Source organism: Heptranchias perlo, chromosome 14 (assembly GCF_035084215.1).
Source record: "Heptranchias perlo isolate sHepPer1 chromosome 14, sHepPer1.hap1, whole genome shotgun sequence".
Lineage (NCBI taxonomy): Eukaryota > Metazoa > Chordata > Chondrichthyes > Hexanchiformes > Hexanchidae > Heptranchias > Heptranchias perlo.
Genome location: NC_090338.1, coordinates 32,563,457 through 32,698,188, shown reverse-complemented (window position 1 = coordinate 32,698,188; position 134,732 = coordinate 32,563,457). Strand labels below are relative to the sequence as shown.

Sequence of the window (134,732 nt, the reverse complement as noted above, 5' to 3'; positions counted from 1 at the left end):
TGGCACCCTGAGCAGCAATATGAGCAGCTGGTCTGGCGTTGGGTGCCCCATCTTCATCTTCCTCCTCCTCGTCCTCCTCCACCTCATTGGAATCATGATCAGATGATGAGTAATGAGTGTAAGGAAATCTTTAAAACTTAATTAAATGATTCCTCGCGGTTCAGGCTCCAGTGTATTGTCCAAATGCAAGTTTATCACTCAGACACCAATAGTATAATAACTATTATGGTTATAAAGTAAACTCATACAATCTGGTTTCTTGCAGACACAAGGTGATCCAGCCTGGCTTCTGTAGGTTGGATTTCTAACCATCCTGTCTGCTTAACTCCAAAAAGCCTGCTGCTTGTCCTTATACCTTCCCCTTCCATGTCCAGAACTTTCCCCTTTAATGTGAGTCATCTCACATGATGCCCAGAATGTATATTGAAGTGAGGTTCCTCCAGACCCCGACATAATGGCCATGTTGACAGTTTAATTGCTAATCAGTTTAACCTGATGTCTCCTGCCCAGCAATATAAAGGAACAAGAGATGCCCTGGGCATCCCAGATAGATAATATCATGACTGGCTGGCCTCCATTGTTCCAGCTAACCTCTTTTTTTCGTTCATGGGATGTGGGCGTCGCTGGCGAGGCCAGCATTTATTGCCCATCCCTAATTGCCCTTGAGAAGGTGGTGGTGAGCCACCTTCTTGAACCGCTGCAGTCCGTGTGGTGAAGGTAGGGAATTCCAGGATTTTGAACCAGCGACGATGAAAGAACGGCGATATGTTTCCAAGTCAGAATGGTGTGTGACTTGGAGGGGAATGTGTAGGTGGTGTTGTTCCCATGTGCCTGCTGCCCTTGTCCTTCTAGGTGGTAGAGGTTGTGGGTGAGGGAGGTGTTGATATTAACACATATCCTTATCTGATAATCATATCGGAGATGTGATTAACTTTGATGGGACACAAAGCAAATTCTAACAATGAGCACCTTGTTCCTCCTCGACCTCTAATCCTCGCTGCTGTGCAATGTTGTGCAGAACGCAGCAGTTGACAAATACTCCTGGTTGATCTGGTGGTGTTTGGATTGCCATGTGTGTGCAATCGATGGCACCCTGTACATGTGGGAAGCTAGCCAGAGACGCGGATCCGAGTGCCCGTTCATTCTGGCTATTGTCGCAGGGGAAATTGACATAACTCGGAGGCCTGGCAAACAATCGGTCCCTCACCTATCTTGTGCATTTATGTTCAGTTGACTGGGAGGCCCTCGATAGATCTCCAGAAGTGCCTTGGAAGGAGCCAGAAGCAAAAAAATTGAAGGCAGTGGTGACTTTCACAGCCACTGGTAATGCTGGGAGGTCCTGGTCCACCAGATCCAGGTGGGAGCAGTTCTTCTTCTAGGAGGCTGCAGATGTCTGTGACCACCTGACGTGCCAAACTGAGTCCCTAGCAGCCCTGTTCTTCCGAGAGGTCAAGGCAGCTGAGCCTGTTAGGTGGGTAGTGCCTCTTGCAAACTGGGCCTCTCTTTTTGGTCACCTTTCTGTTGCTCCCCTCTCCATTGCTCCCCTTTCTGTTGCTCCCCCCTCTGTTGATCTCTCTTTTGTCCACCTCTTTGTTGTCCACCTGCAGCTCTCACCACAGCTCAACCTTGCTGCCATGGACGGTCATTGCATTCAGGCAGGAGGAGGCTCTAGAAACATCCCCATCCTCAATGATGGCAGAGTCCAGCATGAGTGCAAAAGACAAGGCTGAAGCGTTTGCAACCATCTTCAGCCAGAAGTGCCGAGTGGATGATCCATCTCGGCCTCCTCCCGATATCCCCACCATCACAGAAGCCAGTCTTCAGCCAATTCGATTCACTTCATGTGATATCAAGAAACGGCTGAGTGCACTGGATACAGCAAAGGCTATGGGCCCCGACAACATCCCGGCTGTAGTGCTGAAGAATTGTGCTCCAGAACTAGCTGTGCCTCTAGCCAAGCTGTTCCAGTACAGCTACAACACTGGCATCTACCCGACAATGTGGAAAATTGCCCAGGTATGTCCTGTCCACAAAAAGCAGGACAAATCCAATCCGGCCAATTACCGCCCCATCAGTCTACTCTCAATCATCAGCAAAATGATGGAAGGTGTCGTCGACAGTGCTATCAAGCGACCCTTACTCACCAATAACCTGCTCACCGATGCTCAGTTTGGGTTCCGCCAGGACCACTCGGCTCCAGACCTCATTACAGCCTTGGTCCAAACATGGACAAAAGAGCTGAATTCCAGAGGTGAGGTGAGAGTAACTGCCCTTGACATCAAGGCAGCATTTGACCGAGTGTGGCACCAAGGAGCCCTAATAAAATTGAAGTCAATGGGAATCAGGGGGAAAACTCTCCAGTGGCTAGAGTCATACCTAGCACAAAGGAAGATGGTAGTGGTTGTTGGAGGCCAATCATCTTCAGCTGCTTCATCAATGACCTTCCCTCCATCATAAGGTCAGAAATGGGGACGTTCGCTGATGATTGCATAGCGTTCAGTTCCATTCGCAACCCCTCAGATAATGAAGCAGTCCGAGCCCGCATGCAGCAAGACCTGGACAACATCCAGTCTTGGGCTCATAAGTGGCAAGTAACATTCGCGCCAGACAAGTGCCAGGCAATGGCCATCTCCAACAAGAGAGAATCTAACCACCTCCCCTTGACATTCAACGGCATTACCATCGCTGAATCCCCCACCATCAACATCCTGGGGCTCACCATTGACCAGAAACTTAACTGGACCAGCCATATAAATACTGTGGCTACAAGAGCAGGTCAGAGGCTGGGTATTCTGTGGCGAGTGACTCACCTCCTGACTCCCCAAAGCCTTTCCACCATCTACAAGGCACAAGTCAGGAGTGTGATGGAATACTCCCAACTTGCCTGGATGAGTGCAGCTCCAACAACACTTAAGAAACTCAACATCATCCAGGACAAAGCAGCCCGCTTGCTTGGCACCCCATCGACCACCCTAAACATTCACTCCCTTCACCACCGGCGCACAGTGGCTGCAGTGTGTACCATCCACCGGATGCACTGCAGCAACTCGTCAAGGCTTCTTCAACAGCACCTCTCAAACCCACGACCGCTACCACCTAGAAGGACAAGAGCAGCAGGTACATGGGAACAACTCCACCTGCACGTTCCCCTCCAAGTCACACACCATCCCGACTTGGAAATATATCGCCGTTCCTTCATCGTCGCTGGGTCAAAATCCTGGAACTCCCTTCCTAACAGCACTGTGGGAGAACCTTCACCACACGGACTGCAGCGGTTCAGGAAGGCGGCTCACCACCACCTTCTGAAGGGCAATTAGGGATGGGCAATAAATGCCGGCCTTGCCAGCGACGCCCACATCCCATGAACGAGTAAAAAAAAATTCCTTGTCCAAGGTCCAATCTAAAACAGCCATGGCACCAACCATCCTGATGTTCTCCAAACTTTATCAATACGTCTGTCACCACAAGAACTATCAACAAACCATTTACTAGAGGGAATTGAGAAAGCAACTGTGAGCACTGGGCCTTTATTCATATCGGGACACCTGACCTTTAACCATCCCATAAAGTGCCGCTCAATCTCACCTTCGTTTTACTGCCGAGTTTCCCAAGTACCGGGAAACCAGGTGTTAATTTCAAATCACTGCCAAAATCTCATGAAAGGATCCTCATTAACATATTATATTGTCAAATCCGCCTCTCCAGAGCAGGCTACTCACCTGCACCCAAATCCACCTTCGGCAAAACCGGAAGTGGGCGCGTTCGCGGCAGGTTGGGGTCGGGTTTCAGATTTGTCAAATTTTAACCTATCCCCCGTCACTAACCCACCCATCGTGGGACGTTAAAACCCCGCCAAAGAAACAGATTTTTAAACTTTTCAATGCCGTATTTTACTAAAACTGTGATCGTGGATTTTCTTCAACTTTCTTAGTGAAAGATGATTTTCTTGCCGTGAATAGAAATATTTTAATTTACAGTTTTCATATTTATTTTACATAATCTTCAGAAGCTCCTGGACTAAAATAATTTTTTGTATAAAACTCCAAATTTTATCCATGTAATATGTAATTCTCAGATCTGTAAGGAAATCATCGACATACCACAAAAAATTGTTGAAAATATGAAAAAAAATGATAAAATCAGTTTTTCTTTCATTTTACCTGTATGATCAGATTTTAACAGTTTCTGTTTTCATAACTTTTTTATTTTTTCATTTCATTGTCCCAACTGGAGCAATAACCTCCCAGCCATAAACCATACTATCATGACATGACCGACTTTACAACTTACCATCGAAAGCCACCCACTAATGTAACATAAAACAGCACACGTTAGGCCAAAAGCATTTTATTATTATCATTTTTTATCATGCCAAAAGCATTCCATTGTTTTTTATACTATATAAAAACTGATTCCAGTATTTCTGAAAGTTGTGAAAGAAAACCACATATTGCAATAAAACTGCTTTTTATTCGAACAAATATTGGCAAACTGGCTTAAGCTAAAAAATTTCACTTGTGTAGTTATAATTGGTCAAATATAATCAATTTTAGGAAAACATACATAACTACTATGTTTGATTTCCATAAATTTTAAGTCTTTATTTTTTTTCTATTCAATAAAATAGCAATAAATGTAATTCAAACAAGTTTTTGTAAGACACACTATCTATTCAACAGATTTGCACTTGGTGATGCCGGGCATCACCATAACTCACTAAGCCAAGCTCACCCAAACTAACCAATCAGGATGTTTGAAACATTAAATAGGGTAGAAGAGCCCCAAAGGTGAAGAAGGGACGGATGGTTTTTGACCTCAGCCCAGGCCATAAAAAAATAATCAAAATAAAGAACTAGTCAAAATGCACAGACTATAATATGAATAAATAATCGTAGAATCATAGAATGATATAGCACAGAAGGAGGCCATTCACCCTATCGTGCCTGTGCTGGCTCTTTGAAAGAGCTATCCAATCTATCCCATTCCCCACTTTCCCCATAGCACTGCAAATTTTTCCCCTCCAAGTATTTATCCAATTCCCTTTTGAAAGTTATTATTGAATCTGTTTCCTCCACCCTTTCAGGCAGTGCATTCCAGATCATAACAAATCGCAGCGTAAAAAAAAATTCTCCTCATCTCACCTCTGGTTCTTATGCCAATTACCTTAAATCTGGGTCCTCTGGTTACCGACCCTTCTGCCACTGGAAAGAGTTTCTCCTTATTTACTCTATCAAAATCCTTCATGATTTTGAATAACTCTATTAAATCTCCCCTTAACCTTTTCAAGGATCCCATATACTTTTTTAACAGCCTTCTCAACTTGTGTCAGATGTGACTCAGTTGGTAGCACTCTTGCCCCTAAGTTAGAAGTTTGTGGGGCTCAAGTCTCACTCCAGAAGATTGAGCACAAAAGCTAGGCTGATACTCCAGTGCAGGGAATGTTGGAGGCGCTGTCTTTTGGAAGGGACATTAAACCGAGGCCCTGTCTGCCCTCTCAGGTGGATGTAAACGATCCCATGGCACTATTTAGAAGAAGAGCAGTGGAGTTAGCCCCGGAGTCCTGGCCAATACTTATCCCTCACCCAACATCACTAAAAACAGGTTATCCGGTCATTATCACATTGCTGTTTGTGGGAACTTGCTGTGCGCAAATTGGCTACTACGTTTCCTACATTACAACAGAGACTACACTGTAAAAATACTTCATTGGTTGTAAAGCGCTTTGGGATGTCCTGAGGTCATGAAAAGCACTATATAAATGAAAGTCTTTCCTTCTTTTTCTTTAAGGAGAACAACCCAGCTTCTCTAGTCTCTCCACGTAACTGAAGTCCCACATCCCTGGTACCATTCTAGTAAATCTCTTCTGCACCCTCTCTAAGGTCTTGACATCCTTCCTAAAGTGTGGTGCTGAAAATTGGACACAATACTTCAGCTGGGTCCTAACCAGTGATTTATAAATGTTTAGTATAATTCCCTTGATTTTGTACTCTATGCCTCTGTTTATAAAGCCAAGGATCCCATATGCTTTTTGAACAGCCTTCTCAACTTGTCCTGCCACCTTCAAAGATTTGTGTGTGTACACCCCCAGGTCTCTTTGTTTCTGCACCCCCTTTAAAATTGTACCATTGAGTTTATCTTCATTCTTCCTACCAAATGGAATCACTTCACACTTCTCTGTTAAATTGCATCTGCCATGTGTCTGCCCATTTCACCAGTCTGTCTATGTCCTCCTGAAGTCTGTTACCATCCTCCACATTGTTTACCACATTTCCGAGTTTTATGTCATCTGCAAACTTTGAAATTATGCCCTGTATACCCAAGGCCAGATCATTAATATATATCAAAAAGAGCAGTGGTTCTAATACCGACCCTGTGAGACACCACTTTATACTTCCCTCCAATCTGAAAAACTACCATTCACCACTACTCTGCTTTCTGTCTCTTAGCCAATTTCGTATCCTTGCTGCCACTGCCCCTTTAATTCCATGGGATTAATCAATTTTGTAAACAAGTCTATGAGGCCTCATTTACAGACCTCATTAGTTGGAGATTTTAGGAGGATTCGGATTTTGGACTCTCCTCAGCTTTGCCTTTAACAAATCCGTGCTTGCTGTCATTTTTTAACCCATATTTCTCTAAGTGACAATTAATTTTGTCTCGGATTATGATCTCCAAAAATTTCTCCACCACAGACATTAGGCTGACTGGTCTGTAGTTGTTGGGTTTATCCCTTTCCCCTTTTTTGAACAGGGGTGTAACATTTGCAATCCTCCAGTCCTCTGGCACCATTCCCACATCTAAGGACGATTAGAAGATTGTGACCAGAGCCTCTGCTATCTCCACGCTTACATCCCTCAGTAACCTAGGATGCATCCCATCCGGACCTGGTGACTTTTCTACTTTGAGCGCTGCCAACCTTTTAAGTATCTCCTTTTAATCTATTTTTATCCTATCCAATTTCTCTACTACCTCCACCTTTACTGTGACATTGGCAGCATCCTCTTCTTTAGTGAATACAGATGCAAAGCACTCATTTAGTACCTCAGACTTGCCCTCTGCCTCCATGCGTAGATCTCCTTTTTGGTCCCTAATCGGCCCCACCCTGCCTTGAGCTACCCTTTTACTATTTATATGTTTATAAAAGCCTTTTGGGTTCCCTTTTATGTTGTCCACTAATCTTTCTTATACACTTTCTTTGCCCCTCTTATTTCCTTTTTCAGTTCTCCTCTGTACTTTCTGTATTCAGCTTCGTTCTTTACTGTATCATGAGCCTGACATTTCTCATAAGCCTCCTTTTTCTGATTCATTTTAAACTCTATGGGCCCGATATTAGGAGGGAGGCAGGTTGGCAGCGGTGGTGGGGGGGGGGTCAACTGGGCGCGTGGGTAACGTTGCCAGTGAAATCGGTGGGTTTGGCACGCGATCATAAGTAAATTGAAGCCACTTAACGTGGATTCCGGGTTTTGTGCTGGAAAGCTGCGCAGCGGGCGGACTGCGCACCCGCATCATAGACTGTCAGTGGAGGAGCCCTATTTAAAGGGGCAGTCCTCCACTGACTGATGGTGCAGAAAATAGGCAAAATTACAGCATGGAGCAACCCAGGGGGAAGACTGCTCCCAGGTTTAATGATGCCCCACTCTAGGTCTTACTGGATGGGGTGAGGAGGAGGAGGAGGAGGAGGAGGGAGATCTTCCACCTGGCGGACGGGAGGAAGCGGCCTGCCTCTGCCACCATGAAGGCCTGGCTCAAGGTGGCAGAGGAGGTCACCAGCACCATCAATATATCACGCACCTGCATATATTGCAGGAGGCGCTTCAATGACCTAACCAGTACACTTACTCATTCCCCTACACTCTGTCTGCCACATCACCGCCCCCACCCCACATCTCCTTCTGCACTGCCAACACTACTCTATCACATCACTCCTCACACCCACTCAAAGCTCATCCTCACCTTACCTGCACTTACTCACCTCACCAATACTCATCCCACCACTACCACTCAACCCAATCCTCATACAACCTCATGGCTCTATCTCATACTCACCCTCTCATGCATCTCTTTCACTGTCAGCCTCACCCCACCTGCCACTACCTGTGCTGCAGCCACAGGGCATGCATCACATATGTGTAGTAGGAAGCGTAAGGCAAATGTGTCGTGAGCACGAAGGGGATGCACAAGGGTGTTTGAGGGTTTGTCATGGTTTTTTACTTATATTTGATTTCTGATCAACTCACATTACATATCATATTGTCACCACTACTGCCATGTCTTGGCCATTCTTGACTGGCTTGTGCAATAATGCCCTTTCATGAGGTTCTCCATGAACACCCTTGATGCCACCCAATGGGTTACCCTACAGTGGGTGTACGTGTAGTTGCACGACTACTTTGTGCTGGTGCCTGTTGCGCAGCACTGTGTTGTGTTGCTCCACCTGGCGGAGGTGGACAGCGTGCCTGGCGAGGCTGGTGATGTTGCTCGTCCACCAATGGAGTGATGAATGCAGCAATGGACCCCCCCCCCCCATCCTGACGGTGTGAGTGTGAGGGGGTCCACAAAGTAGGTAAATGTGTTTGTACAGCAGAGTTTAGGGTATGATTTAATAATTTGGAGTGTGGAGACAACGGTGTGGCAGACAAAACTTTGTCTGAGGTGACAGAGTGCCCTGCTGCAATGAATGAGGTATTCCACCCAACTGTCAAGGAATCCTCTGCATCTCCCAATGGCTGCTGACTGAAACACGTCTGCAACAACAGGGAGCGTTTCCCACAGCGTGGGAAACACGCTGAGGAGAGTCCAAAATCCGAATCCTCCTAAAATCTCCAACTAATGAGGTCTGTAAACGACCTCAAGTACCCAGATAATGATCTTAAGTGGGACCCCGGCGGCTTTGATTGCCGGTGGGAGTCCTACATGCGGGGGCTGCGCACACACCTATTCGTGTCATTGGGGAACCCGGAAGTGGGCGGGTTGGAGCCGGACCTCCGACCCGCTCCGGCAATCCCCAATTTTAGGAGCCCCCTTGCCACGAACGCACCCGCTCGGCCATCTGAAAATTGATCCCTATATCTTTAATCACCCAGGGAGCTCCAGCTTTGGATGCCCTTCCTTTCCCCCTCATGGGAATGTGTCTAGCCTGTACTGAACTATCTCCTCTTTAACGGCTACCCATTACTCATTTACTGCTTTACCTGCCAATCTTTGATTCCAATCCACCTGGGCAAGATCCCCTTTCAACTCATTGAAATTAACCCTCCTCCAGTTGAGTATTTCCAAAATCAGAAACCTTATTGTCCCAATAGATATGTACAGTGAACAGTTCAAGAAATAACCCTGTTTGGATAAGTAAATAATTCGGATAACTGTGTAGTAGTTCCAATGTTATACTTTATCATTACAGACTATTGAAAAACTAAACTGAAATTACAGGGGCTTGTGGGCAACTTGGGATTCTCTCTACCTTCGTGAGTCATTATGCACAAATATTTTGCATTTCATAACTGGATTATCAAACAGTTCTACAGGTTAAGTGGCTCGAGAAGTATGGAACAAGCTAATGGGCCAGAAATCACGCAGAGCGGTGAGGCAACTCTCACTGACATTCCCGTGAATTAAATTAACAAATTGGCTTACTGCAGGCTCTGTGGCATTGAATTACTTGAACTTGAACTTTAAAAAAATGTGCACTATCAACCCAGCCTCTGAGCAGCGTGAGTTGCCGTGTGGCTGGACAAGTCTGTGAGGAGAAGACACGCCCCCAAAATCTGTCAGGAAGAGAAGTCACACCCACAGATTCAGGCTGCATTGCTCAAGCAGGCAAGCAGACGTCATTCATTTAAAGTTAGTATTCTGTATATTATTGTAAATAAATTAAAAAATTATTTAAAAAGCCAAAGAGATAATTGAATTAAATTAAAGAGAAGTGAAAAGTTTTTTAAAAATTTAATTTTTTTTTAATGACCAAGAACTATTAAAATAAGGAGTAATGTGAGACTCCACATTTTTAAAATTTAATTTTTAGTTGTTTGTCAGTCATTAAGACTAATCGCGCTGTTAAAACTTAGTTTAGACCTGGTATTTTCAAGCGTACCTGTTTGGTGGCGTAATTACTTACTTTCCAGCTGGGCAGATAAGCAAGTTGGTGCTTTTTCAATGATTTCTCTGATTGCAGCGTGCGATGGCCCTTTAATTCAAAGTTATCGTATCACCGGCGAACCACTTGGACCAATTTCCGGATTTACCGTCTCACTGTGCATGTGTGAACGCGGGAACTTGCTCCTTCAATTCACCACTAAAAACAGAGAGCGCTGTTGAGCTCCTCCGTTATTTCAGGAGCAATTTCTGGCCCAATAAGTTCATGTTTTACAAAATCACCACAGAAAAATCCCACTCAGCTGCTACCTTAATTTTTGAACAATAGAATCCATCAAAAATAGGGTTATTAATCTTATCTCCCCAAAACTGCAAGAACATGCTGCATATTGTTCCTTTATTCATTGATTTTTTAAAAAAGTTTTGAAAAACACTGTTACAAAATCTATTCAACTGACATATCAACAAATTAAAGGACAAATTCAGTGATCCTGCACTCCTAGTGGGCTGCCATGGGAGTGTGAGTCAGAGACCCAGCACAACAATGTTACAAGCCCTATCTTTGACCCATGTTCCCTTTGAGCGTGGGTCCCTGTTGGAGCGTGGGATTGCTGAATTTTCCCTTAAAACCAGAAAAGAATGCAGTAGTTCATTCTAATAATTTAAATTGAGTGAAGTTGTCAATAAAAATATCCCAGTGCCCAGCTATTGATGCTGATTCTAAGAGAGTTCATCAGATGAAAGCAGTAAGACCTCCCAAGAGAAACCTCCCTTCCTTTGGCCCATCAGCTTGTCTTGCTTCCTGTCCCTCCAATGTACAGTCCCAATCTCCTTTTGCAGCTCTATAATGACTTCCTCAATTCCTTTCAATACATGAAAAGCCTGTGCTTGTTCTGTTGCCAGCTATTTAATTTGCCACATAAGACAATTCATAGCATACTATATAATTCTTTTAAAATATTAATGCTGATTTCTTTTCCACTAAACACTTCCAAACATTTATTTTAAGCAGCCTGCGTTTCTATGCTCAAAATACAATTACAGATTGAGACCACCACTAATTAAAATTGAATCACAGGCAACTAAATGTATTTATGCCTGCAGCTAAAATAGATGAACATTTATGTCCAGAATTAAATTGCTTTTAATGTTATTGCTCATATCGCAGTGGATTATAACCTTATTAGTTCTTAAGTGACAGAATTACTTACAGTTAGATTCACAAATATTGAATTGACAGAATTATACATTAATATGTGGCTCAACAGTTTTCTAATACAAAAATCTACACTTCAGTAGTCTTGGTGGTTGAAAATTTTATTGGCACCGGAGAATGAAGTGATCTAGTAACTGAGACCATTTTACTCAAAATATATTTGATTCCACTCTGTTTCCAATCCAATTAGTACATTGTTAAATGACTAATAATTCATAACTATGTAATAAAAATGCTTTTTGCCTATTTTCTCTTGATATGTTTATCACTGTTGCTGACCTGCAGAGAGCACTGGGAGAAGTGGGACCAGCTGGGTTGAAGGCAAGTGTTGTCATTGTCACTGTATCTGATCTAAGAATGATGCAGTTGCCAACAGTTGGTGGATTGAGGGCATATGAAACTAACCATATTAAAAGCAGATTTCAAATATTTAATGTTCTGGTTAAGGTGCTTGCATTCACGGATAATAATCCACTGGGTGATGTCAGGATCCATAAGCACAATCGAGAGATTTTATGCACCTTATCCTAAAGCTGATTCCCCCTTTACCCCCTTCCTCCCACAAGAAACTACTGAGTGCTCGTTGGGTGTCTGCCTTGAGCTGCAGCGATTTCCCACTAGAGGCTGATTTAGATGATGTGATACTTGGTTGATGAGTGAATCCCTTAACAGCTTTAATTATTTTGTGGGTTGCTGCATTGAAAGGCCTTAAAGATTTCAGCAGCTGGTGCTGGAGGCTGCTCTGTTTGGTTCTGTGGTGTCCTGTTTGGCCTGTTGCTACGCTGTTGCTATGCTTTGTCTCTGTCTATGTGGCTTGAGTTCAGATGTTGCATCTCAATACAGGACAACATGATAGAGGGATGGTAGGAAAATAGTCCCGATGGAGAAATTAATCAAGAGTAATCCATTTGTATTTTCCCCTAAATGATGGAAAATAAATTTTATTTTATCACTTGAGGGAAGGAGAAGAGCTTCATATTTTCTACCATCGTATAAACTTTGTAGCTACTTTTTTTTCTGTTGTATGATCAGTGACATGCAGCTGGAAATGTTTCTAAGAAGGATAGAAGTGTCAGGGATTAGATCTTGTGGTCCCTGGGAGCACAGAAATATAAGTCCGAGATCTCTCATAGCTTCATGCATGTATCAGTTACCGCCCATTTTGTGTCCCAGCAGAGTTGAATTTTACCCCCAATATCCTTTAAAAACACACATTGATAATACTGAAATTGGCAAGAGAAGATCCCTATTTAATCTGGAATGTGTTTGAATGATTACAGTGAATATCCTTGTGAGGTTAGTTCGGAGCTTCCTATCTCATTAAGGAGCTTGGGTGTTTAGGGATCAGTTCTGACAAAGGCAGCCTGGAATCTGGAACTAATGCTATACGCATTCTCGAATCGCTGTAGTCAATGTGGTGAAGGTACTCCCACAATGCTGTTAGGTAGGGTGTTCCAAGATTTTGACCCAGCAACTGGTATTTCTGTTCTTCAGTTGAATTGAGGGATACACTACAGGGCAAATTGGAAGGAAGGGGAGGGAATCCAGCAAGTCAATAGGTACAGTGTCTTTTATACACGTAAAATTATTTGTTGTGCCTTTTTTCTTCCAAGATGATTCAGCCCCCTTTTTTGTTGTTTTTTTAAGTAATTAAAACATCGAAGTAGCTCTTTGCAGTTTGCATTTTCTAATCCTTAAATTTACCTCTCTATCTGCTTTCTGGGATGTTTCTCAGTTCAACCAACTGCCTCTTGAAGGAGTTTTAGTTTTATGCCAGTGTTTCTGTTTCTGTGAAGTCATTCCCTGTGTAGGCCTGTTTCAGATTACTGGCTAAAGGCTCAACCAGTTGTTAACATTCACTGTGGTATTTTAATGAACATTCCTTCTGTTACTGAGATTCTGAAAGGCTCTAGGAAGAAAAAAACTTTATTAACACTTCATGTAATGTAAAAAAAAATACAATTCATACAAATGCCATTTTCCAGACTTTGAAATTGTACTGAAATACAGTACTCCTTTAATCACCATTTATTAAAAAAATATGAAAAATTCAAACTACATATCCAACTACAAATAATATGTTTTCTTCACTGAAATTAAAGACTGCAAGACAGCTGTTATCTTGGTTTGCAATGTTTTTCATTTGGCAGAAGTATTCTCTGTTTTAGTTTCTAAATGACAGCACGGAAGAAAGGCCATTAGGCCCATCGAGTCCATACCGGCTCTCTGCAAGAGCAATCCAGCTAGTCCCACTCCTCCGCCCTATCCCCGTAGCCCTACAAATTTTTTCCCTTCAAATACTTATCCAATTCCCTTTTGAAAGCCACGATTGAATCTGCCTCCACTACCCCCTCAGGCAGTACATTCTAGATCCAAACCACTCGCTGTATAAAAAAGATTTTCCTCATGTCGCCTTTGTTTTTTTTTGCCAATCACCATAACTCTGTGTCCTCTGGTTCTTGACCCCTCTGGGGTGGGGATTAAGCAGACAAACGATTTTAACTCTGCCTGAACATGTTTCCCGTGGACTCTGAAACACACCATGGAAATAGAGGTGAGTTGCAGCCGGCAGCCATTTGGGCATTTAAACCAGTGATTGGCAAATGGGGATAAAAGGTGAGTTTTTGCAGCAGGACAAGCAGTTCTCTCAGACAAACCTTTGTCTGGGAGTTCTTAGTGTTTAGACTCAGATTTCTTTGTTCACACTCAGAATTATTCTGTTCAGACATATTTGCCAGCATTTTGGACCCCCTCAAACCGACACCATCGGGATGGTGTGGGGGGGGGAGCACAATGGATATATTCATAAAAGTGACCAAATGAGTTATTTATAATTAAGTTTTACATTGTAGATATATATGCTAGTTCAGCAAAGCCTGAATTTCTGTATGCCTTATTTATTCCTACTACAGCCTACATACTAATCTTTCATAAGCCTGATGGAATTGTAGTATTTCAAGAACAGTACCCAAATGAAGTACTTTTGAAGTGTAGTCACTGTTGTAATGTAGGAAATGCGGCAGCCAATTTGCACACAGCAAGGTCCCACAAACAGCAATGAAATAAATGACCAGATCATCTGTTTAAGCTGTTGGTTGGGGGACAAGTGTTGGCCAGGACACTGGAAGAGCTCCCCTGCTCTTCTTCGAATCGTGCCACTGGATCATGAGGATGTGACGTCAGATAATTCACAGAGCACGCGGGAGCCACAGGAGTAGGACGTGGGTGACTATGTACCACCTTCCCAGCAGAGGCTGAGGAGAAGGTTGCCTATGACTATAGAGTCTTGGGACCCAGAACATAGAATCATAGAATTATAGAAGGATGTTAGAGGAGCACTGCAGGCTCTGAGGTCAGTCTCTGAGGATGTGTGGCAACTGACAGGTGTGACTCTTAAATCTACAGCTCTCATTTGCTGCAACATCAGGGAAGCTTTGTCTTCACTGCAGACATCAATGGAGTGTGAACCACTTCATTGGAATCTGTAGCACATCCCCATCTAAGAAGCTTCCAGGGACCAGTCGGTGCCTCCACCTCCAAGGAAGCACAAACTACAGCCCTGATGGCAACTAGAAAGAGAATAGATAGCATCCTACATAGCGACTTCCATACCATGGCAGCTGCAATACATGCTGCTGTCCCTCGGGGCTTTCAGGATCTGATAGGTGCTATTAGATGAACCATCCTACTGATCAACAGGGTCACAGATCCAGGGTCCAGTGTACTAGGTATGCCTGGAGTCCACCTGCCTGATACTACTGCCTATTAAGACAGCAGCACATGTTATGTCTCCGGCTTTTACCCTCAAAGCATCATGCCAGCGGAACGTGGGAAGCATCACCAGACTGCACAAGATCATGTTCCAGAGATGCCACCAGAAGAATTCACCAGAATTGAAGTCAATGGAACGTAAAATTGGGCAGGGTGTAAAACGAGAATCTGAGATGAATCCATCCTGAGCAGGTTCGAATAAAACTACCCCCTATAATTCTAGTAATAACTATGGAGATATATCTGAATCAATTTATTTGTTACCCTTTGATATATGCATTTTTGCTAAATCATTATTTCTACCTCAATGAATGGAAGTGTCCCAGTTTTTACTGAGTTAGGAGCTTTTTTCAAAATTTCCAATTTTTGTCATGTTAATTTTAAACAGTGGGCAAGACACTTGAGACTTATTGAGTTATTTCAAAAATGAGTGCTGGCATAAATATTATGCTTTATTATTCATTTATCTTACAGTTGCCCTGTTTCAGAACTGTCTTTAGTGCAAAGAGAGATGGAAATGGTCCAGATTAAATCATTAGCATTCCATTGCGTGAGCATTTTTGTTTAAATATTAACAACCTGGAACTCAGGACTTGCACATTAAGAGTGATTTTAGTTGACTTGTAAAGCAAAATACACCCCACAGTGCAAAGTATGAACCCACTTGAAAGCAAACAATATCATTAATGGGTCAGGAATTGCACAGAGCAGCGAGGCAACGCTCTCCGCAGCTCCTGCAAATTTAATTAATGAAAATACTTACTGCGGGCTCTGTGACATCGAATTGCTTGAATTTAAACTTTAAACAAAATGTGCACTATCAACCCAGCCTCTGAGCAGTTTGAGTTGCTGCGCGGCTGGAAAAGTCTGTGAGAAGAAGATACGCCCACCAAATCTGTCAGGAAAAAACGTCTCGCCCACAGATTCATGCTGCATTGCTCAAGCAGGCAAGCAGGCTTCATTCATTTAAAGTTAGTATTCTGTATGCCATCGTAAATAAAAATGTTATTTTTTTTATAAAAAGCCAAAGAAATAATTGAATTAAATTAAAGAGGTGGAAGGGAAAAGTAAAAAAATATTTAAATTTTTCAATTTGTAAAAATTTGTTTTAAATGACCAAAAAACTATTAAAATAAGGAGTAATGTGAGACTCCACATTTTTAAAAGTTAATTTTTTGTTGTTTGGCAGTCATTAAGACTATCCGTGCTTTTAAAACTTAGTTTAAACCTGGTATTTTTAAGCATGACTATTTGGCGGCGCAATTAGTTGCTTTCCAGCTGTCATATCACTGGCGAACCACTAGGAGCAAGTTCACAATTTCTGCATTTCACTGTGCATGTGCAAATGCAGGAACTTGCTCCTTCAATTCACCACTAAAAACCAAGAGTGCTGTTTAACTCCTCCGTTATTTCGGGGGCGATTTCTGGCCCATTATAGTGAATCAAGCTTTTAAAATGATCTCCAATGATGGGCTATTGAGGAGTGCATGCCTCCATGGATAATGATAAAAAAACAGATCCATGGCTAATTTTCTTTTTCCCAATGCAATGGCACAGTCAGTGCACATAAAAATATTTTTTTGTGCATTGTTTTCATAGCTAGAGTCTAAAGTCCTAGAATCATTATTGGCATTCTTCTGTCTTCAGTTTGACTAATTTCCTCTGAGACTCACCACATGTTCTCTCAAAGCCATCCTGAACCATCTGTGTACCACTTAACTAATTTATCCTTGCTCTAATTCAAACCTTTCCTGTACTTCAGGCATCTCCCACCTTCCCCTCCCTTTCAAAAGAACTGTCATATCCCCTTCTTAAAAAGTCTGCCCTCGACCACAACATCCTTTTTGACCTGTCCATAGCCTTTACATGGTCAACTTTCCATCTTCTCAATGGTGACTCCTCTGTGGTCCACTTTGTGGTACTGCCCTCTCCTGGTTCCATTCCTACCTATCTCAACACTATGACTTCATCTCCTCCAATGGTTTCTCCTCCCATGTCTTCACAGTCACCTCTGATGTGCTTGAAGACTCCATCCTTGACCCCATCCTATTCTTTGTCTGTATGCTATCCCTCAATCACATCATCTGCAAATATAGGGTCAGTTTCCATATAGATATATATATATATATATATATACCAATGATGTCAAGTCTACCTCTCTGCCTGCACGCTTGAATTCATGATCTGTGCAGTGTTGACTGTCTGCCTGACATCAAGTCCTGGATGAGCCAAAACTTACTTCAGCTTAATATCCATGTGACAAAAATGCATTTTTATCTATATTAAAATATGATTTAGATTCTTTATTGGTAGAAACAGCATGTGAAGGGTTAAAAATCTATGGTCACACAGCATTAAGATCAGCCATCACTAGCTGTTTTCAGCAAGATGGAGGGAATTTATATTGCAGTCTGGAAGGCAAAAGGGTCACTTCAGATGTATTGTTCCTAAATAGAACTTCTTGGAACCTTGCTGCTTAAGCGTTATTCTATTCAATTTGCTCAACTTGATATTGCGAGCACAGACAGCCAGACTATGGGATTTCTCCATACTTTACTGGAAGTGACAATTGTTTTGAGCAGTCAACCATTCCAATTGATACCCTGTGAATGGTTGCTGACCTAATATAATTCTGAGAAACACAGTTGTCTATTGCCTTTTGTTTTTATATCTTCACGGGATGTTGAATGATATATCTGGTCTGACATTATGCTAGCGGACAGTCAGTTTCCAGGTGGGTAGTCTGCTGCCCACTGCAGATGGTCTGCTTTTTAAATCAGCTTTTCAGCCAGCAGAAAAGTTCTGTGTTTAAGATTGTACCGCAATAGGTTTCTGGTCACAGAGTTCCAGATGAATGCCAGATTGCACCTTGTTAACTCCATAAGACTGTCTGAACTCACGCTGTCTGCCCATGAGGGAGTAATGCTACACTGGAAGGAGAGGTGTTTAAAGGAAGCCTGCAGCTTCAAGCATTATAATCATGGAATGGATACAGCCACCTGGGTTAAAAGAAGTATGAGTGGCAGTCAGGTTCCTTCAACACTGAGTTCTCTCTTTGCAAAGAAAAAGCTAGTGCATAACCAACACTAAAAAAACTGCAACTGGAGGAGGAACATCATTACTGAAAACTGTGAGTGTGTGCTTTGTGGCTCACAGGCAGACAAACAGGAAAGGCTCTAGGAAATGGGGAAGTAGAAAGCAAGGTGCCAAGATCAAGTTGTTAAAGACAGGGCAAGGGAGAGCAAAGGTTGTTTTAGCTTCATGTGTATTGTCAAAGTGTAGAAGTAGCCATGCTTTCAATTGTTATTTCTTCAAGGAACCACATAAGTGTTTAAACAGCTAAATAAGCTTTTCTTTATTAAAATTATAAAGGATTGACTTGAAGGAAGAGTCCAGCTGCTCAGAGGAACAGCCGAGGTCACATATATCCATGCAGGAGGAAGTAGTTCGTGAGTCAGAAGGGTGAGGTACCGAGCACGGGGACCTGGGAGTAGTAGAGCGAAAGAGTGCCATTTTTCCACAGAAGGTGGAGGAATGACTGCCCCTGACTGAGGAATCTAGGGACCCAGATCCCAGAGACCTAGCCTTCAAAAGAAAAGTTATTTCAGAGCATAGATCTCATGTGCAAGCAATTGAGACTGGAGACATAGGTGGAAAAAAAATTGGATAAGGCCTATTTTTGGGCACGGGTAGCAGGATCTGCTATTAACCCGCGCCCGATGGCCCCTGCGCAAGCAGGATGAGAATTTCGTTGGGCCTGAGGACTTACCTGCAAGCAGCGTTGAAAATCAGCGTTGATGCGAGGATTCAATGCAATTTGCACTTTCCCCCAGCGGGGGAGCCCAATCTCTTAAAGGGAGGATGTCTCTTAAAAATCTCTTAAAGGCAGCCTGCACCTCTTATTTGCAAAATGTAACATACGGGTCCGCACAGAGTCTCAACGGAGATCAGATAGGCACACGTAAAGCACAGATGCATGTCCCGCCCCTATGTTTACAAACTGATGAGTTATGTTAAAACATTGAACAAAGATTGCGCACTACTAAATCCCACATCCTCCAACCTGCATGCCAGATCTCACCAATCTGCAGATCTGAGTTTTTACCAGGCCTGCGAGAGGTGCGTGCATCAAAGTTCTCTGCTGATGCACTAGAGACCTTGGTGCAAGAGGTGGACAGAAGGAGGGGCATCCTATATCTGTTGGGGGGGGGGGGGTGCAGGAGGCCCTCCAGACATATGCCCAAAAGGCAGTGGGAGGCAGCAGGGGACGAAGTCAATGCCAGGCGCACGGCACCAGGAACATGGATGCAGTGCAGGAAGATGTTCAATGCTTTGACACGAGTGGTCAAAGTAAGTAAGGTCAACTGTCAAGTGGCGTCTCCTACCAACTGCATCACTAACCGCATCCACTGCTCCACACACTATACCCCCTATCACCCACATACAAACAAACTCTTTCAATCAGTACTCAACTCTTCCAATCAGATGCTTCCTCTCACCCTCACAAATTACCACTGTTGCAAGCCACAACTCACAGGTCACAGCTATTCAACCATGAAAGGCATATCACCCCAACACAAGTCCCGTTTTCTTGCAGGAGAAGGTGGCCCCGCATATCGGGAGAAAGCAAGTGGCAGTGGCATTTAGCCCCATGAGTCTGTTCCACCATTCAATGAGATCATGGCGTACCTGTGACCTAACTCCATATGCCCGCCATGTCCCTTAATACCCTTGGTTCACAGAAATCTATCAATCTCAGATTTAGAATTCACAATTGAGCTAGCATCAGCTGCCGTATGCAGAAGAGCGTTCCAAACTTCTCCCACCCTTTGCATGTAGCAGCATTTCCTAACTTCACTCCTGCATGTTCTGGCTCTAATTGTTAGGCTATGTCCCCACGTCCTAGTATTCAAGTATAGGAGACCTCCAAAAAAGAGTTACAAATGTATTGGCATCCAAAGCAATAATCCAGCAACTAACCTGTAAATCCTGCATGGTCCCTTTAAATAGCGGTGGTGGGGGTCCTCCAGGCACTCTAAGACATGTTCAGATGATCGTGGATAAGACTGTGTGTTGAGTTGAGCGTTAAGTTCCAAAATGGTGTCTATCACTTTAAATCAGCGTTGTACACTGATTGTATCCATTTTCTCCTTACTTTATATGCAGCCGGCGTTCGGTATTTGCGCATGCACTAATACCTATTCCAAGATGGCTTCCGGTGCACGTCACGTGCCAAAACAGTGGGCGCTACACAACCCAATTTCTCGCCCATTTTGTTGATATGATGGGAACATGGGAGGAGTCCAATACATGCATCTGCAACACATTGCAGGAAGTATCTCATGATATACAGAATACCCTAGACAAAGTTATAATATAGAAAATTTCTGTAGAAACAAGGCATCAAGAGGAGCACCCAAGTACATTGGTGGCTCCTGAATGTAACTACCACTGTTTCAATAAATGCTTTGAGGGTCAGCCTGAACATAACACTTTCATAGGGCTTCTGAGACTTAATTGGGACTATTCATTCTGTAAAGACACTGGCCAGTAACACATTTGAGCCTATGACCTTCACTCACGGGCTGTAAGGACTGGTAACAGATGTTTCTGTCTCTCATAAGAGTGGCAATGCACCTACTTCTTTAAGGCCCTTTCCAATGCCAAAACCTGAGACAGCCTCAGACCTGGGCTTGGCAATGCAAGAGGAATGGCAACTGGAAGTTGATCCCTTGGGCACAACAGCTTCACTGAGACAGAAGACACCTCAATTATCGAAGGATCCAGAGCAATCTTCCCAGCCACCCACCTCTCAACCTTGCATTACTCGGAGAGCACCTCCTAGAAATAGTAGATTAGGACCTGGAGAAGTAAGGTGGTTGGTACAAAGGGTCGACTTGGTGGCAAGAAATAGTTGCAGTTAAAATGTAGGAAATTATTGTGAGCTTTTGTCGTAGAAAGGAAAAATTGTTTGACCACACACACTTCAGACGTCATTTCTGTGGGTGTTAGCAACTTAATGGGCTTTGGCAATGACATGTGAAAGTGTGACTTCTGTACATAGAGACAAGGCACAGAAGCTTTTAGAGACACGCGGCTTTGTGAGGTAGTGGGAGGAGGTACAGGCAGTAGGGGGGATTTTATTTGGTTTCACAACTTATATTTACTGAAAGCACTCAGTCACTTTCAAAAGGCTTTTGATAAAGTACCACATAATAGACATGTTAGCAAAATTAAAGTCCATGGGATTAAAGGGAAAGTGGTGGCGTGGATACAAAATTGGCTAAGAGACAGAAAACAGATAGCAGTGGTGTACAGTTGTTTTTCAGACTGGAGGGAAGTATACTGTGGTTTTCCCCAGGGGTCAGGATTAGGACCACTGCTCTTTTTGATATATATCAATGACCTGGACCTGGGGTTTGGTGGGTATAATTTCAAAGTTTGCTGATGTAGTAAACAATGTGGAGGATAGCTCTCTGGCTTCACCTCCTCTCCAGACCCTCCATCCTTCCTGAGGTGGGATGGAGGGCCTTCTCCATCTTTCATCTTCAGGAAGTACTAATCATTTTTGCATGGCAATATTATGCAGAATACAGTAATGTACAATTCATTCTGGAGATTGTAGTTGTACCATAATGTGAGGCTTCATCAGATTTATCCAGGCACCTAAAACAAGACTTCAAAATGCCTATGCTGTATTAAAATTCTTGTAGCCCTATGGGCCTCATTATATTTGGTTTTCCTCTCTGTCTGCAGATGCCTTATTGGAGTTATAAGCTATGACTGCAGGGGATACCCTGATCATCAGTCAACCATCATGCGTGTTAAAGTGATTGGCACGCACACTAACTGGATGTTTCATTTAATGAATGCAAGCTAACATTGAAGGGGTTGTCGTAGGGGCTTTCAATGTCACATGTGTTCCATCACTTGCTCCTTGCATCTCTGGGAATGTTATCAGTTTTTGAATTGAATTGCTTGCTTTCTTTGTTTTGCAGGTTCCATGGAAAAAGTAATAAGTAGCAAGGTCTTCCTGAATGGAGCAACAGTGACCTTCTTTATACAATGGTGTGCAGCTGCTCGACTGATATGACATAGATCGCCTGAAGTTACCTGGAATGACGCAATGACAAAAAAAATTCAAGGCCATGGTGACTTTGACTAGCACAGGCAGTGCTGTTCTCCTGGTGCAAGTCAGATGCAAGTCTCAGGGTGACGCATTGCCTTCTAGACAAATCTAAATCTTCTAGGCTTATAAACCCTATGGCCCCGATATTTACGGGGAGGCGGGGAGTGAGCGGGGGCCACTGTCAGCGACCAGGAAATATGGGAAAGGCAGAGGTCCTGCCGAATTTAACGGCAGGACCTCATTAGAATTTTTGTACTCAGTTTCCCACACAAGGGAGGGAGAGAAGAGATTGTGATGTGAGAGAGATCATGGTGGGGGTGAAAGAGATCGTGGGGGGAAGGTCTGGAGATCGTGGGGAGGAGATCGCAGTGGGGGAGGGGAGACATCGCTGGTGGGGGGGGCGGGTGGTCTGAAGATCATGGAAGTTGGTTGGCCGATCGCGGGGAGGCAGATCGCGGCAGGTTAGCTTGGGAGGCTTGGGGGAAGTACTCATGCTCCTCCTGGCCCACAAGGAACTTTTACATTTTATTTTTAAAAGATGTATTACCTGGGCCTGGAACTTTGCTACTGTCAGCTTTTGCTGGTGGGTTGGAGTCCCTGCGGGCCAACGGTTAATGTGACATGGACTTGAGTACTTCATAGATTTTGAATGAGAATTATTTCTGGACTTGGATTCTTGATTTGGATCTATTTAACAATGGTGATTATTCTCTCTTTGCTGCCCTGCTCCCCTAACAGTCCCACTCAGGACAGCACTTCTTAAGTGCATTGCTTAAGTGACCATTTTTCTTTTGCAAGTGCAGACAGTGTAGCACCAATAATCCTATGGCAGAGAACAGGAAGAGGATCAGGGTGCAGAACAGGCCCAAAAAAGTATGCTTTTTCAACTTTTTTTTAAACAGAAGTGCTCCCTCTGGGCCCCACGAGGAAAATTTAGGCCTCCCCGGACCCAAACCCACCCCCCTTCCCTCCAGCAAGACTCTCTGGAAACCTCCTATCTGCAACTTACCATGTTGCCGGCAACTATTCTTTGGTGTAGGCCTCCTGCCACCCATAATTCCGCTCCTGGCCGTGGGCCAATTGACCGATGGCATTAAGATGAGGCCCAGGAGTCATCAAGGTCACCTTGGTGTTCCCATCCTCTCAATTCCTGGTCTCATTTAAAATCAGAGAAGAGATTGTGATGTGAGAGAGATCACGGTGGGGGTGAAAGAGATCGTGGGGGGAAGGTCTGGAGATCGTGGGGAGGAGATCGCAGTGGGGGAGGGGAGACATCGCTGGTGGGGGGGGCAGGTGGTCTGAAGATCATGGAAGTTGGTTGGCCTCCCAAGCTAACCTGCCGCGATCTGCCTCCCCGCGATCGGCCAACCAACTTCCATGATCTTCAGACCACCCGCCCCCCCACCAGCGATGTCTCCCCTCCCCCACTGCGATCTCCTCCCCACGATCTCCAGACCTTCCCCCCACGATCTCTTTCACCCCCACCATGATCTCTCTCACATCACAATCTCTTCTCAGCAAGTTGTTAATTTGGCATCAGCAGTTGACATTGAATTTTATCCCTGGATCTTAAAAGACTGGGAAAATATTTCTTTGACATTTGTCAACATTATCAACTTAAGTACATCAGAGAACTTGAGTCTGAGGAATATTCCCAAACCTGAAGTTTGTATATGGATCTGTTAACACCACTGTTTATTGTATAAGTAGACCCCGAGGGGTGAACTTTTAGGTCTCCCGCCCAGCGGCAACTGGATGATGCCTCCCTGAAAATGATGGGCAATGATCTACTGCCCCATGGCTGCCATCACTATGGCCGCAACAATGTTCACCCGGGCCTACCACTGGGCAGCCAGAGCGGCCCCTTGAGTCAGGTAGAAAGCCCAATTAAAATGCAAATCAGAGTCCTATAAGTTATATAGGACCTTGAATGCCATTTTCAGTCTGAACTGGGGGGAGTGTGCACCATGTAAGCTCCAATGAGTATCAATTCGTAGCCCAGCTGAAGTGTATCTCCAGGGTAAATTCTTCTTTATTTTTGTGGGGCCAGGAGGAGCAGGTGAGCTCCTCCAGGCTCCACAAAACCAGCCTGGGCCTCTGGCACTTCGTCTGTCCTCGTCTAGAGATCGGGAACCCTCTCCCCCATCGACCTATTTTTACCGGTCAAGAGACTGGCCAGATCACCCAATATTATGACAGCTGAAAGCTGCCCTGAGGCACTCAATCTCTGACACATCCCGGTTAATGGAGGACATCCTCAAAATGGACCAGGTTTCCCACTAGGACTACCAAGCGACCAGCTGACGCGTTCCACCGGCCAGGCTCCCGAAGTCTGCTCGGGGAAAATCCACCCCCTTTGTTACCTTGGGGCTGAACTTATCTGGAATGATCAGCAAAACTACCCAATGTCCTTCTGGGGAAATTCAGAATGAAAGTTAAATCTATTTGATTCCGACCGACTTGTTTTGATAACAATTTTGAAGCTCACGCAGGAATCACATGGACTACTGAATGACTTTCATGTAGGGCTGTCGATTAATCGCAGTTAACTTCTGCGTTTAACACATTCGCTTTTTTCTGTTAAAGCTCGAATCCATGCCCTCTAAATACCCATTTCCTGCAGCAAGTTCCATTTATATTTATGTTGCTTTTCCAGAAATAAGGTTTTTATGCTGGGTTGTTTTTTGGATGATGATAATAATAATAGCATCATTAATAAAATAAACTTAAATGAGATGGATGCAGTAATTGTAACAATTTAATATCCGATTAAAAGCAAGATTAACTGAGATTAGAAGTTTTTAAACGTGAAATTAATCGCGGGTGATTCTTTTAACTTGGCAGCCCTATTTTCCAGCTCACTCTTACACTTCAATCTAAATCACTCAATTTAGCCAACTACAGAGCAACCCTGCTAAATACATTGGGCATTGGTTTCCTCCAGAACGTTCATCTCAATGCCTCACGATGCCAGCTTCCGCACGACAAATAAAAGCGAGATGAGAGTTTTGAGGAGATGGGTTTCTAATGGGCCAGACATTAACTATGCAGATTCAAACAAATCATTGGAACACAAAGTTGGCTTCAATGGAATTTAATTGGGCCAAAACTGAATTCCAAATATGCATCCCTAATTATAACGTACTTAAGTCTAAACTGACTTTGTCTGTAGGATGTCTGTGAAGTCATATGCAGCACTTCCATAACAAAAACTGTACAGATGAGAGAAAGGGAAATTGTATATTTAATGTTTCCTCATCAAAAGTAGAGAAAAGCGAAAGATCCTTAAGGAAATAACTGAATAAGCTGTGCCACACACATCAAAAGGAGTTAGGATTAATAAAACACATCCCAAAAGCACTAAACGCTGAAAATTGTAATAAACAGTTGGTTCTAGTCTTTGATATTTTGTTTTTCTGTGTGTGTGTGTATATGTGTGTGTGTGTTAGAACATAAGATATAAGAACATAAGAAATAGGAGCAGGAGTAGGCCAATCGGCCCCTCGAGCCTGCTCCGCCATTCAATAAGATCATGGCTGATCTGATCCTAACCTCAAATCTAAATTCATGTCCAATTTCCTGCCCGCTCCCCATAACCCCTAATTCCCTTTACTTCTAGGAAACTGTCTATTTCTGTTTTAAATTTATTTAATGATGTAGCTTCCACAGCTTCCTAGGGCAGCAAATTCCACAGACCTACTACCCTCTGAGTGAAGAAGTTTCTCCTCATCTCAGTTTTGAAAGAGCAGCCCCTTATTCTAAGATTATGCCCCCTAGTTCTAGTTTCACCCATCCTTGGGAACATCCTTACCGCATCCACCCGATCAAGCCCCTTCACAATCTTATATGTTTCAATAAGATCGCCTCTCATTCTTCTGAAATCCAATGAGTAGAGTCCCAATCTACTCAACCTCTCCTCATATGTCCGCCCCCTCATCCCCGGGGTTAACCGAGTGAACCTTCTTTGTACTGCCTCGAGAGCAAGTATGTATTTTCTTAAGTATGGACACCAAAACTGTATGCAGTATTCCAGGTGCGGTCTCACCAATACCTTATATAACTGCAGCAATACCTCCCTGTTTTTATATTCTATCCCCCTAGCAATAAAAGCCAACATTCCGTTGGCCTTTTTGATCACCTGCTGCACCTGCATACTAACTTTTTGATTTTCTTGCACTAGGACCCCCAGATCCCTTTGTACTGCAGTACTTTCCAGTTTCACGCCATTAAGATAATAACTTGCTCTCTGATTTTTCCTGCCAAAGTGCATAACCTCACATTTTCCAATATTGTATTGCATCTGCCAAATCTCTGCCCACTCACCCAGCCTGTCTATATCTCCCTGTAGGTTTTTTATGTCCTCCTCACTCTCCACTTTCCCTCCCATCTTTGTATCATCTGCAAACTTTGATATGTTACACTCGGTCCCCTCCTCCAAATCGTTAATATAGATTGTAAAGAGTTGGGAACCCAGCACCGACCCCTGCGGAACACCACTGGCTCCTGGTTGCCAGTCCGAGAATGAACCATTTATCCCAACTCTCTGCTTCCTGTTAGATAACCAATCCTCCACCCATGTCAGGATATTACCCCCAATCCAGTGATTCTTTATCTTGAGCAATAATCTTTTATGTGGCACCTTGTGTTTGGTGTGGTAGGTGGAATCAAGCCAAAAGATGCTAGCATAGGGGAATGGAATGTTTACCCATTTAAGGCACCAAATGTCAGGGTCAAACCAAACACGCCATGTCAGGCATAGTACAAAATAAAACTGCCACAATGATGATCGGAGAATTGTTAGGTCACTATGTGCTCAAATTTTCAGGTGGTGAGATGCACTACTGTTATGCAAATGAAAAAGATTTGCATTTACCAGTGCTCTGGAGAGGTAGTTACATGACGGTTTCCTGGGTCAGTTCATTTGCTAACTATTAAAGTAGTCATTTGCGTAAAATCTGTGTAAAAGGGGCATAATTAGCTGGGGTGCATGGAAACTGGAGTACAGCCTTTAAAAAAACAGTTCAACCTGCACACTTCAGCAGCAGACAAGGGGCAACCAGGTAAGGAAGAATGAGTGCTTGGCTCAATCATTTGAGTCATAGACAACTTTGCTGCTTGATTCAGACCTCCAAATTCGCCTAGTAGAGATTGAACATAGGAGGCAAAGACTCTTAGCAGTGGGTGGCCAGCAATCCAATCTGAAATATTGGGCCCAATATTAGGAGGGCAGCGGGTTTGCAGCGGGGGGTCGACTGGGCGCGTGGGTAACGCGGCCAGTGAATTCGGGGTGCTCCGCACGCATTCGCAGCTTAATTGAAGTCACTTACCTTGGCTTCTGAGATTCACACTGGAAAGCTGCGCAGCAGGCGAACTGCGCAGCCGCAGCATAGGCTGTCAGCTGGAGGAGCCCTATTTAAAGGGGCAGTCCTCCACTGACTGATGCTGCAGAAAGGAGCCAAAATTACAGCATGGAGCAGCCCAGGGGAAAGGCTGCTCCCAGGTTTAATGATGCCTCACTCCAGGTCTTACTGGATGGGGTGAGGAGGAAGGGGAGGACAGAGATCGTCTCCCTGGCGGAAGGGAGGAAGTGGGCTGCCTCTGCCACCACGGAGGCCTGACTTGAGGTGGCAGAGGAGGTCACCAGCACCACCAACATATCGCGCACCTGCATACAGTGCAGGAGGCGCTTCAATGACTTAAGTAGGTCAGCCGAAGTGAGTACACTTACTCATTCCCCTACACTCTGTCTGCCACATCACTGCCCCCACCCCACATCTCCTTCTGCACTGCCAACACAACTCTATCATGTCACTCCTCACACCCACTCAAAGCTCATCTTCATCTTACCTGCACTTACTCACCTCGCCAGTACTCATCCCGCCACTACCACTCAACACAATCCTCATACAATCTCATGGCTCTATATCATTATCACCCTCTCACGCATCTCTTTCATGGTCAGCCTCACTCAACCTGCCACTACTTGTGCTGCAGCCACAGGGCATGCATCACATATGTGCAGTAGGAAGCGTAAGTCAAATGTGTCGTGAGCATGAAGGGGATGCACAAGGGTGTTTGAGGGTTTGTCATGGTTTTTACTTATAATTGATTTCTGATCAACTCACATTACATATTATATTGTCACCACTACTGCCACGTCTTTGCAAATCTTGTCTGGTTGTGCAATAATGCCCTTTCCTGAGGATCACTATGAAGATCCACAACTGATGCCACCCATTGTGTCACTGCAGAGTGGGTGTAGGTGCATTTGCAGGGCTCTTTTGTGCAGACGACTGAGAGACATCGGCGATGTCCCCGGAGGCAACCTGGAAGGAGGCGAAGGAGAAGTTGTTGAGGGCAGTGGTGACTTTGACAGCGACACGTAAGAAGATGGTGCTCGGGCCAGCCAGGAGCAGCTCTCAATGAAGGAGGCTGCAGATGTCCACTGCTACTTGTCGAGCGACTCTGAGCCTCCGTGTGCACTGCTGCTCAGAGAGGTCCAGGAAGCTGAGCCTCGGTCTGTAGACCCTGTGGTGAGGGTAGTGCCTTCTGTGACGCATCTCTCTCTGCGGTTGCCCTCCCTCCTGCTGTGCAGGTGGATGTGTCACAGCACTGTGTTGTGCAGCTCCATGTGTCAGAGGTGGACGGCGTGGCCGGCGAGGCTGGTGATGCTGTTCGTCCTCCGAGGAGGTCATGACTACAGCTACAGCGGCCCCCATCCGGAAGATGTATGTTTGAAAGGGTCCACAAGGTAGGTAAATGTGTCTGGACACCAGGGTAAGTGTGTAAGTTTGTGAATTTGATTGTTAGGAGGAGGGTGGTGGAGGCCAAACTTTGTCCAAAGTGACAGAGTGACCTCCTGCAATGAGTGAGGGTCTCCCCCCACCACCTGTCAAATGGACCTTTGCAGCTGCCACAGGCTGATGGCTGCAATATGTCCATTTCAACTGGGAGTGTTTCCCCCAGTACGGGAAACAGTCTCAGTTGAGGTGAAAATCCCACCCCTCCTAAAATATCATGTCAATCGGGTCTGCTAACAACCTGAAGTATCAAAATAATTACCTTAAGTGGCATCCCGCCGGAGTCCCGCATGCGGGAGCTGTGCGCGCATGTAAGCGCGACACTGGGGAACCCTGAAGCGGGCGGGTTGGAGCCGGGCTACGGACCCGCCCCGGGAATCCCCGATTTCCGGAGCCCCCCCTTCACAATCCCGCCGGCTTGGAGGTCCGAAAATCGAGCCCATTATGTACAGGACCTGGAATGTCAACTCCCTCATCCTCAAGGCTATCCCGCAGTGCAGGAAAAATTTCAACGACCTCACCAGGGCAAGCAAGGTAACACACCAGACACACTCTCTTCTCTTCCTTGGCCACCCTGGGCACCAGCACACTCTACACCTTCTAAAAGGAACACTTGTATAACTAACCCTTCACAAAACACTACGGTTAAGGAGAGGCTCTAATTTAGGATCTTGCACGATGGATACTCATGTCCCCCAATAGCAATTACTCACATGTACAACTCTAAAACCCCTTCCACCACTTTTAACATACTGATTACCCACTGCCCCCCACCCCCCCAATTATTTTTCTTCAGTTTTCCCAAGTCACTTGGCACACACTTCTCAACTGATACGGAAAATTGTCTGTCAATAGTGGCAAGACTGATAGAATCTCAGTCCTGCTCCCAATGCTACACACAAGTCATCACTTTGCTCAAATTCATTTCACATAGGATCCTTATAGCCAGCAGACACAAGACACATGTCCCAGAAGATAAGAGGGTATTCTTACCATTGAACCATCTTGTTCTCTTGATGCATGGCTTGTAATAATTAAACTACTTCATAAAATTAAACAACTTTTTTTATACGTTCATGGGATGTGGGCGTTGCTAGCAAGGCTGGAATTTATTGCCCACCCCTAATTGCCCTTGAGAAGGTAGTGGTGAGCCGCCTTCTTGAACCGCTGCAGTCCGTGTGGTGAAGGTTCTCCCACAGTGCTGTTAGGAAGGGAGTTCCAGGATTTTGACCCAGCGACGATAAAGGAACAGTGATATGTTTCCAAGTTGGGATGGTATGTGACTTAGAGGGGAACGTGGTGTTGATCCTATGTGCCTGCTGCTCTTGTCCTTCTCAGTGGTAGAGGTCGCAGGTTTGGGAGGTGCTGTTGAAGAAGCCTTGGCGAGTTGCTGCAGTGCATCCTGTGGATGGTACACACTGCAGCCACAGTGCGCCGGTGGTGAAGGGAGTGAATGTTTAGGGTGGTGGATGGGGTGCCAATCAAGCAGGCTACTTTGTCCTGGATGGTGTCAATCTTCTTGAGTGTTGTTGGAGCTGCACTTATCCAGGCAAGTGGAGAGTATTCCATCACACTCCTGACTTGTGCCTTGTAGATGGTGGAAAGGCTTTGGGTAGTCATGAGGTGAGTCACTTGCCGCAGAATACCCAGCTTCTGACCTGCTCTTGTAACCACAGTATTTATATGGCTGGTCCAGTTAAGTTTCTGGTCAATGGTGACCCCCGGGATGTTGATGGTGGGGGATTCGGCGATGGTAATGCTGTTGAATGTCAAGGGGAGGTCGTTAGACACTCTCTTGTTGGAGATAGTCATTGCCTGGCACTTGTTTGGCGCGAATGTTACTTGCCACTTATCTGCCCAAGCCTGGATGTTGTCCAGTGCTTGCTGCATGCGGGCATGCACTGCTTCATTATCTGAGGGGTTGTGAATGGAACGGAACACTGTGCAATCATCAGCAAATATCCCCATTTCTGACCTTATGATGGAGGGAAGGTCATTGATGAAGCAGCTGAAGGGGGTTGTGCCTAGGACACTGCCCTGAGGAACTCCTGCAGCAATGCCCTGGGGCTGAGATGATTGGCCTCCAACAACCACTACCATCTTCCTTTGTGCTAGGTATGACACCAGCCACTGGAGAGTTTTCCCTCTGATTCCCATTGACTTCAATTTTACTGGGGCTCCTTGGTGCCACACTCGGTCAAATGCTGCCTTGATGTCAAGGGCAGTCACCCTCACCTCACCTCTGGAATTCAGCTCTTTTGTCCATGTTTGGACCAAGGCTGTAATGAGGTCTGGAGCAGAGTGGTCCTGGCGGAACCGAAACTGAGCATCGGTGAGCAGGTTATTGGTGAGTAAGTGCCACTTGATAGCACTGTCGACGACACCTTCCATCACTTTGCTGATGATTGAGAGCAGACTGATGGGGCGGAAATTGGCCAGATTGGATTTGTCCTGCTTTTTGTGGACAGGACATACCTGGGCAATTTTGCACATTGTCGGGTGGATGCCAGTGTTGTAGCTGTACTGGAACAGCTAGTTCTGGAGCACAAGTCTTCAGCACTACAGCTGGGATGTTGTCGAGGCCCATAGCCTTTGCTGTATCCAGTGCACTCAGCCATTTCTTGATATCACGTGGAGTGAATCGAATTGGCTGAAGACTGGCTTCTGTGATGGTGGGAGGAGGCCGAAATGGATCATCCACTTGGCACTTCTGGCTGAAGATAGTTGCAAACGCTTCAGCCTTGTCTTTTGCACTCACGTGCTGGACTCCGCCATCATTGAGGATGGGGATGTTTACAGAGCCTCCTCCTCCCATTAGTTGTTTAATCGTCCATCACCATTCACGACTGGATGTGGGAGGACTGCAGAGCTTTGATCTGATCCGTTGGTTGTGGAATCACTTAGCTCTGTCTATAGTATGTTGCTTCCGCTGTTTAGCATGCATGTAGTCCTGAGTTGTAGCTTCACCAGGTTGGCACCTCATTTTTAGGTGTGCCTGGTGCTGCTCCTGGCATGCCCTTCTACACTCCTCATTGAACCAGGCTTGATCCCCTGGCTTGTTGGTAACGGTAAAGTGAAGAATATGTCAGGCCATGAGGTTGATTTTCAGTCCTTTTAAAACATTATACACAATTGAAAATTTGATATAAAACTGAAATGCTTTTTAAAAAAATACCGAATAAAAAGACATTTAGAATGATTTGCTTACAAAAGTATGGAGATTAGTTAAATTCTTGGGAAGGTGGGTGAAGAATTGGCACAGAATAAATAGTTGCTTTAGGATGGATGAGTGTTCCTGGCCAGTAAGTGTCAGTAATTTCCTGATAAGTAACAGTTTACTGTAAATGGAGATTTAGAAAATTGGATGATGTATCAAAGTAAGGAGAAATTAATTATTTGGACTGATTTCTTGACAAGTGATGAGCCAAGCTATGGCAGATTGTCTAAATAACATACAAGTCAGAGGTTTGGGGATAATAGCATTCTATGCAAATGCTGGACTTCCAGGGACACTTGACAGACTTTGACTTTAGCAATCCCTCAATAATTGAGTAAGATTGTTTCTCAGCATCAAAAGAAAACAAAAAAAGATTTGAGTTTTATGACTGGCCAGGTCTTTGGTGAGCATTAGTTGGATTTGTAATCCAATCCTAGAGAGACATATGTTACCACAAAACAGACATATGTAAGACCAGCTGATGGTGTAGTCACAGCAGATGGACATTCTTTCATCTATCAATGATTCTCTTCTTCTTTGGCAATCCTAGCTTGTTCATACTCCTTAACTCCCTTCCTGCACACGGATCACCACAGTTTGCCGTCTTTGATGGCTTCTTCCCATGCATTGATGCCAATATTGCATTTCTTCAGGTTGGATTTCAGACTGTCTTTATATCTCTTTTTCTAGTCACCAGCATTTCTTTGCCTCGAGCTCAGAATAAAGTAGTTGGGACACTACCTACATTATAACAACTGTCTGTTGAGCAGATCCCTTTATCAGATTTTGTGGTACTGATGGTCAAAAAGATATTATTTACAAATAAAATGACCTAATGAAAAGAAGACTGTTAATCTTCCCGAATGCTTCTGTTTCTTTAGCAGGTGAAATATTTTTGTTTTAAGCTACTAATTTATAAAAGTAATTGCCATTAGACCCAGCTTATCAAATTATTGCTCTTGAAATGGCCATCTAATAATGTGCAGCAATTTACAATCACTTTCACACCAATGTGAGGTGTGAAAAGCAGACCATCAGATAGCCATTTTAAGGTAATAACTAAAAGATGTTTGCTTTAAACCCATGCCACATGGGTTAGATGGTGGCAGTCACCCTAGATGTGATTGTTGCTTGACGTCGCCTAAGAAATGAAGGCCCCAAAATTCCAAATAGGGCCCAGGTGTAAATGGGGCAGGTGTCCAGTCAGGAGACTGGAAAATGGGATAGTAGCTAGTTCCACCAGGATTCGGTCATATTTGCGCCTTTACAAAAATTCGAGTGGTGAGGGGAGTGAGCAACTCGCCTGCCTGCCTGCCACCCACCCCCCCCCCCCCCACCCACCCCATGTAAAGAGGCTATGCCTGGAGAGTTCCCAGGTTAACCCAGGAATTCCACCCAATTCACCCTTGATAGACCTCCACGAATCTCTCAAAAGCTGAGAGCTGGCTAGAATTCTGTGGAGGCCCCAGGAAAGGCCCCAAAACTTTCCCAAAGATAAATTATCCAGCAGGGGATCGATTCTTTTTGTTTCACTGCTAACTGTCTCCTTCAAGATCTGAAGATGTTGCAAGATACTTTGGTCTTCAGCCCGGGAAGGCTGCTCTACCTCAGTAGAACAGATGGGGGCAGCCATGCAGGCGGTGGTCTGCCCTTACTATGATGATGTCCCTGAAAAACGGACAGTCGGCAGTTGCAAATCATGGGAGGGGGTCCACTCTGGCCACTGCATTGATGTCCAATGCCTGCCTGATGCAATTTTTAAGCAAGCATGTAAATGGACGAGCTTCATACCCATCTACTTAAATCTAAAAATGGGGGTCCTGCAGGACTCCTTTTGCAGTTTCAGGTATGAATGGGTGGAGCATGCAGAATCCATCTGGGCTTGACTCCCTGCCAGCCCGACCTGCCGTCTAGCTCAGCATGCGAGCCGGCCAATTCACCACCCTCCCACAAGAGCTGTAGCGGGGCACATGCTTGGTGCCTGTAGCTCACTGGCAGCATTCAAATGAGGCCTGAACCCAAAAATGGTTCGGCCTCCCGACATATGTTCAGGCGGGTGGCTTACCGCTCCTCCGACTTCACACTAATTTCTGGGCAGAAGTTAAATATTGCGCCCCTGTCTCTCCATTTTGGGATAGTCTATCTGACTGTGTGTCAGCAGACTCACAGCCCACTCCATTGCACATCTGCCGGTGGAGTGGGACGATTGGAATTTTGGCCCCAAAGGCTTGACATACTTGCTTTAATTAAGCAATCAATTCTGCTTTTATGTACAGCCTGGAGTATTTTCGAAATGTTTCAATGTAGGTAAAATGCACAACAATGCTCTTCAGTTTATAAATTGGATGAGATCATCAACAACTGTCTTCCCTTTGGAATCATGGTGCGTGGTTGTGGATAGGAAACCTTGCAAAATAGATCCTCATGTGATGTTATTGCTCAAGTGGAATTATAGTTGATACGAAACAGTGCTAGTTGTTGTAGCCAGAATTTCTTAAATTGTAAATCAAAAGCAAAATACTGCGGATGCTGGAAATCTGAAACAGAAAATGCTGGAAAGAAACAGAGTTAACGAAGTTCTGACGAAGCTTCATCGACCTGAAACATTAACTCTGTTTCTTTCTCCACAGATGCTGCCTGACTTGTTGGGTATTTCCAGCATTTTCTGTTTTTATTTCTGGGGTTGTTCTAGATCCCAAATAACGAATTTAAAGAACTTAAAACATGAGCAGAAATAATGCAGCCATAAGATATACCATATGAGTTGGACATCCAAGAAAAAGAGCAGTATTTCTGTCATTATTACAGGATCATTCAAAAAATCAACCAAAACAATAACTGCGTTGTCAATACCATAATGCTGCTGATCTCTTTAATTAATGAAGAATCAGGAGACTTCATAAAAAATGAACCTTTTATTGTAGCTGCAAATTGCCTCAGGGAAATGACTTTTTATGAACATATTACAGAAGAAATTTTGAAGATAAATATATTTTTGAAAAAGAAAATCCAACATATTTGGAAATATATGTAATGACCCTTACCAAAACATAAGAGATATAGCACAAAACCAGACTGCAGCTTGTGACGTGCAAATATCTTAACACTGATATGAAACATTAGGGTCTATAAACACAAACGAGGAAGTGTATCATAGAAGAAAATAAAACTAAAAATTAAATGGAAACAAAAATATGTGTTAGGACAGAAAATATTTATTTTCAGGTAAATGTTGGGTTATATTCATAACAAGCAATCCAGAAACCAAGACGAATCCACAGAAACATACTGCTGGATGGTACGTGCATGGGCATGTATTGAGTCAAATACAAATATACACTGACACACAAACACACATGTAAACACACACAATGCGGATATGCACAATTGTGTGCACACACACGCACACATGTACACACACACACATGTTCTGTGTTTCAAGTCTGCAAACTTCCCTGGTAGATTAGCTGTAGCTTCAAACTAGACTCCACCTCCACTAATAAGAACCTGACCTGCAAAATGCAATCTCGAGAAACGTATAAAAAGGTAACACTGCAATTTCAATTCTAACAAAATAAAATGTACAAACAAGCAAGCGATATGAAATCATAGTGAGGAAATGACATGCTATGGAATATAAACATTCAAGTGGGAAAAATCTGTGTCACAGAATTCAGAGTTCCTGAAAGGATTTTGTAACGATCTACTGGCTGCTTTTCATAGTCTCGGTACTTGTTCTTTTCAGATTGGCGTCACTGGCAAATGAAATTTTAAAAAATATATTATGTATTACAGTGAATAAGGAAAATATACAGTGAAATGTAAAATCATATAAATATTTCAGCATGTATTGCTTACCTTTCCGTGTCCAAGGACGTGCAACCTACAACCCAAAAAAAAGGTTAGATTTTGATATTCCTGTTGAATTTCTATAAAAAATGCAGCAATCTTTCTTATAGACTATCAGAACCAAAAATATGAGAGAAACTGGCTACACCTGACCAGTGAGACTATTGCCAAGCATCCATAAGAGGCATTCCTTCAAGGGAGGAGTTGCTGGCTGTGTCTTAGATTTATGGTGAGTCTTGGCAACCTGAAGTGACTATTCGACTATCCTTCCCAAGACCAATGCCGAGTTTCTCACCAAGATATCCTCAATTCTTTCCTCCCTCAGCCTCTGCACTGAGTGACTCCTCATGCTCGGTGATTTCAATCTCCATCTCAACTCTCCTCTGATTTCACTGCCCCCCTGTCCTCCCTTAATCTCTAATTCCATCCTCTATATAAACTCTCCTACCCATATTCACATCCACCCCCTTGAACTTGCCATCACTCGTGGCCTCACTCCTCCCATTGTGTCAATCACAAACAAAGCCACCTCTGATCACTTCCTTGTATCCCTCACCGCTCACACCCCCGACTCTCTTTGAACCCCACTTCCTTCTGTGTCCGCCACTGGAAAAATTCTCCCCCCAGTCGCTTACAACTGCACTTTCAAATTCCCAACTATCTAGCCTTTATTTCTCCATTTGCAACATAGGGAGTGAAATTGGGCTGTGTAGCGCCCGTTTTGTAGGTGCTACGTGGACTCCTAAGCCCCGAAAATGGCATCCGAAATGCGCGCGCACACTTCCGCTGTGAAGTGCGCAGGATGTCATCTTGGTAAAGGTGTTTGTGCACACACACCCAACGAACGCCGGCAGCATGTAGAGTAGGGAGATTATGACATAAATCAGTGTGCAACGCTGATTTGAAGCAGCCGGAGGCATTTTGGAACTCCACACACCAGCTCGCACAGCTGAACAGGTCTTCAACAACAACAACAACAACAACAACAACAACAACTCGCATTTATATATTATCTTTAACATCCTATTTGACCCTGAGATGAGCTTCCAACCACATACCCGCTCCTCACCAAGATCGCCTACTCCCACCTCCATAACATCGCCCTTCTCTGCCCCTGCCTCAGCACATCTGCTGCTGAAGCCCTCATCCATGCCCTTGTTACCTCCAGAATGGACTATTCCAATGCTCTCCTGGCCCGCCTCCCATCTTCCACCCTCCAAAAACTTAAGCTTATCCAAAACTCTGCTGCTCGTATCCTAACTCGGACCAAGTCCCATCACTCCTGTGCTCACTGACCTACATTGGCTCCTGGTCCGGGAATGCCTCAATTTTAAAATTCCCATCCTTTTTTCAAATCCCTCCATGGCCTCACCCCTCCCTATCTCTGTAACCTCCTTCAGCCCTACAACTCTCGGAGATTTCTGCGTTCCTCCAATTCTTACCTCTAGCGCATCCCCAATTTTAATCGCTCCACCATTGGCGGCCGTGCCTTCAGCTGCCTAGGCTCTAAACTCTGGAATTCCCTCCCTAAACCTCTCCGCCTTTCTACCTCTCTCTCCTCCTTTAAGATACTCCTTAAAACCTTCCTCTTTGACCAAGCTTTTAATCACCTGTCCTAATATCTCCTTATGTGGCTCGGTGTCAAATTTTGTTTGATAATCGCTCCTGTGAAGCACCTTGGGACGTTTTACTACATTAAAGGCACTATATAAATGCAAGTTGTTGTTGTTGTTTGTCACCTCCAGACTTGACTATTCCAATGCTCTCCTTTCAGCTTCCCAATCCTCCTTCTACTCATCCAAAACTCTGCTGCCTGTATCCTAACTTGCACCAAGTCCTGCTCACCCATCACCCCTGTGCTCATTGACCTACATTAGTTCCTGGTCCCCCAATGCCTCCAATTTAAAATTCTCATCCTTATATTCAAATCCCTTCATGGCCTCACCTATCGCTAGCTCTGCAAGCTCCTCCAGCTCTACAACCCTCCTAGAGCTCCGTGTTCCTCCAACTCTGGCCTTTTGTGCATCCCCACTTCCTTCGCCTCACTAATGGTGGCGGTGGCTTCATCCATCTAGGCCCTAAGATTTATAATTCCCTCCCAAAACCTCTCCACCTCTCTCTCTTTAAGACCCTCCTTAAAACCCACTTTGGTCTATGACTAAGCCTTTAGTCACCCCTCCTACTATCTCCTTTGGCTCGGTGTCAATTTTTGTCTGATTATACTTCTGTGAAATGTCTTGGGGTTTTGTTCTATGTTAAGGGTGCTATATAAATGCAAGTTGTTTTTGTAGAGTGTCAGATCTTCAATGTTATCACCTTGATTTCTTAGCCATGATGCTTGAAAGCCTCTTTATTCATGTTAGATTAGCAAATTGGTTCCATTTCCTCCTGGCTGCCACACCCCCCTCCCCGGCAACACCCACCCCCACCCCCAATACTCTCTATATTGTCTTTTGACAAAAATGGGAGAATTCCTGTTTTTCTCCACAATTATTGACCCTGTAACCATATTGCATTTTCACAATTTTGTTCGTGGATCTTTAATTTTGGGGAAAAACAAATAATAACACAAAGAAAGGGACCAGTGTGAGTGGTTCAGCAAATAACTCAATGCAAAGCTAGTTAGAGTGGAAGAGACAAGGAATATCAAAGGTTTGATCTGATAATAAGGATAAAAAACACATGCATTGTCAATAAATGGAGGAATAGAAACTGGTTATCACAAAAAGGAATTTCACCGTGACAGTCTTATGTAATATGTCTGAGCTTAACTACAGTTGTAGATCGATTTTCATGACATTCTCAGAGTCGATACCCTTAGCAAATCCTATTGCATATGATTGTTTTGCCTGAGTTAATTCTTGATCACAGAAAAAAAGCACTGAACTCTAGCCAGATTATATATAGTATGAACTCATCAAAAACTGTTCATACTATTTCAGAAATGGGGATGTTTGCTGATGATCGCACAGTGCTCAGTTCCATTCGCAACCCCTCAGATAATGAAGCAGTCCGTGCCTGCATGCAGCAAGACCTGGACAACATCCAGGCTTGGGCTCATAAGTGGCAAGTAACATTCGCGCCAGACAAGTGCCAGGCAATGACCATCTCCAACAAGAGAGAGTCTAATCACCTCCCCTTGACATTCAACGGCATTACCATCGCCGAATCCTCCACCATCAACATCCTGGGAGTCACCATTGACCAGAAACTGAACTGGACCAGCCATATAAATACTGTGGCTACAAGAGCAGGTCAGAGGCTGGGTATTCTGCAGCGAGTGACTCACCTCCTGACTCCGCAATGCCTCTCCACCATCTACAAGGCACAAGTCAGGAGTCTGATAGAATACTCTCCACTCAAGAAGCTCAACACCATCCAGGACAAAGCAGCCCGCTTGATTGGCACCCCATCCACCACCCTAAACATTCAATTCCCTTACCACCCGCGCACCGTGGCTGCAGTGTGTATCATCCACAGGATGCACTGCAGCAACTCGCAAAGGCGTCTTTGACAGCACCTCCCAAACCCTTGACCTCTACCACCTAGAAGGACAAGGGCAGCAGGCACATGGGAACCACCTGCACGTTCCCCTCCAAGTCACACACCATCCTGACTTGGAAATATATTGCCGTTCCTTCATCGTTGCTGGGTCAAAATCATGGAACTCGCTATCTAACAGCACTGTGGGCGAACCTTCACCACACGGACTGCAGCGGTTCAAGAAGGCGGCTCACCACCACCTTCTCAAGGGCAATTATGGATGGTCAATAAATGCTGGCTTTGTCAGCAACGCCCAAATCCCATGAACGAATAAAAACAAAACTGTGAAGGTAAGACTGACTCTCAGCAAGATCGTATTAAGGTTGCATTTAAGAGTCTTCATATTATCTGTTAGCTAATTAAAATAACTAAAACACCCATGCAACATGTCCAATGCCAATATTATTTATAGTATATCCACAAGAAGTTATTTTTTATGCATAATTATTTTATATTTTAACCAGTAAACAATTTAAACTGAATCATACCTTCGCTGGGCTGCCTCCAAAGCGAAGGATATCTTCACTGCTGATCTCCATGCCATTTCGGCTTTCTAACTGTTTTGCAGCTTGTAATTGAAATAAAATAAATCTGTTAAGAGCCACTCTGGTGCATATAACAGTGAGTTGCCTGAATTAAAACAAACCTGATGTTTTTGCATGGATTATGTACCAAGTCTAAAGTAAATACGCACTTCAGGAGTTTCAATCAAATCCACACATTTGTACCCACTAACTCTATCCTTGTGCTTCTGTTTTTTTAAAAAATAAGATGCCCAGAAACATTTGAAATTACACTATTTGGTGGCAATTTTCATCTTGCTACCACCTTGTTTACACCTTAAGCTATTAGCTGAAGAGTGTCATTGGCAGAGGCCTGGAACCATGTCGTCTCCCTGTTCTCTTGGCTGGAGAAAGTTAAAGAGAGTGGGAGACAATATAACAAAATCTAAGATGAAAGGTTTTCAATTTTTCTTAAGTCACATACTAATCCAGCTCAAACGATAACATGTAGCACTGCATTTGCACTGTATGCACTGGTTTCATTATATAACATCATGTGCTGGGCAGTCCTATCATTATATGTAAACTGCTCCTTACCAGAGGGCTGCAGGACCCTGTTAATTGCATGGATCACACCATTAGTCGCCATCAGGTCGGAGTCTATAACTGGAACTTTATTTACATTGATAACATGGTTTTTCTGAAAGAGACCACATGATAATTATGTTTATTCAGAGTGTTAACCAAATGGAAACAATGGCAGAATTCAATGGTAAGGAGCAGAGTACTCACCGTTCCCACTTCTAGATTAGCCCCTTGCAAAGATTTCAACAGCACAATCTGGCTGGCAACACCACCACTAACCAAGATTTGTTCACCGATATGGTACTTCAGAAACGTGGGATCATCTGATGGGAAAGGAGAATAGGTGAAGAAACCAAAATTTCAACAATCTGTCAAACTTTTTGAAGGAAATAATAACTGGTTTTGCTCAACAAAACATGTTTTTTTAATGAGTGCTGGGTAAGTTAAGAAGAATTGTTAATTCAAATTCAAAAGTGACAGTTCATCTACTTCCAAAGCCTTTAAAAAGATATATAAGTTTGCTTGAATTAAGATGACAATTGATCCTCAAGTGTAATTCCATTTGTTATGAATATAGAAGATATGTTTAGATTCTAAATAGTGTGCGATTAATAAAAGTAAGTCTGGGGTATTTTACTAGCACTGTTGAATGCAGTTATGACATTGGTGAAAATTACATGACGTTAAAGCGAAGAAAAAATATTGTTTTGCTAATCTGTGCTGGTATTTTCTGCAACGCCTGGATGTACTCAGGCAGCTCATTGTGGGATCGGTGCATAATTGTTGCCTCCTTTAAAAGTAAAATTCTGTCTTATGGTGTTTGTTTTTCTAAAATTAATTCTTGGCATGTGGATGTCGCTGGCAAGGCTGGCATTTATTGCCCGTCCCTCGCTGCCCTTGAGAAGATGGTGGTGAGCATTCTTCTTGAACTGTTGCAGTTGTATGGTGAGGGTGTTTCCTCAATGATGTTAGGTAGGGAGTTCCAAGATTTTGACCTAGTGACGACGAATGAATGGCAACGTATATCCAAGTCATCATGGTTTGTGATTCGGAAGAGAACTTGAAGGTGATGGTGTTCCTATGCTCCTGCTGCCCTTGTCCTTCTGGGTAGTGGAGGACGTGGGTATCGGAAGTGCTCCCAAAGAAGCCTTGGTAAGTTGCTGCAGTGCATCCTGTAGATAGTATACACTGTAGCCACCCCTTCCGTCACCGGCATACTGTGGCTGCAGTGGATGTTTAGGCTAGTAGATGAAGTGTTGATCAAGTGGACTGTTTTGTCCTGGATAATGTAAAAATTCTTGGTTGTTGTTGCAGTTGCACCTATCCAGGCAATTGGAGGGTATTCCATCACACTCCTGACTTGTGCCCTGTAGGTGGTAGAAAGGCTTTGGGGAGTCAGGAGGTGAGCCATTCACCTCTGACCTGGTCTAGTAGCTACGGCATTTACATGGCTGGTCCAGTTGAGCTTCTGGTCAATGGTGACTCCCTAGGATGTTGGTGGTGGGGGACTCAGCGATGGTAATACCATTGAATATCAAGGGAAAGTGGTTAAACTCTATCTCATTAGAGATGATCATTGCCTGGCACTTGTGTTTTGTGAATGTGACTTGCCACTTATCAGCCCAAGTTTCTTTCCATGCATTTAGCTACAAGTGAACACACAATACAATACAGAATTAAAGAAATCACGAAGGAGATGCAGTCAAATGTTTGAATTTCAACAGATAAAAACAGCCATCATTCAAACTCATGCAACTTGGAGCTGAATGAGTTGGTCTCTGTCAAGCTGACTGTGTAGGGATGCTTTCCTGTACTGCTCAGATACATCCAGTGAGAAAGTTAACCAAGCACCAACCCTAATGTGCTCTATTGTCCAGCCCTCCAAATCAAATAGGGTAATGGGGACTCGTTCCATCGGTTCTGGAGCGACTGGAGAGGGAAGCGGGGAGGCTTCTCCTCCTTGAGGCTATGGTGGGACGTGGGCAAGGCTCACGTCCGCCTCTTCTGTCAAGAGTACGCGAGGGGGTCGACTAAGAGGCGGGAGTCCAAGGTCAGGCGGTTGGAGCAGGAGGTGCATGGCCTGGAGTCCCGTCTCGGTCAGGCCGCCGAGGATCCGGCCCTGCGGCAGGTGTACGAAGAGAAGAAGGACGCTCTGAGGGGCCTGCAACTGGTCGGGTCCCGAGGAGCGTACGTGAGGTCGCGGCTCCAGCTCCTTCGGGACCTGGACCGCGGCTCCCCCTTCTTCTACTCGCTGGAAAAGCGGCGGGGGGCCCGTAAGCAGCTCCTTACGCTGCTGGCCGACGACGGGTCCCTCGTCTCGGACCCGGAGGGAGTCAGGGCCCGGGCTCGATTGTACTACGAGGCTCTGTTCTCTCCGGATCCATCCAGCGAGGAGGCGCGCAGAGTTTTGTGGGAGGACCTGCCGAAGGTCGGCCCGGAGGATGCCGACAGTCTGGACGCTCCGCTGAGTTTGGCGGAGCTGACCGGCGCCCTCCACCAGCTCTCTAGGGGGAAGTCCCCGGGGCTGGACGGGCTGACCGTGGAGTTCCTCAGGGCCTTCTGGGACGTCCTGGGGGGCGACTACGCACGGGTCCTGGGGGAATGTCTGGCGACCGGGGAGATGCCCCTTTCGTGGCGCAGGGCGGTCGTGGTCCTGCTGCCTAAGAAGGGGGATCTCCGCCACCTTAAAAACTGGCGCCCGGTCTCCCTCCTCAGCACGGAATATAAGGTCATCGCCAGGGCGATGTCTGCTCACCTCGGCGCCGTGCTGGCCCACATGATCCACCCCGACCAGTCCTATACGGTCCCGGGCCGGAAGATCCAGGATAACATCCACCTGGTCCGGGACCTGATCCACCATTCCCAGAGGGCTGGTCTGTCGGTCGCCTTCCTTTCCCTAGATCAGGAAAAGGCGTTCGACAGGGTGGATCACGAGTACTTATTCGGGACTCTGCGCGCTTTCGGGTTCGGGTCGCATTTCGTCTCCCGGATCCGACTTCTGTACGCCGCCGCGGAGTGTCTGATTAAGGTTAACGGATCCTTGACGGCGCCCCTTCGCTTCGGGAGAGGAGTGCGTCAGGGGAGCCCCAGGTCTGGCCAGTTTTACACCGTCTGCGTAGAGCCTTTCCTGCACCTCTTGCGCAAGAGGCTGTCGGGACTGGCTCTGCGCGAGCCGGACGTGGAGGTCATCCTTTCGGCTTACGCCGACGACGTGCTCCTCGTGGTCACCGATCCCCTTGACTTGCGGAGGATGCGCGAGTGCCAAGAGGTCTACTCCGCTGCGTCCTCCGCAAGGATCAACTGGGAGAAATGTTCCGGTCTCCTGGTGGGTCAGTGGCGGCTGGACTCCCTGCCGGAGGAGCTCAGGCCTTTCGCCTGGAGTACCACGCACCTCCGGTATCTGGGAATCTACCTTAGCCCTGCCGAGGAAGCCTGGCCAGCGAACTGGGTAGAGCTGGAGGCCAAAGTCACCGCTCGCCTGGCGCGCTGGACAGGGCTGCTCCGAGTGTTATTCTACAGGGGTCGTGTGCTGGTCATAAACCAGCTGGTGGCCGCCATGTTGTGGTACCGGTTGGTCACTTTGACCCCTCCCCCTGAGTTTGTCGCCAAGATTCAGAAGAAGTTCGTCGACTTCTTCTGGGCGAAAGGGATACACTGGGTCGCTGCCGCGGTCCTGAGTCTCCCGCTTAGGGAGGGCGGTCAGGGGCTGGTGTGCGTCCGCACCCAGGTGGCAACTTTCCGCCTTCAGACGCTGCAGCGATACCTGTACGTTGAGCGTCCTCTTAGATGGCGTGCGCTGGCGACGTATTTTTTCCGCCAGCTGCACGGCCTGAACTACGACACGCAGCTCCTGTTCGTCTCGCTGCTGGGTGGCCACACGTCTTTGCAGGAGCTGCCTGTCTTTTACCAGGATCTGCTCAGGGTCTGGACCATGGTTGCCTCCAGCCGGAACTCTCGCCCGTCGGGGGTAGCGGCCGTCCTGCAGGAGCCGCTGCTCGGGAATCCGTTTCTCTGCGATGTCGGCTTCGGCCGCTCGTGGCTGACGGAGCGGAGGGCTGTGGCCGGTCGGGTGACCAGAGTCAGGGACGTCCTGGATGGCGGAGGGTCGGGTTGGCTCGAGCCGTGGGCGCTCGCCGCTCGGATGTCCTCGTGGCGTGCCGGGGACGCGGCCACCGCCATCCGGGCGTTGAAATCGGCGCTCGGCCCTGACTCCACTCGGGGTGTGGAGGCGGCTCAAGCGTGCGGAGCCATCCCGTCCGACCTGACCCTCGTTCGGACGGAATTCCTCCTCGGAGCCAAACCCCGAAACCTCCCTCGGAGGGCTGCGCCTCACAACTTGAGCCGTCTCTCGGAAATTCCCTCCGTGCCGTTTCACTCCGCGCAGAGGGAATTCCTGTACGGGCTGCTCCTGCACACTCTCCACTTCCTCGTCTCTCGCCCGGACACGCCCTGGCGTACCGTCCTGCCGTCCGGCGGAGGCGGGGGTCCCCAGTGGAGGGCTCTCTACTCAGGGGTCCTCCCGTGTTACTTCGAGGATTTGGGGTGGAGAGTGGTGCAAGGAGCAGTCGCGTGCAATCGGCGCTTACGTCATTTCACGGACACCCAGGCCGCTTGCAATTTCTGCGGCCTGGAGGAGTCCGTGTTTCACATGTTCACCGGGTGTGAGAGACTGCAGCCCCTGTTTCATTATTTGGAGGGGCTGCTCCTCAAGTTCTGGCTGCATTTCAGTCCCACGCTCCTGATCTTTGGCCGCCCGGTGAGGAGGGGGGCGGGCAGGTCGGTGGACGTCCTCGTGGGCCTGCTCCTGGGCCTGTCCAAGGTGGCTATCCACAGGTCCAGGTTGCTCGCGGCCCGTGGGGGCGGTCGCTCGGCCTGTCTGCCTCTCTTGCGCGGAATGCTCCGCGCCCGGGTGGCCCTGGAGATGGAGCACGCGGTGTCTGACGGTACGCTTGAGGCTTTCCGCGACCGGTGGGCACCGCAGGGGCTGGAGTGCATCCTGAACGGGGAAAATAAAATTTTAATTTGATACCTGGTTTCAAAAAAAAAAGGTGCTGGTTGGTGGGAAAAAAAAAATAGGGTAATGTAGTTGGGGAGGGAGGTGCCAGTCGAGGGAAAGTGTACAGGCAGCTGGTTTAACTCTTGTAAGCTGAGCAGGATATGGCACTATCTTGGTTAACAGTCAATTAGTGTCACACGCTAAAGGCACTGAGGTCCTGGCATAACTCCAAGTGATTAAGTTAACTAGTATAGCAGGCTGGGATAATAGTCAATATTTCGATTAGGATCATTAGTCACAAGCTCTGAACTGAGGAGCGGTGGACAGCACTAGCCTTGCCTAGCAAAGGGCCATCACTGCAAGGCACAATAGTTAGACTGTTAGAAGAAAAATTTCATGGGAAAGATTAGTCTTTAGTGCATTGTCAATTCCCAAAAGCTGGAAAGATTCTTCCTCAATGAATTATTCCCTGTGATTTGGGAATGGGTTTAGATAGAAGGAAGGGCAGCTGGAAGAAAAATGGTAAATCTGGACAGAGAGTACACCCATTCAGGCTGCAGAACCTGGTGGCGAACTTATTGGACTGAAGTCCGAATGCACTCACTTAAGCCATAATGAAAATTTATATTTGTGTTAGCAGTGCTAAAGTTAAGCAGTTTGCAGGTTACTATTACTTCCAACAGGTAAGCTAACCAATCATTTGTACTATGGAATCTGCTAAACATAGTTAAGTAGTCTGCTACAATATTTCAGCAATATTGAAAGTGAGATGATGTTCATGCTGTAGCTTTTACCAATATCACTGTTCCGTTCCCTGGCAGATAGAGCTAGGATAGCTTCGTTGGTTGGTGCAAAGATTGTGAATGTGCCAGGCCTGTTGAGAGATTCAGTAAGTCCTGCCGTCTGGATAGCTCCCACCAGCATACTGCAATAATCAAAAAGCTAATTATTCAAAATATTCTGATTATCAGATTCATTCTACTAATGTTTTGGTGAATATACTAATGGGATCAGCAACACAAAATATAAACATTTAAATTTTATAAGTGGTCCCCCCCACCCCTTTTCCCCTCTTAGTTTCTTTGTGCTGTATATTACCCCAATTGAGAGGATCAGCAGGTGATCCATTGCCAGATCTCCTTCAGTGTCATTCTGTCACTGACCAAGATGAAGAATGGTTGCTGGGATGACTCACACCTTGATTTTCCATCCCACTTGTCAACCGCATGGCCGAAATTGGTAACACACTACATCGGAACCATGGGCATGAGCCACACCCTATCACTCCATGACCAATGTGTTTGTGCTACATGAACTGCATCACAGCAAGGTCCCTTAAATCCCTTATTGTGTTTTTTAAAAAAATATTTTACATTTTAGAAGTCACTCAAGTTCCTGATGCTTACTTACTGCTGTGGGAAATGACCATTCAGTTTTATCTTACTCCATACCTGAAGCGATCATCAGCTTTCAGAATGTCCATGACTGTGCCAGCTGGAGGAGTCAGTATCTTGTCCATTATCATCATTGTGCCATATCTCCCTCTTCTGTCATGTGCAGCAATACATGTGTTTTCAATGCATAAAGCCTTAAAGAGAACAGAGAATTTGATGGGTCAAGAGATTTTCTTGATCCAAGCTTTATATTCTTTACACCTTAGGCTTCAGTTCCTACTCTGCAAACATCCTATCTCAGACATATGGTTATGCTTAAAATCTTAACTAACTTTGCATCATTACCAGTCATTATGCTGGGAGAAAAGGTTCTGATTTCCATTCCAAAGATGAAATAAAATCATTTAATTTCTGGACTCCCATTCCATGACTGTGTTTGCATGCACTGGTGGTGGTATATGGAAATGTCAGTGTGCAATGAAATATAATGTTATGCTCTCTGGGAAGTTACTGGGATGACAGGTTAGTGGGACTATAAGATCATAAGAGATAGGAGCAGGAGTAGGCCATTCGGCCCCTCGAGCCTGCTCTGCCATTCAATGAGATTATGGCTGATCTGATTTTTACCTCAACTCCACTTTCCTGCCTTTTCCCCATATCCTTTGACTCCCTTGCTGATCAAAAATTTGTCTAACTCAGCCTTGAATGTATTCAATGACTCAGCCTCCACAGTTTTTTGGGGTAAAGAATTCCAAAGATTCACGACCCTCTGGGAGAAGAAATTCCTCCTCATTTCCGTCTTAAACGGGCAACACCTTATTCTGAGACTATGTTCTCTAATTTTAGATTCCCCCATGAGGGGTAACATCCTCTAAGCATCTACCCTATCGAGTCCCCTCAGAATCTTGTATGTTTCAATAAGATCTCCTCTCATTCTTCTAAACTCCAATGAGTATAGACCCAACCTGTTCAATCTTTCCTCATAAGACAACACTTCCATACCCGGAATCAACCTAGTGAACCTTCTCTGAACAGCCTCCAATGCAAGTATGTCCTTCCTTAAATAAGGGCACCAGAACTGTACGCAGTACTCCAGGTGTGGTCTCACCAGCACCCTGTACAGTTGTAGCATAACTTCCCTGCTTTTATACTCTATCCCCCTAGAAATAAAGGCCAATATTCCGTTTGCCTTCCGGATTACCTGCTGCACTTGTATGTTGACTTCTTGTGTTTCATGTACGAGGACACCCAGATCCCTCTGTACCTCAGCATTTTGTAGTATTTCTCCATTCAAATAATATTTTGCTTTTTTATTTATCCTCCCAAAGTGGATGACTTCACATTTTCCCACATTATATTCCATCTGCCAAATTTTTGCCCATTCGCTTAACCTGTCAATATGCCTTCCTTCATCCAAGTCATTGATATATATTGTAAATAGTTGAGGCCCCAGCACTGTGGCACCCCACTAGTTACAGATTGCCATTTTGAAAATGACCCTTTTATCCCGACTCTTTGTTTTCTGTTAGTTTGTCAATCCTTGCCAGTATATTACCCCCAACACCATGAGCTCTTATCTTGTGCAGCAATCTTTTATGTGGCACCTTATCGAATGCCTTTTGGAAATCCAAATATACAGCATCCATTGGTTCCCCTTTATCCACCCTGCCCGTTACTTCCTCAAAGAACTCTAATAAATTTGTCAGACACGATTTCCCCATCATAAAACCATGTTGACTCTCCTTGATTGTATTATGAGTCTCCAAATGTCCTGCTACTACTTCCTTAATAATGGATTCTAGCATTTTCTGCTTTTTGTCTCTCCCTTCTTGAATAGGGGTGTTACGTTTGCAGTTTTCCAATCTGCTGGAACCTTTCCAGAATCTAGTGAATTCTGGGAGATTACAACCAATGCATCCACTATCTCTGTAGCCACTTCCTTTAAGACCCTCGGATGCAAGCCATCAGGTCTAGGGGACTTGTCAGCCTTTAGACCCATTAGTTTACCTAGTACTTTTTCTCTAGTGATTGTGATTGTTTTTAGTTCCTCCATCCCCTTTGCCCCTTGATTTTCTACTATTATTGGTATGTTATTAGTGGTTGCTACTGTGAAGGCAGATACAAAATATTTAGGCCACAAGTGGCCACAGTCCTGCACAGTGAGCTGTATTACCATCAAGTATAATGATTCATGTATTAGACTGCTTTCAAAGCCCAAACACTGACCTGAATTTCTCATCTTGTACACAATTGTATGTTTAGTAATTTATTTTTGTGTATGTATATATATCTAAATATATGTATTTAATCATGATAATAAATGTCACATGTGTCATGCTGCAATGGAATCTGTTATTTGTTAAACCAAAACTGATTTCATATCCAATCAAATGAGTTACATTTTAGTGTCAGTTGCAAATTGTTTCTGGGATTTACAGGAAACTCTTGGACTCACCACCAGGCTGAAATTTGTCAGACATCTATGCTTGATACAATTGCCTCCAATTACTGTTCTTCTGCACAGTTGTGTATATAAAAATTGAAAAAAATGAAAATACACATACGTTACGGTACACAAAGACTCTCAGTTTTTTGCCGCTCAGGGTTTCAAGTGTCTGCCCATGGTATAGATATTTGGAGGAGAGCTGATCTTTTACAATGTGGTTCAGCAGTAGGTTCCTCACGTCTTCATTGATAACTGTAGACTCCTCTATATAAAACACAGCAGAGTACTCTTAAGATGAAGTATTTCACTTAAATAATGATTTATGTTGAACCTATTTGAGAAGCTGGCTTTGTCCCTGTGCATCTAATCGGCAAATAAATAAATTAATACATAAATTCATTACCCTGCAGCATTGCACATTTTTTTCACATTGATGAGAGTTCAAACACTGTGAGCTACAATGATATGGATTGCTGTTATTGAAGTTCAAAGTGTCAGAGATTCTATTAGGCTAAGTAGTAAGCAGTGCAAATGGGTTCCTTGTTAGAGATAGACAGAGCTGCTGTATAATAAAGCCAGCAGTCACAGAAACATGGCTGTATAGTAAAGGCTCCAAAAAAGCCTCCTTGAATTATGTAATGTCTTTAGTGTCTAAAATATACAAGACAGATGTATTTAGAAAATTTCTACATTATCACTAATCATTAAAGTGATAAACAAGATATGTCTCTACTAGGAACTTAACCTTGATCAATATATACAATGACCTTAAAAAATGTTCCTTCTAGCTACTAGACTACCCTAGCAATTATGAGGGGACTTTTGTTCTTCATACCTTTTTCCAAGCTGATTACCAAACTGGAGAATCCATTTACATTGCATTCACAACACAACTGTGTTCTACTTCACACCAGCACTACAGTTACAGTGGGGCCGATTTTAGCTGTGGCCACCTCGTGTAAACAGGGTGGTAACAGCCTGAAAATGGCATCGGATCACTTACCGCCCTGTTTGCGTTGGTGCTCTGGCTGCCACCATCTTGGTAGGTGCCTTTTGGGGAAACTGGAGCGCCAGCCTGTTTCAGGCTGGAGGCCAATTTTAATATGCAAATCCGTATCCTATGACATACATAGGATCCCAATTACAATTTTGAAGTACAAATAAATGAGCCTGTGCTGCACAGGTTCTGCCCATTTATACCAACATTGAGTGACTTAACCAGCAGCCCTTAAAGGGACCGCTAGAGGTCACTCAAAAAACAGCCCAAAACCATTTGATTTTTTATTTTTGTAGGGCCAGGAGAAACAGGAATTTTCCTCCTGGTCCCACAGAAATATCCCATCCTGTGCATGCTCCCCTCCTCCCCGGCCACTCCCACTCCAGGCCAGGACTGTCGGCCAGTTCCTTGTAGGAGCCAGCTGATTCTGTCTCCCCAACCGGCGAGCTCCATCAGAGTCCCAATTTGGTGCGCGCAGCTCACCGGATCCATACCCGAGTCCAGGGCCTCAAAATGGCTCGGATGTCACAGCAGCAACAATGGGCGGAAGCAGCTGCATTTTGCTTGCCTAACACCCATTTTGTGCCAAATGTTAAATTCGGCCTCAGTGTGAACCCAGCCTGAATCTGGAATCAGAGTCTGACACCAGAGCAAAGTGGCACAAGAGTCCTTGGTAGTCTCACTCTGCTCCATTTCAGAATCAGTTGGAATCTTGACACCCAATTTAAACTCCGTAACTTTAGCGAAGATGAAACTTCTTTGCAACAATGCAAACATACTGGCCTGCATCATTAGTGCTGTGGCTTTCAAGACATAAGATGAGTTTCAGTGTCTCAGTTTGAACTGGGATATTTCACTCTGATCAAATTAATTTTAATAATTTTTAAATCCCCCACCAGTGTGATATCAGGTGAATAATGTTATTCTACATTATATGCATATTTTTGGGTAATGGATGTTTATTTGATACATGGAATTCCCATTAATATCTATATCTTTCACTATGTGATATATGCAAATTTATCTCAGACATCATCACAACAAAAATAGAAATTCCAAATGCAATTACAACATTTGAACTGTGCTAAACAATGGTCTCCATATCATCTGTTCTGAATAATATACCACAAGGAACTGAGTTATTGTTAAAACTGAATAAGCAATTTAAAACTAATGATCAACCTCAGTACTGATGAAATTGTAGCTACTGATACAGCTTAGTACAAATGGAAAATGTTTGAATTTTGTTAGATCTTCGAGTTTTGATTTACTTGTTGGAACTATTAACTCGACAAGCGTTCCTGTTAGTGAAATTAATAAGTTATTTCCTCACATACTGCAAAAAGAGGTCATTTTGATCCCTAAGGATCAACAAGGTCATCTATGTGCGGAACCACAAGAGATGGGTGAGATCCTGAATGAATATTTCACATCGGTATTTACGGTTGAGAAAGGCATGGATGTTAGGGAACTTGGGGAAATAAATAGTGATGTCTTGAGGAGTGTACATATTACAGAGAGGGAGGTGCTGGAAGTCTTAACGCGCACCAAGGTAGATAAATCTCCGGGACCTGATGAAATGTATCCCAGGACGTTATGGGAGGTTAGGGAGGAAATTGCGGGTCCCCTAGCAGAGATATTTGAATCATCCACCGCTACAGGTGAAGTGCCTGAAGATTGGAGGGTAGCAAATGTTGTGCCTTTGTTTAAGAAGGGTGGCAGGGAAAAGCCTGGGAACTACAGACCGGTGAGCCTGACATCTGTAGTGGGTAAGTTGTTAGAGGGTATTCTGAGGGACAGGATCTACAGGCATTTGGAGAGGCAGGGACTGATTAGGAACAGTCAGCATGGTTTTGTGAGAGGAAAATCATGTCTCACGAATTTGATTGAGTTTTTTGAAGGGGTAACCAAGAAGATAGATGAGGGCTGTGCAGTAGACGTGGTCTACATGGACTTTAGCAAAGCCTTTGACAAGGTACCACATGGTAGGTTGTTACATAAGGTTAAATCTCATGGGATCCAAGGTGAGGTAGCCAATTGGATACAAAATTGGCTTGACGACAGAAGACAGAGGGTGGTTGTAGAGGGTTGTTTTTCAAACTGGATGCCTGTGTCCAGCGGTGTGCCTCAGGGATCGGTGCTGGGTCCACTGTTATTTGTTATTTATATTAATGATTTGGATGAGAATTTAGGAGGCATGGTTAGTAAGTTTGCAGATGACACCAAGATTGGTGGCATTGTGGACAGTGAAGAAGGTTATCTAGGATTGCAACGGGATCTTGATGAATTGGGCCAGTGGGCCGATGAATGGCAGATGGAGTTTAATTTAGATAAATGTGAGGTGATGCATTTTGGTAGATCGAATCGGGCCAGGACCTACTCCGTTAATGGTAGGGCGTTGGGGAGAGTTATAGAACAAAGAGATCTAGGAGTACAGGTTCATAGCTCCTTGAAAGTGGAGTCACAGGTGGATAGGGTGGTGAAGAAGGCATTCAGCATGCTTGGTTTCATTGGTCAGAACATTGAATGCAGGAGTTGGGATGTCTTGTTGAAGTTGTACAAGACATTAGTAAGGCCACACTTGGAGTACTGTGTACAGTTCTGGTCACCCTATTATAGAAAGGATATTATTAAACTAGAAAGAGTGCAGAAAAGATTTACTAGGATGCTACCGGGACTTGATGGTTTGACTTATAGGAGAGGTTAGACAGACTGGGACTTTTTTCCCTGGAGAGTAGGAGGTTAAGGGGTGATCTTATAGAAGTCTATAAAATAATGAGGGGCATAGATAAGGTCGATAGTCAAAATCTTTTCCCAAAGGTAGGGGAGTCTATAACGAGGGGGCATAGATTTAAGGTGAGAGGGGAGAGATACAAAAGGGTCCAGAGGGGCAATTTTTTCACTCAAAGGGTGGTGAGTGTCTGGAACGAGCTGCCAGAGGCAGTAGTGGAGGCGGGTACAATTTTATCTTTTAAAAAGCATTTGGACAGTTACATGGGTAAGATGGGTATAGAGGGATATGGGCCAAGTGCAGGAAATTGGGACTAGCTTAGTGGTATAAACTGGGCGACATGGACATGTTGGGCCGAAGGGCCTGTTTCCATGTTGTAACTTCTATGATTCTATAATCAAGAACAGCACTGTCCAATCACACTGTGCAGTTTACCATTTTTTATTGTTTCTTTGAAGACTATGCTTGGCTGAATATTTTTAAGAGAAAAAGGACATAGTCAACTTGAATTTCTTTCAAAATGTAAACAGTGCACAGATTCCATTTACCCGTGAACGCCACATCTTGAGGAGCAAGTAGAGTTAAACGCTCTGTTCCTTCTAAATGGGAGGTCAGACCAGCTTGTTTGAAGAGGCTACCAATCTTGGTGACGCCAGGTCTTTCAGTCAACTCCAGGAGGGTCTTAGCTGCAAAACAGTCAAGATAAATAAGTCTTTTAGAACAACTGTAGCAGAAAGTCAACAAGTCTTTATTAAAGTCATATATTTAAAAGCTGGAAAGGTTTTTCTAACCCAAAGGCATTAGTTTCACAAGTGTGTATTTTAATTCCATTTGTAGATATGCTGTAGATGTTGTATCACTGACTTAAGAAGAATTCTGATATGGCAGTTACACATACTTATTGAGTTACACCTTTTAATCAGAATTAAATCTGTTTATATTGTGATGTTTTAAATACCTGCAGCATAAATGATACTTGACTTCTGATAGTAAAACAATGAAAGAACCAAAATTAATAACATAACAAATGAGAAACAAAAAACTGAAAGATGTCTGATGTAAATAAACAAAATAATTGTGAAGCTGGTTTATTATTTAAAGTAAAAGATTTATAACTTTAAAAAAATCCAAAGAATTGTCAGACAATCAAATGAATTTTGCTGAGGATTACAAGCAATTTTTGTTAGCTACAAAAACCTGCTCAGGTCAAGTGGAAAGTTAAAACTGAAGGGACAAGTGAGTATCTCAAAACTATTCAAGGTTCAGAGATCAGAAAATAAATCAGAGCAATGGGAGAAGTTGTCAAAAAGTAAGTGAAGATAAAAGAGGCTGTCAACTCCATACAAAATACACAGTATTAAAAAAGTATCCATGATGTGGAGATGCCGGTGATGGACTGGGGTGGACAAATGTAAGGAGTCGTACAACACCAGGTTATAGTCCAACAGCTTTATTTGAAATCACAAGCTTTCGGAGCTTTGCTCCTTCGTCAGGAAGGAGCAAAGCTCCGAAAGCTTGTGATTTCAAATAAAGCTGTTGGACTATAACCTGGTGTTGTACAACTCCTTACATTTAAAAAAGTATGGCATAGTCAGGCTGGATCTTCTGCTCATTGGTTTTGAAAAGGTGAAAAATCTCAACAAGTTAAAGTTTGTTTAAAAGAACAAGTTTTTATAATATGAAAGAAAGCAAGTAGGCTGGTGCTCTGTACTTCAATGTTTCACTAAAAGAAACAAGTACAGTTGGACTCATTCTATCATCTTGAAATGTTTAAATTCCCAGGAACTCTCAGTTTGCAATGTTAATACCAAAGGCTTGAAGCAAGTAACTGGCACAGGATTCCAATGGAGTTTCTCTCAGCCAGGTACAATTCCATGGATATACTAGTTTAGATTATGTTATATAATAAAAAATGTTTATATTATGATATTTTCAAATGAAATCATTTCATTACAAGACTGTATTCTGAAGGAACACAGTCCTCCATGTTGGTTCAACGCCAATCTATGCACAAGAGGCACGGCTTAAAGTCAGTGGGGCACTTTGCAGATCTTCATAATTCAATTCTGAGCATCTGATGTTTTGAATATTATATGCAGTTAATTCTCTACTTATTTGGGTAAATGTTACAAATGTGCATTCCCCTGTAGGCTCTCACCCAATGACCGTACAAATTGGGATATTATCAACACCTGCCCATGTTTTCTTGATATGCACTCTCGGAAGGTGAGACTCTGCACCAGGAACTCACATTCGTAATGTATATCGAACTGTGTTTCTTCAAATCATGGCTGGCCAATGACTAGCTTGCTGAGATTACATAGCTGAGTAGCTTTGTGTTAATGAATGCTATACATCAAAGGATTAATAGAATGTATATTCAAAAAAGGGGAGAGGGATAAATTTGTTAACGACAGGCCAGTCAGTCTAACTTCAGTGGAGCGAAGACTACTAGAGACCATTGTCAAGGACAAAATTAATTCACATTTGGAGATTCTCATTCTGGCACAGACTCGATGGGCTGAATGGCCTCATTCTGTGCTGTAATGATTCTATAATTCTATAAGCATGGATTAGTAAGGGACAACCAGCACAGATTTGTTAAAGGCAAATTGTGTCTGACTAACCTGATTGAGAGAAGAAGTATGCAGTGGGGTCCCCCAGGGATCGGTAATAGGACCATTACTTTTCTTGTTACATATAAATGACCTGGACTTGGGTATAGGGAGTACAATTTTGAAGTTTGCGGATGATACAAAACTTGGCAACATAGTAAATAGTGAGCAGGATAGTAGCAGGCTTCAGGAGGACATAAACATACTGGTGAAATGGGCAGACACATGGCAGATGCAATTTAATGCCGATTAATTGAAGTGATGTATTTTGGGAGGAACAACATGGAGAGGCAGTATAATCTAAATGGTACTCTTTTGAGGGGGGTGCAAGAGCAGAGGGACTTGGGGGTGCATATTCACAAATTTTGGAAGGTGGCAGGGCAAGTTTATAAGGTGGTTAAGAAAGCATATGGAATACTTGGCTTTATAAATAGGGGCATTGAATACAAAAACAAAGAAGTCATGCTAAGCCTTTACTAATCACTGGTAGTGAACCTCAGCTGGAGTGTTGTGTACAATTCTCGGCACCACACTTTAGTAAGGATGTCAAGGCCTAGGAGCGGGTACAGAGGAGGTTTACGAGGATGATACCATGGATGAGAGTTATGTGGAGAGATTGGAGAAGCTGGGATTGTGATCCTTAGAGCGGAGACGGTAAAGGGGAGACCTATTAGAGGTATACAAAATCTAGGAGGGATTTGATAGAGCAAGTAGGGAAAAACTGTTCCCTCTGGCAAATAGGTCGGTAACCAGAGGTCACAGATTTAAAATAATTGGCAAAAGAACTAGAGGGGAAATGAGGAGTAATGTTTTCACACAGAGGGTTGTTAAGATCTGGAGTGCACTCACTACCTAAAAGGGTGGTGGAAGCAGATTCCATAGGAACTTTCGAAAGGCAATTGGACATGTACTTGAAGAGGACTAATTTGCAGGGTTATGGGGAAAAAGCTGAGGTGTGGGACTAAATTGGAAAGTTCTTTCAAAGACCTGGCACGGGCACAACAGGTCGAATGGCCTCCTTCTGTGCTGAAAGATTCTATGATTCTCTGATTATATATACAATGTGATATTGGATATGCAAAAATGCAGGAAAATAATCGAACATCTATTGATGTCACAACATTAAAATAAGGTTTTTCCTAGAAAATAGAAGATGATTCAGTACCTTATCTATCTTATAAACATTATGTGTCACAGTTTTTGGATTTTTATACTAGATATTTTCTTGGTTCAGTATCACTGGTCATTCCAATAAGTGGACCTAACATCCATATGGGCATGAGTGCACCATTTTCTGTCCTACATCAGATAAATGATCGTATAGCCCAGGAATCATAACAGAGAACCCTTATACCAAAGTTTGGCTACTGGAATGTATCATGCGCCACAAAGTGAATTCTCCTCTCTTTACGGATGGTAGTCTGAATAAGCACTCTTACTGAATTGAGACAAATGGTTAGATTTTAACATGGGTGCCCCACATAAACGTGGCAGTAGTGGTAATGAAAATGGCTTTCTGCCCCATTTATGCTAGTGCTCTGGCCGCTGCCATCTTGAAAGGGGCCTATGATTGGGCAGCTAAAGTACTCATCTGTTTCATGCGGTAGGCCATTTTAATATGTTAATAAGAGTCCTATGGTGTGCATAGGATCCCAATGTACATCGGACCCCGATTGCCATTTTAGGACAGATTGGGGTTGGGGCATATGCCGTGCATACTCTGCCCAGTTTCAGCTGGTGGTCCAGCCAAAGAGGAGCCCAAAAGAAAGTTTGAATGTATTTTTGTGGGACCAGGAGGAACAGGAATGTTCCTTTGGGCTGCACAAAAATAACCTGGCCTGCTACCTAATACTTCAGAAGTATTTTAGCAAAGGCTTTTATATCAAAATACCAAAATCCTGTCCATTCTACTTTACAAATCCTTCCCCCTTGCTGTCCATTTCACTTTTACTCCTACTCTATTCTTTTTTCTTGAATTGCTCGGCATGCCAGGTAACTGAGTTTTTCTAGGTTGTCAAGATGTTGATGTTCCATGTTCCACGATCACAAATCATTGATGCCAATGATTTAAAGGTGTATCATCTGAATACAAAAAATGTTCAGAAAACCTTTATTTGTTCACAATCACATGATAGAACGCCATCAATTGTCTTCAAATACATTACTGCAACTCTTGTGCATTGCATCATTGTAATAAAAATCACACATGGGTATCTTGCACCTTCTCCCTCCCTGAACCAAAAGGTTTTCTCACCTTGACGGAGAAGGGGTTATTGGAGACTTTTAACATAGCTTCTGGAAAAGAGGGTCCAGTTTCACCAACCTGGAATCCATTTAGCGTATCATATTTGCTACCAAGAACTAACTTATGACAGTTTTAGAAGGTGTACCATTCACAGCATGAGCAATCCCAGTGCTAAATGGTCTGAACTCAGATGTAAGTCTGTTTTCCCTCTATGGTGTTGTACCTGCATTAGGTCACTTGTCTATGTCTCTGTACAATGTATGCTTGTTTTCTTTGGCTTGCATACAGTTAGCCTGGCACTTTCAGTTCTAACACCACTATATAAGCATGTACAGTGTTCCAGTTAATAAATTCATTCCAGGGAATTGGATGGCACAGTATATTGCAATACTGTACTTCCACTTCTGGGGCAAACATCCAATTTTAACCAGGACAGAGGTGATGGAAGGTTGTCTTTCTATCATATTTGTAATAGCCCCTAGATTAAGTGAGTTTAAGCAATCGTTGATTCTGCTTTTTTTGCCACAATGTTGCCCACATTCACAAATCAGTGGTCCCATTTTACATGTCAATTCCCGAGCCCTTTTGGGGAGTCAGTCGGCCACTGAGTGTCATGAATCTCTGAAGGTTCACGACCAATGGCACGAGGCTTTAGCAAAAGCAAATAAAGGGCCCGATATTAGGAGGGAGGCGGATTGGCAGCGGGGGATCGACTTGGCGCGTAAGTAACCAGCCCAGTAAAATCGGTGGGTTCCCCACGCGATCATAAGTAAATTGAAGCCACTTACCTTGGCTTTCGGGTTTCGCGCTGGAAAGCTGCGCAGCGGGCAGACTGCGCACCTGCATCATAGGCTGTCAGCTGGAGGAGCCCTATATAAAAGGGCAGTCCTGCTCTGACTGATGCTGCAGAAAATAGGCAAAATTACAGCATGGAGCAGCCCGGGGGAAGGCTGCTCCTAGGTTTAATGATGCCTCACTCAAGGTCTTACTGGATGGGGTGAGGAGGAGGAGGGAGATCTTCCACCCGGCGGACGGGAGGAAGTGGCCTGCCTCTGCCACCACGAAGGCCTGGCTCGAAGTGGCAGAGGAGGTCACCAGCACCACCAACCTATTACGCACCTGCATACAGTGCAGGAGGCGCTTCAATGACCTAACCAGGTCAGCCGAAGTGAGTACTCTTACTCATTCCCCTACACTCTGTCTGCCACATCACTGCCCCCACCCCACATCTCCTTCTGCACTGCCAACACTATTCTATTACATCACTCCTCACACCCACTCAAACCTCATCCTCATCTTATCTGCACTTCCTCACCTCCCCAGTACTCATCCTACCACTACCACTCAACCCAATCCTCATACAATTTCATGGCCCTATCTCATACTCACCCTCTCATGCATCTCTTTCACAGTCAGCCTCACCCCAACTGCCACCACCTGTGCTGCAGCCACAGGGCATGCATCACATATGTGTAGTAGGAAGGGTAAGGCAAACATGTCGTAAGCATGAAGGGGATGCACAAGTGTGTTTGAGGGTTTGTCATGGTTTTTACTTATATTTGATTTCTGATTAACTCACATTACACATTATATTGTCACCACTACTGCCACATCATGGCCATTCTTGACTGGCTTGTGCAATAAGACCCTTTCATGAGGTTCTCCATGAACACCCTTGATGCCACCCATTAGGTCACCCTACAGTGGGTGTGTGTGTAGTTACACGACTACTTTGTGCAGATGCCTGTTGCGCAGCACTGTGTTGTGTAGCTCCACCTGGCGGAGGTGGACAGCATGCCTGGCGAGGCTGGTGATGTTGCTCGTCCTCCAATGGAGTGATGAACGCAGCAATGGACCCCCCCCCCATCCTGACGGTGTGAGTGTGAGGGGGTCTGCAAAGTAGGTAAATGTGTTTGGACAGCAGAGTTTAGGGTATGATTTAATAATTTTGAGTGTGGAGACCATGGTATGGCAGACAAAACTTTGTCTGAGGTGACAGAGTGCCCTGCTGCAATGAATGAGGTATTTCCTCCAACTGTCAAGGAATCTGTCAAGAGAGCTGCTGTAGCAAGTTAATTGGTTAGCTAGATTAAACTGGTACTTGAAGGTGGGGCAGGCCTGACTCATCTGAGTCACAAACTGTAGAAATACAGGGGCCTGTCAGCGTGAACAGCACGGTGTGCGGACAACACAGTGTGAACGGAGAGTTTGGTACATGTGGGAGTTCGGTGAAGTGGGGGGAGGAGGTGCTGCTTTGCCTTGCTTTTCCTAACTTTTTCCCCAGAGCGGCAGTGGACCTGAGAGTAGAAGACTGAGATTGGGGAATAAAAGCAGCAGCAGACCTGCAACAAGAGACAACTACTGTGCGACGTCACAGGTGAGGCAGGAGAGTCCGAGAGGTGAGCACAGTATAAAAGGAGAGACCAAGAGAGGGAGGAGAGTCTGAAAGTCTAAGGCAAGTCATGGCAGCACAGCTCGCACCCGTGATATGCTCCTCCTGCACTATGTGGGAAGTCATGGACACTACCAGTGTCCCTGGCGACCATGTGTGCAGGAAGTGTGTCCAGCTGCAGCTACTGGCTAGCCGTCTTTTGGAGCTGGAGCTGCAGGTGGATTCACTGTGGAGCATCCGCGATGCTGAGACTATCGTGGATAGTACGTTCAGTGAGGTGGTCACACCGCAGGTAAAGATTACACAGGCAGAAAGGAAATGGGTGACTGCCAGGCAGAGTAAAAGGACTAGGCAGGTAGAGCTGGAGTCCCCTGGGGCCATCTCCCTCTCAAACAGATATTCTGCTTTGGATACTGTTGGGGGAGATGGCTTATCAGGGGAAAGCAGCAAGAGCCAGGTTCGGGGCACCACGGGTGGCTCTGCTACACAGGAGGGGAGGAAGAAGAGTGGCAGGGCTATAGTGATAGGAGATTCAATTATAAGGGGAACAGATAGGCATTTCTGCGGCCGCAAACGTGACTCCAGGATGGTATGTTGCCTCCCTGGTGCTAGGGTCAAGGGTGTCACGGAGCGGCTGCAGGGCATTCTGGAGGGGGAGGGTGAACAGCCAGTAGTCGTGGTCCATATTGGTACCAACGACATAGGTAAAAAAAGGGATGAGGTCCTGCAAGGTGAATTTAAGGAGTTAGGAGATAAATTAAAAAGCAGGACTTCAAAGGTAATGATCTCAGGATTACTACCGGTGCCACGTGCTAGTGAGTATAGGAACAGGAGAATAGACAGGATGAATGCGTGGCTGCAGGGATGGTGTAGGAGGGAGGGATTTAGATTCCTGGGACATTGGGACCGGTTCTGGGGAAGGTGGGACCTGTACAAGCGTGACGGGTTACACCCGAGCAGGACCGGGACCAATGTCCTCGCGGGGGTGTTTGCTAGTGCTGTTGGGGAAGGTTTAAACTAGAGTGGCAGGGGGATGGGAACCTGAGCGGGGAGTCAGAAGGGAATAAAATTGAGAGCAGCAAGAGTGGGGAAGACCCAGGGGAAATCTACAATACAAAGAGTACAAACAGTTGTTCAAGAACAAGTGAGAGGGAAAAGCGTAGAGCAGCGGAAAGAAAGTGTACTTTAGGCACGACAGATAAAATAAAAACTAGAAGGCGTGAGGCGATTAACCCAGCAGGGGGTTGGGAACCTGAGCAGGGAGACAGAGGAAAGCATGTCAGGAAGGGACAGAAGGTATGGAGTAAAAGGTAAAGTGTTAAAAAAGGAAAAAGCAGGAACTAAGTGTCACAAAACATATTTGAAAGTTCTTTATCCGAATGCACGTAGCATTCGTAACAAAATGGACGAGTTAACGGCACAAATAACTACGTATGGGTATGATCTTGTGGCCATTACAGAAACATGGCTGCAGAGTGACAACGACTGGGAATTAAATATGCCAGGGTATTTAACAATCAGGAAGGACAGGCAGGAAGGAAGGGGAGGTGGGGTGGCTATGTTAATAAAGGAAGGAATCACTGTAATACAGATAAATGATATTGGGACAAAGGATCAGGATAATGAAACAGTTTGGGTAGAGATAAGGAATAATAACGGGGAAAAAACATTAGTGGGCGTAGTATATAGGCCTCCTAATAGTTGCAACTCTGCTGGAAGAAGTATTAATCAGGAAATAGTCGGGGCATGTAATAAGGGAACAGCTATAATTATGGGGGATTTTAACTATCATATTAACTGGGCAAATCAAATTGGGCAGGGCAGCCTTCAGGAAGAGTTTATTGAGTGTATTAGGGATGGATTTCTTGAGCAGTATGTAACTGATCCTACAAGGGGGCAAGCAACCTTGGACCTGGTCCTGTGTAATGAGCCAGGATTAATTAATAATGTCCTAGTTAAGGATCCCCTTGGAATGAGTGACCATAACATGGTTACATTCCATATCCAATTAGAGGGTGAGAAGTTTGGTTCTCAAACAAGTGTACTGAGCTTGAATAAAGGAGACTATGATGGTATGAGAGCGGAATTGATTAAAGTGGACTGAGAAAATAGATTAAAGGGTAAGATGGTACATGAGCAGTGGTGTTCATTCAAGGAGTTATTTTACAACTTTCAAAAAATATATATTCCACTGAGGAAAAAAGGGTGTAAAAGAAATGACAGCCATCCGTGGCTAAGTAAAGAAATTAAGGATAGTATCCGACTAAAAACAAGGACATATAACATAGCCAAACTTAGTGGGAGGATAGAAGATTGTGAAGACTTCAAAAGACAGCAAAAAGTAACTAAAGGATTGATTAAGAAAGGGAAGATAGATTCTGAAAATAAATTAGCAAAAAATATAAAAACAGATAGCAAGAATTTCTACAGTTATGTAAAAAGAAAAAGGATGGCTAAGGCAAACGTAGGTCCCTTAGAGGATGAGACCGGGAAATTAATGGTGGGAAACATGGAGATGGCAAAAATGCTGAACAAATATTTTGTTTCAGTCTTTATGGTAGAGGACACTAAGAATATCCCAACACTGGACAAACAGGGGGCTCTAGTGGGGGAGGAGCTAAATACGATTAAAATCACTAAGGAATTGGTAAGCAGTAAATTAATGGGACTCAAGGCAGATAAATCCCCTGGACCTGATGGCTTACATCCTAGGGTCTTGAGGGAAGTGGCAGTAGGGATTGTGGATGCTTTGGTAATAATTTTCCAAAATTCTCTGGACTCGGCAAAGGTCCCAGCAGATTGGAAAACTGCTAATGTAACACCATTATTTAAAAAGGGTAGTAGACAGAAGGCTGGAAATTATAATCCAGTTATCTTAACATCTGTGGTGGGTAAAATTTTGGAGTCTATTATTAAGGAGACAGTAGCAGAACATTTGGATAAACATAATTTAATAGGACAAAGTCAGCATGGCTTTACGAAGGGGAAGTCATGTCTGACAAACTTGCTTGAGTTCTTTGAGGACATAACGTACAGGGTGGATAAAGGGGAACCAGTGGACGTAGTGTATTTAGACTTCCAGAAGGCATTCGACAAGGTGCCACATAAAAGATTATTGCTCAAGATAAAGAATCACTGGATTGGGGGTAATATTCTGGCATGGGTGGAGGATTGGTTATCTAACAGGAAGCAGAGAGTTGGGATAAATGGTTCATTCTTGGACTGGCAACCAGTAGCCAGTGGTGTTCCGCAGGGGTCGGTGCTGGGTCCCCAACTCTTTACAATCTATATTAACGACTTGGAGGAGGGGACCGAGTGTAACATATCAAAGTTTGCAGATGATACAAAGATGGGAGGGAAAGTGGAGAGTGAGGAGGACATAAAAAACCTGCAGGGGGATATAGACAGGCTGGGTGAGTGGGCGGAGATTTGGCAGATGCAATACAATATTGGAAAATGTGAGGTTATGCACTTTGGCAGGAAAAATCAGAGAGCAAGTTATTATCTTAATGGCGTGAAACTGGAAAGTACTGCAGTACAAAGGGATCTGGGGGTCCTAGTGCAAGAAAATCAAAAAGTTAGTATGCAGGTGCAGCAGGTGATCAAGAAGGCCAACGGAATGTTGGCTTTTATTGCTAGGGGGATAGAATATAAAAACAGGGAGGTATTGCTGCAGTTATATAAGGTATTGGTGAGACCGCACCTGGAATACTGCATACAGTTTTGGTGTCCATACTTAAGAAAAGACATACTTGCTCTCGAGGCAGTACAAAGAAGGTTCACTCGATTAATCCCGGGGATGAGGGGGCGGACATATGAGGAGAGGTTGAGTAGATTTGGACTCTGCTCATTGGAGTTCAGAAGAATGAGAGGCAATCTTATTGAAACATATAAGATTGTGAAGGGGCTTGATCGGGTGGATGCGGTAAGGATGTTCCCAAGGATGGGTGAAACTAGAACTAGGGGGCATAATCTTAGAATAAGGGGCTGCTCTTTCAAAACTGAGATGAGGAGAAACTTCTTCACTCAGAGGGTAGTAGGTCTGTGGAATTTGCTGCCCCAGGAAGCTGTGGAAGCTACATCATTAAATAAATTTAAAACAGAAATAGACAGTTTCCTAGAAGTAAAGGGAATTAGGGGTTACGGGGAGCGGGCAGGAAATTGGACATGAATTTAGATTTGAGGTTAGGATCAGATCAGCCATGATCTTATTGAATGGCGGAGCAGGCTCGAGGGGCCGATTGGCCTACTCCTGCTCCTATTTCTTATGTTCTTATGTAATCCATTGCATCTCCCAATGGCTGCTGACTGAAACACGTCTGCAACAACAGGGAGTGTTTCCCACAGCATGGGAAACATGCTGAGGAGAGTCCAAAATCGCATCCCTGCTAAAATCTCTTCTCAATGAGGTCTGTCAACGACCTCAAGTACTTCCCTAACTATCTAAACTGTCATCCTGCCGGCTTTAATTGCCGGTAGGAGTCCCGCATGCGGGGGCTGTGCGCACACCGATTCGCATCATTGGGGAACCCGGAAGTGAGCAGGTTGGAGCCGGGCTCCAGACCCGGTCCGGGATTCCCCAATTTTAGGAACCCCCCCCACAATGACGCACCCGCTCGGCCATCCTAAAATTGACCCCAAAGTGTTGGGATGTATTGCCAGGATGATCAAATACAAAACAAAAAAGTACGGTACCATCCTTGTATAGGACCTTGGTTAGGCCTCATTTAGAATACTGTGTCCAATATTGATCCCCTCACATGGTGGGTAAGATAGAGGCCCTAGCAAAGGTTCAGAGGAGGGCCATTAGATTGATACATAGCTTAAAGGCACTTAGTTGCCACAACAGGCTTAGGGAGCTGGGGCTTTTTAACCTAGAAAAGCGTAGATTTCAGAGGTTTAACTAAGGTTTTTAAAATAATAAAGGAATTATATTTGGTCCATGTGAATAGGCTATTTGAGCTAGATAGGTTAGGAAGGAGCAGGCAACATGAGTATAAGTTACATAAGCATAAAACTAGGTTAGATGTCAGGAGGTTTTTCTTTTTTCAGAGAGTTGTCAACCTATGGAACACTGGCGACTTGTGCGGTAAGTGTGGATTCACTTCAAACATTGAAACTGGATGAGTTCCTTGCTGTTGCCGACATCACTACCTATAAAAGTTAGGTGGGTGTTTGGGATGTGTCCCCCCAGTTACTGTGGGATCCTAAAACTTGTTTGATTGCCACTGGGGGTTGGAGAGAAATTTCTCAGAGTTTATTTTCCCTAATACTGCCCTAGGGTTTTTTTCCTTTGTTTTTTTTGTCTTTCTCAGTAGGATGGCAGTTGGAGGGTCATGGCATGCCTAAGTTGCACCATGACATTATGGGACAGCCTTGAAGGAGAAGCTGGTCTTTTCATGTCCGTCATTTCCATATGTTCGTAAATACTTTATTATGAACAGTGTCCCTTAATCATTGATCACCTGACACGATTCCTGTCTTATGGTGAATAGCTGATGATATCATGGGTAGAATATAAAGTATAAATATATTTATATGAAGAATTAGAGGAATTCTATTCATTCATAGTACTTACAAAATTAAGAAAGTAATTGGAATGTTGGTAGATTTCCATAATCCTCAAAGGTTTCAGTTATATCAACAACTGTGATATTTATGTTACATTGAGATCATCTTCATCCTTACAGAAAATTCCTTCAATATTAATGAGGCAGAACAGTAATACCATGGGCCTCTGCTTACCAGAATCAGGGATCAGTAGCTCATCAATCATATGAATGACCCCGTTTGTCGTTAGTATGTCCTTGTTGGTAATGATGGTCTTGCCATTGAGTGTAAGACTGTTACCATCGCAGCCTACCTCCAATGACATGCCCTCTAAGGTTTCCATAGGTGCGCCTGAGATGATGGCTTCTGCACATTGCACTTTTTTCAAAATATGGTAGTTCAGCAGAGCTGTTGAAATGATGCAGTGAGAGAATTTTCACTCATTTGTTGCTAAATAAATAAAATGCCTTATACTCAAATATTCTCTTCTTTAAATCGATGTATGATATTTACATATAACTGAGTTTATTGTTTAAAATTCATTAAAATAAGTGTACAGTATAACCTGAGATTTCAATTGGTAGCATTCTTGCCTCTGAGTCAGAAGGTCATGGATTCAAGCCCCACTCCAGGACTCGAGCACATAACTAGGCTGACACTTCAATACAGTATTAAGGGAGCGCTGTATTGTTGGAGGTGTTTCCTTTCAAATGAGACCCTAAATTGAAGCCCCATGTGCCTGTTAATTGTCTCGAGTTACCGCTCCTAATTGTTATCTAAGGATCCCTATTGTTAAGGGTGCAAATTGAAACAGGATTGAACTTGATGGTGGAAGCAGATTCAATAGTAACTTTCAAAAGGGATTTGAATAAATACTTGAAGGGAAAAAAATACAGGGCTATGGGGAAACAGCAGGGGAGTGGGTCTGATTGGATAGCTCTTTCAAAGAGACGGCACAGGCAGGATGGGCTGAATGGCCTCCTCCTGAGCTGTACTATACTATGATATTTGATTGTGATGCTTTTCTTATTGATCAGACTGCCAACACTCACTGTCCAGGCTCACACATAAAGAATGTATACCTGGGTGATGTACAAGCTGAATCTTAGATAATTTATTGGCTTGCATTAGCAACCATATTGAATTGTTAAGTTCTACCTTACATTTCAAAGCCTCGGGATCTCCTAAGATCCTGTTCAGAGTGGCAGGTGGTATCTTCCTGAATGCTTCATCAGTGGGAGCAAAGAGTGTGTACTCTCCTTCGCTGCTCAGCATATCCTCAAGACCCGCAGCAGCCACTGCAGCCTGCAACATGCAGTATGGAAGTACAGGTAAGAAGTGCATGTCAAAAATCTCAACACAGAGAGAAATAATCTGCTACAGTTTTTAAATTCCACAACTGTTATTTTCTTAACAAATTTCTTCTGAATTATTGCACGCCTTAAAGCTGATTATATAAATGCACTCTGTTGGTGTGGAATCTTGTCCACTGGGAATATGTCAGGAAATTGCAGGGGTGCTCCTCATGATCCTCCGTCCAAAGGATTTGCTGATATAGGGCCCCAGCAGCCGAGGCTCCCCACCAGCAGCACACATTTGTGGAATTAGCCTTTAGGTACATAATAATTCATAGAAAAGAAATGCATTAGGAAGGGAACAGTTGTATGAAACCGCCAACTTCATGCCAATTTGTGTCAACCCATCGGGGTGCAGCTTCACATCTTACAATGGTTTATTTTGGATCAATGGTCACAAGGGTTTCTTTGGAGAATAATGGATGGGAATTGAGGTTACCCACTGCACTTTGCAAGTACTGCCACAGGATCCTAATCAGTCCATGGAAAGTGGACAAAATTAAAGAACAGCTTCATAACAGAGCAATGCCCCTGGTGCCAATGTAGATAGAGCTCAAATTCCAAAGTCAATTTTGAAATCACAAATCTCTGATTGGTAAGGATTCTACCAACTGAGGCAAATAGATTTGAAACTGGAAAGAAATCCTGACATCTAGATGACAGGCCATTCAGGCAAATTCATTAAACAGATGATCGGGTTTAAAACCCAAAGCGAGTCCAGGCAATTATTTTGCTACTATTTCCTTCAATCAATGCTAATATACATACAATTGCAATGCTTTTAATCTGATATAGACAGTATTAGTACAAGAAAAGTGTAAAGAAATATTGACATTTTCCCTTTAAAACTCTTCCAATTCTATTAGTACAAAATGGAAACTCAACTGGGGTTAAATTGGACTGCGTAGCACCCGTTTTCGGGGATTATCCAATTTAACCCTCAAATGTACCACATCAAACTCAATTAAAGAATGTTTCTCTAGTCAGGAACATGGGCCTTTTGAGCTGTTCCCAACACAACAGTATCCTGTACTATGGCTTCCTTTAGCATAATATTGAGGCTAATTTTCCTGCCTCCCTTCCCCATATCTGGGCAATAGTGAGGGGAAGTGTGCTGCGCCTGAACTAACTTGAACTCACCGAGTTTGCAGAGTCAAGTCATTTACGTGGCCCAAACTTGCCTCAGACTCAGACATTCTCCCACCAGGGACCTGCACCTAGAACCGAGGATGGAAAGCCAACAAGTTCTACAGGCCTAAGTGACTTGCAGTAGCGGAAATAGTGGCCAACTGCAGTGTGAAGGATTCAAGGTGTTCCTGGAAAAAAAGCATGGCCACTTTCTTATTTGGCCTTTTTCAGCTTGCTGCCTGTCACTTTCAGACCCTCTGATCTGAGGACGGCCAAGTACAAGGACTAATGACAGCTTCTTCAGGCACTCCTGCATCTGGGTATCATTCTGGCAAACCTAGAGAAAATTGTGGTGGGTGATCCCTGACCCACCTCATTTACCTGCCTGGCCTTTGTCTGCACTTATTGTAGAAGGAGACATTTTGCCACTCAAGTCCTGGAAATCCCAGGGCAAGGTAAAGAGGTCAGAAGCCCATTGTCTCATGTCTCTGCCCTTTCCCCTATGTTTTGTGCCCATAATAAACTTTCCCTGAGTGAAAAGCACAGGGAAATTGCATTGTCTCCATAATTCATGATTGTTTTTTTATTTTATGGGTGAAAATGGCATCAAATAGAATAAACCACTGGCTGGAAGGAGAAAATCTCCGAAAGCTTGTGAATTTAAAATAAAATTGCTGGACTATAACTTGGTGTTGTAAAATTGTTTACAATTGTCAACCCCAGTCCATCACCGGCATCTCCACATCATCCTACAATGAAGGGATGTTAAATACAGAATCCTAGAAATTACAATATGAGCAGATAAATACTTTGCACATTCACATGATAATCCTTTGTCTGCTATTTTAGCTAAAGTGTCAATCCTTTTATACATACTCTAAGCTGCTGAAAGGTATCATCAACTTCAAGAGTATCCTGAATGGTATTTGTAAGAGCTGTGATGACTCTGTCAATGACATGCACAACACCATTGGTTGCAAGCTGGTCAGCCTTAATTATTCGAGCACAGTTGATTGTAACAACCTGTATTGAATATAAACAGACAATGTTTGAACTGGTCTTCAAAAACACTTAAAACAGCAAAGATCAAGCGATACAGAGGATGCAATGCAATGTATTTGCAGAATAGTTACAAAGGATAAGTCTTTCTTACGCCATTGGCATAGTGGTGTACGAATATATTTAAATCTTGGTACATTGAAGGCAATGTCGCTCCATGTTTCAGTTCATCTGTGAGAATGCGTCTGTCAGCCATGTGGTAATGTAGGGCATTCAGCAACTCGATGTTGACATTGCTCACGAGAGCATCAATAACTTCCTGCATTTAAGGAAAAAGGCAAATAGATGAATAAGAAACTATAAACAACCTTCAGCCATTAGACATTCTATTAACAGATTACTTATTTTTCCTCTTACATGTAAGTGCTCCATATGGTGTGGTGTTGAACCACACAAATCAAGAAAGTACCTGAAATAAAAACAGAAAATGCTGGAAAAGTTCAGCAAATGAGGCAGCATCTGTGGAGAAAGAAACAAGAGTTAATGTTTCAGGTCGAAGAGCTTTCATCAGAACGTTTTCAACCTGAAACGTTAACTCTGTTTCTTTCTCCACGATGCTGCCTCACTTACTGAGTTTTGCCAGCATTTTCTGTTCTTATTTCAGATTTCCAGCATCCACAGTATTTTGCTCAAGAAAGTACCTGGTTAAATCCCATTTTAGCCAAAGTGGAGATTGGCATATTTCATTTGGCTTCAGTATCCACAGGTTAAGAAGTAAAACAATATTTTATGGTTCCTGCTTATGACTGCCATCCAATGGCCCCTGGTTGGGAGTGCACGTGTGGGTGTCATGTGAGGAAAAGATTGGGCTCAGCTGTGATGGGTCTTAGGCTGAAGTTGCCCACCAACACTCACATTCTTAGCTAATATGTAAGAATGAGGTAGATTTTGACTCTTGGGCAGCGGGCGAGCTGCAGGGCACCAAACAGGTGTCCTGGGATGGCAGCGGCCCAGATTATTTTTGTGGGCCCCGGCGGAGCAGGAGTACTCCTCCGGCACCCACAAAAATAATTCAAGAATTACCTATTGAGGGCCTCTTCTCTTCCATCGCCCATGGAACTGATTGGAGACTGCATTGTGCAGACTCTGACCAGTTCCTACCTAAAATGGCAATCGGAGTCCTATTTGTGCCGTACAACCCCAATCTCCATATGAAAAGGGACCTATCACCTGAAACAGGTGGGCGCTTTGGATACCCAGCGGTAGGCCCCTTTTAAAATGTATTGCGGGTGTTAAGGGGGCGGTAAGGCTACTGACCCTATTTTAAGGCCCTTACCCCCCAATTAACACCAGGCAAGGGCACTCAAAATCGACCCCATTGGCTTATTGGGTGAGGTACTGGAGTTTCATACCCTAAGCTGATCTACTACATTTAAGAGAGGTGGAGTAAGGGGAGAAAATTAGAAGAGAAAAATAAAGTAGTAAGTATTGACTCATACATTTTTGATCCTCTAAATGGCTCCATTGATTTCTGTTATTTATTTTATAACTTCATTTACAGTATTTGTCTTTCATTGTTATTGACATTAATGTAAGCAACTTGTCAGTCTTGGCTCAGTGCCTCTTGCCTTAGAGTTCAAATCCCACTACAGAGACTTGAGCACATAACCTAGGCTGACGCTTCAGTGCAGTACTGAGGGTAGATTGCACTGTCAGCGGTGCCGTCTTTCGGATCAGACGTTAAATCGAGGCCCCGTCTGCCCTCTCGGAGTATTTAAAACAAGTTGGCTGGTCATTTATATCATTGCTGTTTGTGGGACCTTGTGCGCAAATTGCCTGCTGCATGTCCTACATTACAACAGTGACTACGCTTCGGGAGTACTTCATTGGATATCCTGAAGTCATGAAAGGTGCGATATAAATGCAAGTTCTTTCTTTACCTATTCTATGTGTCAGAAGAAGTGGGCTCTTAATTGTAACAGCTAGTCTATAAATGATATGCAGGAGATCTAACTAAGAATATCTGACCACATCAATGATGGTTTTGTGCACTTCAAAGTAAAGTAAAATTTAAAGGCGGCATTGAGTTCTTACAGCAGGCAGAGAAGCCCAGGCTTCATTACTGGGAGCAAAGATTGTGAAAGTTCCAGGTCCTTCGATCTCTGGTCTGAGGATGGCACGGTCAGAGTACAGCTGAGTGGTGGCTGATCCAACACTTCCCAGGGTGTTGTAGATATTGTTAATCGGTAATGCTGCAAAATAGAGTAAAGGACGCAGATAAAATTTCATTACAGTGTCAGAATGTGTTAACAATTATAATAATATGATTGGTCATATGAACAAAATGGTGGCAAGACAGTTATAAGTATGCAATGGTAATTAAGTTAGCTATTGTTTGTCTAAATCACAAGTGTATCTGCTGTAAAAGCACAGAATCCTGTACGTATGCTGCTCCCCTCCAGGGTATGGGCTCAATTTTAAAAAGGCGGTGGGGTGGCAGTGAGGTGGGGTGGGGGGGTCAATGGGCATGCGGCAAACCCGGATAATAAAAACTTACTGTTCCCCACGCGATCGCGGCTTAATTGGTGGTCATTAACGTGGCCTCTGGGTTTGCAGTCTGAAAGCTGCGCATTGGGCGGACTGCGCACCCGCATGACAGACTGTCAGCTGGAGTGCCTGGCTTTAAAGGGCCATTGCTCCAATAGCTTTTGCTGGAGCAAAGTCCAAAAAGACATAATGGAGCAGCAAAGGGGCAAGGCTGCTCCAAGATTTAATGATGCCTCACTTCAGGTGCTACTGGCCGGGGTGAGGAGGAGGAGGGTACTGTTTTACCCAGCTGACAGGAGGAAGTGCCCTGCCTCTGCCACCAAGAAGGCCTGGCTCGAGGTGGCAGGGGAGGTCACCAGCAGCAGCAACATATCCTGCACCTGGGTTCAGTGCAGGAAGCGTTTCAATAACTTGACTAGGTCAGCCAAAGTGAGTACACTTACTGATTCTCCTGCATTCCGTGTCGCACATCACCCCACCACTCCCCCCAACTCATTCTGCACTGCCAAGCCTACTCCATCACATCACTCCTCACACCCACTTAAGGCTCATCCTCAACTTACCTTCACTTCCTGAGCACTTCCTCACCTCCCCATTTGTGACCCCACCACTACCACTCACCCCAATCCTAATCCAATGTGATGTCTGTCTCATGCTCACCCTCTGATACATCTCTTTCACGGTCAGCCTCACCCAAACCAATGCATTCATCGGCTGACCACTTCACCATCACTCACTCACGGGTCTGTACTTTCTCCCCTTCTAGGAGAAGAGAGTGCAAAATGTACGCGAGAGGGTGAGGACTGGAGGGGGGCCACAACAAATAGTTAACCTCACAGATAACTGTTGCTCACTGATGGGGTATCTTACAGGTGTCATGAGCCACGTATGCAGGGGGTATCCCTGGTCCCTGAGGAGCCAGCCCTTAAGGTTGTTTGGTGCATGGAAGAGGTCCGGGATGTTGGATTCCCTCAGAATGAAGGAACTGTGGCAGCTGCCAGGGAATCTCGCACACACACGAAGAAATCTTTTGTGGTGGTCACAAATTAGCTGAGCGTTGATGGAGTGATAGCCCTTTCTGTTGATGAACAGTCCTGGATCGTGTGGAGGTGCTCGGATTGCTACATGCATGCAATCGATTGCATCCTGTACCCGTGGGAAGCCAGCCACAGAGTGGAATCCCACTGCCCTCTCCGTCTGGCTGAGGTCATCCATGGGGAAGTTGATATAGTGCGAGGCCCTGCGAAACAAGCCGTCGGTGACCTGCCTTCTGCACTTGTGTGCAGATGACTGAGAGAACCTGGCGATGTCCCCGGTGGCACCCTGGAATGATCCAGGGGCGAAGAAGTTGAGGGCAGTGGTGACTTTAACAGCGACGGGTAATGAGATGCTGCTCAGCCCAACCAGGAGCAGCTCGGCATGAAGGAGGCTGCAGATGTCTGCGACCACCTGGCGACTCACTCTGAGCCTCCGTACGCACTGCTCCTCAGAGAGGTCCAGGAAACTGAGCCTCGGTTTGTAGACCCTCTGGCGAAGGTAGTGCCTCCTGCGACGTCGCTCCCTCTGTTGTTGGCCTCTGTGCTCTTGTGCAGGTGCCTGTGGTGCAGCACTGTGTTGTGGAGCTGCAAGTGGTGAAAGTGCACGCCGTGCCTGGAGAGGCTGGTGATGTTGTTCATCCTCGGATGTACTGGTGAATGCAGCCATCGCGCCCCCCACCCCCCCCCCCCATCCTGTTGGTGTCAGTTTGAGGCAGTCCCAAAAGTTGGCAAATATCCTTAAACAGAAGAATTCTGAGTGTAAACCTAGAATTTTCAGTCTAAACACAGAGCTCGCAGCCAAAAGTTTGCCTGCGAGAACTGCGTGCGCTACTGCAATAACTCACTTTTTAATCCCCATCTGTCAAGCAGGCACTTAAATGTCCAAACAGCTGCTGGCTGAAACATGGCCCCTTCACCATGGCGTGTTTCAGAGGCCACGGGAAACACGCTGAGGCAGAGGTAAACTCCTTTCCCTGCTTCAATCAACATGAAATTTAGTAGTTTAACAAGTTCAACTCCCTTAATTTTTTTAAATATTCGTTCATGGGATGTGGGCGTCGCTGGCGAGGCCAGCATTTATTGCCCATCTCTAATTGCCCTTGAGAAGGTGGTGGTGAGCCGCCTTCTTGAACCGCTGCAGTCCGTGTGGTGAAGGTTCTCCCACAGTGCTGTTAGGAAGGGAGCTTGAGGATTTTGAACCAGCGACGATGAAGGAACGGCGATATATTTCCAAGTCGGGATGGTGTGTGGCTTTGAGGGGAACGTGCAGGTGGTGTTGTTCCCATGTGCCTGCTGTTCTTGTCCTTTTAGGTGGTAGAGGTCGCGGGTTTGGGAGGTGCTGTCGAAGAAGCCTTGGCGAGTTGCTGCAGTGCATCCTGTGAATGGTACACACTGCAGCCACTGTGCGCCTGTGGTGAAGGGAGTGAATGTTTAGGGTGGTGGATTGGGTGCCAATCAAGCGGGCTGCTTTGTCCTGGATGGTGTCGAGCTTCTTGAGTGTTGTTGGAGCTGCACTCATCCAAGCAAGTGGAGAGTATTCCATCACACTCCTGACTTGTGCCTTGTAGATGATGGAAAGGCTTTGGGGAGTCAGGAGGTGAGTCACTCGCCGCAGAATACCCAGCCTCTGACCTGCTCTCGTAGCCACAGTATTTATATGGCTGGTCCAGTTAAGTTTCTGGTCAATGGTGACCCCCAGGATGTTGATGGTGGGGGATTCGGCGATGGTAATGCCGTTGAATGTCAAGGGGAGGTGGTTAGAATCTCTCTTGTTGGAGATGGTCATTGCCTGGCACTTATCTGGCGCAAATGTTACTTGCCACTTATGAGCCCAAGCCTGGATGTTGTCCAGGTCTTGCTGCATGTGGGCTCGGACTGCTTCATTGTTTGAGGGGTTGCGAATGGAACTGAACACTGTGCAATCATCAGCGAACATCCCCATTTCTGACCTTATGATGGAGGGAAGGTCATTGATGAAGCAGCTGAAGATGGTTACTGCTTTAAATACCTTCCCACCGGCTTCCTCAAGCACGCCCGCACCCAGATGTGTCTGGGTCCAACGCAGAAGTCGGTGGGCTGGAGCCGGATTCATTCTCACTCCGGATTTCTCCGATTTTCTTCCCCCCCCCCCCATGCCCAACGCACCCGCACTTGACTTTCAGAAAGTGAGCCCAAAAATTCTGATTTCCCTTACAAAACTGGGGCTGTGTACGGCTATGGAGTGGGCACATCTGCATGCATGGTACGAGCCATGCTAAATTTTGTGTTCCAACATCCACCCCTATTTTGAATATGCTACAGGCAGGGGAAAAGTTTGCCTCGAGAGCTTGGTCAGTAGCATGGTTAGCTGAGCAAATGTGTGAGGCAGCAGCTGTTAAAAGGCTGCAATTCACCAAAAGAGTAGAAGTTGTGGTAGTGGCAGAGAAGTGGACTAGTTGTTCACAATGCCAATGTAGAGATGTGTAGGTAACACTGTTCAAAAGCTGGCGTTGCAGGAGGGGCAACATAGGAGGATCTCCCGATTTGGGCTGAAGGCCACCCTCCAGTAAAAGCACGGGTGCAAATCGAATGGAGGATGGTCGCTGACTGAGTCAATGCAATTACCTAGCTCCCTTGAATCTGACTGCAAATGAGGAAGATTTTAACTGGGATGCAGGAAATCTAACTGACCATTCTTGAGGGCAAGGTGAAGGTGAATGTGCTCCTCAGATTTCTTGTGGAGCCCATGAAGCATGGCACAAACCTTAGCTAGGACTCCTTGTCACATTTTGCGCTTTTTCATAAGACAAAAATCTACATTTCCCCTGCCATCAATCAAAGTCCCGAAAAATGAAAGTGTACAGAAAAATAAACTCAGAACCATATTTGAATGAGCTGTGTTCATTTTACAGAACAACACCAAACTGTGACAAAAATTCCAATCACGTTATCTACATCTACTCATGTCGACCCTTTAGACCTGGTTGGGACTATTCCCTCTCTATTGACACTGACCAATTGTTCCTTTGAGCCTGTGCCCAACACCCCTGGGTTTCAAGGTGTGGGCACAGATGTCACTGTACCATTTTAAGGACCTTGATCAGAACACCCCATGGAATTCTGTGATCTAATAATGATGTATTGATTATTGATAATATCTTACCGGCAGGGCAGCCTTTCTCACCATGCACCTTGGAATATCCCGGGCAGCATTCATAGCTTATAACCCTGTAAAACAAATCAATAATGGGTTTCTAATCATGGCAAATTGGCTTTTTTCTCCCTCTAGTAAAGTAAACATTTTGCTGCATAAAGTTATGCCTGAAGAAGTGTTGGTCTTTATGTTTGGATCAGGACTTGGGTTTGGGTATGGATTAGAATTATTACAATGAAAACAAATGTCTTACATTAATGCTTTAAGGAAGGTCATTTGTTAACTGAAATTTTTAGTTATCAACAACTTACAGTGGGCATCTCTGGAAAGTATAGAATACAATAAAATATTTCAATGTAAAATGTAATTACAGGCTAGGATCCAATATACTATGGATCATTTATATATGGAATCAGGTCCATCCAAACTTGAAGCTGCCACTGGGTGCAAAAAAGTGGAAGCACTTATTGTGCCCTAGACCTCATTTCAGATTGGCTCAGTTCCTACCACTCTCACCTCTATGTTAGGAGGTCGTGGAGTCTTAGCTCCACTTCAGGACTTTAGCACATAATCTAGGCTGACACTTCAGTGCAATACTGAGGGAGTACTGAGGGAGTACTGCATTGTCAGAGGTGCCGTTTTTAGAATAAGTCATTGAACTGAAACCCCCTCTGTCTGCTCAGGAGGTTGTAAATAATTCCATGGCACCATTCCAAAAAAGAAGGGGAGTTCCGCTGGTGTCATGGCCAACGTTGCTTTCTCATTCAACACCATTAAAAACAAGAACACAAAGAGAAAAAATGTAGGAAAGTCAGTCAGGTCAGTCAGCATCAGTGGAAAGAACGGACAAGTCAATGTTTTAGGTGTGGATCCTTCCTCAGAACTGGAAGATATGACAGGTGAACAGACACACACAGACACATGTGAGAGAAGAAAAAGTGTGAAAAACAGGAGCTGATTAAATGGCTGAAGTGATATTAATATGAGACCATAGGAGACATAATGAGAGAAACTGAAGACATTTATAAGACACTGAGGGCCAGAAATTGGGCCGTGTAGCGCCCATTTGTCAGGCGCTAGGCGGCCTTCTAAGGCCCCAAAATGGCATCCAGAATGCACGTGCATGACTTGCGCCAGATGCCATCTTAGTAAAGGGGATTGTGCACACACAGATAACAAACGCCGGCATCATGTAAAGTATCGAGACTATGCATTAGATCAGTGTGCAACGCTGATTTAAAGGGATAGACACCATTTTGGCATTCAACATTCCAGCCAATGAACTTTCTTAACCATGAACAGCTGAAAACATGTCATAGATGGCCTGGAGAACCCCCCCACCATTGCTATTTAAAGGCATCATGCAGGAGTTGCAGGTTAGCGGCTGGATTATTGCTTCTGGCTGCTCGTGCAATTATACATGTATGTTGAAGCTTCCTATACTTGGATAGAGTTGCTATAGTATATAAAGAGTGGTTTGGTAGATCCTGCATTACTGTTGGTGTCATTTACAACAGTGTGCTGAACAAGATTCCTGGCAACCATGGGTGGCCTGCTAGAGCTCCCGCTGGGTATAGAACACGACTAGGAGCGTGCAGAGAGGCCACGCAGAGCGGGTCACGCTACGAGGAGAGGGAGGAGGAGAAGGAGGAGGTGGAGGAGATGCAGGGCACTGAGCAGGAGGCTGTATCCCAAGAGGGCCTTCAGAGAACAATACATTACCTCAACACGAGCGAAGATCAGTGCATCCGATGGCTGCGGTTCACCAAAGAGGTTGTGACGGTGATATGTCAACTGCTGCAGCCATAACTGCAGCCTCAGAGCAGGCCAAGGACAGCATTATCTGTGGCTGTCAAGGTAACCGTGGTGCTGAACTTTTACAGCTCTGGATCCTTTCAGACCTCTGCTGGCAATATGTGCAACATCTGGCAGTTTGCAGTGCACTGCTGCATAAGGGAGGTCACAGAGGCACTGTACGAGCTGCACAACAGGTTCATCACATTCCCTCTTGACAGAGAAGCAGAACAAGCGAGAAGGATAGTTTGCTCACATTGCTGGCTTCCCCATGGTGCAGGGTGCCATTGACTGCATGCATAACAGCAGTGTGGAGTACCTTCACCAAACGGACTGCAGCGGTTCAAGAAGGCAGCTCACCACCACCTTCTCAAGGGCAATTAGGGATGGGCAATAAATGCTGGCCTTGCCAGCAACACCACATCCCATGAATGAATAAAAAAAAAATACAGCCATGTGTGCTTCACATCTCAACTCAGCCATTTTTATGAACAGAAATGGGTTCCACTCCCTCAATGTGCAGGTCAATGCCCGCTACCCTGGCAGCAGTCACGACGCCTTCATTATGTGGCAATCCAACGTCCCAACTATCTTTGCACCAGCTTGGCAAGTCAAAGGCTGGCTATTGGGTGACAAGCGCTATCCCCTCATGAGGTGGCTCATGACTCCGGTCAGGAATGCACATACACGTGCAGAGCAGGCATACACAAGACCCACATGGCCACACAGAGCATCATCGAGCACACTGTAGGCCTCCTAAAGCAACATTTGCGCTGGCTGAACTGTTCTGGAGGAGTCCTGCAGTACTCTGCTGAGCAGGTGACAAGATTGTCATTGTCTGCTGCATGCTGCACAACCTCGCCCTTAGAAGGGAATAACCCTTGCCACCGCCTATCCGGCAAGACCCTGAGTCAGAGGCAGAGGAACATGAGGATGAGGAGGAGGAGGAGGAGGAGGAGGAGGAGGCAGAGGAGGAGGAGGAGATGGAGAGGGAAGTGGAGGAAGACGCAAGGAGGCAACAAGGTGCACTGGCCCTGTCTGCCAGGGCTCTGCGTGCTCACTTCATTCATGAGCGATATCAGTAACTTCAACGACACCTCCCAAGTCACCAACAGTCCTGAACTCCCCACCTGTCCTCTCCCGCATGACCATTACATCATCCTCCATATGATTACACATTGCCTCTTCGTGCAGCTCATGACATAAATAAAAACCACCACCAGCTGTGACTTCAAATCCAAATTTATAACATAACACATTAACTGTAGTATTAAACTTTAGACTATTCACCGTTATGCATTCCCTCCGTGCCTGTTGTTCGTGTGCCATTGCCTTTCCTAGTGCTCCTATGAGATGCATCCTGAGTGGCTGGAGCATGGGTGGTGGAAGGCTGCTGACCTTCAATTGAGGAGCGTGCAGATGGCCTTGGAGGACGACCTCGAGCGGCTCTGGGCCTGGAGGGCCTGGCTTCAGACTACACCATCTCGGCATAGGCAGCTGACAGACAACAGCAAGGGCACTGGTGAAGTAGAAGGGGTGGGAGCAGGAATGCTGTCGTCCGGAGAGAGAGCCAGCAGGTTCAACCGCCATGGCATCACTGCCATTCGCACGGGGCAGCGCCTCAACACTCCTGGTGATCAGCTAGAGAACAGATTTCTGGAGTGCTGTGACGCCCTGGAAGCCCCAATCCACAGCAGTATCCAAGGCCATGATAGCAGCAGTCTCAGCTGCCATTGCAGCTGCCTGAGCTTCAACTGAAGCATGCAGGCCTTTGATGACATCGTTTTGTGCTGCAATGGAAGCCACGACATTGGTTATCAGATGCTGCATCATGGTCAGTTCCACAGGTGTGCTGATGGAGGTGACCACCCATTCCATGTGGGAAATGGGCTCCATGCTCTGCGCAAAGCCCTGTGCCAAGTTGGAGCTGGACTCCTCTATGCCCCTTAACATTGTGTATAGGCTTTCTGGCAGGCTTTCCAGTACACCAATCATTTAGTGGTGTATGCCCATCAGCCTTCTTCTGTAGCCTGGCCCATCGAAGTCATCATCTGATCCCTCGGCAGCAGAACCATTGTGCGACCTCGCCCTCCGGCAAGCTGGCATCTGTGGTATCCGTTCCCCCCGTCCCGGCTCCAGCGCATTTGTTCCCGATGTCTCTCCATATACAGATCCCTCCTCTAACCTAGCTTGTAAAGTACGTGCAGTGTCAGTATCTGAGCTGGTGAATGCGAGTGTCAGATCGAGTGACGGTGTGGCATTGTTATTGGTGTCTTCCTCCTCCTCCACGAACGGTGCTGGCTCCAGTTCTCAGGCACCTGCAAAGACAAAGGGAGATGGGTTGAGTTGTGGAGCAGGAATAGGAGCGAGTAAGGCGTGCGTGCTGCCACCATCTGCAGCACATGCGTCAGAAAAGATTGTGGGATGAGGGAGATGTGGGAACGAGAAGGAGGATTAGGTATGCAGAGACACCCTTCGTCAGAACCTCCAATGCTGCTAGTGGCCATGGCCGCAGCAACGTTCCATCCAATGATGTGGGAACAAGAAGGAGGATTAGGTATACAGAGACACCCTTTGGCGGGACCTCCACTGCCGCAGCGACGTTCCGCCCAATGATGTGCAGCGCGGTCTCCTCCAGGGGGGTGAGGACGTGTGGGCGTGCCTGTCCTCCCACAGGTTTTTCAGTCTGCCAATTGTTATGTGCCACCTTCTCCTGCAAGACAGAGGGAAGTGTGTCCTGCAATGTCTTTGGGTGATATGCCTGTCATGGTTGAATAGCTGCCAGTGTGTGTTACCTGTGAGTGGTGGGTGTGTGGATTGCAAGTGTGCTATTATGTGAGGGTGAGATGCAGCATCCAAAGTGCAGCGATGCGTACGGATGGGCAGCGTTTGTTGGTAGGTGGGTGAGGGGGGGGTGTTGTGTGTGGAGCAGTGGTTCAGTTGGTAGGATGTGCCACTTGACGCTTGCGTTCACTCACCTTGACCACTCATATTAAATCATTGAACTTTCTCCAGCATTGTATCCACGTGCGTGCTGCTACACTCCTGCCATTCACCTCCACGGCCATTCCCTCCCAATGCGTCCGCAGCTGGTGTCTGGAGGGTCAGCTGCCACCCTGCAGGTACAGGATGGCTCTCCATTCCTGCACTCCCTCCACTAAGGCCTCCAGTGCGCCATCGGAGAACCTTCGTGCATGTTCTCTTGCCGCTCCAGCCGTTCTGCCTGTCATCCTGCATTGCTTCCATTGACTGCGCACCTCCCCTTTAAGATGGCTGCCTTTACATAGTGCTGGCCACACCCCATATCGGACTTCCTAATGGTGCGTGCAGCCACTTAACAGCGCGAGTAACTCTGGATGCATGTGGAAATCATGGAGATGAGGTTGCAGCACGAATCTCGCGTGCCGCCTGCATCAGTAACACCAACCATGCTCCGCGATGCCCGGGCCTGGTGTCGGGCCTTATCGAATTTAACCCCCTGAGAATCTGTGAATAGTTGAGGAGATATGAGGTAAAAAAGGAAGCACAAAAACTGGGAAAGCAGCGCAAGGTCCAGGAGCCTGGGAGAAATAAAGGCCGGTCGACACCAAAGCTGCAAACTGCCACACCTGCACAGTGTTCTGACTGAGGTCCCCACCCCAAGCACCAACCTGCCACCACCACCTCACCCCCACCCCCGAAATGCTGCAACACACTCATAGTACACAGAATCACAGTGCGCGCAGACAGTGGACACGCTGCCTACACACAATGGAAGAATTATATGCTGACAGTGCTTTACACTGGCAATATTTTGCACTGACAATACTTCACACTGGCAATATATCGCATGATAGTACTTTGTGGTAACATTAATTTACTTTTTACTAGCAGTACTTCACGCTGGCAGTACTTCACGCTGGCAGAACGTCACAGTGGCGGAACGTCACACTGGCAGAACTTCACACTGGCAGAACTTCACACTGGCAGAACTTCACACTGGCAGAACTTCACATTGGCTGTAGTTCATGCTGTCAGTACTTCACACTGGTTGTAGTTCATGCTGTCAGTACTTCACACTGGCTGTAGTTCATGCTGTCAGTACTTCACACTGGTTGTAGTTCATGCTGTCAGTACTTCACACTGGCTGTAGTTCATGCTGTCAGTACTTCACACTGGTTGTAGTTCATGCTGTCAGTACTTCACACTGGCTGTAGTTCATGCTGTCAGTACTTCACACTGGTTGTAGTTCATGCTGTCAGTACTTCACACTGGCTGTAGTTCATGCTGTCAGTACTTCACACTGGCTGTAGTTCATGCTGTCAGTACTTCACACTGGCTGTAGTTCATGCTGTCAGTACTTCACACTGGTTGTAGTTCATGCTGTCAGTACTTCACACTGGCTGTAGTTCATGCTGTCAGTACTTCACACTGGTTGTAGTTCATGCTGTCAGTACTTCACACTGGCTGTAGTTCATGCTGTCAGTACTTCACACTGGTTGTAGTTCATGCTGTCAGTACTTCACACTGGCTGTAGTTCATGCTGTCAGTACTTCACACTGGTTGTAGTTCATGCTGTCAGTACTTCACACTGGCTGTAGTTCATGCTGTCAGTACTTCACACTGGTTGTAGTTCATGCTGTCAGTACTTCACACTGGCTGTAGTTCATGCTGTCAGTACTTCACACTGGTTGTAGTTCATGCTGTCAGTACTTCACACTGGCTGTAGTTCATGCTGTCAGTACTTCACACTGGTTGTAGTTCATGCTGTCAGTACTTCACACTGGCTGTAGTTCATGCTGTCAGTACTTCACACTGGTTGTAGTTCATGCTGTCAGTACTTCACACTGGCTGTAGTTCATGCTGTCAGTACTTCACACTGGCTGTAGTTCATGCTGTCAGTACTTCACACTGGCTGTAGTTCATGCTGTCAGTACTTCACACTGGCTGTAGTTCATGCTGTCAGTACTTCACACTGGCTGTAGTTCATGCTGTCAGTACTTTACACTGTCAGTACTTTACACTGTCAGTATTTTATGCTGGCAATATTTCACTCTGAGAATTCTTCACAGTGACAGTGCTTTTTTGCTGACAGTACTTCACACTGATAGTGCATGGACATCATGCGTCAGTACTTTCATTGACAATACTTCGCCCCGAATATTATACCACTTTGTATGACAATTACAGCACTTTATCTGCTTAATTTATGACTTTGGTAAAAGCAGCTGAAAGCCCAATTTAGTACTTTCACTACATTTACAAGATGTAAGCAATTCTGAGTTCTCCCTCAACCTTGAAACAGGGTTGCTTCAGTTTACATAAATTTTTAAATAAATAGAAAATAAAATATAGATGGAGCAGTAAACTGGAAACATTTGCCAGAATTGTTAATAGCCAAAATGTAGCAATTTGCACTAACAGCTCAAACTATTAGCAATACGTTATGAGGGCTTATATAGTTGACAGTGTAAAATGATGGGATTATCAAGCCACCACACTGAAGTTTGCATGTCACATTCATTATGTATTAAATTTGATATGTAGGGCATGCATTTCATTGAAGACTTATTATGAATAACTACAAAAACCCCTCATAATTTTGAATACCTCTATTAGGTCTCCCCTTAACCTTCTCTGCTCTAAGGAGAACAATCAGAAGAAAAATTCAGCTACCAACATGTGCAACATGTAAATATTTATTTTGAAACACCTCCCCATTAGGAATACATTAAACAGTATCTGTAATTTTTATTCCTGTAAAATCTGCCATAACTAGCAGAGAATGCAAAATAATGTAGCACTACATCATTTTTACTAGCCACCGAAGTAGTTTCTGGTTCACATGATAATTCACCTAGATTTAACATAAGCGCTGTTGGAAGTGCGGTATTTCAGTTGAAATTTCAAACCAAGGCCCTGACTGCCTGTACAAGTGGACGTAAAAGTCCGAGGCCTTCAGCAGGTATGTACTTGGCTCCAGAACTAGCCGCGCCTCTAGCCAAGCTGTTCCAGTACAACTACAACACTGGCATCTACCCAACAATGTAGAAAATTGCCCAAGTATGTCCTGTCAACAAAAAACAGGACAAATCCAATCCGGCCAATTACTGCCCCATCAGTCGACTCTCAATCACCAGCAAAGTGATGGAAGGTGTCGTCGACAGTGCTATCAAGTGGCACTTACTCACCAATAACCTGCTCACCGATGCTCAGTTTGGGTTCCGCCAGGACCACTCGGCTCCAGACCTCATTACAGCCTTGGTCCAAACATGGACAAAAAGAGCTGAATTCCAGAGGTGAAGTGAGAGTGACTGCCCTTGACATCAAGGCAGCATTTGACCGAGTGTGGCATTAACTCGTCAAGGTTTTCTCGACAGCACCTCCCAAACCCAACACCTCTACCACCTAGAAGGACAAGGGCAGCAGGCACATGGGAACACCACCACCTGCACGTTCCCCTCCAAGTCAAACACCATCCTGACTTGGAAATATATCGCCGTTCCTTCATCGTCGTTGGGTCAAAATCCTGGAACTCCCTACCTAACAACACTGTGGGAGAACCTTCACCACACTGACTGCAGCAGTTCAAGAAGGCGGCTCACCACCACTTTCTCAATGAAAATTAGGGATGGGCAATAAATGCTGGCCTTGCCAATGATGCCCACATCCCATGAATGAATAAAAAACAAATTGGAGGAGGAGGAGGCCGCTACAAGACCCTCTCCTTCCATCGGGTTATTGCAAGGCCTTTACTGCCACTTCCCAGGGCTTAACGCCACCTTTCACATGGCAGCCGAAGGAAGTGGTGGTAAGTGGGGCAGGTATGGGGGAAATCGTCCGGGAACCCAGGCCCCACTCCCCTGCTGCCATTTGCGTATGGTAGGTGAGGAAGGAGTGACCGATGATCGCAGGACTGAGGTAACGTAGAATATGTAGAAACAGGAAATTTAGAGCATACCCTTCGTTTTACAAAAAACGGGAGAAAACTTGTTCATACACTGATTACTTATACACAAATCTTTGAAGATGGCAGGACAAGTTGAGAAGGCTGTTAAAAAAGCATATGGGATCCTGGGCTTTATTGTAGTGGCATAGTGTACAAAAGCAAGGAAGTTATACTAAACCTTTATAAAACACCAGTTAGGCCACGTATTGTGTCCAATTCTGGGCACCACACTTTAGGATGTTCAAGCCTTAAAGAGGGAGCAGAAGAGATTCACTAGAATGGTGCCTGGGATGAAGGACTTCAGTTATGTGGAGAGACTGGAGAAGCTGGGGTTGTTCTCCTTAGAACAGAGAAGATTAAGGGCAGATTTGATAGAGGTATTAAAAATCACCAACGGTTTTGACAGAGTAAATAAGGAGAAATTGTTTCCAAAGGCAGAAAGGTTGGTAACCAGAGGACACAGATTTACAGTGATCAGCAAAAGAGCCAGAGGCAACATGAGGAAACATTTTTTACGCAGCGAGTTGTAATGATCTGGAATGCACTGCCTGAAAGGGTGGTGGAAGCAGATTCAAAAGTAACTTTCAAAAGGAATTGGATAAATACTTGAAGGGAAAAGAATTACAAGGCTATGGGGAAAGAGAAGGTGAATGGGACTAATTGGATAGCTCTTTCAATGAGTCAACATAGGCACAATGGGCCGAATGGCCTCCTCCTGGACTGCACCTACTATGATGATACTATGATACTTGTCCACCTGAATACTTTTCTCATCCATAGGAATTTTTGCCCTGAGCCATTTCCCTCGCTCCTAATGAATGCTCATTATTTCCACAAGCTCTTGTAACTTTTCAGTTTCCTCTGGGAATGTGCTCCAAGCAATCCTTCTGAAGGAGGTATTTCTTCTTCCTCAGTGCTCATCAAATAAAGATTGAGTTTCTTGGCATGTTTCTGCTTAGTTTTGTGAATAATTCCACTCAGAAGCAGCATTATTGAGTTGAGTCATTTATACCTTCTGAAAGAGTTTTCTATTCTGTACTGTAGCCACTCACATAAATGGAATACATATAAACAAAGCAGTGACTTTTGTTAAAGTCCTATTTCTTTCCTGACAGATAGGCTACTCATGTTTCAGCAAAACAGTACGTTGATTTATTCATATGTTATTAATTTAGAAGCATAATTTCCTGATCTCCAAAATCTGACTTAGATTCTACAGTATACTTTAATCTGAGCTCACACTACAGCAGACCCAGGGGCAGCCCAGTTCACACTCTTGGGACTTGCAGACTAAAATATAATTTCCATTCCCAGATAAAGTGCTTGGAGCTCTGAATACTGTGCACCATAGAACTTTACAGCACAGAAAGAGGCTAGTCAGCCATTGGGCTCAATCTTGAAATCAAATTGCGGGCATGTTGGGGGCGGGGGGGGGGGGGGGGCTGCGAAAATGGCGGAAATCCCGAGTGGGTTCGCAAGCCGGCTCCAACCCGCCAACTTCAGGGGTTGCCACAGATGCCCCTGTGTGTGCGCGTTCTTCACGAATCCAGAAATGATATTTAAACCACCTATTGACATAGTTGATCTTGTTTAAGTCGTTAATTTTGTGGAGATTGAGGCAGGGGTGCAATTTTAATTCAATCACAGCGTGTTTCGCGTGCTGTGGGAAACACTCCATGTTCAAGGAGATGTGTTTCAGGCAGTAGCCAGTTGGACAGATGGGGATAAAAGGTAAGTTATTGCAGCAGGGCACACGGGTGTCTCAGAAAAACTTTTGGCTGGGAGATCTTTGTGTTTAGACTGAAAGTTCTTGGTTTACACTCAGAATTCTTCTGTTTACGCATATTTACCAACTTTCCCGACCCCCTCAAACTGACACCATCAGGATGGGGGGGTTCCATGGCTGCATTTACCGCTATATCCGAGGACAAGCAACATCACCATCCTCGCCAGGCATGGCGTGCACTTCCACCACATGCAGCTCCACAACACAGTGCTGTGCCACAGGCACCTGCACAAGACCACAGAGGGCAACAACGGAGGGAGCAACGTTGCAGGAGGTGCTACCCTCACCAGAGGGTCTGCAGACCGAGGCTCAGCTTCCTGGACCTCTCTGAGGAGCAGTGCATACGGAGGCTCAGAGTGAGTCGTCAGGTGGTCGCAGAAACCTGCAGCCTCCTTCATGCCGAGCTGCTCCCGGCTGGGCCTGGTGGCATCACATTACTCGTCGCTGTTAAAGTGACCACTGCCCTCAACTTCTTCGCCTCTGGATCATTCCAGGGTGCCACCGGTGACATCACCAGGGTCTCTCAGTTGTCCGTACACAAGTGCAGAAGGCAGGTCACCGATGGTTTGTTTCGCAGAGGCTCGCAGTATGTCAACTTCCCCATGGACGACCTCAGCCAGATGGAGAGGGCAGGGCTGGCTTCCCACGGGTACAGGGTGCAATCGATTGCACCCATATAGCAATCCGGGCACCTCCACACAAGCCAGGACTGTTCATCAACAGAAAGGGGTACCACTCAATCAACACGCAGTTCGTTTATGACCACCGCAAAAGATTCCTTCACATGTGTGCTAGATTCCCTGCCACAATTCATAGAGTCATAGAGTCATAGAGTTATACAGCACGGATAGAGGCCCTTCGGCCCATCGTGTCCGCACCGGCCATCAAGCCCTGTCTACTCTAATCCCATATTCCAGCATTTGGTCCGTAGCCTTGTATGCTATGGCATTTCAAGTGCTCATCCAAATGCTTCTTGAATGTTGTGAGGGTTCCTGCCTCCACAACCCTTTCAGGCAGTGAGTTCCAGACTCCAACCACCCTCTGGGTGAAAAAGTTCTTTCTCAAATCCCCTCTAAACCTCCCGCCTTTTACCTTGAATCTATGTCCCCTTGTTATAGAACCCTCAACGAAGGGAAAAAGCTCCTTAGTATCCATCCTATCTGTGCCCCTCATAATTTTGTACACCTCAATCATGTCCCCCCTCAGCCTCCTCTGCTCCAAGGAAAACAAACCCAATCTTCCCAGTCTCTCTTCATAGCTGAAGCGCTCCAGCCCTGGTAACATCCTGGTGAATCTCCTCTGCACCCTCTCCAAAGCGATCACATCCTTCCTGTAGTGTGGCGACCAGAACTGCACACAGTACTCCAGCTGTGGCCTAACCAGTGTTTTATACAGCTCCATCATAACCTCCTTGCTCTTATATTCTATGCCTCGGCTAATAAAGGCAAGTATCCCATATGCCTTCTTTACCACCTTATCTACCTGTTCCGCCGCCTTCAGGGATCTGTGAACTTGCACACCAAGATCCCTCTGACCCTCTGTCTTGCCTAGGGTCCTCCCATTCATTGTGTATTCCCTTGCCTGGTTAGTCCCTCCAAAGTGCATCACCTCGCACTTTTCCGGGTTAAATTCCATTTGCCACTGTTCCGCCCATCTGACCAACCCATCTATATCGTCCTGCAGACTGAGGCTATCCTCCCCGCTATTTACCACCCTACCAATTTTTGTATCATCAGCGAACTTACTGATCATACCTTTTACATTCATATCCAAGTCATTAATGTAGACCACAAACAGCAAGGGACCCAGCACCGATCCCTGTGGTACCCCACTGGCCACAGGCTTCCAGTCACAAAAACAACGTTCAACCATCACCCTCTTCATTCTGAGGGAATCCAACATGATGGGTATAGAGGGATATGGGCCAAGTGCAGGCAATTGGGACTAGCTTAGTGGTATAAACTGGGCGACATGGACATGTTGGGCCGAAGGGCCTGTTTCCATGTTGTAAACTTCTATGATTCTATCCCGGGCCTCTTCCACGCACCGAACACCCTTAAGAGCTGGCTTCTCGGGGACAAGGGATACCCCCTGAACACGTGGCTCATGACACCTCTGAGGAACCCCATCACTGAGCAACAGCGTCGATACAACGACAGGTACATTGTCACCAAGTCTACAATTGATCATGCAATAGGGCTGCTCAAGATGCGATTTAGGTGCCTTTATCGTTCTGAGGGAGCGCTTCAATACGCATCAGACAGAGTGGGAAGCATTATAGTAGTGTGTTGTGTCCTGCACAACATGGCACAACAGAGAGGGGTGCAGCTTGAGGAGGCCCCATCCCCTCATCCACCATCCACATCTGCCATCTACATTGAGGTGGAGGAGGAGGAGGAGGAGGAGGAGGAGGACGAACCCATGAGCCGAGCAGCGGCTCACCTGGCTGCTCATGAGGCCAGGGAGTCACTCATGTGCGAACGGTTCTCCTAACATCAGAAAGTGAGAAGAATCCAGCCCTCACACCACCTGGAAAGATAAGCACCAACACCAGCCCCCTCCCTCTCCTCCCTGCACAAAACAGTCCTGCAACTACACATACACCAACTGTAAAGTGACCCACTGGGTGGCATCAAGTGTCACCGTTCATGGTGAAACACATGAAAAGACGCTATCACAAAAGCCAGTAAAGAATGGGCAAGACGTGGCAGTAGTGGTGAGAATGATGACATTTAATGTGAATGTAACAAAAACCAAATATAAATGAAAAATATGACAGTCTATCAGACACCCTTGTGTATACCCTACGTGATCACAAAATCTTAGCCTTTCTCTTCCTACTACTTCTATGTGGTGCATCCCCTATGGGTGCAGCAGAGGTAGTGGCAGGTTGCTTATGTTCATGCCCTGACTGCTTAGATGCTTTGGGCCTATGCCCACTGGGTTTTGGAGCCCGTGAGGGCCCCTCCAAAGACTGCTCCACCTGCACGTGTGCAGGGGCAGACTCGGCCACCTGGAGGGGCAACGGGTGAGACGTGGGAGCGCTTAGAGTGGTGTCCTCACTTCCATGTCCCCTTTCACCATCATCCCTCTCCTGGGCCAGGCCCGCATCACTCCTACCACCCTGCTGGACAACAGATTGAAGGACATGTGTAATGTCTTGGAAGGCCACTTCTAAAGTATCTGGCAACCTATTTAAGTCAGCAGAGTGTTGATCAGCCTGAGTCCAGGTGGCCATTGTCAGGGCCTGAATGGACTCATTTGTGAGCCGTGCTTGAAGCTCAACAGAGGCTAGCCTTCTCTCCATCGCAGACATTCCCGCATTTACCTGCAACACTATCTCAGACATTTCCGCAGTTCCCTGCGACACTATCTCAAACAGTTGCTCATGTCCCTGCGACACTATCTCAGAGATTCCCTCCCGTATCTGTGCCACCATTCCACGAATGTAGGAGTTGGACTCCTCTATCCTCTGCGCTATTGTGGAGAGTGCATGTGGCACATGTTCCAGTACCTTGCAAATGTGTTACTGGCCCTCGATCATTCTCCTTTTAAAGGATGGCCCCTGGGGTTCAGCATCTGTGAACAGCTGAGCAGAGCCTGGAGAGGAGTGCGCCCACCGACGCATACTCTCCACAGCTGCCCCTGCCACCAGTGTCCACTCGTGCTCACTTGTGTGTGGTGACTCACCAGGTGCCAACCCAACCAACTGACTGCTAGGACCCATCGAGGTGTGAGTATCTGCGCTGGTGGATGGCTCGCTAAGATGTGGCCTGTGCGCCCTCAGAGGCCTGGCGCTCCTCTGAGGAATTGCCCTCTGCCGTCACTGCAGTCGTTGAATGGCCTGTAAGAGAATAGGAGGCAATATTAAGCTTCAATTTATGTTGTTTGTGATGAATGTTAAAGTTGTGTCACCAGAGGTTTGTGGGGTGCCAGTCCTGGCGTTCCTGACGGACAGGCACCCCACATCTGTGAGGAGTACCATTTGTTGTGGCCCCCCTCCAGTCCTCGCACTCTCGTGTGCATTTTGCACTCTCTTCTCCTAGAAGGGGAGAAAGTAGAGACCTGTGAGTGAGTGATGGTGAAGTGGTCAGCCGATGAATACATTGCTTTGGGTGAGGCTGTCTGTGAAACAAATGCGTCAGAGGGTGAGTATGAGACAGAGCCATCACATTGGATGAGGATTGGGGTGAGTGGTAGTGGTGGGGTCACAAATGGGGAGGTGAGGAAGTGCTCAGGAAGTGCAGGTAAGTTGAGTATGCGCCTTAAGTGGGTGTGAGGAATGATGTGATGGAATAGTCTTGGCAGTGCAGAATGAGTTGTGGGGTGGGGGGAAGGGGCAGTGATGTGGAACACAGAATGCAGGAGAATCAGTAAGTGTACTCACTTTTGCTGACCTAGTTAGGTCATTGAAGCGCTTCCTGCACTGGACCCAGGTGCGGGAGATGTTGCTGCTGCTGGTGACCTCCTCTACCACCTCGAGCCAGGCTTTCTTGGTGGCAGAGGCAGGGCACTTCCTTCCGTCCCCAGAGTAAAAGACGTCCCTCCCTCTCCTCACCCCGGCCAGTAGCTGCTGCAGAGAGGCATCATTGAACCTTGGAGCAGCCTTGCCCCTTTGCTGCTCCATATTGTGTGATCCTGGTGTTTGCTGCAGCAAAAACCATTGGAGCAATTGCTCCAGCTGACAGCCTGTCATGCGGGTGCGCAGTCCGCCCACTGCGCAGCTTTCGGTTGGCAAACCCGGAAGCAACGTAAAGAGCCACCAAATAACTTGCGATCGCGTAGGAAACGGTAAGGTATTCGTAGTCGGGTTACCCGCACCCATTGCCCCCCCACCCCCGGCTGCCATCCCGCCGCCCTTTCAAAATCGTGCCCATTGTGTCTGTGTTGGCTCTGTACTTCTCTAATTCCAAATAATTCTATGGCCCTGCTCCCTCCCCATAGCCCTGCATCTTCCTCTGCTTCAAATGTTTATCTACTCTCCCTTAAAAGATGCAATGGTCTCTGCCTCAATAGCTGCCCATGGCAAAGTATTCCATGCTTTGACAACTCTCTCTGTAAAAGAAATTTCTCCTAATCTCTCTCCTCACTCAATTTTAAATTGATCCCTCGCTACTGATCCTAACCAGAGTAATAGATTCCCCCCCCTCCATTTCCTCTATCAAAAACCTTCGTAATTTTGAAAACCTCTATTAAATCTTATCTTTGCCTTCTCTGCTCCAAGTGAAGTGGTCCCAATATCTTAAGGGTCTCTCATAATTACAGCTTCTCATCCCTGGTATCATCTTGATACATTGATTCTTATGCTCTCTTTAATGTCCTTTCCATAATGGAGCACCCAGAACATCACACAATACTTTCAACTGTGGCCTAAACGTTGCCTTGTAAAAATTTATTGATATCACTTCACACGAACACATCAATCCCTCTGAATGTGTCACACTTCAAAGTGTCACAGATGCAAAATCTGTGTCACTCTTGATTGGGCCAAATATCATATTTATAAAACAAATTACAACTGAACAGGTACGGAACTGGAGGGGCAGATCCGGGTTCCACCCAAAATGCACTGCCCCGCCCCCATCACCGGGATCACATTGCAGTACTACCACCCTCGACCAGAATTTCTACTCTAGTGATTCTCCTGCGTACTGGGATTTTCAGAAATTCTATTGCTCACAATGCAAATGAGAAATTAAAAACGTAGCGGTCTTGAAAATTGCTGCACTCTTTAAATTTCTCATGAGAATCACAAGTATTAAAAAAAAATCTAAAAAACACACAGGACTCGTGAGCGTTAACAATGCTAATAAAGTATGCCCTGGAGTGATTTACATGCCGTATGCTCATCTCAGCAACCTGTTATAAATCCACTCATGCTTTGCTCCCACAGTTTAGAACAGCCAGAACTTTGATGAAACCACTTTCTAAAAGGTCATACGCCTCAGGAATACATTTGACAACTGAATATGTGTAAGCAAATATACAGAAAACTGGACAGGAGTGAGAGAACCAAGTCTCAATTCTGTTGAAGAAAATTTGCCAGCTCCTCCAATGGTTCAACAAGTACATCCAGTGAATAGCTGAGCCATACAAACCAGGAAGGTCTCAGAATTGATTCCCTGTCTGTGTCCAGTTAGCTGATCACTCCTGGGGTGATGGAAGGGTGCAACAATTAGCTTCAGCACCCTGAGTTAAACAGGGGGATATCAGCCCAAACTCCTACTGGGAAGTGCATGTGTGCACATGTCAAGAAATGGCAGAATTTGGGCTCTGACGTAACACTCCTTGTGGTTGACTAGCCTGCTGACTCTGCCAGAACTCACATGAATAAAGCTAGTTGTTGGGGATGGGCTGCTGTATATGGAACAGTAACCCTTCAAGGAGCCTTCAGAGGAATGAAAAATTGGCAAGAAAAAAATTGACCACGGCCAAAGATTTTTCTGGCTCAAACAACCATTGCTGGGTCCCATATTCAAAATGCAATTGATCTTTCTTGAATCAATTGTCGTTTGAATACTACACTGAGGGGCCTACATACAGCTCTGTGTGGCATGTACGCATGCTTCATGCAGGCATATCTACCACCGGTTGTACTAGAGATGGAACTGGTGGAATTTCTGGGAGACCCCAGGAGAAATGTCCACAAAAAGAACTGGCAGGATGGAGAGGGGAGGATGGAAGAATCACCCGCCCATGCTCCGTTGGAAGTTCTCGATGCAGGAACAAGGATCAGCAACCCATTGGAAACCGGTTCTGCACCAATTTTCTTCCCCTCTACTCCAAGTTTTCAGATTTCCAGCCTATCACAGAGCAAACTATCAGGGCTTCATTCTTTTCCTGGACTTAGTATTGTTCAACTTGTGGAACTTGCTGCTGGAGTAGTTGAGGCGAATAGCATGGATACATTTTTTAAAAATTTGTTCATGGGTTATGGGCGTCGCTGGCAAGGCCAGAATTTATTGCCCATCCATAATTGCCCTTGAGAAGGTGGTGGTGAGCCGCTGCAATCCATGTGGTGAAGGTTCTCCCACAGTACTGCTAGGTAGGGAGTTCCAGGATTTTGACCCAGCGACGATGAAGGAATGGCAATATATTTCCAAGGCGGGCTGGTGTGTGACTTGGAGGGGAACGTGCAGGTGGTGTTATTCCCATGTGCCTGCTGCCCTTGTCCTTCTAGGTGGTAGAGGTCACGGGTTTGGGACGTGCTGTCGAAAGGGGAAGCTGGATAAGTACATGAGGGAAATGCTGATAGGGTGAGATGAAGCAGGGTGGGAGGAGGCTCATGTAGATAATAAACACAGGCATAGACTTGTTGGACTGAATGGCCTGTTTCTGTGCTGTAATTTTTATGTAATTCTATGTAGTATAGTTCAAAGATACACAGAGCAATGGATTTTATGAGGTTTATTAAATAAAGTTTTCAAAATTCATAAATGGCAAGCAAAGTTAAAGATTGAATTTAAAGGAAGGATCATCGAGTGGTGTTGGGCAGTGCAGAATCCATGATAAATAAGCATACATGGATCGGGCTTAATGGGCCAAATAGCCTTTCTCACTTGAACTTTCTTATTTCCTAAATTATGAAAGGATTTGACAAAGTTGATTCAGACTAATTGCTCACTATGACAAAGGAGACAAGTTAATAATTAGGAAGTTAGAAGTTAAAAAGAAAATCAGGTGAAACTTTTTTAAACAAAGGGTAATAGACTTATGGAATAAGTTATCAGAGGAGACCTTTAGAGCGGATATTAGAAACGAGTTCAAAAGGTAATTGGATGTATTTTTGGGAGGGAGAAAAGATTGAGTTGTACAGTGAGAGGGTGGGTCTGATTTAATAAAAATGGATGGGTTTGTGCAGTCTAATGACCTTTCGCTATTTCTAAAACTTCTCATGTTCTTATAGCCTACTGGACATTATATTCTATCTTTAATAATATTAGAAATATGTAGCCAAGTTGTCAGTCGTTTACAAAGCAACACCGCACTAGTTTCCAATTATCTGCACTTCTATGTTAAAACCAGGAACACAAGATAAGCTGCAGCTGAACCTCCGAATCCTGAGTCAATCAAAAAGTCCATACACAATGTTAATTGTATCTATGTGACTTATATCAGTTAGTGTTAATAATATTCAGGTGGTGGGTATCAATTGGGGACCCTCTTGTATCCTTTTATAGGAGGGTGTATAATGTCGAGCTGTGAGAATAAAGGCTTGGAAGCAACTGAAGACCAGGCTCAAAAATTCTATCCTTCACCACCTGGCTATCTAATTTATAACACACAATGCTATCAATGATTCTTCATACACACTGCTTCTCTTCTCTGTACAACCTTCTCCTAGACAATGAGGGTAAAATTTGTCTTAAGTGGTAATGCAAAAGCAATGATAGTGAATCAGCAGCTGGTTTTACTCCCCACCCAAATTTCTTTTCCATTGGAAACTCTGACTACTTTTCACCAATTTTGCAATCGGGTCCGGATATGAGTGTAGAAAGATCAATATTGAAATGAGGCCTGCTCTCATGTCAACCTAAAAAAAGGTCCTGCTGAATTTAGCAGTAGCCTGGTCGCGCAGGTGAATTGGGAGCAGGCCTTCCCACTGCTAAATTTATAGAGGCAACATTGTTGAATTTCTAATCCCCACCCCCCCCCCACCCCACCAGAGTTCTCGTCCAGAGCTCTGTCCCTTCTATACAGAAATCAAAACGTGGAATAGACCATTACTCATCAAACTAACTTGCTGAAACAAACATTAGCCCATAAGAGAGCTTTGATACCCACAATTTCTTTATATTCCCAGACGGGTAAGGTTTGTTACATTCACATACCTGGCTATTATGCCATTTGAAATACTATAACAGGAGGAAATCTCAGATTAGGGGGCTTCCTCACAACTTTGGCTACAGCAAAGCAAACAGGAGTTCTCAGTGTTCCAAGAGCCATATGCAAATGACCCTTAGCATCTGGGGATAAGGATATTTGCCAAATGAGAAATGTTCTGACTCAATGAACATGCAGCTGTGGTTGCGATTATTGCTTTCTCCATACTGATTGCTGTCTCCCTATGCAGGATTTATGAAGTCTTGTCTTCTTGGCCACTCTGGTTTCCTGTATCAAGGGTTCATTCCTGTGGGCTGTACAGACTTTCCACTTCCAGCCAACTTTTCCTTGGTCTTGGTTTTCCAATATGAATTATATATTTTGATCCATTGTTACCAAATGTTACAGATTCACTGTTAACTTTATTAATCGGTGTTTTCAATATCTTTTTGGGGGAGAAGTCCAAATGTTAATTGTTGTCTTCCCCTTGACAAGTAGTTTGTCCTTAGAATTATTATTTGACAGGGTATTAACATTGCAAGGTATTGATAAGATGAGAAGCCTATTGGCTAGCAACATATAAATAAAGAATCTATGTCAGAGACCTGCTGGATCTGATACGTATTCATCCAAACTTGGGAGTGCTGCACTGTCAGAGGTGCTGTCTCTTGGATGAGACATTAAACTGAGGTCCCATCTGCCTCTCACAGAATCATAAAATCATAGAATGGTTACAGCACAGAAGAAGGCCCTTGGCCCGTCGAGCCTGTGCCAGTTCTCTGCAAGAGCAATCCAGTTAGTCCCACTCCCCTGCCCTTTCCCCGTAGGCCAGCAGATTTTTTCCTTTCAAGTACTTATCCAATTCCCTTTTGAAAGCCATGATTGAATCTGCCTCCACCACCCTTTCAGGCAGTGCATTCTAGATCATAACCGCTCGCTGCGTAAAAAAGTATTTCCTCATGTTGCCTTTGGTCCTTTTGCCAATCACCTTAAATCTGTGTCCTCTGGTTCTCGACCTTTCCACCAATGGGAAGAGTTTCTCTCTACCTACTCTGTTTAGACCCCTCATGATTTTGTACACCTCTATCAAATCTCCTCTCAACCTTCGCTGCTCTAAGGAGAACAATCTTGCCTAAAACGTGATGCCCAGAATTGGACACAATACTCCATTTGTGGCCAAACCAATGTTTTATAAAGGTTCATCATAGCCTCCTTGCTTTTGTACTTTATGCCTCTATTTTTAAAGCCCAGGATCCCCTATGCTTTTTTAATCGCTTTCTCAACCTGCCCTGCCACCTTCGTCGACCTGTGCATGTATACCCCCAGATCTCTCTGTTCCTGTACCCACTTTAGAATTGTTCCCTTCAGTTTATATTGCCTCTCCTCGTTCTTCCTACCAAAATGTATCATTTCACACATCCACTCTAAGGTGGATGTAAAAGATCCCATGGCACTATTCAAAGAAGAGCCGGGGAGTTCTCCTGGTGTCCTGGCCAATATTTAGCCCTCAACAAATATCACTAAAACAGATCATCTGGTCATTATCACATTGCTGTTTGTGGGACCTTACTGTGCACAAATTGGTTGCCATGTTTCCTACATTACAACAGTGACTATGCTTCAAAAGTACTTCACTGGCTGTAAAGCACTTTGAGCCATTCTGAGGTCATGAAAAGCGTTATATAAATGCAAGTCTTTCATTCTCAGGCAAAGACACGATGAGCCGAATGGCCTCCTTCTGAGCTGTATGATTCTGTGAACTGAATAATGTATGACCAATTAAGATGAAAGTATCTTTATAGCTGCTCAGCCACAAGTACCATATATTTACCCCATGAAACACGTGAAACTTTCAAGGTGTTAGAAAACATAAATAAAATCATGAGTACCTACTAAGGATTACTAACCTCAGTTACTGGTAAAACTTAATTTCAATGGTCTTTGCTAGTAGTCCTAAAATCTCTGATTCTATTAACAGAGAAATAAAACAAACCTCTGCCATAAGATTAGTCATTAGCATGCTGCTAATTCCTAGTAAAACAGTCCATCTCAGTGTGGAAACAGAATGCTATTAGAAATATTGAATGGCCTGATGTCAAGTAATTGTAATGTTTGATTCTGGCACTCCATATATCCTATAATGTTGGGTTGACAATTATGGTTTCATTTAAAATGTAGGAGATTCCCTTCAAAAGGATTTTTAGCAATGAGACCACTGTGTACAAAGGTAAATAAATGGGGGCAAGATTGGAGATTGAGGAGGCCTCTACAAGGTCCTCTCCTTCTATTTCTGCACACTGGGGCCATTATCACTGCTACACCAGGCTTACTGCTACCTTCACCATGCCGTCCTGGGAAGTGGCAGTAATGGAGAGCCTGGGAGAGAAATAAGATGGGAAGCAGTACTCCTCCTCCCCCCTATCCAGTATTTACATGCAAAAGATGGGGAAGGGGCAACCAGTAATGATCTGGCAAGGGTGGAGAATGAAATCAACGTCAGGGCAGGGAAGCAGTGGTAGGCCCTATGCCCCATCTTCCTGCCATTTCTACCACTGTTCTGCCTGATTTCAGGTGGGTTAGTGGAGGAAATTCAGTCCACCATCTCTATAACAACATGTTCTCTTTGTGGCATTCCATTACAATGCAACACTGTACTTGACATCACATGAGGCTGAGATATTTAATAAGTATTCTGTAGAGTATCATGAGATTCATTTCTTTGAAGTATTGAGTGGCAGCCCTAAAAATCTGTGCCGTGTCTCCAAAACTTAAATCTAATTGATACAAATAATGAAGAGAGGAAATCTCCCTCTGCCATTCAGGCAGTTTAAACAAATAAAATAAATGAAATGGCTTCAAGCATGCCAGTTACATTAAAAATTGCATCTCAAACCTGAACACTTCAAGTTTAAAGAAAGCATTTTTTAATCATGTTTGTTTAACATAATCTGTGCTTGTCTCATCACCTCTGATGGGTTATGGTTGTTGAAATTATCTTGTAACGGCCAAAAATACCTAATTCTGTTCTTCTTTTGGACTATTAATTATTGGTCCCAATTTATAATGTACATTTTATATAAACCCCAATACCACACTCCCCAGAAAATAACAAAAAAAACCTCTCGATTCTGCTTTAACCAAAAATTATGGGGTAGAAATTCACCTGGGGGGGGGGGGTAGTGCAAAATGGGTGATATCGGATCGACCGCCCATTATACCGCCCTGATATTCGATTCCATTGCCTGCAGTGGAACTGAACAGTGGGCGGCGTGTGCAATGGGCGGCCGATGCCATACTGCACGTTTTGCACTGTAGCCCAAGTCAAATTTCTATCCCATTATGTGTAATACATGGACCAGGAATCCTTATATCTGAGTCAAGTCACATTTTAAAAGCGTCATCTAAACATAACATAAGCAACCATTAAACTTTACAACAAAGAGCTTAAAAGGGAAAAAAAAGGCCAGCAGTATTTATCATGTAATCTAAGTGAGTTATGTTTATGGCTGGTGATTACTTAGCGACAAATTTCCAACCACTACCACTAACACTGACTCATGGAACCAATCTACAGACAGGTCTTCAGCCATACCATCAGTCCAAGGCTCTTGTACTGATGAATGGTCTTACAGGATATACAAATACAATAATTGAGACTCTTACGTCTTTGCTTTGAAGATTGATGTAATATGTTAACCAATCAAAAAGAAAGAACAACTTGCATTTATATACATCTTTCATGACCGCAGGGCATGCCAAAACGCTTTACAACCGATGAAGTACTTTTCTGAAGTGCAATCACTGTTGTAATGTAGGAAACGCGGCAGCCAATTTGCGCACGGCAAGGTCCCACAAACAGCAATGAGATAATGACCAGATTATCTGTTTCTAGGTGTTGTTTGGGGGATAAATATTAGCCAGGACACCAGGGAGATCTCCCCTGCTCTTCACGTGACAAAACTATAGGAGTTGGTCTGGTTTTCATACATTAGGTTCCATTATACGAATAAAGCGAAATATTATCAACCATGACGGCAAAATCCAGTTTTACTAGAAATCCTTCATTTTTAAATTTCACAGCAACAATTGAGGATAGGCAGACATGCTTAACATATATTTATATAACAAAGTATGCTTTTTGTATAATTGGAAGCTCAGTACCGCTGACAATAAAGAGACAGCTTTAGGTCACTTCCAAACAGTCTGTTCCGTTGTATTCATTCTGAGTTTCTTGGTTAACCACAACAGACACTATCATTATACATAAAAGTTAACTCCAATTTTGTTGTACAGTGTCTCACACTAGACGATGATACTAGGCAGCCTTTCACAATTTTCAGAAGCAGACATACTATGCAGAGAGTGCATACAAGTGTGCAGGGGGTAAATATACACCTTCCCAGGCAGAAATAACTGCTGAGAAGGATCTCTGCATCACAGAGAATTATCAAGCTGTTTGCACTGATCACAGAAGTCTTGCTGTGGGATAGACACAAATGCCCAGTTCAGATAACAAGGAGATGCTATTATTACATCTCTGGGTTTTGCTATTGTATAAGTAGATAGAAAGCAATGTGAGTCAACTCCCATAAAAGTAAGACACTCAGATTGCTTAAGGGTGCAACTGATACCACTGACCTGAGAAAGTATCTATGGTAATCCTGAATTCATTCAGAGGGCATATGAGGACAAGATCAGTCTTGGCAATGTTGTCCCCCATGTTCCAATCACCCACCAACACACATAATTTAGACTCACATGTGAAGAATGGGCACTGCCTGGATGAGTGCAGCTCCAACAACACTCAAGAAGCTCGACACCATCCAAGATAAAGCAGCCCGCTTGATTGGCACCCCATCCACCACCCTAAACATTCACTCCCTTCACCACCGGCGCACTGTGGCTGCAGTGTGCACCATCCACAGGATGCACTGCAGCAACTCGCCAAGGCTTCTTCGACAGCACCTCCCAAACCCGCGACCTCTACCACCTAGAAGGACAAGGGCAGCAGGCGCATGGGAACAACACCACCTGCACGTTCCCCTCCAAGTCACACACCATCCCGACTTGGAAATATATCGCTGTTCCTTCATTGTCGCTGGGTCAAAATCCTGGAACTCCCTTCCTAACAGCATTGTGGGAGAACCGTCACCACACAGACTGCAGCGGTTCAAGAAGGCGGCTCACCACCACCTTCTCGAGGGCAATTAGGGATGGGCAATAAATGCCGGCCTTGCCAGCGACGCCCACATTCCGTGAACGAATAAAAAAAAAACTTTGTTGAGATACTGGATAAGATGCTTGCACCCAATTACCCAGAACAATTATTTAGCGTGAATCATCACTTTAAAAGAGAAGGGGGAAATGAAAACACTAAGAAAAAACGATAGTGAAGGACATTGAAACAGAAAGAACTGAAGAGATTAAAATTTGGAGTCATTGAGAAAGAGAGAGATAAAGGGATTTTAACTATCATTCTTGCCAGTGTGATGCCTAAGCTATTTCAAGTCTCAGGCATCATTTCCATGCTGCTGGCGAACTACATGGCATGAAGGGGCATCCCACTTAAGCTCGCCGGCTTTGGGTTGGCGCAATATTGAGTGCTTCGGACATCACATTGGCCCGCAGGTAGGTTCTGGGGGGAAGGCGAAGCTGAGGAAGGCAGGCGAGCCCAAGCTGGTAGCAGCCTCCAGGATTTTTGTAGAGCCAGGAGGAGCACTCCTTTAAGGACCACAGGTTAGGCTGCTCAACACCAGGTCACATGGAGTGTATGGCACACACTCCATTCATTTGTCCCTTAAAATTGCAGTTAGGGTCCTAACTACATCATAGGACCCCAACTTGCATAGTAAAGAAGCCTATTGCCTGAAACAGGCAGCTGTTCCAGACAACCCTGGGAAAGCCTCAATATAAATGGCGGCGGCCGGAGGATCATCGTTAATGGGACAGTAAGTCTACCAACTCCATTTTAAAGCCATTACTGTCGCGTTAGCACCGATTTCAGCTATTTCAAATCGGCCTCAAAATATCCTGAGTAAGAATTTACTCACCAGCTATGGCAGAAACACACTTAGTCAACAAGACAGGGAAGAGTACAACAGAGGGAGGAAACACTTAGAATCTACATAGGAGTGCTCGATAACTTCTTGCTTCACTTGGCCCCCAAAAAATCACTGTAAAAATCTTTTGGAACTATTTTCTGAGCAGCCACGAGTGGTCCCTTTAAGGAATCCTGGTTCGATTGCTCAATGCCTGGTGCCAATGGGCGGAGTGTACACAAAAATAGCATTGGGGTCCTACAACCAATGTATTTATTTACGGCTCCCATCTGTTTTGGGCAGATGCACTAGCCTCCCATTTCAAGGTCCACCTGAACATTGTGTCAGAGAAGTCTTGGGCAGTCAAGGGCGGACAATTATTTTTCAATTTTCAACTGCTGGCTATCCCATTTTCCAGCATAAACAGGGTAGGCAGCAGTTGAAAATCTGTACCAAACTGCTAACATGAGAAATGAAGTCCAAATTTGGTGGGGTCCATGACTAGTTTAAATGTGGAATCGTGAAAGGCATCATGTGGTATTCTATTTAGAAAAGTGCTCAACAATTTTAGCCATTTAAAAAATGTAATTGGTGTAAGTGGGAAAAAATGTACCAAATGGAAAATCTACTATGTATTTATGTGTCACAACCACACTGTAGTCGCACACACTGATTTGATCGCTGTACTGGTTGTTGTGTCCTTGTAGTGTTTGAAGTTTACAATGGTTGCAGTTCTTGTTATTTCTGAAGTATTTCTTCACATAATATTTCCACATGTCTAACTTTACTTAAGTGTTTCTGTGATGTGAAGGCTTTGTTTTGTCATTCAACTGCTTTTTAATTTAACAGATTTTTCCCTTTTTTATGGCTATTTGATTCTGGAGGAGTGTATGTGAATCCTGGTCACAGTGTAGGGCATGACAGCTGAAATATGAAAAAAGTTGTATGACAGTGCTATTATCACACTACTCTACAACCCACATGGACTGTACGAAAGCAAACCCCCACCTACCCTTCTTAAAGACTGCAATAGATCTTTGTGTTCTCTTCATTTCCTGAATAAAATCATTCCTATAAGTGCCTATCAAAGAAAGATAGGATAGATGAGGAGCTGTGAGATATGATATATAATCCCAGCAATAGACTGTCCTGATGACCCATAACTGGTGAAGTCACAGATAAGTTATGATTATTACGTGAGTGGATGAAATCATATCACGTGGCTCCTCATCATACATTATGTTCTTGCCACATTAGGTAATGTATTGATCAGCATGTGGGAGTGACATCACCAGGAAACATTTTTCTCTCTTTATGTAATTTCTTCTCAATTATGTTGCCACCACATGGGTAGAAATATTTAACTTCTACAGGTTTTCTGTAGAAAATTCTAAACACGCTGATTTATAAGTCTGCACGTTAAGGTGAAGCTGTAAAAGATGCTGAAGTACCATGAACATCTGTCCTTTCACCATGCAAATATTGAGGGGCAAAACCACAAGGTTTCTTTTACATCGTCTGGATCATATTGATCCAATTTAGGCTTCAATATCCCATGAAATCAGATCTCCAGCATCGTTTTCCTTCTCCAGTTGCCTGCTGATGTGAGTGGCACCATGTGCCTGTGTGGCGTCTGGAGCCAGACTTAACTCGAAAACTTTCAGTTCCAGCAACAAAGGGAGATTTGTCAAAATTCCACGCAGCAGGTCACTTACCACAGCTTCCTCTATTTGTTCCAAATGCATTACCCTCTTAGCTGCTGAGATATTTCACCCAAAAGCTTTTACAGCCAATAATCATTTCCTCTACAGAAATTCCATTCTGTTCCTTATTGCTTTTTTATTGCAGCTGTGCTGACTATATCCAGACAGTGGAGAATTGAAACCTTTTTTATTACCTGTCTGAGGAAATCAGACCTCACTATTCAAAACATAGTCCTTCACCATCAAACATCCTTTTGTAATTTACCTGTACTGGTACAGTTCTGACTAAGACTTTCCACTTGTAATTTAAAGTTAAGCCCTGGGGAAGTTTGATGAAATGCAATATTGCCAATTTTATTTTGGGCAAATCAGTTATCAATGTATGTTTCTTCCACTACACATTAATACAATTTCAGCCAAATACTTAAATATATAACTTTTAAATCTTTTGTTTATATATAAAAAACTAGGTTATTCACATATTCACAGTGAAAATATTTATTTAACAAAAGTAATGATTTCCAAACATTTTTCAGGCCATTTTCACCACTGACTTCTGATTATAAATATTATAAATATTCTGCAAAATATTTTCAATTTTTTGCTGATACCTAAGATTGACTTTAAATTATGTGTTGCTTACGTTGGTTTGCCGCAGATTTTCCGATGGTACCACTGTTTGCAGTTGGTGAAGAACTTCTTGTTGGATCCCGTTACTTGTTGCAAAGCACATACGTTGGGGCTGAGGAGGAACACACACATTTTTCTTTTTAAAGCAAAGAACGGTGCACAGGGGTTGTTCAGGAAGCAGCAGCAGCACAATCCATCTGCTGCCCAGCTATTCAATGAAACTATTGTTTCAAATCAAGACTAAATTAAAAACTGTCACATCAAATTCAGTTTTTACTTCTTTAAAAATCTATATAAATATAAAGCCAGGCAACATTGCCAACACTGTTTTAGTAATTGTGTTTTTTATTCTTAATCAACTGGAACATGCTTACACTCCTGTTTTTATAATATACTTTAGTTTGAACAAACAATTCAACCTCAGTTTTGGAACCAAAATGCTTTTTTAAAACATGGACTTTCTCACTTACACGTTAGAACATTTGTATATATTCATACAGCACAGCACTTTTGATCATATTTGCATTAAAATAAATTAGAGTTAAGATGTACGGTCATTTCAAACAGAACTTTTGCTAAAAGTGCTTTAAAAGTTGCTTACCCATGCTGCCTGCCTCTGATCCTGCTGTGCTGTAATACTTGTTTGTAAGGCAATAAAGCACTGGTCAGAGTAATGTAAACTAAAACTAATGCAAAACCAAATAGAACAAAATACTTCATTCTGACTGAAGACTTCAGACTGTTTCCTCTGCAAAATCCAAGCAGTCTCCTGAGGTAAAAGGCTGCCTTTAACAGAGCTGCAATTTATAGAGCCCTGAGCTGGAGGGGCGGAGAGGAGCAGTTAACATGCAAAATCTAACTGATGTAACTAGTGGGCAGGTCAGGACCCCACAGACTGGGGGAGTAGCATACAGTTTTGTCATCTAAACTTTAAAGAAATCTCTCTCTCGCTGTTTGTTTTGCTTTGGCAGAATGTTTGCATAACTTCTAAGCTTTTGAGACTGAAACAAATGAAACTGAGATTTTAAAGATGATAGGACTAGACATTGAAATTATCAAATAGCATAGGAATTTATGAATAAAAGAGGTAGAAAGGTTATAGGAACATAGAAACAGGAGTCGGCCATTCAGCCTCTCGAGCCTGTTCCGCCATTCCCATTTATACTGAACAAAGGAAACTTTTTTTGCAACTTAGAGCAAGAATTATATAAATATTTATCACAGGTACACCTGAACAAAGTTAAGATTTACACTAGGCTCCCTTGTTGGTTCAGCAGGTTTGTGCGATGAGTATCTGAGGTGTACAGGTCAGGAAAGACTCAGGTTCAATCCCTGGTCTGTGCTGAATTAGCTGATCTCAACTGGGGAGGTGGTGAGGCTCTACAATTGGTGTCATGGTCCCTGGGTCAGGGAGGGAGTAATCAGCCAGAATTCCTGGATCATTATACAGTAAGCCCTTCTGGAAGTGGACGTGTGCATAGACATTGAGTTGGTTATGACACCTCCTGATAGAAAAATGCTCCCCTGCAAACAGACCCAGCTCATCAGGTTGCTGAGGCTGTTGCTGCTGATGCTCCTCCTCATCCAAATGTCCCTCCAAATAGAGTAAATAAGCAATACTAGAACCCATAACAAGCAGAGGGTGCTTAGTGAGGATAGGTTGAAGCCAAAAAGTGAGAAAAAAATTAATGTGACAGCTTACTAGTGCCTTGGAAATCCAATAAGCTCCGTAGCACAATCACCTCTATAATCTTCTGCCTTCAGATAAGTTCCCCTTTAAATTCTTGCAGCATCTCTGGTCAGTCAGTTTCGGAGGCCAATACCACAAGGTTTTACAAAGTAGGTTGACCATTGGGCATGAATTTCGACCTACCCAGTTAAAATAGCATCGGGATCCCAATGACATCATGGGACCCTGATTTGTGTGTATTTATTAGGTAACTGCCTGTTTCCGGCGGATATCTTTCTGACACGTTTCTGTGCTGCAGTTCAATTGGCAGTAGGTCGATTTTCGTGATTTTACCGGCCCCATTCCTGCCAGGCTGGTAGGGCTAAAACTAGGGCCACATTCTTACTGACCTCCTCTGGGACCAGACTTACACCGAGTAAGGGGCTGAATTTTCCACTGATTTGCTTGCCAGCCCATGATTTTCCACCCATTCACTAAATTTTGGACTGACAAACACATAAGGGGAAAATCCCAGCCAGGGTTTTTAAAAGAAGAATAGTCAAGTAAATGATTATTTTTTATTAAAGTTATTTTGATAATAAACTCATGAAACAGTGATTTACACCGTGTATAAGGACATATGAAATAGGAGCAGGAGTAGGCTATAGGACCCCTCAAGCCTGCTCCGCCATTCAATCAGATCATGGCTGATCTTTTACCTCAACTCCACTTTCCTGCCCTATCCCCATATCCCTTGATTTCCATAATACATGATGGATTACTTACATAAAGCATCCTGGACACTGATATCAAAATTAAATGGATGGGCCAACTTAAACAGAGGTGCACCTTAGCAGCAGAATAATACATTGTGCATTAGATCGTATAACGCTTCTGTTGTTATAAAACAGTGTATTGTCCATCGTACTGTGAGCAATGCCATGGGTGATCTGATAGTTTTATTTGAATAATGGAAACATGGAAGTGATTTCAAGCCAATAATCTCACTTTATTTTCAGTTTATTCTCATAGTTTAAGACATCATCTGAACATGACGGCTCTCCCACAGGGCATGCTCGAGCAATCCTGCAAGTGATAACCAACTCTCAGTTTGAACTTCTTCATAAAAGGATAGAGTTTCAGGCAACTCCACCATGTAGGAGAGAGCTTCAAAGGCAGGAGGATGAATACATGAAGTTTTGCCGTTGGCTGTCGACTGTTGTATTGATACTGAATGGGCTGATTTTTACAATATAATGGATACCAAGCTTCATATGCTGTCATGTGGTACTGAGTCAACTGAGCCACAGAGGCCAGGAAAATACCAAGTTGGATCCTTGATTTTGCTGAGTTAGCAGATCTCACTGAGAATAGCACTGAGGGTGATACAACTGACCTAAATGTCCCCAGGCTAAGCAGGGAAAAATCAGGCAGACTTTCTGCTCCTTTTAAAATATCAAATATCTGTTAAGTGCATGTATGTGGATGTCAAGTGAGGACTGGGCCAGACTCATCTGTGATGTTTCCCACAGTGAAATAGCCTGTTGATAGTCAGGGTGATATAGCAATGGAAAATGAAGGGAAATGGGCAGGAAGGCCTACCGTTATATCCATGCCCCTGCCAGCACCACCAAGAATCTCCCTTCCCCCACTCCAGCAGGGAAGTCGGCTGACCAGTCCCTTGAGAATGATGGCGTGGAGAGGGGCTGGAATCTGGAAAACTAGCTGATTTCCCTTCCTAAAGTACCACTGACTCCAGGGACCTTCAGGAGATGGGTCGCGGTAGACACAGAGGCAGTAGAGAAAACCCTCTGATGGCCATTTTAGAGGAAGAAGGCCTAGTTGTGGACACTTGTCTCTCATTTGCCTCCAGTCACTAACTTTGTGTAGGCCTCAGTTCAACCTGAACCAAAAATAAAATTTTGCAGATGACGTTCGGAACGTTTCTGCCCCCTTTCACAGAAGCTCCTCTCTTTCTGGTGCTGCGGTGATTTTCCTGCTACAGCACCACCACTTGACCTTTATCTACAAAGGTAAAGGCTCCCGCTGTGGTGGGGATCATGCCAGGAACCCTCTCTGCATTATTAAGTAGCACCGACCCAGGAAAATGGGTCAGGGCCACGATGGTGTTAGGGTGACAGGCAGAAGCCTTACCCCAATCTTCCTCTGGCAGCAAAACTGCCCAGGAGAAAAATCCTGCCCTCACTGTCAAGACTCATAAATTAAGAATAGTTAGTTGGATAAGGTATTAGAGGGTTGCCGGGGCCTGTGGAATTATATCCAAGCATGAGTCAGGAAAAAGGGAAGAAAACTGCAAAAAACAATCGCCAGCATACTGCTACATGCTAACACTTATTCTACCATCTCCAATTTTTCATTACTGCTTTATTGAGAAATCTCTTTCTCTGGGGCCAGTTGCAGTTCTTCCACTGTTATCTAATTCTGTTTACAAGTAAATAATCAATTTTTTTTATTGTTACAGTTATTTTTATATTAAAGCCATAAAATGGTGATCTACACTAACTACATGGCGTGTCCTGGACATTGATATCCAATGTGATACTCACAGCTGACATAAAAACATGAAGTAGAGATGGAATAAAGGCTCCTCACCAATTCCACTATGTGTATGTTATCAAAATAGTGATGTACTTTATTCCTCTTTAAGATTCATTCCCTTTGCTTAATCATTAGTTTGCTCCCAATGAAAATTTAATTTAGGCAAATATTTTCCAAGCACTAAAAAACTTTTGAAGTATTTTCCCACTATTGACAAAATTACATCATGCCAGTCCATTTGCTTGTCTGTGACATACCATGTCACAGACAAGCAAATGGACTGGTATGTTAAGCTTTGTGGTAATTATTTACATTAGTAAGATCTGGTTGGGTTGCATATGTGGTGTTACTAATTGTGATACTCATAGCTGACAAATAAATCACACATTTAAGCAATATGTTCATGGAAATATAGCTTCAACCACATAAATTTTCAGTGTTTTTTTCTGATATTTATTCATTAACACTTTGAGGGCTCTGGTCGCTTATAACAAGATTGGAACACTTGATTTTATTTAAAGAACACTGTGAATTATCTTTATGACACAGTAGCCTGGAGTTTGAGGCGGAGGTTTGGCATGTTTTAACTGCTGGGTCTTATTTGGATGTCACTGGTCAGCTGCATGTACATAGCTTCACCGTTACTTGCAAAACCAAAGGACGTACACCTTTAATTTTCAATGCCAAGAAGTCAGGCTGCAAGTGTGCTGATTTCATGCAGCACTCAACGTTGCATTGTGCTTCAGCTGACACCATCAGAAAATTTGGGAGATGGAGACCACGGGCATGATTTTAGCATGGAGCCGGGAATTGAACAGGTGGGAAGATGTTAATGTGGGAAGCCCGGAAGCGAATTGACTGCATCGGAATCTGCGATCGCAACTTAATTGAAGGCAACTAATTTTGCTTCCGTGTCTTCACGCACGACAACCAGCCAGATTGACAGGCTGGCTGCCTGCCGGGAGGGAACACAGCCAGGAATCGGAGAAGAGGGAGGGAGGTAGAGATCGTGGGCCGTGAAGGATATGGTATGAGTTGGGGGCCATGGAGAAGCTTGCAGTCCGGGCAGTGATCGGCACGGCAGAAGATCGGAGCTACGCAGAAGTTTGGAGGTTGCGAGGAATTGGAGGTAGGAGGGGGGTCGGCCATTGGGGGGGGTCTCCCATTGGAGGGGGATCGGACATCGGGGGGGGGGTCAGATATCGAGGGGGATCTCCCATCACAGTTGGGGGGGCGGGGCATGGCTGATCGTGGGGGTCTGATCGCGGTGTGTAAGCTTGTTGGGCCTGGGCCTGGCCCACAAGCAGTGCTATAAAGGCACTCACCTCATGCATCCAGCCCCTCTCGCCTCCTTTCACCTGGCATGATTCAAGAGTCACGGGAAAGCCGTCCTGGAGGCACTAAATTTAAAGGTGAGTAACATTCAATTAAGAAAACCTACTGTAACTATTTCAACGAGTTAAATTGCCCCACGAACGATCCACCCGCCGGCATTAAGTGGGGACGGGACTTCCAGGTTTCAGCTGTGCGCGAGCATCCAAATGCGTCCACATTAAACCCAGAACCCAGTTGCAGTCCTGCTTGAAAAACCAGGGATCTCAACCACCCGCCCTCAACCCTCCCGTTTTTAGGGGTTAAAATTACCCCCCATGGCTCTATTGACATATTTTTGTGATCTTTACTGAGGCTCATGCACTCCATCAACGCAACCTCCTGAATCTTCAGCGCAACCTGATCATAAAATACCGACCATTGTGCTCCAACCAAGCTCCCCTCCCTCCCTATGTCTGGAGCTGCTTATGTGACAGAGCTGAAAATATCCCATTCAACTATAAATTGACTCCAACTAACAAAACCTTTCATGTATACTTTTTACTGCAGCCAGTTGTAGCTGTATACTTATCATGTGCTTATTTGTTTTTTGACAATAAGCCACTGTTCACATTCCATCTTCATTTTCAAATATTATTTCCTTTTTTCTCTAGATTCCCCTGTGGCACAACCTTTTCCGATTGGGCTCTAATCTGAGCTCTTTGCCATTAGTGAGTTGTAACCAGCCACTACGAGGCGTTCAGGAGTAGCCTAGGTTGATTCACCCTCTGATTCCTCCTCACGCTCTGTGGAATTTTTCTCAGCCCACTGCCTCTTCCAGGTGTTTTGGCAGAGATTGTGAAGAAAGGTTCACATTTGATTATTTTTTACCAAGGAGGAACTCCACATTTAGACAGTGTTCCAGTTCACTGCTCCACAGAGTGGTAGGACATGGGTTTGCCCACGTACATTCCAGACGTTGAGTTCCTAAGCATTTATGTGGAGTCACCACATGGAGGTGAGATGCTGGCCCAGGGAAGCAAAGGAGAGAAAATGAACAGCTGCGCCACTCAAGCACGCTCTCACAATGGCAAGGTTCAGTGTGGCATTGGCAGAGGTCTGGATCAAGTTGCCTGCTTTTCCCCTTGTCTCTGGATGAGGCAACGTGCTGAAAGATCCAGAAAAGAGAGGAGGAAAAATACTTTAAAAAGATGGAGTCTCGCTCTCAACAACCAGAAATGATTATTTGTTCCTCATAGCTTCTGAAATGCCAGTCATTCTGTTGAACAAGAAGACAACAGAAAGTGATTTTCCTGACATTAGTACTGCATCAAAGGGAACTGGAAGTGAACACATATTGGTTGGAAGGGTCTTCATTTTGCAGGAGCTGGAAATAACTATCAATCAAAAGAGAATTACATTGATTTTTTTAGACTGCAGCTGAGTTGAATGCATTCATTTGGCAGCTGCTGACGGTTTTACTGAGTTGAGTTATATAAATGAAGCTCCGATTTTTAACTAAGAACAAGGATTGGATGTGCAGGGAGTGGGGCGAGCAGGAGGCCCTCATAATGTTGCCAGCATGACGCCCGGGTGTTTTTAACTCCCGGGCCTCATTTTAATATGACTGAGGACTGCCCACCCGAACACATCAGGAAACGGTCAGCCTGCCCATTTTCTCCGCACAATTTTTGGCAGGCCTCCTGATGCCTATTTAAAACAGGAATGCACCTCTTAAAGCAAAGGTTGCAATCCCTGATACCAGATATTGCCGTTAGACTGCTGGAAGAAGGGCCATTAGGAGAATGAGTTGCAGACTGCCCCGGTATTCAGTCACTGTTGTAATATAGGAAACATGGCAGCCAATTTGCATATAGCAAGGTCCCACAAACAACAACGTGAAAATGACCAGATAATCTATTTTAGTGATGTTGGTTGAGGGATAAATATTGGCCAGGAGACCGGGTCGTCTTGGAGGAGGTGAGAGCAAGGAGGAGGTACTGTTCCCCAGCACCTGTAGGATCATTACAGGGGTACTATCCAGCAGGTGTGGGACAGAGGTGACTGGCAAGGTCAGTAACACCCTCAGGACATGGCTTCAGTGTAGGAAGAAGTTCAATTACCACTCAAGAAAGAAAGAACTTGCATTTATATAGTGCCTTTCAGGACCACAGGATGCCCCAAAAAGCTTTACAGCCAATTAAGTATTTTTGAAATATAGTCACTGTTGTAATATAGGAAACATGGCAGCCAATTTGCATATAGCAAGGTCCAACAAACAACAACGTGAAAATGACCAGATAATCTATTTTAGTGATGTTGGTTGAGGGATAAATATTGGCCAGGAGACCAGGGAGAACTCCTCTGTTCTTCTTCGAAATAGTGCCATGGATCTTTTGCTTCCAACTGGTTTAAAGTCTCATCCGAAAGACGGCACCTTCGACAGTGCAGCACTCTCTCAGTGCTGCACTGGAGTGTCAGCCTAGCATGATCCCTTTAAATATCGTGGTGAGGGGGGCCTTCCTGCCGGTTTGCGCCACTTTGTGTTGAGTGAGGCCAACACTTGGTGAGTTAAGCGCTGAGGAACATGAAAATTGAAAATTCATTGTGAAAGATGCGCAGTGCATTAATTTGAATTGATTATTCAACTGTTTCCATTGGGCTGCCTGGCGCTCCTCCCTGCATTGTAACCTCATTAACCAGTATGGCGGGTGACGCCTTCCGGCTGGAAGTGTATATGTGCTTCCTGCCCACCATGTTGGGGCATTAGTAGTCTAAGCAGCTCCCAATAAAGGATGATGCTCCCCGGACAGCATTTCAGTATGAGTGCAACTAAAACAGCAGAGAGCAAAAGTGGCATAAATGCAGATCATCTGCATTCGATATCTTGTGTGGCATGACTATATTTTTAAAATAATCTGCAATTGGTTGCGACAAGTTATCAAGCCAGTGCTATAAATTCAGCTGTTGGTGATTTTTTTTCCTCATTGCAATCCAATTCTAAATGAACTTGAGCCACACTCTAAATGTGGGTGGCTAAAACTTAAACCAAGCCTGTCCATTACATTTCCTTTCGCTCTATGCACTAAGTCCAACTGAGTGGGGGGCGTCTGGCAACACTGCACTGCAGCTGTTTGCTAGGAGGCAAGCAATGGTAGCCAAGGGGTTTCTTCTCCTTCCCCATAAGGAAGCTTTCCTGACAGCTAGGTTATGCCCAGGAATAGACAAGTCGGAACTTGTACACGTTGAATTTATGTCCTCCCACTCAAAGGGGTAGATCGTGACTTTGTTCAAGAGTGTAAAACGGGTGATAGCGAGTTGACAGCCCATTTCACAACTCTCTCGATTCTTATTTCCATTGAGTTCAATAAATAAAAATCGGGAGAGATGTAAAACAGGCTGTCGACTCACTATTACCTGTTTTACATTATCTCACAAAGCCAAGATCCACCCCAGTGACTTTTCTGGGGGAGTTCTGAATATGTATCCTGACCAGGGTGATACTTGTCATTGTACAATTCAATTAATTTCCTTATTTATGTTTGCTCTTATTAGGAATCTGCCTACCAGGAAACACTGATTTATAAGAAATCTTTATGCAGCTTGAGGGAAAAGGGTAGCATTGGTGCAGATTGTTTTCCCCTTCTTAGAAATTGTCTTAAAAGAATATGGTGCCGATACTGAACTAACCTGAGACAAAGAAGGTAATATCTGTCAACTGATGTTGATAAGATCATCTTCTGGAGAAATTAATAGTTACTAGGTTAACCTCAGCAGATGTTTGAACAAAAATGTTGATTCCCAGAGAACCCAGGTCCAAAAACTGAATTTTAATTCTCAATCTGCAATTCACTGTTTTCTCTCAATCTTTTTAATATATTTTGTTGAAGGTTATAACAGCTTCCAGATGGTGCTGTCATTGATATAAATTTCAAAAATCTGTCTCAACTACCTGTCGAACTCAAAGCAATAAAAACTCAGTCAAGAGCCTTGTCAAGGCTTCCTCTGAAGGATTGCTGCAAGTGCTCTCAAGCTGTCTCGTGCTGTAAAATCTGTACTAAACTGACTGAATGTTTTTATATCATGCTTTAATTCTACAAATTATATTTGACATTAGGGCAAATACATATAATAATTCTTTATACTGTGTGGCTGAATATTTGTTGCTGAAGCTTTTCATTTTGGGAATTCCTCTTAGAGAAAAAACAGCCAAAATCTGGATATCTTTAAACAAACGTTCTCCCTTTTTAAAGGTCCCTCCCCTGTACCATGTACCATGCACCATGCACCATTCTCTGCCCAGGAGGTTGGGCACAAACATAATTGCCAAGTCATACTCCATGACCCACCAGACAAGTAGGAATCTGAACTCTGCACCAAGCAGCATCCAACAGCTGAGAGAGAAAATGGCCTACTTTCCATACCACTTACTTTTCCAAGCTGAGAGGGTAGATTGTTGGCCTACGCCCTACAATGTGTACTAATTTCATACTATCATAGTATGGCACAGGAGGAGGCCATTCCACCTAGCGTACCTGTGCCGGCTCTTTGAAAAAGATTTAGCATAACTTCCTTGCTTTTGTACTCTTATGCCTCTATTAATAAAGCTCAGGATTCCATCTGCTTTTTTAACAGCCTTCTCAACTTATCCTGCCACCTTCAAAGATTTGTATACATACACTGTTGGCCAGGGGTGCAGAAATTATTGAGTTTATTCCGAACTGCTGACACACAGGCAAAAGCAACTTTTGAACTGAAGTAACCTGAGTTCAGTCGCTTGCCTGAGCTGGCTGGAACCGGTTTGAATTAGCTAAGTTTTGTGAAAGACAAAGGAGATGTGATAAGACACAAGTCCTTATTTAGAAAAGGAGTAATGAGGTAATGCTACCTAAGTCCTTGGGACAGAGCCAATAAGGAGAAGACACAGACTAGGCGAGCAAGCCTAAACCAACGGGAGAGAGAGACAGCACAGCTTGAAGAGATAAGATTCGGAATAAGAATGAAGAATCTGGGGCGTAGAGCCAGAGTGAAGACTCCGGAGACCAACCATCGCGGAAGTGGAAGAACCTACGTCAGGGACGTAGAGACGACATCGAGAGAGAGAGAGAACGGAACGCCTGGCCAGCGTCAGCTCTCCTTTTCAAGTATTAGCCTTTATATTCTGTGACCACTCAGGGAGTGTCAGAGAAACCTAGTGGGTGTGCATTTAGATCCTAGTTTGGGTATAAAACTGTATAACCTGGTGCAAACTGCATGTCGATATCTAACCAGACGTATAGCGTTTAGATCCTAGTTTGGGTATAAAACTGTATAACCTGGTGCAAACTGCATGTCTATATCTAACCAGACGTATAAGCTATATGTATATGATCTAACGACGTGAATAAAGCGAATTGAGAGTTAAGAGAGAATTGACTCTTCTCTTTGTACTAAGCCAATAACCGTAACCGGTGATCTCCGGTCAACATACACCCCCAGATCTCTCTCTTCCTGCACTAAATTTAAAATTGTACCATTTAGTTTATATTGCCTCTCTTCATTCTTCCTACCAAAATATATCACTTCACACTTCTTTCGTAGTAGGTAGAGCACAGGAGGAGGCCATTCGGCCATTGTGCCTGTGCCAGCTCTTTGAAAAAGCTATCAAATTAGTCCCATTCCCCTGCTCTTTCCCCATAGCCTTGTAATTTTTTTCCCAAAGGTAGGGGAGTCTATAATGAGGGGACATAGATTTAAGGTGAGAGGGGAGAGATACAAAAGGGTCCAGAGGGGCAATTTTTTCACTCAAAGGGTGGTGAGTGTCTGGAACGAGCTGCCAGAGGCAGTAGTAGAGGCGGGTACAATTTTGTCTTTTAAAAAGCATTTGGACAGTTACATGGGTAAGATGTGTATAGAGGGATATGGGCCAAGTGCAGGCAATTGGGACTAGCTTAGTGGTATAAACTGGGCGACATGGACATGTTGGGCCGAAGGGCCTGTTTCCATGTTGTAAACTTCTATGATTCTATGATTCTAAGTATTTATCCAATTCCCTTTTGAAAGTTACTATTGAATCTGCTTCTATCACCCTTTCAGGCGGTGCATTCAAGATCATTACTGTTAAAATTGGATAGCCATGTAGTGAAGGATAGAATACTAGAGCCAGGTCTTTAGTTGTTTCCAAGCCTTTATTCACAGAGATTCCTCTCACATACACACACCACACCCTAGATAAGCTTTCTTGTAAAAAAGATACAAGAGAGTTCCCGATTGATACTCACCACCTGAATACAATTAACACGCATTAATACAAATCATACAATTAACAATTACAACTCGCTGCATAAAAAAATGTTTCCTCATGTCGCCTCTGGCTCTTTTGCCGATCACGTTAAATCTGTGTCCTTTGGTTACCGACCCTTCTGCCACTGAAACAATTTCTCTTTATTTAAACTGTCAAAACCATTCATGATTTTTAATACCTCCATCAAATCTCCCCTTAACCTTCTCTGTTCGAAGGAGAACAACCCCAACTTCTCCAGTCTCTCCACATAACTGAAGTTCTACATCTCTGGCACCATTCTAGTAAATCTCTTCTGCACCCTGTCTAAGGCCTTGTCATCCTTCCTAAGGTGTGGTGACCAGGATTGAACACAATACTCCGGCTGAGGCCTAAACAGTGTTTTATAAAGGTTGAGCATAACTTCCTTGCTTTTGTACTTTAAGCCTCTATTAATAAAGCCCAGGATCCCATTTGCTTTTTTAACAGCCTTCTCAACTTATCCTGCCACCTTCAAAGATTTGTGTATGTACGCTCCCAAGTCTCCCTTTTCCATTTGTACCATTTAGTTTATATTGCCACTCCTCATTCTTCCTACCAAAATGCATCACTTCACACTTCTCTGTGTTAAATTTCATCTGCCATGTGTCTGCCCATTTCACCAGTCTGTGTATGTCCTCCTGAAGTCTGTTACTATCCTCCACATTGTTTATTACATTTCCAAGTTTCATGTCATCTGCAAACTTTGCAATTATATCCTCTGTACCTGGATCACTAATATATATCAAAAAGTAAGGTGATCCTAATACTGATCCCTGGGGAACATCACTGCACACATCCCTCCAGTCTGAAAAACAACAGCTCACCACTACTCTCTCTGCTTTCAGTCCCCTAACCAATTTTGTATCCAAGCTGCCACTGTCCCTTTAATCCCATGGGCTTTAATTTTGCTAACAAATCTATTATGTGGTACTCTATTAAATGCCTTTTGAAAGTCCATATAGACAACATCAACCACACGACCCTCATCAACCCAGTCCGTTATTTATCAAAGAACTCAATCAAGTTAGTCCTACACGATTTTCCGTCAACAAATCTGTGCTGACTTTCATTTATTAGCCCACACTTTTTCAAGTGACAATTAATTTCGTCCCGGAGTATTGTCTCTAAACATTTCCCCACCACCAACGTTAGGCTGACTGGACTGTAATTGCCTGGTTTATCCCTCGCCCCTTTTTTGAATAGGGGTGTAACATTTGCAATCCTCCAGTTCTCCGGCACCATCCCCATATCTCAGGAGGATTGGAAGATGTGGCCAGAGCCTCTGTAATTTCCATCCATACTTCCCTCAGTAACTAGGATGCATCCCACCAAGACCAGGTGACTTTTCTACTTTGAGTAATACCAAACTTTTAAGTACCTCCTCTTTATCTATTTTTATCCAATCCAATATCGTTACTACCTCTTCCTTTACGGCTACAATGGCAGCATCCTCTTCTCTGGTGAAGAGGGATGCAAAGTATTCATTTAGTACCTCAACCATACCCTCTGCCTCCAAAAGAAAATCTCCTTTTTTGTCCCACCCTTCCTTTGACTACCCGTTTACTATTTATATGTTTATAAAAGACTTTTGGGTCCCCTTTTATGTTTTTTTTTATTCGTTCATGGGATGTGGGCATCGCTGGTAAGGCCAGCATTTATTGCCCATCCCAAATTACCCTTGAGAAGGTGGTGGTGAGCCACCTTCCTGAACCGCTGCAGTCCGTGTGGTGAAGGTTCTCTCACAGTGCTGTTAAGAAGAGAGTTCCAGGATTTTGAACGAGCGACGATGAAGGAACGGCGATATATTTCCAAGTCGGGATGGTGTGTGACATGGAGGAGAATGTGCAGGTGGTGTTGTTCCCATGTGCCTGCTGCTCTTGTCCTTCTAGGTGGTAGAGGTCGCGGGTTTGGGAGGTGCTGTCGAAGAAGCCTTGGCGAGTTGCCAAAGTCCATCCTGTGGATGATACACACTGCAGCCACAGTGCGCCGGTGGTGAAGGGAGTGAATGTTTAGGGTGGTGGATGGGGTGCCAATCAAGCTGGCTGCTTTGTCATGGATGGTGTTGAGCTTCTTGAGTGTTGTTGGAGCTGCACTCATACAGGCAAGTGGAGAGTATTCCATCACACTCCTAACTTGTGCCTTGCAGATGGTGGAAAGGCTTTGGGGAGTCAGGAGGTGAGTCACTCGCCACAGAATACCCAGCCTCTGACCTGCTCTCGTAGCCACAGTATTTATATGGCTGGTCCAGTTAAGTTTCTGGTCAATGGTGACCCCCAGGATGTTGATGGTGGGGGATTCAGCGATGGTAATGCCGTTGAATGTCATGGGGAGGTGGTTAGACTCTCTCCTGTTGGAGATGGTCATTGCCTGGCACTTGTCTGGCGCGAATGTTACTTGCCACTTATCAGTCTGAGCCTGGATGTTGTCCAGGTCTTGCTGCATGCAGGCTCGGACAGCTTCATTATCTGAGGAGTTGCGAATGGAACAGAACACTGTGCAATCATCAGCGAACATCCCCATTTCTGACTTTATGATGGAGGGAAGGTCATTGATGAAGCAGCTGAAGATGATTGGGCCTAGGACACTGCCCTGAGGAACTTCTGCAGCAATGTCCTGGAGCTGAAATGATTGGCCTCCAACAACCACTACCATTTTCCTTTGTGCTAGGTAAGACTCCAGCCACTGGAGAGTTTTCTCCCTGATTCCCATTGACTTCAATTTTACTCGGGCTCCTTGGCGACACACTCGGTCAAATACTGCCTTGATGTCAAGGGCAGTCACTCTCACCTCACCTCTGGAATTCAGCTCTTTTGTCCATGTTTGAACAAAGGCTGCAAAGAGGTCTGGAGCGAAGTGGTCCTGGCAGAACCCAAACTGAGCATCGGTGAGCAGGTTATTGGTGAGTAAGTGCCGCTTGATAGCACTGTCAATGAAACCTTCCATCATCTTGCTGATGATTGAGATTAGACTGATGGGGCGGTAATTGGCCAGATTGGATTTGTCCTGCTTTTTGTGGACAGGACATACCTGGGCAATTATCCACATTGTCGGGTAGATGCCAGTGTTGTAGCTGTACTGGAACAGCTTGGCTAGAGGCGCAGCTAGTTCTGGAGCACAAGTCTTCAGCACTACAGCCGGGATGTTAGTGGGGCCAATAACCTTTGCTGTATCCAGTGCACTCAGCCGTTTCTTGATATTGCGTGGAGTGAATCGAATTGGCTGAAGACTGGCTTCTGTGATGGTGGGGATATCGGGAGGAGGCTGAGATGGATCATCCACTCGGCACTCCTGGCTGAAGATGGTTGCAAACGCTTCAGCCTTGTCTTTTGCACTCACGTGCTGGACTCCGCCATCATTGAGAATGGGGATGTTTACAGAGCCTCTTCCCCCCGTTAGTTGTTTAATTGTCCACCACCATTCACGACTGGATGTGGCTGGACTGCAGAGCTTTGATCTGATCCGTTGGTTGTGGAATCACTTAGCTCTGTCTATAGCATGTTGCTTCCGCTGTTTAGCATGCATGTAGTCCTGAGTTGTAGCTTCACCAGGTTGGCACCTCATTTTTAGGTACGCCTGGTGCTGCTCCTGGCATGCACTTCTACACTCCTCATTGAATCAGGGTTGATCGCCTGGCTTGTTGGTAATGGTAGAGTGAGGAATATGCCGGGCCATGAGGTTACAGATTGTGCTGGAATACAATTCTGCTGCTGCTGATGGCCCACAGCACCTCATGGATGCTCAGTTTTGAGCTGCTAGATCTGTTCTGAATCTATCCCATTTAGCACGGTGGTAGTGCCACACAACACGTTGGATGGTATCCTCAGTGCGACGACGGGATTTCTTCTCCACGAGGACTGTGCGGTGGTCACTCCTACCAATACTGTCATGGCCAGATGCATTTGCGACAGGTAGGTTGGTGAGGACGAGGTCAAGTAAGTTTTTCCCTCGTGTTGTTTCGCTCACCACCTGCCGCAGGCCCAGTCTGGCCGTTATGTCCTTCAGGACTCTGCCAGCCCCGGTCACTAGTGGTGCTACCGAGCCACTCTTGGTGATGGACATTGAAGTCCCCACCCAGAGTACATTCTATGCCTTTGCTACCTCTCAGTGCTTCTCAACATGGAGGAGGACTGATTCATCAGCTGAGGGATGGCGGTAGGTGGTAATCAGCAGGTTTCCTTGCACCATGTTTGACCTGATGCCATGAGATTTCATGGGGTCCAGAGTCAATGTTGAGGACTCCCAGGGCCACTCCCTCCTGACTGTATATCACTGTACCGCCACCTCTGATCGGTCTGTCCTGCTGGTGGGACAGGACATACCCAGGGATGGTGATGGAAGAGTCTGGGACGATGGCTGAAAAGTATAATTCTGTGAGTATGGCTATGTCAGGCTGTTGCTTGACTAGTCTGTGGGACAGCTCTCCTAATTTTGGCACAAGTCCCCAAATGTTAGTGAGGAGGACTTTGCAGGGTCGACTGGGCTTGGTTTGCCTTTGTAGTGACCGGTGCCTAGTGGTCCGATACCGGGTGGTCCGTCCGGTTTTTTTCTTCTTATGACTTTTTTTAATGAGATTGTACAACTGAGTGGTTTGTTAGGCCATTTCAGAGGGCAATTAATAATCAACCACTTTGTTGTGGGTCTGGAATCACATATAGGCCAGACCGGGTAAGGACGACAGGATTCATTCCTTTAAAGGCATTAGTGAACCAGATGGGTTTTTATGACAATCCGGTCGTTTCACGTCCACCTTTACTGATACTAGTATTTTATTTCCAGATTTTATTTAATTAATTGAATTTAAATTCCCTAGCTGCCATATTATGAACTCATGACTCTTGGATTATTAGTCCAGACCTCTGGATTACTAGTCCAGTAACATAACCACTATGCTACCACTAATCTATTCTCATACTCTCTCTTTGCCCCTTTTATTCCCTTTTTTAGATCTGCTCTGTACTTTCTGTATTCAGCCTGATTCTCTACTATATTATGAAAATGACATTCGTCATAAGCCTCTATTTTCTGTTTCATTGTAATCTGTATGGGCGCTAAATTGGGCCGTGTAACGCCCGTTGTTTCGGCTCTATACGGCCTCTCCGACGACCAAGATGGCGTCTTGGATGCTCATGCATGTTTCCTGCGTGACGTGCGCCAAACGCCATCTTGGTATAGGAGTTAGCACATGCGCTAATACTGGATGCTGGAAGCATGTAAAGTAGGGAGAGAATGGCTGCGATCATTGTACAATGCTGATTTAAGGTGATGCACATCATTTTCGACCTTAACGCTCAACTCAAAGCACAGTCTTATCCCCGATCATCTAAACGTTTCTTACAGTGCCTGAAGGATCCCCCACCAGCGCTATTTAAAGGGCCATGCAGGTGTTGCAGATTAGTTGCTGGATTATTGCTTCTGGCTGCTGGAGAAGCAAGAAGAGTTTTTTGAAGCTCCCTATTCTTATTGAAAGTTTCTACACTACTTTTGAGAGTGCTTTGGCAGGTATTGCCTTACGGGTCGGAAAGTTACAACCCTGGTGGAACAACATTCCTGCCAACCATGGGCGGTCTGCTAGGGCTCCCGTTGGGCATTGAGCATGACTGGGAGCATGCAGAGAGGTCACGCTCAGTAGGTCAAACTGTGAGGAGACAAAGGACAAGGAGGCGCAGGGCACTGAGCAGGAGGCTCTACCCAATGAGGGCCTTCCGGGATCAATTCTCTTACCTCAACATAACCAAGGAGGATTGCATCCGACGCCTGAGGTTCACCAAGGAAGCCGTCACTGAGATCTGTCAACTGGTGCGGCCACAACTGCAACCTCACAGCAGGGCGAGGACAGCATTGCCTGTGGCTGTGAAGGTCACCGTGGCGCTGAATTTCTACGGCTCAGGAGCATTTCAGGCCTCTGCTGGCGACATGTGCAACATCTCGCAGAATGCAGTGCAATGCTGCATAAGGGAGGTCACAGACGCACTGTACCACGAGGAACAGGTTCATCACCTTCCCTCTAGACAGAGACAATCAGAACGAGCGAGCATGGGGGTTCACTCGCATTGCTGGCTTCCCCATGGTGCAGGGTGCCATGGACTGCGCACATATTGCCCTGCACATCAACTCGGCTGTCTTCGCAACCGAAAGGGCTTCCACCCCCTCAACGTGCAGCTGGTGTGCGACCACACGCATCGCATCTTGGAAGTCGACCCTGGGAGTAGTCACAACGCCTTCGTCGTGCGGCTGTCCAAAGTGCCAGCTATCTTTCATCCGACTCCGCAAGTCAAAGGCTGGCTACTGGGCGACAAGGGCTATCCCCTCACGCCATGGCTCATGACATTGGTCAGGAATCCACGCACACGTGAACAGTAGGCCTATAATGAAAGCCATGCTGCCACATGCAACATTGTGGAGTACACCATAGGCCTCCTCAAACAATGCTTCCGCTGCCTAGACCGGTCTGGAGGAGCCCTGCAGGACTCCCCTGAGTGGGTGGGCAGATTTGTGGTGGTCTGCTGCATACTGCACAACCTCGCCATCATGAGGGACCAGCCTTTGCCACCAATGATTGCAGAAGATTCTGAGCCAGACGTGGAGGAGGAGGAGCCTGAGGAGGAGCAGGAGGAGGGGGTTGAGCCAGTAGAGGAAGTAAAAGAAGACGCAAAGGTGCAACAGGAACCACACGCCTTGTCTGCAAGGGCTGTGCGTGCTCGCCTAATCCATGCCCGCTATCAATAATTGGAACTACATCCCCCAACTCACCAACAGTCCTACATTCCCCACCTTTCCCCTCCCACAAGACAATCAAATCGCCCCCCATCTGATTACACATTGGTATCCCTCTCAGCTCATTGCATAAATAAAAACCACCACCAAATGCAAAATCAAACTTTCATTTATGGATTAATAAATGAAATTACGCAAACATAACAGAACTATTCACCCTTTTGCATTCCCTTAGTGCCTGTTGTCCGTGTGCCTTTACCTATCCTAGTGCTCCTACGAGGTGCTCCCCCAGTGGCTGGAGCATAGGTGGTGGAAGGCTGCTGGCCTTCAATGGAGGAACATCCAGATGGCCATTGGAGGACGATCTCGAGCAGCTCTGGGCCTGGAGGGACCGGCTTCGGACAGCACCATCTCAGCATGGGCTGCAGCAGTCTGGCCTGGCTGGCCGAGAGGCAACAACAGGGGTATTGGCAGAGTGGCAGGGGTGGGAGCAAGAATGCTGTCATCCTGAGAAAGGACAGCAGGTCTGACTGCCATGGCACCACTGCCAATCTCCCGGGGCGGCGCCTCAACACTCCTGGTGATCGGCTGGAGAATGGATTGCTGGAGTACTGTGATGCCCTGGAAGCCCCGTTCCACAGTGGTCCCCAGAGCCACGATAGCAGCAATCTGAGCTTCCAATCAGCAGTCTGAGCTGCAAATGCAGCAGTCAGACTTTGGATGGCAGATGTTTGTGCTGTAATGGATGCTGTGACATCAGTCATCAGACGCTGCATCATGGTGGGTTCCACAGGTGCGCTGATGGAGGTGACCACCCGTTCCATGTTGGAAAGGATGGGCTCCAAGCTCTGCGCAAAGCCCTGTGCCAAGTTGAAGCTGGACTCCTCCATGCCCCTTCTCATTGTGCACAGGCTTTCTGGCAGGCTTTCCAGTGCCCCAGGCATTTGTTGGTGTACGCCCATCAGCCGTCTTCTGTGGCCTGGCCCATCGAAGTCCTCATCTGACTCCTCTGCAACAGAACTAGTGAGCGACCTCGCCCTCCGGTGAGTTGGCTCCTGTGGTATCCGTTCCCTCCGCCCCGGCTCCTGCGCACTTGTGCCTGGTGTCTCATCACATGCAGATCCCTCCTCTTACCTAACCACTAAAGGACGCACAGTGTCAGTCTCTGAGCTGGTGGAAGCAAGTGTCAGATTGAGTGACAGTGTGGCTTCAGTGTCCTCCTCCTCCTCCTCCTCCTCAGGTGCCGTCACATGTTCTTGGGTATCTGCAATGAGAAAGGGAAACAGGTTGAGTTGTGGAGTGGGGAGAGGAGCAAGTAAGAGGTGCGTGCTGACAGCATCTGCAGCACGTGAGTCAGAAAAGATTATGGGAGGAGGGAGATGTGGAAAAGGAGAAGGAGCATTAGATATGCAGAGACCCCTTGACTGGGACCTCCAGTGCGGCGTGTTGTGACAGCTGCAGCGACGGCCCGCCCAGTGATCGCTGCACTGTCTTCTCTAGGGGGGTGAGGACGTGCAGACGTGCCCGTCCAGCCTCAGGTCCCTCCTGCTGCCGGGTGTTATATGCCACCTTCTCCCGCAAGACAGAGGACAGAGTGTCAGTGAGTGTCCTGCAAGGTGTGTGGGTGATGTGCCTGTCATGGTAGAATAGCTGCCAGTTTATGTGACTTGTGAGTGGTGATTATGTGGCCTGCAAGTGTGGTACTATATGCAGGTGAAATGCAACATTGTGTATGGATCGGCAGTATTTTTGGTGGGTGGGTGGGTGGGTGATGGGATGCGTCGTGCACAGAGTATTGGTGCAATTGGTAGGATGTGCCACTTGACACTTGCATTCACTCACCTTGACCACTCGTGTCAAATCATTAAACTTCTTCCGGTACTGCACCCACATGCGTGGTGTAATGCTCCTAGCATTCACCTCCTGCGTCACAGCCTGCCAATGCCTGCGCAGCCCTAGTCTGGAGGGTCTCCGGCCACCCTGCGGGTACATGCATGCCCTCCTTTGGTCCACGCCTTCTATCAGGGCCTCCGGAGCATCGTCCGAGACGTGGTGCCCTCTCTCTTGCCGATGCAGCTACTTGCAATGCCATTCTCCCTTCTCCTCCTGGCTGTGTATCTGCCATTGGAAATGTGCCTGCACCTTTAAGTAGTGCAGGCTGCTGATGACGTTTGCTGGGCACACCCCATTTCCAACTTCTTTATTCTCAGTGCAGCCTCTCAGCAGTGAGAGCTGCGCTTGCTGAACGGAGATTTCAGGGTAAGTAGCAGCCAGCACAAAGTTCACGTGCTGCCTACATAGGGTCCGTCGGGCGTGGGGTGGTAGTGTGCGCTACCATCGCCCAGAATGGACCCCTATCCAGTTTTTCCCCCTATATGTTTAGTTATCCAGGAAGCTCTAGCTTTGGATGCCCTTCCTTTCCTCTCGTAGGGATGTGTTTACTGTACCCAAACCAACTCCTCCTTGAAGGTCTCACATTGTTCAATTACTGCTTTGCCTACCAATTTTTGATTTGAATCCACATGGGCAAGATCCCTTTTTAACTCACTGAAATTTGCCCTTCTTCAGTTAAGCATTTCACATTTGATTGTTCCCTGTCCTTTTCCATAACTATTCTAAATCTGATGATATTATGATCACTGTTCCCCAACTGCTCCCTCACTGAAACATGCTCCACCTGCCCCTCTTCATTCCCCAAAACTAGATCCAGCACTGTTTCCTTCCTGGTTGGGCTGGAAACACATTGTTCCAGAAAGTTCTCTTGAACACATTTCAGGAATTCCTCCCCCTCTTTGCCCTTTATGCTGTTACTGTCCCAGTCTATATTGGGGTAATTGAAGTCCCCCATTATCACTTCCCTATATTTCTTGCATTTTTCTCTAATTTTCCTGCAAATTTGCTCCTCTATTTCCTTCCCACTGTTTGGTGGCCTATAGTATACACCCATTAGTGTAATAACTCCTCTATTGTTCCCTAATTCTAACCAAATAGATTCTGTCTTAGACCCCTCAACTACATCACCCCTTTCCAGTGTTATAATAGTTTCTTTGATCGATACTACCATCCCCCCCCTTCTTTCCTTCCCTATCTTTCCTGAATACCTTGTAACCAGGAATATTAAGTACCCAATCCTCCCCTTCTATGAGTCCGGTCTCTGTTATTGCCATTATATCATAATCCCATGTGGCGACTTGAGCCTGCAGCTCACGAACCTTATTTATCACGTTACTTGCATTTATGCACACGCACTCCAATCTCATCTTAGACTGCCTCACATTTGCCCCCTGTCTGATCCCTCCTATTTCTGAACTATTCTTTACTCTAGTGCTACTTGTCACTCCCAGGCATCTGTGCACCTTGTTTCTCCTCTCTAATGTTTCATCCTGGTGCTCATTCCCCTGCCTAAGTAGTTTAAACCCTCCCCCACAGCACTAGTTAAACTTCACTCGAGGACATTGGTCCCAGCTCTGTTGAGTTGCAACCTGCCCATTTTGAACAGATCCCTCCTGCCCCAGAACTGGCCCCAATGCCCCAGGGGTCTGAAGGCCTCCCTCCTGCACCATTGCTCCAGCATATTCACTAGCATGTGGCACTGGGAATAATCCAGAGATTACTACCATTGACATCCTGCTTTTTAACTTCCTACCTAGCTCCTGAAACTCTGACTGCAGGACCTCGACCCTTTTCCTTCCTATGTCATTGGTTCCGACATGGACCGCGACTTCTGGCTGTTCCCCTTCCCCCTCAAAATGTTCTGCACCCTCTCAGTGATGTCCTTTACCCTGGCACCAGGGAGTCAACACACGATGCAGGACTCATGTCGGCAGTTGCAGAAACACCTGTTCACCCCCCTGACTATCGAATCCCCTATAACAACTGCATTTCTTTTGCCCCCCTGTGCAGCCGAGTCTCCCACGGTGCCATGAATTTGCTCCTGACTGCACTCCCCCGAGGTGACAACATCCTCACTAGTATTCAACACTGAATACCGGTTTGTGAGTGCCACACTCCCAGGGAACTCATGCACTGCCTGCCTATTGGTCACCCACTCCCTCTCCGCCTGACCTCTCTGAAGTTGTGGGGTGGCCACCTTCTGCAACATGCTATCCACGAAACTCTTAGCTTCCTGTATGCACTGTAGTGACGCCAGCTGCCCCTCAAGCTCAGAAACTCTGAGCTCGAGCTCGAGCAGTTGGCGGCATTTCCTGCACATGGGGTTTTCCAGGACACACAAAGTGTTCTGGAGTTCCCACATGGCACAGGATGCAACAGGCCCCAGCTCTCCTTCCATGTTAACTAACAGTTATTTAAACTGTTTGTTTAGCTGTAAGGCACTTTACTGTTTATCTGACACTAAGGTCCCGATTTTCAAATCAAATTGTGAGTGCATTGGGGGCGGGGGGACTGTGAAAATTGGGAAAATCCCGAGCGGGCGAGGAAGAATGTCCCAACCCGCCGACTTCCGGGTTTCCCACAGATGCACCTGTGTGTGCGCGTGCTTCCCGAATGCAGAAGTCCCGCCAGCAATTAAAGCCGGTGGGATGATAGTTAAAGAACCAAATGCACCTCATTGAGATACTTAAAGTACTTTATTTCTGACATAGTAGATAGTTAAAACAATTTGAAACTTACCTGGGCAGCTTTCCGATTCACACCTGGTGAAACCAGGCACGAAGGGCTGGATCAGGCAAAAATAAACAAAATAAATTAAATTAAAAACTATTGCACAAAAATAAAAAACAAAATAATCCTATCTTTCTTCCGATGTCACCTACATCCCCCTGCTCCAATGTCCAATGTCCCCCTCTCTGATGTCCCCCCTCTCCCCCCGATGTTCCCTTTTCTGACGCCCCCTCAGCCCCCAACGTCTCCTTCTCCGATGTCCCTCTCAGCCCCTGATGTCTCCCTCTTCAATGTCCCTCTCAGCCCCTGATGTCTCCCTCTCCGATCTCCCCCTCTCCACCGTGCCCCCCCCCCGCCCACCTCGGCATTGCAGCTCCTGTCAGCAGCCAGCCTGTCAATCAGGTGTCGGAAAAGATACGTTTTTTTAAAATTCAGGTTTGCCACGCGCACCTTCACCCCCCCCACCGCTGCCATCCCGCCACCATTTCAAAATTGAGCCCTAAAACACTAACCACTAAAAAAACCTCACCAACCACTAAAAAACACTAACCATTCAACTATATACTTAATGACTAACCATGGTGTTCCACCTACCTTGTTTTGATTCCTCGTGAGGTTCCCTTTATACTCCGCTCAGTCTTAGTCTGTAGTTCTTTGGTTTAAATCATTTAGCACCTCCTTCCCTCTCTGCAGCTAATTCCCACTCTCACCAAATTCCCAGATGAATGTCCTCACTCTGTAAGTACTTCACTCCATTAGAGGTTCACTCTCTGTTTTTCCCAACCTCAGTGCTCAAGCCAAGAATCCCACATGCCTTTTTAACAGCCTTCTCAACTTGTCCTGCCACCTTCAAAGGCTTGTGCAAATATACCCCCAGGTCTCTCTGTTCCTGCACCCCCTTTAAAATTGTACCATTAGTTTATATTGCCTCTTCCTACCAAAATGTATCACTTCACACTTCTCTGCGATAAATTTCATCTGCCATGTGTCTGCCCAGTTCACCAGTCTGTCTATGTCCTCCTGAAGTCTGTTATTATCCTCCACATTGTTTACTACAATTCTGAGTTTTGTGTCATCTGCAAACTTTGAAATTATACCTTGTATACCCAAGTCCAGGTCATTAATATAGATCAAAAAGAGCAGTGGTCCTAATTTCTGACAAAATGGTGAGTGGGTGTTTGGCTAACATACTATACATGATGGTTTATGCCACAGAACCACTATTTTTCCCTTATATAATCATAACTTCCACAACCAGCATAATAAAAATTACAGGAACATCCAAACAAGATGCTTTGGGGTTGTATTCCTGAAGCACTTGGATCTCTCAATGTCAACATCTTGAATAGTCTCACTCCAACTGATGCACAAACCATAGAACTACAGGATATATTGTCATAGTAACAATTCTTATTCTACTGCCTCTGCACCAAGTAATCAATGCTAATACATCAATGCAGTGTAATTCATGAAAATTAGGGTTAATCTCTCTGCAATGAAACTTACTATACATTTTTTTTTCTAAGTTCAAATAAGTTAAAATCACAAAAAAATACCAGATTACCAAAAAGTAGAAGACACCAGAAACAAGAAAAAGATTTTGCAGAATGCTTATGAACCCTTTGTAAATCACCAGAAGATGTACTATTACATCAAATTAGCCAAAGTTAGAATATTTTGCTTCAGCTTGAAATTCTTCCACTCTTCCTGGATTCATGTGGTAAGATGTGGTGCATTGAAAATGCCGCAAGCAAAAACAACAGCCACTATTCCAGAAAAATGCAGAGTAACCGATCCACAGGCTTTCTGGGAGCTGAGGTCTGATTCCTGGTGCTCAGCAGCATTAAACATGCAGACTTGCATTCTTGCTGCATGTTTTTCCAGATGTCCTCAGGGGTCCAGACAGGTTTGCATTCCTAGCCAGGAAGCAAGTACATAGCATCAACCTCAACAAGCTCTGATTCACATACACCACAGGTCCATCCTTTTCTGCTTCAATGCTTTAATCCTGACCTCAGGATGTACAGTTGCAGACAGTTACTCCTGTTGTAGAATGTTATTCAATATAATAAATGTTCACTTTAAAAATGAATTATAAACTTAGTCACCTTACTGCTATGTACACAATCCTCCACACCCATAACCAGAAGAAGCTTCCAAGCAGAAGGAAAAAGTTTGATTTAAATTCCAACCTCTTTATCCCTCTTGGGTTGCACTTTTCCTCTTATTTTGTGCCCCTGCACATCAAAAGCCTCAGATCCATTCCTGTTGCTAAGCCTCTGCCGTTTATGTTGCCCTGGGATTTCCGGGGCTTCTACCGAAGGGTGATGCAGGCCTTTCACCTGCAATAGACACAGGCCCAATGTACCTCGATAAATAAAGTGGGAAGGGCATTCCTGGCTTCCCACCTCAATTTCCTGACCTTGCAGCCTAGAGGGGAACAGATGCAGGGATGCTGCAAGAAGCTTGGGGCTTGTCCTGGGACCCTTCTTAGATCAGAGTATCACACTTACAATGCTGAGAGCAGGCGTAGGTGCTGTGCTGGGACATGAGTGAGCCCCTCCACTGAGAAGTCGAATGGTAATCAATTCCAAAGACATGAATAACCATTTCATTCCGGGACTGCCAGTGTTCATAGAATCATAGAATGATACAGCACAGAAGGAGACCATTCAGCCTGTCGTACATGTGCCGGCTCTTTCAAAGAGCTATCCAATTAGTTCCAATCCCCTGCTCTTTCCCCATAGCCCTGCAATTTTTTCCACTTTAAGTATTTATCCAATTCCCTTTTCAAAGTTATTATTGAATCTGCTTCCACCACCCTTTCAGGCAGTGCGTTCCAAATCATGATAACTCGCTGCCTAAAGTTTTTTTCCTCATATCACCTCTGGTTCTTTTGCCAATTACCTTAAATCTGTGCCCTTTGGTTACTGACCCTTCCACCAATGGGAACAGTTTCTCTTTATTTACTCTATCAAAACTGTTCATGATTTTGAACACCTCGATCAAATCTCCCCTTAACCTTCTCTGTTCTAAGGAGAACAACCCCGGTTTCTCCATATAACTGGAGTGTTTGATCCCTAGCACCATTCTAGTAAATCTCATCTGCACCCTCTCTCAGGCCTTGACATCCTTCCTAAAGTGTGGTGCCCAGAATCAAACACAATACTCCAGCTGGGGCCTAACCAGTGTTTGATAAAGGTTTAGCATAACTTGCTTGCTTTTGTACTCTATGCCACTATTTATAAAGGCAAGGGTCCTGTATGCCTTTTTAACAGCCTTCTCAACTTGTCCTGCCACCTTCAAGGACTTGTGTACATACACTGCCAGGTCTCTCTGTTCCTACACCCCCTTTAAAATTGTACCATTTAGTTCATATTGCCTCTCCTCATTCTTCCTACTAAAATGAATCACTTCACACTTCTCTGCATTAAATTTAATCTGCTATGTGTCTGCCCATTTCACCAGTCTGTCCATGTCCTCCTGAAGTCTATTGTTATCCTCCTCACTGTTTATTACATTTCGAAGTTTCGTGTCACCTGCAAACTTTGAAATTATGCCCTGTAAACCCAAGTCCAGGTCATTAATATAAATGTTGGATCAAAGGAGGACTTCCAGGGTGCTAACACTAGGTGGGCAGTCCCAATGATCAGCCACTTTTATACCAAACAGCATAACAGAGAAAGACAGGTAGAGAGATTACCCACAAAGATTTGCCTCGATTTGGCATGGATATGATGCTGCAACAGTATGACAAGAGTAGCTACGTCATACATTTGTCTGTTTTTATTTTTCCCTCATGTTCTAAAACTTGATATTCATTTTATCCATCTCAGTACAATGAAAGACAGAGTGAACCCTGCCAGTATTTGAACCTAAACCTTTTGGCCCCAAACCCAGCACTTAATCAACTGAATAACCCAACCTTGTTAACTATACTACAGTCCTTCAGGAATAATGAAATCCCATAGCCTCAACAAATCCCCTTCTATAACACCCATCCATTCTGAAACACATATTTTGTAAAACATTCTGTGTCAACTTCATGGAGATGTCTGCAGTAAGGTGACACATAATCATTAGCTGGTGAGGATTTGGATTTTTTCTTGAAATTATTTATTCTCAGGCCTGTCTACTTTAAGCAAATCTAAAGACTTAATGGAATGGAAGATCTTCAAAAGCAGAAGCACAATGCAACATATTGCTTCATGCAGTTATAGTCACTGTCTTAGCATGGTTGTGATATGAAGTATTGATAGCTTTGGTGTTTCTCACTTCTATCTAGGTGTCTGATCTAAATTTAAGGTAGAAGCTTCTAAAGGTTTAGACATTTTTAGGAAGCCTCCCATGAAACAGTGAATCATTAATTCCTGTTACACTGGTATCCAACAAAGATATTCTATTGAAATGGTTACATCTTTACAGGTTATCTCTTCATGCTAATTGTTGCCACCTGGAAAAATATCAAACCAGTATATTTAAGATGTGGAGATGCCGGTGATGGACTGGGGTTGACAATTGTAAACAATTTTACAACACCAAGTTATAGTCCAACGATTTTATTTGAAATTTACAAGCTTTCGGAGGCTTCCTCCTTCCTCAGGTAAATGTCAGGAACTCCTCGAAGCCTACGCATTTATAAATTCTGTGATTTACCTGAGGAAGGAGGAAGCCTCCGAAAGCTTGTAAATTTCAAATAAAATCGTTGGACTATAACTTGGTGTTGTAAAATTGTTTACAGTATATTTAAGGCATTGAGATAGTCAGTTACAGCTTGGCTTCCATATTTAATTACAACAGATTGTATGAAGAGTTAGCAGTACTGAGTCACTGAGAGGCTTTAATGTTTCTTGGAATACTGACTTAAGACTTCACTAATGAGCTGAATAGCTAAAAATATGCAGAATTAGCAAAAAATGCATAATCAGAGCCTAAACCAGTCCAGAGTGCACAGACAGTGATGGAATTCAAGGCAAGGTGCAAGACTAAACATGCTTAAACTCAGCACTATTACATGAATAGCAAATGTTATTGTTGATTAGACTTTTAATGCAGCATGCGACATTGTACACTGTATGTGTACTGTTTTGAATGAATTTCTGAATGGACTACTACTTGAATAATCAAGCCAGACATAAATCAGAGTGGAATGACGAATATTTAAGCTTTCTGGGTAAGGAACAATACTTACCCTTGTTTACGTGAGCTTTTAGTGTCACTTTATGAATCCATCTTTTTCAAATTATTTCCCTCACTCCTGTGTTGTGCACCTATTTCCAGGCCTCTGCCAATGGTGCAATGAGCTGGCCTCCAGGAAGTGCACGAGCGAACGGCAGTGAAGTTTTCCCTCCAATGTTCCATCCTGTGAGAAAGCACTTGGCTTCCACCCTGAACCTCTCTATGGTGGTGAAACTGAAATCAGGAACTCAGTGGTATGGGGGAATTGCCCTCATTAGCAGGCTGTAAATGATGCCAGGATCCAGATACACTGGGTCCTGGCCTTCTATCAGAGTTTCCACACGGCGTTTTGGGCTAGACCCTCCATCAACCTCAAACAAAGTCAGTGGCATGGGAGGGGGTAGAGACAGGGTGCAAAGGTCAGAAAGAAAGAGGTGGAGGCCACATTTTGCTGGTTCTCAACCCCCTTTACACTGCCTCAGGATCCCAGGGCTTCCCTGAGGGGTGGAGCAGGACCCGAGCCTGCAATAGGTGTAATGAAGTCTGAGGAGGAAATTCTGGCCGTCTAACACAATTTCCAGGCAATGCAGCCCGGGATGCTCAGACGCATGGCATTCAAGAAGCTGGCAGTAGGCTTGTGTACGGACCACCTCAGACTGGAGTTTTGTTGTTCCTTAAGTGACCTGTTGTGTATATTTGACTATTTTGAATTACACTACAGTATAATTAGATCAACACAAATCATAGAATAATACAGCACAGAAGGAGGTCATTCGGCCCATCTTGCCTGTGCCGGCTCTTTGAAAGAGCTGTCCAACAAGTCCCATTCCCCTGCCCCTTCCCCCCTCTGTGACACTTAATATTTGATTAGAATCAAAGATTATTTTCTAATTTTAAATAATAGATGATCAGCAGAAAGAATGAGATTGTCATCTCAATGAACTGCATATTATTGAGATACAATCTAATTTCTGTAGCGGAATAACACATTTTATACACACTGGCAATCAGACAAAGCCTTTCAGCAGAGCCAGTGAAAACAATTCTTCTCCAAAGTGATTTTCTCAAAGAATATTCCGTTTTTGTGGCAACTTCCATGCTATCTATTCTTTATTAAACAAAAAGTAATGATTGTCAATCTTGTATTTTTGAAAACTTTGAAGTGAATGAATTTATTAACTTAAAGAAAAAACATTTACCAATCTGCTCTGAATGTTTCTTTCATTCTATCCTGGGTTTAAGGAAAATGTTTGCACAAGGGACCCCGAGTCAGACATTCTTACAGGAAAGCATTCATAAGAATTAAACTTAATGGCTGAAATTTTCCATTGGCTGTAATGTTACTGTCATATTTTGCAATAGATTTATTTGAGCTAACTCCGAAGTGCCAGCAATGTTTTACTGCTTGTATGCGCAGACTGGGAATGACTTTTAACTGTGCGCTGGCACCGGCAAGGTTCCCTAACCTCAACACATACTCGGAAGATTACACCCAATGTGTCAACTGAGCATGGGTGTGTGGAATTAACAATTTTGGCAAAAATAACAGTGTAGTAACGAAGAGGGTGGGAAGGGAGAGAATCATCTTATCATCACACTTTATACCTTCAAAATATATATAACTCATGGTGCTAACAACTTTAGTGGGTGTCCCTCCAGCTACATGTTCTCTGGGCAATGCAGAACTGTTTAAAAAATGTAATAATGCTTTTTTCATCCAGTCTGCCCTTCACATCTTCCCCTTTGAAGCAATGCTATTCACCACTTTGGGAGTTAATACACCTGAATTCAGCAGCCAAAAGTCAGAAAAGGAAAGGAAAAGACTTGCACTTATATAGCACCTTTCACGACCTTAGGATGTCCCAAAGCACTTTACAGCCAATTAAGAACTTTTTTGAGGTGTAGTCACTGTTGTGGGAAATGCGACAGCCAATTTGAACACAGCAAGATCCCATAAACAGCAATGAGATAATGACCAGATAATCTTCAGTTTTTATTTTTGTGTGCCCAGGAGAAGCGGGAATGCTCCTCCTGTTCCCACAAAAAAACTCCGGCCTGCTGCCAGCACGTTCAGGACACCCCCCACCCCAGGACTGCCTCCACTCCCCCAATGAATGCTGGCCTTGCCAGCGACGGCCACGTCCCATGAGCAAATAAAAAAAAACCAACTTGTCGGCTTGCTCCACATGAGAACTGGCCATTTGTCCAACCCTTCCCAAAGGACTAGCAACAGCACGGTGATGTTTGGCGCCCTGATGCTCGCCGGTAGCATTTAAATGAGGCCCAAAGCCAAAATTGACTCAGGCCTCAAACGCACAGAGCAGTCAATCCAATGACTTTTTGGATGCAGGTCGAATTTCTCCGGTAAAGATTTTTCTTCTTGGGAAAGGGGTGGAGGTGAATTC

At 44.9% G+C, this 134,732-nt stretch overlaps 1 protein-coding gene across 1 annotated transcript; it reads right to left on the bottom strand.

Moving 5' to 3' along the window:
• Nucleotides 1–35,125: 35,125 nt before the first annotated feature.
• On the bottom strand, nucleotides 35,126–104,764 carry tgfbi (transforming growth factor, beta-induced). Its single transcript, XM_067996223.1, has 17 exons — nucleotides 104,574–104,764; nucleotides 103,986–104,084; nucleotides 76,280–76,344; nucleotides 71,648–71,805; nucleotides 69,708–69,872; nucleotides 69,431–69,577; nucleotides 67,235–67,376; nucleotides 66,267–66,479; nucleotides 53,818–53,955; nucleotides 49,660–49,805; nucleotides 47,153–47,289; nucleotides 46,496–46,626; nucleotides 40,913–41,028; nucleotides 40,718–40,820; nucleotides 40,106–40,185; nucleotides 36,084–36,108; nucleotides 35,126–35,980 (listed from the first exon to the last, which is right to left on the bottom strand). Exons 1-17 carry the CDS (start codon nucleotides 104,690–104,692, stop codon nucleotides 35,967–35,969), a joined length of 1,998 nt encoding a protein of 665 aa, XP_067852324.1. The 5' UTR covers nucleotides 104,693–104,764; the 3' UTR covers nucleotides 35,126–35,966.
• Nucleotides 104,765–134,732: the final 29,968 nt, after the last annotated feature.

Coding starts and splice junctions, on each gene's coding strand:
- tgfbi (XM_067996223.1), bottom strand. CDS start 104,692: ATGAAGTATTTTGTTCTATTTGGTTTTGCATTAGTTTTAGTTTACATT. Junction 71,806..76,279: donor TGAGAAAGGCTGCCCTGCCG/GTAAGATATTAT, acceptor TCTATTTTGCAG/CATTACCGATTAACAATATC. Junction 40,186..40,717: donor CAGGGTCCTGCAGCCCTCTG/GTAAGGAGCAGT, acceptor TTCAATTACAAG/CTGCAAAACAGTTAGAAAGC.